This window comes from Muntiacus reevesi, chromosome 19 (genome assembly GCF_963930625.1).
Source record: "Muntiacus reevesi chromosome 19, mMunRee1.1, whole genome shotgun sequence".
In the NCBI taxonomy this organism is placed as follows: domain Eukaryota; kingdom Metazoa; phylum Chordata; class Mammalia; order Artiodactyla; family Cervidae; genus Muntiacus; species Muntiacus reevesi.
Window position 1 is genome coordinate 42,620,443 of NC_089267.1, and position 144,179 is coordinate 42,764,621.

At 37.5% G+C, this 144,179-nt stretch overlaps 1 protein-coding gene and 1 pseudogene across 3 annotated transcripts; one reads left to right on the forward strand and one right to left on the reverse strand.

Annotated features, from left to right (window-relative positions):
* Window positions 1–661: 661 nt before the first annotated feature.
* Window positions 662–116,641, forward strand: HACE1 (HECT domain and ankyrin repeat containing E3 ubiquitin protein ligase 1). Of its 3 annotated transcripts, none has more exons than XM_065911530.1 (24): window positions 662–873; window positions 6,389–6,443; window positions 7,511–7,600; window positions 8,374–8,478; window positions 14,513–14,588; window positions 20,777–20,908; window positions 35,139–35,221; window positions 42,049–42,145; window positions 43,343–43,444; window positions 44,200–44,306; window positions 54,756–54,906; window positions 61,327–61,661; window positions 70,144–70,212; window positions 70,456–70,543; window positions 77,300–77,411; window positions 77,500–77,597; window positions 77,769–77,856; window positions 81,827–81,976; window positions 82,551–82,747; window positions 97,401–97,532; window positions 103,707–103,805; window positions 104,085–104,155; window positions 114,917–115,030; window positions 115,821–116,641. In XM_065911530.1, exons 1-24 carry the CDS (start codon window positions 798–800, stop codon window positions 115,921–115,923), a joined length of 2,730 nt encoding a protein of 909 aa, XP_065767602.1. In that variant the 5' UTR covers window positions 662–797; the 3' UTR covers window positions 115,924–116,641. The 3 variants fall into 3 exon arrangements, with proteins under 3 accessions (XP_065767602.1, XP_065767605.1, XP_065767603.1); XM_065911531.1 differs by lacking the exon at window positions 662–873 and adding an exon at window positions 7,168–7,315 and having other exon boundaries at window positions 6,393–6,443; XM_065911533.1 differs by lacking the exon at window positions 20,777–20,908.
* LOC136150786 (ATP synthase subunit g, mitochondrial pseudogene) lies at window positions 73,149–73,599 on the reverse strand (annotated as a pseudogene).
* Window positions 116,642–144,179: the final 27,538 nt, after the last annotated feature.

A 144,179-nucleotide genomic window follows, 5' to 3' on the forward strand; every position in this document is an offset into this window, starting at 1 on the left:
CATCACCAACTCGATGGACATGAGTTTGAGCAAGCTCAGGGAGTTGGTGATGGACAGGAAAGCCTGGCTTGCTGCTGTCCATGGGGTCGCAAAGAGTCGGACACGACTGAGCGACTGAACTGAACTGAATGAAGGAAAAAGTATATTCTGCGTTTGCATTTCTTTGACTTTATGATTGTTTAAATCTGACATATGAAAATGTACCATTTCAAAAGTTCCTGTATCTGAAAAACCTACCAATACTTGCATGATTGAGGATGAATTTTTATTTTATTTTTTAAAGAACAATTGTGCAAATCCCCAATCGGCTATATAATGGAGTTGAAGGGAGCTGCTCGCGTAAAACTTTGTGGAGCAGGAAAAGGGGGCGTGAGAACACGCTGCTATTTTCCCCAGGAGCTTGCGGGTACGCCCAGGCTGCGCACGGGTTCCCGCACACACCGCTCTACCCCGGCGTCTGCGTGGTGGAGGCGTGGAGCCACGGGCGCAGCGAGCGTGGCTCCGCCCCGGGCGCGCGGCCCCAAACTACTGCTCCCAGAAGGCTGTGCGAGCCGAGAGGGGAGCGGCGGCGGCGGCCGCAGGAAGGGCGAGAGCGCCGGCTTCGTCGGCGGGTGTCTCCTCAGTCGTCGGACCGACAGCCCCCGGACGGAGGCCGCGGCCCGAGCTTTCCCCGCAGCCCAGGGAGTTAGTCCGGGCGAGCCGGCACCACCGCCCGCGGGACGGGCGCGGGGCGGGATGTAGGGCTCCGAGCGCGGAGGCCGCGGGCGGGCTGGGGGAGCGCGGAGGGCGCGCCGAGGATGGAGAGAGCGATGGAGCAGCTCAATCGCCTGACGCGCTCGCTGCGCCGCGCGCGCACCGTGGAGCTGCCCGATGGTGAGCGGGCCGCGGGGCGGGGGCCGCCGGGTGCGGGACTCGGGGAGCTGCGGGCGGTGGGGGAAACTAGCCGAAAGCTGAACAAACGCCCACGTTCACCTTCCTTGGCAGGGAGGGGCCGGTCCGGGACCCCTGGCCCCCTCTCGGCCGCCTCTCCCGCCCCGGGCAGGTGGAGTTTGTGGGAGGGGCCCGGGCCGTGCGCGTCCTGCCGCTGGAAGGAGCAGGACTTGAAGGAAGTCTCTCCAGACTATCGGTTAGGGGTTTCGGAGAAGGAGCAGAAATATCATCCGGATGGCGGAGACCCGGATTCAGAAGACGGCATAGTTGTTGGCCTTTTTCCATTCGCTGCCTGGAAATGCAGGGGAGGTGGGGTAGAGAGATCCCACCCCGCAACCCGCGTAGTGTCGTTTACTTTAAGCTGCTGAGGGTCATTAAGCGGGCTTTTCTTTTTCAACGTGTAGAGCACCGCTTATTTTTACAATAAGCCGATAAATAAAAGGATGTCAAATATCAAACGTGTACTTGAAATGCTTGTTTGTTTACATGTGTTACACTTTAATATGCATATCCACTTCATCATTTATTCATCAGACAGGTTGGGGCTACGGTGCTTCTACAAAGGAGTAGGCATGATCCTTGTAGTTTAGTAATTTTTAGTTAAGTGTGTAAGAGTTCCTTCGGGATAGGTAGCACAAAAGTAATAAAAGGTGAGAAAGCCGTTTTGTTTGCAGCCTCATGAACGGTTTAGTGGTATTGTGAGAGCCCTGCTGCCTCTAAGAGGCTTTTGATTGTGTACTCGCAACTGAGAGAAAGGGTGGCAATTATGGCTGGTGATTTGTTTTTCTTTTTAGTGCATTGTGTTAGTTTATATCCGCCCCTGCCCCCGCCCGGAAACTTTCTTTGAATTGCTGCTGGAGCAGTGATTTTTAAGTTAGGGAAGGAGACCTTGGCACAGAGTCATCAGAGAAATGTGAACTGGGGCCCTAGGGATGATTTCCCTGAAAAGGTTTTCCCTTGTTTCTACCTAAGATTCAGAACAGCAAAATTTGAGTCGACTGTTTCTGAAAAGTAAGTTTGTACTTGGTACTTTGCTAGTATAAAGTAACAGACTGAAAATAATCCCGATGTTAGGAACAAGACTTTTGCCTTCAGCTTACTCTTTCTCTGTTTTGTTTCCACTTTGAGTCCATTTTTTAAGTGCTTACTCATTTCTCACAGATTTTTTGGTGTCTGCTGCTGTGTGTATAGTTTCATTGACAGCAATTTGTATTGCTCAGCTTAAGTCTCTCTCTCTCTCTTTTTTAACATAAATGTGACCTAGAATACTTGGATAATATATCCTGGTTTTAAAGGTAGTATGTTTTCATTGTAGAAAATCTTGAAAGCAAGAAAAATAATCTATTATTTCTCACCCAGTAATAAACAATGCCTAGTATTTTCTTGAGTTCTTTCTATTATTATTTCTTTCTATACCAAATTAAGATCATACTGCATATAGTCTTTTGTTCTGCTTTTAGAAAGCATAACGCTTTTTATATCTTTAAACATGCTTAATGATTTTTTAGGCTTTCATATGATTATATGTAACAAACATTAAATCTAATTTTTTATAATAGATTTTATGAGGAACAGCTTTGATTTTTAAATCTTAGTATGCCTTTATGATTATTTCCTTAGGATTATTACATAGAAGAATATAGATGTAATTATATCAACATTTTAAAGACTAGGTATCAACCTCTCAAGTTACTCTCTGGAACAGAAAGTTCCACTGACAGTCTTGAGAGTCCCTGGACACTAGAGTAATGAAAAACAAAACTTTTCTGCGTGTTGCTTACATTTGTTTTTCTTTGATTATAATGAGTTTGCTCATCTTGTTTTAAAATTGTTCATCAATTTTGTCCCCAAATTCTGATGAATCTTTTTGAATTCTTTGAGATTGGCTCTTTCAAGTGCGCTCGGGCAGGCATGCGTGCATGTGTGTGGATGTGTTACATCCAGATTGTTGTGCTTACGTTTTAAGGGCTGAACAGAATTTCTGAGATCTATCTAAATTTAGGAAATAATCAAATATTTGTCTTGCCTTGTTAGAATTCAGTTATTAATCATTTAATTGGAATAAATTATTAAGGTTGGCGTTTTTAATCAGACTTCACTCTAAAGTTAACTTTGTTGCATAGGATTAAACTGCAGATATTTACTGAATTGGATACTGGGAGGACATATTTATGTTCCCTTGAGATGATGAAAACCTGAGTAGTCCCACTAAGTAATGGAGTGCAGGTATTAGGCAGGGCTAACAGGAATCTCATGAGATAGGAAGTAAGGGGAAACAATGATTTTAGGGATGTAGATTCTCAGTGCACTTTAAAACGTTGGCTTATATCGTTCATTTATGTGGGAAAAAAAATCTTAAACTACTGCATTCACAATGAATGTAATTTGTTTAATAAAATAATAGAACTTGAGCCCACTGGAGTATATGCTTGAATGATGATTAGGATAATTACCAATTAAAAAAAATTCTCTTCCATTTTATGGTTTGAGGAGAAAATTGAATATAGCATAGTGAATCTGAGCTTTCTGTTCTTTGAGGTTTTCCTTTAAATAGTTTTCTGCAACTATTAATAAAAATGGCCAGCCAAAGTATCTAATAAAGTGAGAGAAAGTTTAGTCTTACCACTCTTGAGTGAGAGAAAGTTTAATGAACTTTCATTATATACCTAATTCTCAGGATTTCTTTATGAGTGTGGAGAAGGAAGCACCTGACAGCAAATTTTATTCAGCATTTTCTTAGTATTTGCTGGAGAGTCTCCTAGCATCAGAGTTGTGGTTCTATTTGTGTCTTCATACCTTTTAGTGTATGTAAGCTATATTTTTAAAATAAGGTTAGGTATGACTTAAAAATAAGATCTATCTAAATTTTATCTAAATAAACACTGTAAATAAACCCATGTGAACTTATGATGTTCACTTAAAATTGTGTACTATCTTGTTATATAAGTTTAAATTCACAAATAAAGATGGTTCTTGTTTATGACTTTATTATGGAGTGACTTAATTGAAATTGTCTTGATTTTTGGGGGCAAGTGTTTTATAAGAGAGAAAGAGTGTTGTCATGCTGAGGGAGGCTTAGTCCAGTGTTTTTTCAACTCCTGTTGGTGATAGGGAATGAGAATGATTTAGTGATTGCAGTTAGCGTTTTGAAAAAATTGAAATAGAAGAGAATAAAACAGACTGTATTGTACATGTCAAGAATAAGTATTGTAGACCTTTTGGTTATTTATATGTAGTGTATGTATACTGTGTGCACTGTAAAATTTTTCCAATGAGGGCTTTGGAATCAGCCAGCTTTGAATTCCGGTTTAGGCACTTAACGCCACCATCACATACTTATTGCTTAACTAGTGCTTCAATTTTCTAATTTGCAAAATGGGGACAATACTAGTACCTACTTCATAATGTGCCTGTGAAGATAAAAGAGATGATGCATTTGTATGTGAAGTGTTTAGAACAGTGCCTTGAAGATAATGGTTTAAAACATGTTGGCTGTTAGTTATTAATAGGATTCCTTGGTTATTAACTTTATTTTTATAGTGAAAGAACTGTTGCATTTGCACACTGGACTTGTGAAATTTACTGGGACTAAATTGTTCTTCATGTTTGTACTCAAAAATAGTTAAAATAATGAACAAAAATGTGCAGAAATGGTAACTTCTGTTCTATAAATACTTCAAGATATATTTCTAAATATGTTTTTTCAAGCATAATCACAATACCATTATTAGAGCCAACACAACAGTAATTTTTAATTCTCATCAAATACCCAGTTCATCATATTCAGTTTTCTCCTCTCAAAAGTATACAGTTGATTTGTTTGAATCAGTACCCGGTCATAGTCCACACCTTAATTACATTTGGTTGACTCATCTCTTAGGGATCTTTTAGTAACTTTTCCTTTTTTTTTTTTTTTTTTAAACTTTCCATTTTTAAGTAATTTAGGCTTACAGAAAAGTTGTATAAGTACTACTCAGTTCTTGTATACCCTTCAGCCAGCTTTCCCTCATGTTCACATCTTATACAACCGAAGTACAATGATTAAAACTAAGGAGTTAATATTGGTGTGTTGCTATTAGCATTTAAGACGTTTATTAGAGATATTTATTAGAGACATTACAGACGTTTATTAGAATGTCAGGAGTTTTCCTACTAACGCCTTTTTTTCTATTTTAGGATCCAATCCAGGATACCACATTGCATTTAGTTGTCATGTTTCCTTAGCCTCCCTTGAACTGTGATAATTCTAATTTTTCCTTGTCTTTCATGGTCTTGAAACTTTTTTAAGAGGACTGATCAGGTATTTTGTGGAATTCCTCCTAATTTGGATTTGTCTAATGTTTTCCCATGAGTAGATTAATGTTAAAGATTTTTGGCAAGAATACTGTGAAAGTGATATGCTCTTCTCAGTGGAAACTCAAGCACTGTGAAATATTGATATATATTATTTCTGGTGATGTTACCCTTTTTGAGTTGATTAAGGTGATATCTGGTGGGTTCTCCCCTGTAAATTCACTATTTTTCCTTTGTAATTAGTATTTGGGGGAGATGCTTTGATATGCAAATACTCTTTCTCAAACTTTAACTCATTAATTTTAGCACCGCTATTAACTTTTTAAGGACTAAATGGGATGTATCAGGGTTATTCATTGTAAATAGCTTACTAAAAAAAATGAAGCTCTAAAATGCATTGAATTGAGGAATGACCACTGCTGCTGCTGCTAAGTCACTTCAGTCATGTCCAACTCTGTGCGACCCCATAAATGGCAGCCCACCAGGCTCCCACGTCCCTGGGATTCTCCAGGCAAGAACACGGGAGTGGGTTGCCATTTCCTTCTCCAGCACATGAAAGTGAAAAGTGAAAGTGAAGTCACTCAGTCGTGTCCACCTCTTTGTGACCTCATGGACTGCAGCCTACTAGTAATATATAAAAGTAAATGCAAACACTGGCTGAAATTTACATAACTACTGCATGAGATCATAGGTGTTACTGACTTTTAACTTCTTTTGAATCATTTCTGTGAATTCTATAAAATATGAAAACGTAAATTAAGTGATAAGTAAAAGTAAGACTTTAAATCTGTTTTATAAAAACTTCTAAAAATTTCTTATGTTACAGTATTGACACGAGGCAACTATTATGAACTATTATGTATATTTAAGTTTTAAATTTATTTTAGCATGTATATCTTTTTTTTTTTAGCATGTATATCTTTGATATTCATATATACTTAAAATTCCTCCAAAATCTTAGTAGGTATGGTGAAACATTCTACATTTTTGCAAATAGTATGTGTAATACTTCTGGTGTTTTGCACTGTTCATAATTAACTTCCACTTCTCCTAGTGTTTTGTTTAGAGTTAAGAAAACTTTAAAATAGTCGTAAGTATCACCCTTTGGAAGAAACAGGAGATAAATTAATTCTTTTTTCTGTTTTTTTTTTTTTTTAATACTTAGATAATGAAACTGCTGTTTATACATTAATGCCAATGGTAATGGCTGATCAACACAGGTGAGTGCCTATTTCAGAAATTTATATTTTTTAAGAATAAGAATATATTTTTAAGAATATGAATTTACCTAAATGTTGCCTGTATAAACATGGACACAGAGTTTGGACATTTTGACCTGGGGCAAGTTATTTACCTCTGTTATAATTTGCTGTCTGTGAAGTAAGAAACAAGATTTTCCAAGTTCTTTATCAACTATAATAATCTATGGTTAGACATTTTCTTTAATTTTTAAAAAAATTTACATATTTTATTGAAGTATAGTTGATTTACAGTGTTGTGAAGAGATTTTCTAAATGAATAGTCAGAAATTAAAATAACTATTTGCTTGGTTACTGACACTGGAAAATATGGTTTCTGTCAGAGGTTACTTTACTACTGACCTTTGTAGCAGAAAATTAGGCCTGATGGACAACTTATTCCTTAATATTTTACTATTTTGAAGTTCTTTTCTTTAAATATTCTTTTTATTAATGTAGCATTGACACTTTTTTTTTAAAAGGGCTTGTGTGAGATACAGTTGTCTGGCTATGTGATGAGGTGTGACTTGAACAGACAACTCTGCTGTGGTTAGCCATTGGGTAGTTTGGTATGAGGAGAAAGAGACACTATATTTTGAAACAAGTTTAAAATAGAAATGATTCTTTTATTTCTTGCTTTGAAATTCCTGTCTGATATAATTAAAATGTTTGTCTCATTTTTCTTATTTGACCAAAATTAATATAGATAGGCTCAACTTTCTGCAAAGGGAGCAGCCAGCCCAACTGTCTTTTTTCTCAAGAATCTAGTGGGAGCTGAAACCAACTTAGGTGTCCTCAGAGCAGGTGACATAGTCAGAGCGGCAGATGAGGAACCCTTCAGCACCAGTTTATAGGTGAGGGCAGTTGAATTTTGGATGATGCTGCACTGGCTGCCGTGCTCTGCTTAGAGAGTAGTGCCTTGTTTTTTGGCTGATGTGAGACAAAACCTTTTGAATAGTTGGTAAGGGTAACACTAAAGAGCTATTAAGTTGAGTTATTATGTTTTTAAAAACTTTTTTTTTTAAACATTGACTCTTCTTTTTGTATAGGTCTGTTTCTGAACTACTATCAAATTCAAAGTTTGATGTCAATTATGCATTTGGACGTGTGAAAAGAAGCTTGCTTCACATTGCAGCAAAGTAAGACTATATATTTTGGATTAAGCTATGGTCTAAAGTAATGGTCAGTAAGCTTTGAAGCAGTGTGATTCCATAGTAGTTATGGAGAGATGAGAACAGACAGCTGAGGGGTTCTTTGTCTTGTTGGGGCCGTAGTGTGCCACGCTTGCATCCTTTCTCTAGATAGTTTTTTAATTTTGGGATTGGATTCAAGTCATGTCTGATGTTTTCGCTTGTCCTAGATCAGATTAGAGGAGGTTAGGCATGGTGTTTATCTTTCCTGGATATACTTAAGAGGGTACATTCATCACAATTTTACTTTTATCCCACCAATGTAAGATTTTATATGCTAATTGCATGTGAAGTTGTTGGCTTTATACTTTTTTCTTAGGTGTGACAATGATTTTTATTCATAATGTTCCAGTGTGTAATCAGTTTGTTGATATCATCTTTTGGGATATAGGTAGTGCTAATTCTCCCTAAATAAAATTGATTTTTCCATATAAATTTGGCTTCTGGAAGGCCAAAAGTTGAGAGTATTATATGGCTTCTTTTATGTGCTAATGCTACTTTATTTTGTTTCATATGAACTTCTCAAATACTTCATAGATTTCGTAGTAGAATGTGCCATCTTGAAAGTAGAGGTTATTTACTCCTTGTGACAGGAGTTAAATTGTAGGTCAATATGGACCCCCAAAATAATGTGTTTAATAGAGCTTTTTGTTTTTTAATTAAGCTTTGTCAACTATGGCTGTAGGTTAAATGCATCTGAATTGTTCTTAATATTGTTTTAGTTGTGGATCGGTGGAATGCTTGGTTCTGCTTTTAAAGAAAGGAGCAAATCCTAACTATCAAGATATTTCGGGCTGTACACCTCTTCATTTGGCAGCTAGAAATGGGTAAATATTTTTTCTTGAGTAGCTTAAGTTGGATTATCAGTTATGACATAGGAAAGCACTCTGCCTTCATTTGGTAATTTTTTTCCCCCAATATTTGCCTTGGGAAGAGGGTCTTGAATTTTTATGTTATCCTTTTAAATAACTATAATAATATCAATAATTTATTAAGTTGTTCACTAATATTTTTCTTCTTAAATATGTGTTTATCAGAGTTTATTTTTACTTATAATGACATTTTTTAAAAAGCTTAATTTTCACCTCTTTTTTTCAGTGTCCTTTTTCCTGCTGTTCTTTTGCCACGTCTGACTCCATAACTTATTTTCCAAATTGTTTAGTTAATTTTATTAATGCAATTAAAGACAGAATAAATATATTTTACCTAGTTTATAATTATTTGTGAATGAGCGTACTAACTCATTGTGTGCTGTTTTAAACCCTACTGTACTTTTTTATGGATTTCTCCTTTTTTGTTGACAATTTCACAGTCATATCTGTTTCTGCCTCTACAACATTTTTCACTTCTTAAAATTCTCTTGGATTGAGAAACTGGACCAAAATGGTTGGAATTATGTTTACAATAAAAATAAGTAGTTTTTGATTCAGAGTTTAAGGAACTTTCAGAAAACTTCTCTTTGAAAAATATTTCTATGTGTTTATTCTTTTGATTACTCTGGAAAGTATTTTTGTTGCCTGTTTTGAACTGAAATTCTGGGTAGTTAGGGTGGCTGCCTAAGTGAGATAGATATGGGGCTAAAATTGCCCACTTTATCAATGTGAAACCAGATTTTTTCAGACAAGGATTAAAGTGGAACCAGTAAAATAAGAATGATAGTGATATCTAGGTTGGACATGGGAGAGGCGTAGTCTTTGACCCTGTCTGGTCTGTTCCATTTCCTGATTTAGCATGTGAACCAGTTTAGTTGTCCATGTTGTGAAAGACAACATGCTGGTTAAGCAGTTGGTTTTTATCATAATTGGCCACACTAGGTATGTTGTGGGGTGTCAGAGCCAAGGTTAGAGTAAACAGAGTAGACATAGAGCATTGGAGTTGGAAAGAGTCGGACACGACTGAGTGAACGACAGCAAGAGTAAATCACTGGTTCTTTTGCTGCACTGATCTCAGGTCTAGATCCATTATCCCGTGTGTTGCTAGGTTAGTGACAAAGCTCTTTTTAGAAGTTGCATATAAAAAATTGTCTCAACAACTGTAAATGGAAGGACAGGTTGGTGCACAGCAGGGATAAAACGCCTACTCCTGCTGTAGTAGGGGACTTTCATTTAGGAGACGATTGCTTCCCGTCCCCCCCCCCCTTTGTTGAAGTATAATTGGCAAATAAAATTATAAATATAGTGTACATCATGATTTTATCTGTACATTGTGAAGGAATTTCTCCCATCCATCACCTCAAATATTTATCTTTCTTTTTTTGGTGAGACATTCAATTTGGAGACCATTACATTTTAAAGATGAAAACATATGACATATTATTTCATAATTCACATGGCAAATCAGTCAAGAGAAAAGGAATAAGAGTCCATAACCCTTACATAGCATCTAACTTCGATGCATTTCATTCCTATGAAGATTACTTTTGATATTCAGTACATAACTATTTTGTTTTTTATTTATTAAATGGGTGCCTTGTACAGCTTAGGGGCACCTTGTTCAACTTAAAAGCTACTTGTTCCTGTTGCTTTTGATGGTTTCAGAAAACGTTTTCTGGTGTGATTTCTCTACAAGTTCAAGTTTGTTTAGACTGAAGCAGAAGTCATAGGTGAATTATGCCCCTTTGGCTGGCCCATCTGATTTGTGGGATTTTTTGTTTTGTTCCCTCATCTGTTATTGTCAGAAAGGTAGAGTATTTCTCTTGGCCAGCTTTAGAGTTTCTATCTTCAGCCATCAGTGCTGGGTATGTTAGTACTAAATTGCCTTCCTTTCTAGTGGAAGACCCCTTAAGTTGCCTCAGAGCACTTGGATGACTGGTCCCTCTGTCCTTCGGGTTACCATAAACTTATAATTGTTGCAGTATCCAGGCAGGAAAGTTGTTGCTTCCTGTACAGTAGGATCCAGCATTGCTCATGATTGTATGAGAATTTTAAAAGAGAAGACTTAAAAATTATTGTGTATCTTTAGGTTGCGTATTGGTCAGTTTTGAAACATTTTTTCACTGTTTTTCTTGAGCTAGATTGTGAGCTCATAAAGGGTAGAGCTCATGTATTAGTTAATATTTTAGCTCCAACCTAAGCAAAAGAGGTGAGCACTTAATGGGTCTTTCTGATTTACTCAAGGTTATGGAAAATAGTAGTGATGAATGTTAAGTACGAGAAAGGATGTATTATACTCGCATAGTGCCCTGTACCTTTTGCAGTTCATTTTGGGAGGGGGAGCATTATGTTTTGCTGCTTCTCTTCAACAAACCTCTGCCCTAAACACTTCTTTGGAACACTTTCCCTGACACAATCCTACCTAAGTGTTTATTTTGATAATAGGCCAGCGGTCCACATCAGGCTTCTGAATAGATTTTAGAAGTCCCACATTATGGGTGCCATCACACACACACACAGGCATAATTTAAACAATGTAAAATTAATTTTAATAGGATTTTGTGGTCTGTTGCCTCACAGTTATGAAGATTTTATTTCCTAAGATTTTCATAACTGTATTTGATGAAAAAAATTTGTAAACGTTTAAACTTTTAAGTTTACTGAGAGCTTTACTTTCTTTGATTAAAGTGCTGATTTTAGTTGAATTTAACTTCATTTTAGAAATAAAGAGTCATAACAGGAAAAGTAATTTGTTTTCTTTTAAAAGGTTTATTCAGTTAATAGCAATTATAACTATTATATATACAGAGGATGAGATGGTTGAATGGCATTGCCGGCTTGATGGACATGAGTTTGATCAAGCTCCAGGAGTTGGTGATGGACAGGGAATCCTGGTATGCTGTAGTCCATGGGGTCACAGGTCGGACACGACTGAGTGACTGAACTGATAGCTTATTTTAAGATTGAATAATTAGTAATTAGTTAGCTATGCTTAGTATTGAGTTGATTAAAGAAATGTGATAGGGTATGAAGAAATTTATTATCAGAATAAATAGTTATTATATTACTTGTACTATGTATATTCTCTATATACTACATATTATTATATATGTATAGCATATTTGCAAAGGGTTCCTGGACCCAGTTCCAGTGTGTGTATGTGGAGGGGGGCAGTTGTAGGCTTCATCAAACCAACAGGCAAGTCTCGAATGACAGCAGTTTCCTAAAAGCCAGATCATATCTAACACTGTGATGTACCTTCAGGTAGAAGCAGATTCTGTTGGTCAAGGGCTCAGTCCTGTAGACCACTCTCCACTTCAGACGCCAGTTGCCAGGTCAGTTTCAAGTAGTTCTCTGACTGATTGGCTACAGATTGGAGGTTCTGCCATCCCCTTCCAACTCAGGATTCCTGTTGAGAGGGCAGGTTGTAGCTAGTACTTTTGACCAACTGGCTAGAAATCAGTTTCCCGTGATCCCTTTCTTGGGCTTGATTAATTTGCTAGAAGGGCTTGTGAACTCAGGAAAATTTGTTTGTTTACTTACTAGAGTACCGATTTTTTTTTTTTATAAGAGAGTATTAAAGGATATGAGTCAGTAACCATATGAAGAGATAGACACACTGGGTGAGATCTTGAACAAAGAGATTTGGGCATGGTCGCAGGTAGAAGCATTTTAGTTCCCCTCCATGAAAGCTCTTCCTGAAAGGGACAAAAAATTGTCCTTTTGGGTCTTTGTAGACATCATTACATAGTCATTATTGACTTAAATCATTGGCTGTTAGCAGCTGATTCAACCTCTGGTTGCTATCCCCTCCCTGGAAATAGGAGTAGGACTGAAAGTGCCCTCTAATATGTGGTTGATTCTCCTGGCAACCAGCCCCCACCGTTGGGTGGGACCCAAAAGTCACCTTCCCTGAAAGGTTTTCAGGAAAAGAGGCCCGTTGCTTTGAATTGTTTAGGGTTTAGAACTGTGAGCCAAGAAGTGTGGATTAAGACCAAATAAATATACAAATATATAAAAATATATATTCTTACTGTAAATCACAGTATCTCAGTATTCACATTAATACTATATGTACTATATATAGTGTGTGTGTATATCACTTTGTTTCCAAAGCATGAGTTTTCATTTAATTATTAATGAAGGAGAAATTGAGATAAACACTGAAGAGTGAGGAATGGATCAGGCTAGGAGAAAACATTGTGAGCAAAATGACAGGCAGTTCAAAAGGCAGCAACATACTTTTGTAGATATGTCTCCAAGTAAGATATACAGGTGTCCAGAACAAAAAAGGATGCTTAATATGCCTAATCAGGGAAATGCCAGTTAAAACTACCATGAGACACCAACTCAGATTCATTAGTATGGCTGTCAAAAAAAAAACATGACAAGTGTTGATGAGGGTGTGGAGAAATTGGACCCCTTGTGCTCTGTTGGTGGGAAAGGGAAATGGTACAGATGCTCTGGAAACTAGTTCATTGCTTCCTTAAAAATAGAATTATACTGTGATCCAGCAATTCCACTTCTGGGTATATACCCCCCAAAATTTCATGCAGAGTCTTGCAGAAATATTTGTATACTTGAATTCATAGCAGTATTATTCATAATAGCTAAAATAAAGGAACCTAAGCATCCATTTGCACATGAATGGATAAACTAAATATGTATATACATACAGTGGAATATTATTCAGCCTTACCTAAGCGCTAAGTCGCTTCAGCTGAGTTCGACTCTGAGCGACCCTGTGGATTGTAGCCTGCCAGGCTCCTCTATCCATTGGATTCTCCAGGCAAGAATACTAGAGTGGGTTGCCATGCCCTTCTCCAGGGGATCATCCCAGCCCAAGAATTGAACCTGTGTTTCTTATGTCTCCTGCATTGGCAGGCAGGTTCTTTACTACTAGCACCACCTGGGAAGCCCCTTAAAAGATAGGAAATTCTGTATCCATGTTGTATGCTGCAACATGGATGAGCCTTGAGGAGATTATGCTAAGTGAAATAAGCCAGTCAAAAAAAGACAAACTGTATGATTCCACTTCTTTGAGACATTTAGATAAGGGCAAATCGTAAAGTGTAGAGTAGTGGTTGCCAGGAACTAGCAGGAGAGGGAATGGAGAGTTAACTGTTTAATGGATGCAGAGTTTCAGAAAGCTGATAAGTGTTCTTGAGATGGATGGTGATGGTGGTTGCACAACAATATGAGTATACTTAATATTGCTGATCAAGTGATCAAATGTTAGTTGCTCAGTCGTATCTGACTCTTTGCAACCCCATGGACTGTAGCCTGCCAAGCTTCTCTGTCCATGGAATTCTCCAGGCAAGAATACTGGAGTTGGGTAGTCATTCCTTTCTCCAGGGGATCTTCCTGACCCAGGGATTGAACCCAGGCCTCCTGCATTGTAGGCAGATTCTTTACTGTCTGAGGCAGCAAGGAACCCTAATATCACTGAACTGTACTCTTAAAAATGGCTAAGATGATAAATTTACATTATGTGTATTTTACTACAGTAAAAAAGCTGAAAAAAAAATTAAGTGGGTAAGGGGATGAATAGATAGCCATTTTATTATTTTGTTATTTTTACAACTCTTTAAATATTATACAATCAAGAATATAGGATACAGCATTCATTGAGACATCATTTTACTCTGTCCATTCCACTTCCATTAGACTTATGAATGTCTTAGATTTCTAATGAAGATTACTATTTCAAGTATTCTGTCAACACTAGAAATTTCATAGCATTTTGAATGATGAATTTGTCCCAATGGCATTAAAACCTCATTGTGCCTTTTTTAAATCCTATTATCTTTGAATCATAGAAGCAATATTGTTTCCTGTGCTACATTTTTTTATTGAAATATTTATTTAAATATTGCAGATACAGGTTATTTGCTATCAATATTGAGTGTAGTTAATATTTCAGTTAAATAATTTTCATTTGTTTATTTCTCTAGTAACAGTTGTCTTTACTGTCTCTTTTTCTTTTCAGGCAAAAGAAATGCATGAGTAAATTATTAGAATACAGTGCTGATGTCAACATTTGTAATAATGAAGGTCTTACTGCAGTAAGTGCTAAGAGTTTTTGTCTGAGATTTTAGAAATACTTTTAGAAAATAATATCAAAAGTAATAGTAATACAAAGTGTAGTACAAATATTTCTGCAGTTATTTCTTTGTTGTAATTGGGAAGGTACAGAATGATTTCAGGTACACTTCTCAGCTAATTTATACCTATTGATGTTAAGGGTGAAATGTTTATACTTGGTTTGTTCTGAACTCAGCAAAATTATAAAAGTGAGGCAATAAGAATGAAGTGATCTTTGTTTGGTTATGTTGCCTATGCTGTCTCCCAACTACTGAGAAACAAAATTCATTGCCTCTAAGAGTCCTATGAGGAAAAAGCAGAGGAACATCAGTAAGAAAAACTGAAGGCAGTGGGTGAATTTCTTCACACAGGTGGCAGAGCCAGAGTGAAACATGTATCTTCTGTATCCATCTCAGGAAATGGAAGTGCTAATGGGTACAGGGCTTCTTTGGGAGAAATAAAATGTTCTAAAATTGATTGTAGTGATGATTGCACAACTCTGTGAATATACTAAAACCCAGGAAGCTGTATGCTTTAAATAGATGAATTGTAAGGCCTGTGAATTATATGCCATTTTATGTTAAATAAATGTACATCTACATTGTGACACTCTTAGCCTGAAAAAAAATAAACATTCTCTGTTTTTCTTTAATTTCTTTTTTCTTTTGAACTTTCTGTTCTGTATTGGGGTGCAGCCAGTTAACAGGGCTTCCCAGGTGGCGCAGTGATCAAGAGGCCACCTGCCAGTGCGAGTGGTGCAGGAGATGCAGGTTTACTCCCCGGGTCGGGAAGAGCCCCTCGAGTAGGGAATGGCAGCCCACTCCAGCATGCCTGAAAGATTCCATGGACGGAGGAGCCTGGGAGACCACAGTCCATGGGGCTGCAAAAAGTGAACATGACTGAGCAACCGAGCACACACACACATAGACGGTTGCCAGCGCTGTGGTGGTCTCAGGTGGACAGCAGAGGGATGCAGCCGAATGTACACCTGTGCCCTTTCTTCCCTCAGCCTCCCTCCCACCCCTGCTGCCACACAGCACTGCGCAGAGTTCCCAGTGCTACACAGTAAGCCCCAAGGGCTGTAAATACAGCATGTATACGTGACCAGCTCAAACTCCCTAAGTGTCCCTTCCCCTGGCAACCACAAGTTCATTTTGTAAGTCTGAGTCTCTTTCTGTTTTGTAAATAAGTTCATTTGTATCATTTCTTTCTTAGATTTCTTATATAAGGGATGTCTCGTGACATTTCTTTATCTGACTTGCTTCACTCAATATGACAGTCTCTGGGCCCATCCATGTTGCTATAAGTGGCATTATTTCATTCCTTTTAATGGCTGAGTAATATTCCATTGTATATATTTACCACATCTTCTTTATCCATTCCTCTGTCAGTGGACATTTAGGTTGCCTCCTCTCTTGGCTGTTGTAAACAGGGCTGCAGTGAACATTGGGATGCGTGTATCCTTTCAGATCTTGTTTTTCTCTGGTTATATGCCCAGGAGTGGGATTGCAGGGTCATATGGTAGCTCTATTTTTAATTTTTAAAGAAACCTCCATACTCTTCTCCATAGTGGCTGTACCAGTTTATATTCCTGCTAACAGTGTAGGTGGGTTCCTTTCTCTCCATACCCTCTCCAGCATTTATTGTTTGTGATTTTTTTGATGATAGTTATAGTTTTGATTTGCAATTCTCTAATAATTAGCAGTGTTGAACATCTTTTCATGTGATTATTGGCCATCTGTATGTCTTCATTGGAGAAATGTCTATTTAGGTCTTCTGTGTATTTTTTTAGTGAGTTGTTTCTTTTGATGCTGTTAAATGTCATAAGCTGTTCATAAATTTTGGAGACTAATCCCTTATCAGTCACAAATATTTGCAAATATTTTCTCCCAATTTGTTGGCTGTCTTTTCATTTGTATTTTTGTTTTCTTTGTGCAAAAGCTTTTGAGTTTAAGTAGGCCCCATTTATTTATTTTTTATTTCCATTATTCTGGGAGGTAGATCAAAAAGATGTTGCTGTGATTTATGTCAGAGAGTGTTCCGCCTTTGTTTTCCTCTAGGAGTTTTATAGTGTCTGGTTTCACATATAGGTCTTTAGTAAAATTCTTTTGACCTTCCTCCTCAGCTTCCAAATTTCTCACTCCACAGTCAGCTTTTCTCAGTTATTTTAATAGATTTAAAAATTTTGTTTCTCTAATTCTAAATAACATGCTAGTATTACTGCTTTTGACTTTTCAGTTTTAGGCATCACCTGTTGACTTTCTGGAATATAAAGTTAAGCGTTTGTTTTTTAGCCTTACCTCCTCTTATCCCATCATGTACAAGCACATTTCCCTCACACCCATCCAATAGAGCTGTAATTTTTGTTAGGTCATTTTTCAGTGTTTTAATTTTTTGGCTAAATAAAAACTGTTCATAGTCCAAAAAGTTTACTACAGTTGCTTTTTAGGGGTAGGGGGACGCTGTGTTTTGTGGCATGTGGGTTGTTAGTCCCATGACCAGGCATCATACCCGTGTCCCCTGCACTGGGAGTGCAAGAGTCTTAACCATTGGACTGCCAGGGAAGTCCCTGTAGTTGCTTTTCTTTCTCTCATAGCATTTTGTTTTTCATGTGATTAATAATTGTATTTTCAAAAATGAGATACTTGTAGATTCATATGCAGCTATAAGAAATAATACAAGGAAATCCTCTGTATATTTTGCACAATTTTTCCTCAATGGTAACATTTTATAAAACCATAGTATAATGTTATGACCAGGATATTGACAATGATACAATTTATGTTGTTTAGATTTCTCCAGTTTAACTTGTATCCATTTTTACCTGTTTATGTATGTATGTTAAGTTTTAGACAGATTTACTACCTTTATAGCTCTATGTGTCCACTACCGCAGTCAATATTCTTAGTGTTTCCAACTCCAAAAAGATGTTTTTTGTTTTCTTTTATAACCACACCTTTCCTTTCCTTCATCCCATGCCTAACCCTGGCAACCAGTAATCTGTTTTTCATTTCTAAAATTTTGTCATTTCAAGACTATAATATAAATTGAATCATACTAGGAATGGGCTTTTGTGTGCTCATCATATTTCATGGGGATGGATCTTGGTTGTGTGTATTAATAATTCATTCCTCTACACTGCTGACCAGTATTTCTTGGTGTAGAAGTACCACTGATGGTTTAACCATTCACCTGTTGAAGGACATCTGGGTTGTTTCCTGTTTGGGACTATTGTGAATAAAGCTGCCATGAACACAGTGTACAGGTTTTTGTGTGAACATAAAGGTTCCGTGTTTTAGGGAGTAAAATGCCCAGGAATACAGTTGATAGGTTGTATGGTAGTTTCATGTTTAGTTTTAAAATGCACTGGAAAGCTTTTCCAGGCTCACTGTTTCATCTTATACTCCCACCTGCAACGTATGAATGATCTAGTTTTCTGTCATTCTCGCCAGCATTTGGTGTTGTCACTGTATTTTATTTTAGTCATCTTGATAGGTATGTATGTAGTGATAATCTCATTGTGGTTTTAATTCATGTTTACCTAATTGCCAATGTTGAACAGCTTTTTGTGTGTTTTATTTGCCATCTGTATATCCTATTTTGTGAAATGAGTTCAAGTCATTTGCCCATTTTCTGTTTTTTTTTTTTTTTTTTTTTAATTGAATTGTTAGAATTCTTTGTATTTTGGAGATACCAAACCTTTGTCAGGTATGTGACTTGCAAATATTTTCTCCCAGTGTTTACTTTGCCTTTTAAAACTCTTAACTGGGTCTTTTGTGGTATGAAAGTTTTAAATTTTGATGAAGTTTAGTGTATCAGTTTTTACGTTTATGGATTGTGTTTTGGGTGTCAAGTTTAGGAACTCTTTACCTTGCTCTAGAGCCTGAAGATCTTCTCTTACCTTTTTCAAAAAGTTTTATAATTTTCCATTTTATATCTAAACCTATGATCTGATTTAAGCTAATATTTGTCTGTGATGCTTAAGTCAAGGCTCATTTTTTTATCTATGGATTCTAGTTACTTTCTCACTATTTGTTGTAAAGACTATATACTTCCTGTGTAAAATTAGCTTTATATCTCTCAAAAATGTTTTAGGCATACCTGTATGGGGTTATTTCTGGGTCCTCAGTTCTGTTGCAGTGATCTCTGTGCATTTGCCGTTATCACACTGTCTTGATTACTCTAGCTATAAGAGTATATAGTATTACTCTTACTATAAGCTATAGTAAGCCTTAATACCAGGTAGAGTAATGACTCCCACTGCATTTTGTCAGGATTGTGTTAGCTACTTTGGTTCTTTCACCCATCTGTATAAACTTTAGAATAAACTTGTCTGTGATGAAAAACCCTGCTGAGGTTTTTTTTAATTGGAATTGCATTAAGCCTATAGATCAATTTGGGGAGAACTGACATCTTTACTATGTTGAGTCTTCCAATCTGTAAACAGTATGTCTCTCCGTTTATTTAAATCTTTGATTTCTTTCATTAGAATTTTATGTTGCTCAGTGTACAGATCTTGTGCAAGTTTTAAGTGTATAGCTAGACATTTTATTTTCTTTGTAGCAATTGTAAATAACGTTATTTTTAATTTTGATTTCTGCATGTTTGTTGATAGTACATAGAGATACAATTGCTTTTTATGTATTGATCACATATCTTGTGACCTTGCTGAACTCACTTGATTAATTCAGGAGTTTCTGGTAGACTCCTTAGGATTTTCTACATAGATAATCATATCATCTGCAAATTAAGATAATTATGGCTTTTCCTTTTCTTCATATGTCTTTTCTGTTACTCCCTTCATTGCAACTCAAAATTTTGTTTTCTAAATGTGTATTGTCAATTCATTACTAGAGTTTCCCTGAACTTTGTAAATATCCTCATAACATATGTTTACTACCTTTCATCTTGAATAGTTTTGAGGGAGTCTCTTATGGAGACTGCTGTTAGATTTAAGTCATAATGGTGGATTTCTTGGCTTCCTGTACAGTGTTATTTGGAATATCTGTTCACCATCATCCTGGAGATGCCTTTGTCTTTCTCTTGTTTTGGGTTTTTATTTATATACATACCTTGGAGATACTGAGGTTCTGTTCCTGACCATGTTGATAAGATGAATGCTGCAGTAAAGCGAGTCACACACCTCTTTTGGTTTCCTAGTTCATATAAAAGTTATATGTAACCAAGAGACACTGCAGGGTGCTTGCTACCTCTTCTTGAGCTTTTGGGGAGTTCTGTGATCTCAACTTTCCTTCTTAGTGTTCTCTCTTACTGGCTTAGGGGTCATCTTTTTGTTCTGACAAAACAGACAAAAGCTTCCAAAATGTGTTGCTATTGTACTCTCTTCTGTTCTTTTTCTTAATGTGCATATTCATTTGCTCAGTAGTGTCCGACTCTTTGCAACCCCTTGGACTGTTGCCTGGGAGGCTGCTCTGTCCATGGGATTTTCCCAGCAAGAATACTGGAGTGGGTTGCCATTTCCTCCTCCATTTATCTTAATAGATCTGTTGCTTAAGAAAAAGTACCCTTTACTGACATTTCAGAGGTTTGGGAAGAAGTAGGAACTGGTGCTTGGGTTCAAAGCTACCATTTGAAAACAAGTTGCATGATTATATATTTTTAATGGATAAAAGGCAGATGAAAAATGCGTGGACAGGATAGACCAAAGTTATAGCATTATCTTTGAGTTGTAGACTTCTAGGTGTTTTATATTTTTTATCTTCCCCATATATGTTACTTATGTATGTTTTATGCATTACCTGTAAAATATAGGAAATAAAGAATATGACCCCTACTGTGTTGATTACTTTTTGACTTATGTTTGTTTCTGGGGAAGGGAAGACATTCAGTACCTCTTCTCTAGAGATAAACTATACATACAGTCCATGGTCATCTAAGAAGCAGAGTATTAGTGATCCTCAGTTTAGGATTTTTAATTACTTTGAACATTGAAATGCTTGATTTTGAAGTACATGACTGTGTAACCTACATCCTGATACATATTTTTCCCCCATTTAAAATATAAGAAAAAATTATATTGGCTTAAATTTTAATTTTAATCTTTGGTATGCATGTATTGCTCACAGTTGAGAAATAATTGAATTATTTATTTGCTGTTTTTATATGAAATACTCCTGCATAAATGTTAAGTAACTAAATGGCTGTACAGATACACTGGCTGGCTGTGAATGGGCGGACAGAACTACTCCATGACCTTGTTCAACACGTCAGTGACGTCGATGTTGAGGATGCCATGGGGCAGACAGCACTGCATGTGGCCTGCCAGAATGGTCACAAGACGGTAAATTAAGTCTCAAGGACTTAAGTTGCATGTGTGTTTTTTTTTTTAAACTTTGAATTCATGAGAAGTTTTTCACTGTGCATAATTGGAAACATAAAGCAAAAATCTTAAAACATTTTCTGCATCATGTGCACTTCTGATTAGTATATTCTGTGTGGATAAAAGAAACAGAAAATAGTGCTTTTAAATATGTCTAATGTAATCTGGACTTCAATTTTATTTTTGATTCATAGATTTATTAGCTGTATGTTTTAAATTTTAAATATTAACAAATGATTTAAATTTATAATGTTTATTCTGTTCTCGGTTTTATCAAACAACTTTTTCATATTTTTTTTGTTTATCATTTTCGTATTTTTACCATTAAGCCTCAAGTTTTGGAATTAGACCATGAAGAGAGTAAGCTCCAACTTTGCTTAAATAGTTCAACTTGGGTTATCATATTTTTTTACTCCCTTGGCATATAAGTACTATATAAGTACTAGAATCACAGCTATTTTCTTTCTTACTGTTGATTTCTAAAATCATGCATTTGTTTAATGGCAGAACTTTACTGTTATCCCTATGTATAAACATTTGGCTTTTTAAATTGCTAATAGTTTTCTTTCTCATTAGGAGACTGCTACCTTATTTAAAGATTGTTAGCTTAAGATTTTAGGTTGACTTTCTGCTTTTTATAATTTCGTATCCTGGTTACTTTCAGTTTTTTCCCACATTTAACATTATGGATAATAGAATATTATTTATTTGCTAACTAAAATAAAAAACCAACTGAAAACAAAAAAACACCATCGGAATCTACAAAGATAAAAAGTTTATGTTTATTATTTTGTACACATTCTGAGTCTGATGTTTTTGTTGGGAGAATTCTTGGTGGAATCTGGATTTCTGTCTTTGCAAGCACTTTTTTTTTCCTAACATGGGTTCAGGATGTTGGCTCCTGCATACCAAGATGCTTTATGTATGACCTCAATTCACAAAATATTGCACTTTAAGGTACTGAGCTCAAAGTTGACATTGTCATATGTTTAATAAGAGTTGGATAAAAGAGAGATATGAATTTCTTTTCTTTCCTGACACCACTTCTGAACACCAGTGTTCATTATTATTCTTTTGTCTTTTATCATCTGAAAACTTATTCAGTGTTTTCAGGATTATTCCTTTTCATTACTTTTTACTTTCTGCAAGTCAGTATTACTAAATTTAAGAAGTATTCTGAGTGGGGAAAAAAATCATCTAAAATATTCTAATCTTGACAGGCCCCAGTAAGCAATTGTTGCCTGTTAGAGTCCTGCTGGTAGCTCTTACTCAACAGAAAAGTACCTGCTTTAATATTAAACACTGCTGAAAAAAATGAGTGGCATATCATTTACTAAGATTGTAAACTGTATCTGTTGCCCAATAACTTGTGTAGTAAAAAGCTAAATTCAGATTAGGCATTATCTACAAAAGCTAATTTTACGTTCTTTGAGCCAGTGAAGAAGCAAAAATTACTCAGAAAACCTTGGTTCAAAACATGTGCATTACAGGGTGCACTGAAAATTTAGAATTGCCTACTGAAGTTATTGAAGAGTAGTTAGTATAAGTATAATACACTCCATATGGTTTACAACCTAAAGCAGGTGTGGTAAAGTAAGGGAGAATTGCTCATAGTCAGATGGCCTTTGAAGAACTGTATTTTCAGATTTATAGGTGGCTTGACTTCATGGTGGTGATGGGTTTCACAGGGTGAGATTTTGCAGATATAGTATAGGAGGACAAATATAAAAAGCCACGTTGACTTGTGGTTGATTGTATTAGTGAGTGAGGTTCCTTTCTGACATATTTGGTCCATTATAGTTACCTGCGAGGATCATACACAAAGGGACTGTTTAGCACTATTTTCTGATTCATTGTATATATTTTTAATCCTTCAATTAGGACAAGAAAGAATCTTGAAAAATTAGTCCATTTCCTAGCTTCCAGACGGAATTCCACCTCTAAAAATCTGTGTTGATAATTGTGTTAATATTACCTATTGTCATAATGTATTTGTGGGACCTGTTCAAATCTCAGTGGATGAGCATATTCTTTTATCTTACGTTGAATTTGGTTTAAGGGTTCTGAGATGTAAGTTATTATAGGATGTAGGGATTATTGATTTTGTTTTTAACTGCATATCTTTCCATAAGTTGAACAAAGTCTAATGCTTTGTCAGGATCAGCAAATGAAAATGGCCTTTGTGTTGTCTCAAAGTAGTTAACTTTTGCGTAAACTCATTAAAAGATCTTCAAAACTTATGTTCATGTAGACATATACCAGTCCACATAGGTTTTAGGATTCTATTTTTAAGTTTAGAATCAATACTATATGTTGATTATATATTTTATGGGGCTTCCCAGAAGGCTTAGTGGTAGAGAATTCACCTGCCAGTACAGAAGCCACAGGAGATGTGGGTTGGATCCCTGGGTTGGGAAGATCCCCTGGAGTAGTAAATGGCAACCCACTCCAGTATTCTTGCCTGGAAAATTCCGTGGACAGAGGAGCCTGGTGGACTGCAGTGCATGAGTCGCAAAGAGTTGGACAGGACTGAGCATACATACATCTTTTATAGAATAAAATGTAAAACTTTAGAGAGGGAAAGAAACTCCATTAAAAATATTTTTAAAAGCATATCAGCTCTTTTCAAATTAAAGAGGATGATATAAAGAAATGCTCTGAAATTTACCTTTTAATCTCATTTTAGGGAAAATCTGAAGCGTGCACTAAGAGCTCTAAAGCTTTGTAGAACTTTTAATTGAATACTGTATTCGTGCTTTGATGACACATAAATTATAGATTTACATTACCATTTTTTTGCAGGTAAAAGATATGGAAGAAAGATTGATTTTGTCATAATTAAGAAATTGGGTAATTTTTGACATAATTTCATATAGATGCATCTGTTTTGTTGGAGGTAAATCAAGATAAGGATCTTTTCATCCTCTTGCTGGAAGGAAGTGGTTTGGTCAGTTGAAGAGTACAATATGATTATTTTTCTCCTTGTGACATAATAGCATTATGATTTTAAACTACTTCAATTCTGACTCTTGGACCCCCTGGACTGTGCCAGGCTTCCCAGTCCTTCACTGTTTCCTGGAATTTGCTCAAATTCATGTCCATTGAGTCAGTGATGCCATCTAACCATCTCATCCTCTGCTACCCTCTTTTCCTTTTGCCTTCGGTCTTACCCAGCATCGGGATCTTTTCCAATAAGTTGGCTTTTTTCATCAGGTGACCAAAGTATTGGAGCATTAGCTTTAGCATCAGTCCTTCCAGTGAATGTTCAGGATTGATTTCCTTTAGGATTGACTGGTTTCATCTCCTTGCAGTCTAAGGGACTCTCAAGAATATTCTCCAGCACTGCATTTCAAAAGCATCAATTCTTGGGCACTCAGCCTTCTTTATGGTCCAATTCTCATATCCATATATGACCACTGGAAAAACCATAGCTTTGACTATATGGACCTTTGTCATCAAAGTGACATCTCTACTTTTAATATGCTGTCTAGGTTTGTCATGGCTCTTCTTCCAGGGAGCAAGTGTCTTTTAATTTCATGGCTGTAGTTCATGGCTGTAGTCAGCATCTGCAGTGATTTTGGAGCCCAAGAAAAGAAAATCTGTCATTGCTTCCACTTTTTCCCCTTCTGTTTGCCATGAAGTGATGGGACCAGATGCCATGATCTTAGTTATTTGAATGTTGAGTTTAAGCCAGCCTTTTTGCTCTCCTTTTTCACCCTCATCAAAAAGCTCTTTAGTTCCTCTTTACTTTCTACCATTAGAATGGTATCATCTGCGTATCTGAGATTGTTATTTTTCCCTGCAATCTTAATTCCAGCCTGTGATTCATCCAGCCCAACATATCGAATGATGTACTCTGCATAGATGTTAAATAAGCAGGGTGACAATATATAGCCTTGTCTTAACGCCTTTCCCAATTTTGAACCAGTCTGTTGTTCCATGTCTGGTTCTGTTGCTTCTTTACCCGCATACAGGTTTCTCAGGAGACGGGTAAGGCGGTCTGATTTAAGAATTTTCCACAGTTAGCTGTGATCCACAAAGTCAAAGGCTTTAGTGTAGTCAATGAAGCAGAACTAGATGTTTTTCTGGAATTACCTTGCTTTCTCTATGATCCAATGGATGTTGGCAATTTGATCTCTGGTTCCTCTACCTTTTCTAAATCCAGTCTGTACATCTAGAAGTTCTTAGTTCATATACTGCTGAAGCCTAGCTTGAAAGATTTTGAACATCACCTTACTAGCATGCGAAACATGCAGTTGTCCAGTAGTTTGAACATTCGTTAGCATTGCAGTGAAAGCTGACCTCTTCCAGCCCTGTGGCCCCTGCTGAGTTTTTAAATCTGCTGACACAGTGAGTGCAGCACTTTCACAGCCTCGTCTTTTAGGATTTGAGATAGCTCGGCTGGGGTTCCATCCCCTCCACTCGCCTTGTTTATAGTACTGCTTCCTAAGGCCCACCTATCTTCACATGCCAGGGTGTCTGCCTCTAGATGAGTGACGACAGCATTGCGGTTGTCCAGATCATTAAGACCTTTTTTGTACAGTTCTGCTGTGTGTTCTTGCCACCTCTTCTGCTTCTGTTAGGTCCTTACTATTTCTGTCCTTTATCCTGCCCATTCTTCATTCTTGCATGAAACGTTCCCTTTCTCTAGTTTTCTTGAAGAGATCTTTAGTCTTATCCATTCTATTGTTTTCTTCTATTTCTCAGCACTGTTCATTTAAGAAGGCCTTCTTAGCTCTCCTTGCTATACTCTGGAACTCTGCATTCAGTTTGGTATACGTTTCCCTTTCTCCTAGCTTTTCACTTCTTTTCTTTCCTCGGCTATGGGTAAAGCCTCCTCAGACAACCATTTTGCCTTACATTTCTTTTTCTTTGGGATGATTTTGGTCACTGCTGCCTGTACGTTGTTCCAGTCCTCTGTCCATAGTTCTTTAGGCACTCTGTCTACCGGATGTAATCCCTTAAATCTATTTGTCATCTCCTCTGTATAATCGTAAGGGAGATGATTATACCTGAATGGCCTAGTGGTTTTCCCTACTTTCTTCAATTAAGCCTGAATTTTGCAATAAGGAGCTGATGATCTGAGCCACAGTCAGCTCCAGGTCTTGTTTTTACTGACTTTATAGAGCTTCTCCATCTTTGGCTGCAAAGAGTATAGTCAGTCTGATTTTAATATTGACCATTTGGTGATGTCCATGTGTAGTGTTGTCTCTTGTGTTGTTGGAAAAGGGTGGTTCCTGTGACCAGTGTATTCTCTTGACCAAATTCTCTTAATATTTGCCCTGCTTCATTTTGTACTCCAAGACCAAACTTAACTGTTACTCCAGGTATCTCTTGACTTCCTACCTTTGCATTCCAATCCCCTCTGATGAAAAGCACATCTTTTTTGGTGTTAGTTCTACTAAGTTCTTGTATATCTTCATCAGTTCAGCTCAGTCGCTCAGTCGTGTCTGACTCTTTGTGACCCCATGAATCGCAGCATCTTCATAGAACCAGTCTATTTCAACTTCTTTGGCATCAGTGGTTGAGGCATAGACTTGAATTACTGTGATGTTGAATTGTTCGCCTTAGAAATGAATGGAGATCATTCTGTCATTTTTTTAGATTGCACCCAAGTACTTCATTTTGGACTCCTGTTGACTATAAGGGCTGCTCCATTTTTTACCCACAGTAGTAGATATAATGGTCATCTGAATTAAATTTGTTCATTCCTGTCCATTTTTGTTCACTGATTCCTAAGATGTAGATGTCCACTCTTGTCGTCTCCTGCTTGACCACATCTAATTTATTCAGTTGCTAAGTCATGTCTGACTCTTTGCAACCCCATGAACTGCAGCATGCCAGGCTTCCCTGTTTTTCACTATCTCCCTGAGTTTGCTCACTACTCATTGAGTCAGGGATGCCATCAACCATCTCTTCCTCTGGTGTCCACTTCTCCTTCTGCCGCCAATCTTTCCCAGCATCAGGGTCTTTTCCAATGTGTCAGCTCTTTGTCTTGATTCATAGACCTATCATTCTATGTTCCTATGCAATAGTCTTCTTTACAGTATCAGACTTCACTTGCAACACATCTACAACTGAGCATCGTTTCTACCTTGGCCCAACTACTTCATTCTTTCTGGAACTTTTAGTAATTGCCCTCTACTTTTCCCTAATAGCATATTAGACACCTTTTGACCTGGATAACTCATCTTCTGTTGTCAATCTTTTTGCCTTTTCATACTGTTCATGTGGTTCTTGAGGTTAGAATACTGGAATGGTTTGCCATTCCCTGCTCCAGTGGATCACGTTTTGTCAGAACTCTTCACTATGACCTGTCTGTCTTGGGTGGCCTTCCATGGCATTGCTCTTCAAAGTTACACCAGCCCCTTCATTAAGACAGGCTGTGATCCATGAAGGGGAGCTATACAATACCAGAATTATTGTATTGTCTGTGGATATTGATTTCAAATAGAAAATCGTTTGAGAATTTGGTTATTCATCTGGCTTACTATATAGTCTGGCAGCTTTTTTCTTCTTCTATCCTTATCTGTCTCCTAAGGTATATTCTGTCTACTGATTACATAATTAAAGAAAGTGTTGTGAACACTTTGGAAGACACTTAAGAGTAATGATAGTATTGGTACTGTTATTGCCATTATTAATATTGATATGAATCTGTAAGAACAGTACAAAGATCACTACCTGAACTCTTTAATTCATTTACTCTTGTACAGTAAGCTAGGCCCAGTGTGTTGTTTGATTTTTAATCTCACTTTTGGAAGTATAGTAAAAAAAACTAATATTGTCATGAAGGTGTAGTCACTCAGTCGTGTCCAACTCTTTGTGACTCCATGGACTATAGCCCGCCAGGCTCCTCTGTCCATGGGATTCTCCAGGCAAGATATATGTATAATTGACTCCAATTTTTTTGACAATGAGTTGAACTTACTTTTTGATAACTTATTTCATTGTCTTTAGGTCTTTAAGATTTATTGATACGTTGAATTGCCACAAATGGTTGATTACTGTTTTCCTGGAGTAACTTGGATTTAGAAATTCTGGAGAACTGTCAGTTGCTTCAGTCTCAATTTATGTAAGTCAGAGTAAATAGCGGGATTAGTTTTTGGACTAATTTCAATTCACTTAAAAAAGAAATTTTATTTTTATCAGAATAATCTTTATAGTGCTAAATTTATACAGTGATATGAAGGTTCACAAGCAATATGAAATGATAGTTGAATGATGCTTAGAGTTAGATGATATTTGATAGAACTGACTGCATTTTTTTCCCCCTAAAATTGTAGGCTTGTCAAGGAACAGTTCACTTATGTTCAGTCAGCACTCTTGAAATTTTTAGCCAGCTTCCAAGCTTTTCATCCAGAGAATTATAGGACAGCCATGCAAACTTAATTGAAAGCTTTTGCAAAAACATTAACTGAATTCAGCCTTGAGGCACAATGATAGATGTACTTAACATTTCAGAGTGTGTTTTTAGGTTCAGAGTAATTTTATTTATTCTGATGTTAGAATTTTCCTTTCATCACTTCTTAGAAATGTGACCATGTAATAGAAAGTTCTGTTACTGTGGGTTTTTTTCTAACACAACTGGATAATACTGATTTTTGCTCGATATTACATATGGATTCAAAATCTCGATAGACTTAGGTGGACAGGTTTCTAGAGAAGACCTGTATAAACTGATTAGTGAGTTGGCCATTTTATTTAGTATATAAGTTGTTTATGCATTGCAGTCCTGTCATCAGAATTACTTTTAACAAGAGGTGAAAGATCCTTTTTTTGTTTTTTGATTATCATTGCTTTAGTAATGATAATGCAGCAACTCAGATTTTTACTTATGGTTTAATATTGAGTATCTGTTCCTTTTTACTTTGATCATTGTTGTTCAGAGAGTTGACATTGATAAAGTAGAGCTGCCTTGGATTTCTTGCTTTGTAATTTATCAGCTTATTGGGCACAGGTGGTCTTGGTTAGTTGCTGCCTCCAATTAAATGACTTTTGAGATTGACCCATACATTAGGTTTGCACATTAGTTTTCCACTCAGGATGTTGTTTTATCACTTGAAAGGTCATGAAGTCTGTTGAAAGTGTAGTTTCTTTTTATGGATTTTTTGAAGGCCATATGCAAATCTCCTTTCAATGCTTTTCTTTCAGGATTCCTTGCCAACAGTTTTACTCAGTAAGGAGGAAGACCCCCACTGTAGATTACCTAGGAATAGGAGAAGAGTGTGATGTTGTTGTTTTAAAGGGAAGGGGGCTGGACAGGGAATTTGAAGGTCTGAATTATTTAAAAAGCGTGTTTTCCTGACCTATATTAGATGCATAAAATGATTTCAGTTCAGTGTAGTTCTTCAAATTGTTATGTTAACTTGAAACATATAGGTAATCAGCTATCAGTCACAGATATTTATGTTACTATAGCTTTACATGTTTACCTTTACTAAGTTGTAAGCTGCTAAGCTTAATTTTTGCAAGTAAATGAGAAGCCATGAAATTTTGAAAATGGGAACTTATGACAATTGTAAATTACAATGATTATTTTTTTCTTGGACTTCATGGCTTGTAGTCTTTTAAACAGATGCAGTGCAGTTTTCACAGAAGTATTTGTGTGTAGGGGCTTAGGGTGAGAAATTTGCTAAAACAAATTGGATCCAGATCTGCCATAGAGAATCCTGTCAGTTTTTCTGATAGCACTAAATCACTGTCTAGCACACTACATATTTTATTTCTTATGTCCCTTTGTTTTCCTTTTCCATGAGAATGTAAACTTGATGAAGGCAGATGTATGTCCATTTTGTTCATTGCTGGGACTCTTGCATCTAAAGTGGTCCCTCCTACTAGCACATACAAACTTTGAAATTTTTGATATAAGGGAGATTGGACTATTCAAATGCAAAATCATTCCAACCAGTGTTTTGCCATTTTCTTTCCATTTCTGAATGTTTGTAGTTTTTTTCTTTTGTAACTTTAAGAGAAGTGTATGTTGATAGTGCTTATTCTTATAAAGGATTGTATCTGATTTGTTTGTCTGTTACTGAAAACTCCTTGGGGATTTTAGTAGCTGAATCCAGAATTCTCTTTATGTTTTGCCTTGTGCTTCTGTATAATTTAAGATCCTTAAGTAGTATTGTTTGTTCAAGACCTTTTATGTTTTTAATTTAATAAATACTCAAGAGTTTCCTCCAACTGAGTTTTCCTAGTTTCAGAGTTATTTTATCCTTCATATACATGTAGGTAGTTTAACAGAGACTGGAAATTAAAAAAAACAAAATCACAAACTTTTAAGTTTTGTGACTTTCTTGCTTGTTTTATTATGTAATTTAATCGATAATTGAATTCTGCATTATCCTTTCTGTTTCTGTTACAGAGCTTTTACAAAAAGAAATCTGCGAACTTTTTTTTCAAATCACAAAGATTGATGACTTTTCACTCATTTCAGTGCTGCAAGGCAATTTTTTTTTCTTTACCTTCAAATCCGTTTATGTATTTTTTTATTCTTACTCTGAGGAAAGTGGGTTTTTCTCCTTGTTTGTCTTTAGGCAACATTTCATCTACATGGGGTCTATTGAAGCTTTTAAAAAATATGTTTCTTTTAATAGTTGTGTATTTTGAGGCTCTTAATTGGGATAATTTTGTTAGAAAAGCAGAAAGATTTATGAATATAAAAGAAAATGCTGGATGAGTTTTTTCTTCTTTCTTAATCAAGTGTTTTCCTTAAGAACAGAATTTTTAATGTATTTGTAGAATATTTACTATGTACAAGGATATGATAGAAACATATTACAGTTCATATTGTGTGCATCATACTTTCTTGCTATGATTTGCCTGAAATTTGTCTTACTACTTTGTAGAGGAATATGTTAGTCTAATGGCTAGTTTATTTTACTGTGAGCTCCACAGTATAAATTTTAAAAACGCAGAAATGTGAAAACTTTGTGGATATAGAAATGGCACTATTTAAAAACTAAACACAAATAACTTATGTTGGTCCTTGAACTTGACTCTTTAAGTAGGTATTTATAGGGAACTATTAGATCATCTACAATTAATGTAATTTAAGAAGATATTCCAGATTAACCATAATTCTATTTACTATTCTGAATTTACAAAAATTAGAATTTCTGTTTTTTTGGTAAATTGTCTAGTGGTTATGACCATGGACTTAGGTTTTAATTCCTGCTCCCCTGTTTATTTGTGTATTGGGGTGCATATTACTTGACCCCTTTGAGACTGAGTTTCCTACTTGTGAAACTGGAGAAAAGAATATCAACTTCCCCACAGGATGCAGTAAATGAAATGATAAACGCTTATTAGCACATTGTCCAACCACATGCTAAGGTTGTTCGTATTATTATATCATTATATGCTTTTAGCTATTGTATAATTTTTATGAATGCATAATATGTTTTGTTAATTACTTTATTTCAACTCCTCTCTGGTTGCTGCATCTCAACTGAATATTAATATGGGTTTTTAATGTAATTGACTTCATCTCTTCTTTGCCTTTTGAGAGATGGCTTGTTGTCTATAGAGTTTCTGTAACAGTCAGTGAACATTATTGCTGCTGTCCGTCTCACTTTGGATTTGGATCACACAAACACAGCTTCTAGGTCAGTTGTCAGAAAGGCAAAAGCCATGATCAAAAGGTTCAAGTAGGCCTTGCCTTATAAAATAATAACCTAAGTGCTTATTTTCTTATATTTGAGAGTTGTTCTTGACCAGTTCCTCCTGAGTTTCACAATTGTATAGCTGATAATAAAGTATAATATAATAATGTTGCCACTATATAAATTTTTGAATTCTCCTGAGATAGAAGTAAATTCAAATAGCAATAATACATGAATAACTTATCTCTTAAAATGTTTTTATCAAAATCTTTGTAATAAAAAGTTATAGTCCCTTAAATACCGTTCTTTCTCAATTTGCAATCACTAGGTGACAATTTTCGATTCTTTTAGCTTCTCTTATTGTATCTATTTCCACATAATATTCTTCTTTCTTAGTTTATGACTTTTAGATATCACTGAATCATTTCTTGTTATAGTGAGTGATGGTTTTACTAATTTAAATCCTCTTACCATGCCCTATCTTCACATTTCTAAAGTTAATTATATCAGATTTTTGTGAGACAATATTAGTCGTATATAGTTTGGTAAATATTGTTTACTGTTGAGTCAAGTAGTGTAATACAGTAACCTTTTCTCTAGGATAACTATTAGCTTTGCCCAGTTTTTGTTTATGGTATGTGAATCCATTGTTTAGTCACTAAGGCATGTCCACCTCTTTGCTACCCTATAGGCTGCAGCATACCAGGCTTCCTTGTCCTTCACCATCTCCTGGAGTTTGCTCAAACTCATGTCCATTGCGTCAGTGATGCCATCCAACCATCTCATCCTGTGTTGCCCTCTTCTCCTCCTGCTTTCAATCTTTCTCAGCATCAGTGTTTCCCAGTGAGTTGGCTCTTTGCATTACGTGTTCAAAGTATTGGAGCTTTAGCATTAGTCCTCCCAATGAGTATTCAGGATTGATTTCCTTTAGGACTGACTGATTTGATCTTACTTGTCCAGGGGACTCTCAAGAGTCTTCTCCAGCACCACAGTTCAGAAGCATTGATTTTTCAGTGCTCAGCTTTCTTTATGGTTCAATTCTAACATCTCTATGTGACTATTGGAAAAACCATAGCTTTGACTATATGGACCTTTGTTGGCAAAGTGATGTCTCTGCTTTTTAATACGCTGTCTAGGTTTGTCATAGCTTTTCTTCCAAGGAGCAAGCGTCTTTTAATTTTGTGGCTGTGGTCACTGTTCGCAGTGGTTTTGGAGCCCAAGAAAATCAAGTTTGCCACTGTTTGTACTCTTTCCCCATCTATTTGACATGAAGTGATGGGAACAGATGCCATGATTTTAGTTTTTTTTTTTTTGAATGTTGAGTTTTTAAGCCAGTGTTTTCATATTTAGTTCCTCCTCCCTTTCTTCCATTAGAGTGATATCAATGCATATATGAGGTTGTTAATATTTCTCCCTGCAATTTTGACTCTAGCCTGTGATTCATCAAGCCCAACATTTCACATGATGTACTCTGCATATACATTAAATAAGCAAGGTGACAGTGTACAGCCTTCACGTACTCCTTCCCAATTTTGAGCCAGTCCATTGTTCTTTGTCTGGTTCTAACTGTTGCTTCTTGAACTGCACACAGGTTTCTCAGGAGACAGGTAAGGTGGCCTGGTATTCCCGTCTCTTTAATAATTTTCCACAGTTTATTGTTATCCACACAGTCAAAGGCTTTACAGTAGTCAGTGAAGCAGAAATAGACTTTTTTTTGAATTTTCCTTGCTTTTTCTATGATCCAATAGGTGTAAATCAGTAGTTCTTCCTATGTGCTCCCACAATATCTTTCTCAGTACTGGTTTCTTCAAAGACAAAATCATTAGATAATGTCACTTGCATTGTTTTTCTCTAAACCTGAGTATTTCTTCATCTCACCTATGTTTGATCTTCAGTATTCTAGATTCCACATCTTCTATTTTGATATATTGCATTCCCTGTTTTGGAGGAGAATATCCTCCAGTAGCTTCTTGAGAACAGATGTGTTGAAGTTAATTTTTTTGATATCTTACATAGCTAAGCATGTTTTTTATTTAAAAAGCTTATATTTGAATGATAGTGTGGCTGGCTGTGGAATTTTACATTGAAAGTCACTCACTTTACAATTTTGGGATGTTTCATCTTTTACATTTCCATGTTGCTCTTGAAAAGTTGAGTGGCAATCTGAATTCTGTTTATCTCTGGAGTCTTATCCCCAGTATTATGAAATTTTACTTTGATATGCCTTGTTGTAGGTCTTTTAATGTATTAAGCTGTGCACTGGTGAGCCTTTTCAATCTAGCAACTTATGTTCTTCAGTTCTTGGAGATTTTTTTGGTATTGTTTCTTGGTTACTTCCTTTTGGTCTCTCGCCTCCTTTATTTCCTTTTTTCTCAGTTTCTATAACATGCCTCCTTGGATTGATTGGCTAGTTTTCCTGTTTTCTTTGTCTTTTTGATTCTTGTAGAATTTTTCAACACTATTTCTAAACTTCTATTGAATTTTTGGGCTTCTCAGGTGGTGCTAGTGGTACAGAACCCACCCACATGCCACTGCAGGAGACACAAGAGATCCCGGTTCCGTCTCTGGGTTGGGAAGATCCCCTGGAGAAGGAAATGGCAACCCACTTCAGTATTCGTGCCTAGAGAACCCCATGGACAGAGTAGCCTGGTGGGCTATATATCGTTCATGGGGTCGCAGAGAGTCAGACACGACTGAAGTGGCTTCACATGCAAATATACATTGAATTTTTACTCTTCCTTCAAATTTTTAACATCTTATTCTCTGTATATTTTCCCCCCAGAATTGTGTCCCATGAATAGTATCTAGTCTGTCTTAAAAGTATTAGTTACTTTTTAAATCTTTTTGCTATTTTCTTTGGTTCGCTTTATTTCTTTATTTTTCTTCCTTTTTCTGTTTGTTTTTCAGGTTAGAGGCCTGCTTCAGTTCTGTCTTAAATGTTGTCTGTCCATTCATGTTTAGTTATCCTATAGACATGTGATAACGTGTACCCTAGTACCCATCAGATGATTGCAGAAGTAGAGCTTAGGGGACAAGAGTGTATGTGAATGACTATCAGAGAAACTGCGTTGTCATTGGCTGCTGTGACCAGTAAAGGACCTCTTAGCTTTTTAATATTTTGTAGTAATTATTATGCTCTTTGAATTTTGAGAAGGTTAGAGCTTTGGTATCTACTTTTTATTTTTAGAGGCAAAAAATTCAGTTATCTAGAGCAGCACTGTCCAGTTTACTAGCCGTTATGTGGCTATTTAAACTTAATTATAATAAAATTTAAAATTCCATTCCTCAGTTGTACTGGCCACATTTCAAGTCTTTGGTATCTAATTCATGTGTCAGTGATTTTCTGGAACCTTCCCAGGTTAACACAATTTACATTACATTGATAATTCCACAAATACTGTGTAGTGCCTGAAGCTCGAAGCTTACCAAAAAGTGTAATTTATTCAGTTATCATAATTGTCATGTTGCTACTCTTCTTTAAAGCTTTGGGTTGTGGTAAGAACTTTCCTTATTAATGGATTAAAATCATCGTAACTGTCTTTGTTCGACTTCTCTGGCTTTAGTTTTGTTTCTTTTCTTCCCAGACAGTGCAGTGCTTGCTGGACAGTGGTGCTGACATTAACAGACCAAATGTATCAGGAGCCACTCCACTGTACTTTGCTTGCAGGTATGATACTTTATATTGCCCGATGCTCTCATTAAAGAAAGTTGTATCTGCTGTATTTTCAAACACAAACATACTTTTATATTCTCTAAAACTCTTGTTTTCCCAGAAATACTGTGCTCTCTTTTAAGATGACATACATAGTGTTGTGTTTCTTTTATTTAACTGCATGATGAAAAGTGTTTTATACTGACAGTGTTTTCATATGTCGTAAGTGGAAGCTTTTGATTTACTTGATTACTTAAATTTTAGGCTAATTACTTGGTAAGTAATAAGAAAGGTGTATCAATAATCCAGTAATTTCCATCATTTTCTTTATCAAGTACCAACTTAGTTTTAATAGGATATGCTATTAACTATGTCCTAGTTCAGAGCTGTGTCTTTGCTTTCTCTGGATTTGTAACTTAAAAAAAAAATTCTTGAATCATTCTTATTAAATATTAAGTTATGCATTAAGTTGTTTTTATGCTTTTGTCCTAGTTCATTTTCTTTAAGCATACTTTTTATTCACTGATTCATTCATGTAATAAGCAAACATTTATTTAGCACTCACTGTGTGCCATGCATTATTATAGGCATTAGTGATACAGTAATAAATAAAACCCAGTCCTTAAGGAGCTGACAGTGTAATAATTATACACATACCTCCTCCTCGACCCCATACAACATGTCCAGTTAGTTGCAGTTAGGAGCAATTCACAGTACACTTGACTTCTCTTTTTGGTTTAGATTTTAAGAATTGTAGTATTTATTTAAGCTCCCTATTTTAGCTATAATGCTCTCCAGAAAGCTCTTGTCTTTTTCGTGTCATTCTACTGGAGTTTTAAAAAAAATTTTTGGTTGCACTATGTTGCTTGCAGGATCTTATTTCCTTGACCAGGGATTGAACCTGGGACTTGGAGGTAAAAGAGCTGAGTCCTAACCACTGGACTGCCCAGGAATTCCCTGAAGATTTGTTTTAGACGAAACATCTGCTTTTCTCCTTGTTTAACTTCTCTTTTAGTGTCTCTGATGTTGCTTTGATCTGACTGATTCAAATTATTAAACCTTAAATTAGAACACAAAGACTTCTGAATCTCTAGACCTCTAGATCTTACCTGAATTCAGGTTTTTTCTCATGTTATACTTACAATTCGATTGCCTGACTAGAACACCCATTCCTTTTTTAGTGTCCTGAATTTATGAATAATATCATTGATTTCCTGAAATCATATCCTATCTTAAGGGCTTATCTCTAGATCAGACCTTTCTTTGAGACTTCAGGTTTGAATGTCCAGTTCTTGATTTACATCATCACTTGGAAGTCTCACAGAATCTCAACTGTTGATATATCCAAAATATTGCTTCTGATTTCCTTTTCAAGCCTTTTCTCCAGTTTTTCTCATCTCAGTCATTGGAACCCATATCTTTTCAGTTGTATAAGCCAGAAACTAGTCATTATTTTTTATTTCTCTTTCTTCCTCTCTCTGACTGTCAACTTGGAGTATATTAGTAAGTTTTATAATTTCCACTTTCAGAATACATTCTGAATCTCATCACTTTTCTCCATCTTGCTAAACCACTTTAGTTAAAGTTATAACCTCTTGTTTAGAATGCTGCAATAGCCTGTTAACTGGTCTTCCCGATTCCTCTGTTGTTTCCTTACCTTCTGTTCTTTTCCTCAGAAGCCCCGGTGACCTTCTAAAAAATGATTTGGCTGTTACCTTTTTGTGTTTAAACCTTGTATTTAAACTTTTCAGTCCCTCTTTATTGAATTTCCATTAAAATCCAAACCCTGCCTTCTTTCCTAGAGGAAAAATTGGCAACCCACTCTAGTATTCTTGCTTGAAAAATCCCATGAACAGAGGTGCCTGGCAGGGTACATTTCATGGGGTCACAAAGAGTTGGACATAACTGAGCAACTGAGCATGCATGTACACCTTCTTTCAGGAGACCTGCGTGGTCTGACCGTGCTTAGCTCCCTGTGGTTCAGCCACTTGGTTCTCCCTGAGTTCCTCAAATGCAGTGGGTTCTGTCCAGCAGGCTTTTCAGCATGCTGTTTGTTTTGCCTGAAGTGTTCTTCCGTAGACTTTGATGTGGCTGACTCCATGTGCTTCGTTGTTAATTTTTAGGAAGAAATTCCTGACCAATCTAAGTAGGCTTCTCTGCATATTTCCTATCACAGCATCATGATCATTTCCTTCATAGCACTTTGTATTTTATAGTGTTTATTTACTGGTTTATAATGTGTCTCCCTGCTAGACTGAAAGCCCAATGAAAGAAAGAATTTTGTCTTATTCATCACTTCATATTACTTGTGTGGTACAGTGCTTTGTGCTTAGATGCTTTGTAAATGTTTTTGAGTGAATGAACCACTGTAATTACATTTTTGAAAAATATCTTATGTAAAACAATGCCATGTGTACTGGTAAAATATAGGTATATTAGTGTTGTACTTAACTGTGATATTCGTATAATTAGTCTGAGCATAGGGATGTGTAAAAGAATTTTTTTAGAAGTGCTTTATGCTAGTATTATATACCCGTCATTAAGTTTTAACTTACAAACATTATATCTCATTGAACAAAGATGGTTAAGCAAATGCGATTAAAATTGAAACTAGAAAATAAATTCTTTTTGTAGGAGGATGATAAATATGGAACATGGAAGATGATTCATTTTGTAGGTGGACTTCTAATTGTGTTCACTATATCTAAAGGTATACATTAAAAATTAGAAATTATTCCTTATGTATTGTCTCTGATAAAAGGGAAAGAAAAGTGAGAAATAGAATAAGTTGATCTTGTAGACAAGTTACAGGGCTCTAAGATAAAAAAGCTGAACATAATGTAAGTTTTTATTGTTGAGAGATGTTAGTAGGTATATCATTATGTGTCTCATTCAAAGATCAGCTGAAACAGGTTTTTTTTTTTTTTTTAATTGAGAACGTATTGAACTATATAGGAGGTGGGATTTAAATCACAGCCCCAAAACTGTGCAACTTTCTTGACCTCTGAAGCTTTGTTTCTCTGAAATGGAAATAGCAATATATACCTTGTGGAGCCATAGTGCTAATTAAATGAGATGGCTTATTTAAGGCACCCTGCGGAGGATTTACACCTAGTAGTTGGTAGGTGCTGACTAAGCCCTAGCACACTTTCCCACACTCAGTGAGCACAGAGTTGCTTGGTCCTCATTCAGTTTCGTTGCTCTGCAGGTTTTTCTAAGAAATTTGACTCTTATCCCATAGTACAGGCAAGCCTTTCTCTCTTCCTTTGTATTCTATTCTAATTCTGAGCACTATTTAATAAAATAATACTTCTGTGAGTGAGTCATTTGAGATTGCTTTTGAACTAAAACTATGACAGGAACTGTCTCCTGGCTACTTTCCGTCTCTAGGTATTTTGTACGAGAATTACATTTGGACTATAAGCACACATTGACTTTCTCCTGTCCAAATCTTCAGGTCCCTTTGTTTTTAAGACTTTTATATGGTATCTGCAAATGCTTCAGATCCTTAAATGATTAGGTTGGTTTTGTATTCAGGCATAATACTTCCCATTCCCTTAACTTCGTTTTTTTAATAAAGGTTTGGATGTGTAGTGATTTTCAAACAGTTTCTGTAACTGCAGATAACTTTCATTCTGTTAAGGAAAGCAAGGTTTAGCTGGGGTTATATAAATTCAGCCAATTAGAGAGATTTTTATGGCATTTTGGAGGTCTGTAATAAAAGTGAGACAGGTAAGATTCTGAACCTGGTTTACAGGCAACTCCTTTCAGTTAGGAAGTCCACCACAAAGTAGCTACATAAAACAGTCCATAGACTCAAAATTGCAAACTTTTAGAATAGGAAAGAACCATTATTAGAAAATATAGAAAATACAGCCTCTTTATTTCATCAGCAGTTCCAAAAAATGTTGTGATATGTGTACTATATGCAAATTAGCCAAGTTTCCAAATTGTATCACTACAAGAGTCTAAAGTTGGAAACCTGAAAGTTCTTGAGAAATCAGTTCTGAATGCTTTAGAAATACTATAGGTTTCTTATTAGTTAAATTTTTGCCAACTTCTTAGTTTCCATAAAATACATTGGCACTTTCTTGAAGGGAGTTATCTCAATCAGTATAAAAAATTAAGTTGAATTGTAAAGAATAGTTATTGAGCACATGTTTGTAGTTATTTGAACTGAAAAATCTTTCATGCAGCATTTTGACAAGTCTATAACAGGATAATCTTCTTTGCAATTTTTTCACATGAGTCACTTGTGACCCTAATGAGGTTATTCAGATTTTATGTACTATTAGCAATTGTTTCTTTTAACTTACTTTTGAAATGAAATGCCACCTGGTTACAGATGAGATTTTAATGTAGTTTTGGAAATTACTCCAGCTTCATAAGAATTTCATAGTGATATTTTTTCCTTGATATTAATTATTCTTGTTGCTATATGTGATAAGAAATTAATCCTAAATAAATTATCATTCACGGTTTTTTGTTGTTATTTTTTGGTAGCTCAGTACCTTATTTAATGCTCACTTGTCAAATGAATGGTAATCTAAAATTAGAGCCTGTCATATAACTCAGCATATACATTGAGTACATGTTATAAGCCAATTGCCCTGCTTGGTGCTATGAAACAAATTATTGTCAAGAACTTTACAGTTCAGTTGGGAAGATTGCTCATCTGACCCAGGTAGTGAATAATTGTAAAAGAAATGTCACTAAAGTCGAACAGAACAGCTTTGTAAATTTGGAGTTTTCATAACCTTAGTATTAGTACTAGTACTAAGTGACTTCATTCGTGTCTGACTCTTTGCAAACCTTGGGTTCTAGCAAAGAAAATCATTGTTTTCTTAAGTAAGCTTGAGTTAGTTTCTTTTCTCATAGTCCTTATTTTTAGGTATTATGCAGAATAGGGCAGTGTTATTTGTAAAATAATTACTGTTAACTATAAAATACATAATGTGTTGGCCAGAACTCCACTGAAATGATGCTTGATGAAGACTTTTCTTAATGTAGACTAGTAAAAGTAATTTCTGTTGCTTTTGGAGGGATTGCTGTTTTACTTGGTTTCTTGATTTTCTGCTTTTTTAGAGTAAATTAGATACTGTTCTTAAGTTATTTTTTATCTATTGATATTTGTTTTAAGGAAGGTAATCAGTATTATAATCAAGTTTCAAGAGAGTGATACACTTAATATCTGCCACCAGGTTAATACTAGGATGCTGTTTTCGAAATTAATTTCATTTATACTTTATGCAGTGTCATTTTGTGGACAAGAATAGGTTGTTTTTATCTGTTTAAGTTTCTGAGGATGAGATGGTTGGATGGCATTACCGACTCGATGGACATGGGTTTGGGTGAACTCTGGGAGTTGGTGATGGACAGGGAGGCTTGGTGTGCTGCAGTTCATGGGGTCACAAAGAGTTGGACACGACTGAGTGACTGAACTGAACTGAACTGAATCTGTATAGTCTTTATCTCTATGAAATAACATACCTTTTTAGGTAAAGGTACTGTGGGAAGAGTATTGGTATAGAAAACCAGAGATATGAGTTTGAATTTAACTTGTTCTTGAGTAGTAGTTTGTTTCATCCACAAAATAAAATTGTTTGATCAGATATTCTTTGAAACTATATGACTTCCTTGGGCATTTTGTAAAAGTAGCTTTAAATAATGAAACCTAGAGGCTCTGCTGGTGGCTCAGTGGTAAAGAATCTGCCTGCCAGTGCAGGAAACATGGGTTTAATCCCTGGATTGGGAAGATCCCCTGGAGAAGGGAATGGCTACCCATTCCAGTATGTTTGCCTGGAGAATTCCATGGACAGAGGAGCCTGGTGGGCTATGATCCATGGGGTCACAAAGAGTCGTACACGACTGAGTGACTAACACTTCCGCTTTCAGGGGTTCCCCTGGTGGGTCAGTGGTAAAGAATCTGCCTGCCAGTGCAGGAGACATGGATTCGATCTCTAGTCCAGGAAGATCCCACGTGCCTTGGAGCAACTAAGTCCGTGTGCCATAGCTACTGAGCCTGTGCTCTAAAGCCAGGGGGCTGCAATTACTGAGCCCATGTGCAGCAACCGTTGAAGCCCGAGTGCTCTAGAGCCTGTGCTCCACAACAGCGGAAGCCACTGCAGTGAGAAGCCCATGCACCACAACTAGAGAAAAGCCCAAGCAGCAACTCAGACCTAGTGCAGCCAAAAACATTAAATTAAAAAAAAATCTTATTAAAAATAATGAAATCTAGAGTTTAGTGGATAAGAATTTTTCGTTGTAGGTCAGATTGAATAGCTGTCAGCAGAAACCAGACTGAATGGGCTGATAAAATGAAGGTTGGAAATTAGATAGTATTTTTGGCTAATTAATCTCCTCCCATTTATTTATTTTGATTTTTGTCTTTCTTCTTCTTTTGTTTTTATTTTTTACCAAGTAATGAAGTGTCATAAAACGTACACTTGTTTTTTGTATTGAGATTCTTTTGGACTAAGAAATCTGGAGACTTGGATCTTTGTGGTGGAAAGCAGGTCAGGCTAGAATTGAGAAGAAAGTGATTGAAAGGAAAAAATAGCATAAGCCTGAGTAGCAGCAACTTATATCAAAATGTTATGAGTTATTCTAAGTCCCAAGTTCAGTTCTAAGATTCACTAGGTCAGTTTCTTATCTACATTATTAAAGTATGACTTGACATTGGTAAGTTTTTCTAACTGTTGAGGTTGTAGTTCAGATCTTCCTCTCAGTATGTCAAAATTGTCATCCTCTGTTGATTGATACTAACTGTCCATAACTTATTGAGAAAGACATAAAAAGAATTAAAAAGAATCACATGTTAACTTGGTTCTGTTTCTCTACAGTCATGGTCAGAGAGACACAGCACAGATTCTTCTGTTACGAGGAGCCAAGTATCTGTCAGATAAAAACGGAGTAACCCCTCTGGATTTATGTGTACAGGTATGTTGTTAATGTATATTCCTATTGTAGGCTACCCATTCCAGTATTCTTGGGCTTCCCTGGTGGCTTGGCTGGTAAAGAATCTACCTGCAATGCAGGGGACCTGAGTTCGACCCCTGGGTTGGGACGTTCCCCTGGAGAAGAAAATGGCTACCCACTCCAGTATTCTGGCCTGGAGAATTGCATGCACTGTATAGTCCATGGGGTCACAAAGAGTCGGCCACAACGGAGCGACTTTCACTTCACTTCACTTTACTTTGTAATAGAAACTGGGACAGGTAAGATCGTTGTTTTTTTTTCCTCAAGTGAGAGGATGGGTGCAAAGATTGTTACTCCGTTAAGAATATGATCTTTAAAAGGAACTGTGATAGTATAAGAAATATATATTTGCCTATATCCCAGTTACTAACACAAGAGGTTCTAAGACCCTTGGAATCTCCAGAGTAATGAGAATGTCTTTTTGTGTGCTAATGAGATGACCGGTGACTGAAAGGCCCTAGGTAGCTTCAGGAAAGGGACTGGTTGCAGAAGAGCCATCCGAGTTGTCGGAGGCAGCCTCCTCTCCCATTCCGGGGGAGGGGTTGAGCTGGAGACTGAGTTTAGGTACCAGTGACTGGTAACTTAATCGTTCATGCCCGTGTAATGGAACTTTCATGAAAACCCTGAACAGTGTGGTTCTCAGAGAGCTTCTGGGTTGGTGGACACATCAAAGTGCTGAGAGGGTGGCTTACCCAGAGAGGGCGAGAAGCCCTGGGCCCCTTCCTGCATACTTGGCCCTGTGCGTCTCTTCTGTTTGCCTATTCCTGAGTTGTAGCCTTTATAGGAAGCATGTGAGTGAAGTGTTTCCCTGAATTCCATGAGCAATTCTAGCAAATTATTAAACCCGAGGAGTAGGTCTTGGGAGCACCTTACTTATAGGTTAGTCAAAGTATGGGTGATGTGGACTTGTGATTGGCTTTTGAATTGGGGGCACTCTTGCAGGACTGACTCCCTACTGTGTAGTATGCCCTAACTCCAGGCAGTTAGTATCATAATTGAATTAAACGGTGGGATACCCAGTCAGTGTCCACAGAGAACTGGACAGTTGCTGGGTGTGGAAAACTCACATATTTGGTACCAAATTTATACGTAGAAGAAACACGTTTTCCTTTAGGAATTTTGTTTTTAAACCTAGATAATTTTAAATCTTGTTTTTAGGGTGGATATGGAGAGACCTGTGAAGTATTAATTCAGTATCACCCTCGGCTTTTCCAGACAATTATTCAAATGACACAGAATGAAGATCTCCGAGAAAACATGGTAATATAATTATGCTAATAGCTTGTAAACTCCAGGAGTTGGTGATGGACAGGGAGGCCTGGCGTGCTGCCATTTTTGGGGTCACAGGGTTGGACACGACTGAGCGACTGAACTGAACTGAACTGAATAGCTTATAAATGAACAAGCTTTGTTCATATGTGGTGTATATGGCATTTTACAAATGTGTTTAGTAATTTTATTATGTAAGTACTTTAATAACTTGAATTGGCTTATCTGCTTATAGGATTAGTATGAATTGCATAATAATTAATAAACTTTGTGCTAATATTTGGCCCTGTGAGTCGTCTGTCCTCTGCACCTTTGATCTCTTCTTAAGATAATTAGAATATTTCCCATAGGTAGAGGAAAAGAACCTAAGAAGGAATATCATGTTATGATTAGTAATCACCAGTTTACTGAGCTCTGTATTTGTATTACTCTACTCTTTGAATCACTATACAGTTTAAGTTTTTTTTTTTTTTACATTTTAGAAGTTTGGCATTAATTTCCATAAAAAAACTTGGTGACTTCTGTCTATCTATTTATACTTTTTCACTGGGTGATTTTGAACAAAGATTTTATGTCATCTTATCTCTGTATAAGCTTTTGATTTTATGCAAGGCCAGATAATTGTAAAGAACTTGGTTCAACTAATTGAGCTTTGGGATACTTACCAAGCTATTAAGTACTTCATTTCTTGACAAAGTTTATTGGATTATTATGTAATTATATTTTTTTATTTGTAAAAAATTTAGTTACGGCAAGTTCTGGAGCATTTGTCTCAGCAAAGTGAAAGCCAGTATTTAAAGATTCTAACAAGCCTTGCTGAAGTTGCCACAACAAATGGTCATAAATTGCTTAGGTAAGTGTTTAAAAATACACACAAATCAATAGGCAACAGTATCTGTCAGCTTTGTCTCTTTTTAGACTTTTCTGGGAATAGTTTATTTTGTTGATGCCTTTTGTCAGTGTTAAGATGTTCTAAAAACTTGCTGAGTTGTCATTGTTTGTTTTGTTTTAAAGGACTAGGGCAATTAACTGAGGAGACTTTGTCTGTCTAAAGAGGCTAAAATAGAGACTGACTTAAGTGGATTTGGGGTTTTGTGTCTAGAATTTTATAAAATGATTGCTTAGACTAGTCATACATGTAAAATGTTCATAAAAAAGTATCAAGAATGTAGTTTACAAAGCTTTAATTTACAAAACTGGGTATAGGCTACTGTTCAACCCGGCAGTATTCTTTATGAAAAATCAACTTTATAAAGAATCAACCCTCATGATTCTTTATAAAGTTTTCTCCCTGAACTGTCCCCCTCAGTTCAGTTCTTTGTTCTTTCCAATTCTGTGGTTTTAGTGGCTCATAACTAAGTCCATGAAGTTAATGCCTTTATGGTATTTTCCTGCACCTCCACTTATTTGTATATGGTTAGTCACCCCAGTTAGGACTAAACAGCCATTTAAAAATAGTTAATGTGTTATTTCTTAACTTACAGATTTGGCACACTTCTAGTTTGGGTACTTTCTTCCTTTGTAGCTTTCTTTTTACTTCGACTTTTAATACAGTGATGGTCTTAGAATAGATCATGATCTTCTCTCACCTCTGTGTGCAACTGGGTTTTGTTCCTCCCAGCCTGATGCTGCTTCTGTAAATCAGCTACATTGTCAAATCCATTATGTCTGCCCTTTATTCCTGTCTTCCTTCGTACTTTTCACATACTTCAGTTCAGAATCATACTCTGTACTATTTGCTTCAAACGTTCCTTACATTCATGGTCCAAGGTTGGTTTCCTGGATTTATTTATCTGTTAAGTCTTTCTTAAACAGTCCTACTCAGTATACCATTTGATAATTTTTCTATTATTCTCTTTTACCTTTGAGACTACTTTAGATGCTGTCTTTAAGATTCATTGAATTCCAGCTTAACGTAATGCTTTCCTTTTATTAGTCATTTATGTTAATCGATTTATATGATGAGGACCTTCTAAAACGTACTGAGTGTAAGTGTGGGCTCTGGAGTTAGCTGGACTCAGGTTTAAATTCAGACATCACCATTGACTGTGTGTCTCCAGCAGGTGACTTTTTGGAGTTTCTCTTCATCATCCACCCATCTGGCCAATACATATTTTTGAGTGCCTGCTATCCACTAGGCCATTTGCTACAAATGATGATTAACACAGACAAAATCTCATCCTATGTTTAATTTATAGTCTAGTCAATATTTAATTTCCTTGTTGAAAAATGATAGTAAATATCTTAATGAATTGTTGTGAGAATGAAATGTTAAGATGTTGTAAGCATACTGCCAAGCATTGTGTCTGGCACATAGTAGAGATGATGGTGGTGATAATGATGGTTCTTTTTTTAAATTCCTCATAATATCTTTATCCTGTTTTCCTGCATTAGAAAACTTATTTGTTTTTTTCTGCTTAAATGTTTGCCCTATTTTCCACTCTTCCTAGTAATCAGAAGCTTTTGTATTTTTATGTTTCTCTGTTTTTTTTTTATGTTCACCTTTAATACATATCTAAGAAGCTTCTAATAAGCTGTGGAATATTCAAATACATTATTTCCTTTAAACCTCACAGTAGCCTTGTGATGTAGGTATATTTCCATTTTATGTATAAGAAATTTGATGTTCAGTGATTTGCTAGCTAGAAGAACCAGGACTTATATCCTTACTAATTAATGAAGAGCAGATCCTGGGCTCCAATTTAGCTGTTAAAAATGACAGAGTTATTAGTGGAACAGGGGAAACAGTAAGAAAAAGGGTTCCATGGCCAGAACAAGTTCTAAAACTGCTTTGCTAAACTGTACAGCCTCACCACTTACAAAGATACCTTTCAGATATCTTACGGAATCAGTTGTTTTGGCCAGTTTGGTCTGTAAACATCTCTGTTAGAATTGACAGTGAGCATTGGTAATTAGTACTGTGTTAGAATTTGTTGCATTGGTGCTGTCTTGGCAAAACCTAGTCCTCCTCCTGCGTTTCTCCTTTACTTTGACATACTACCATTTTTCACAACATTTCAGAAACCAAGTGTATGAATTTTTATTTCTGACGCCAAGCAATTCTTTGCTAGGACACTTAGGACACCATCTGGTGTCCTATAGTTTAACTCAATTCTGACACTGTCTACCTGGAGAAAGCATCAGATCCCATAGGTTAAGGACTCGGTCCTAGGAGACTGCCCCCCACCTCAGATATCAGTTGCAAATAGTGGATCCCCAGATTACCCACAACTTTTGTTACCTGACTACACACATCAGAGGTTTTCATGATCACCTGCCATTTGGATTACTAGAACAGCTCACAGAATTCAGGGAAACACTTACTTTTGTTTACCAGTTCCCTTGTGGCTCAGTTGATAAAGAATCCGCCTGTAATGCGGGAGACCTGGGTTGGGAAGATCTCCTGGAGAAGGGAATGGCTACCCACTCCACTCTTCTGGCCTGGAGAATTCCATGGAAAGTACAGTCCATGGGGTTGCAAAGAGTTGGACATGGCTGAGCGACTTTCACCTTTTTCACTTTATTAAAGGATTCTGTGACCATCTTCAGGGGATATTCCCAACCCAGAGATCAAATCCACATCTCCTGCATTGGCAGGCAGGTTCTTTATCACCAGCATCATCTGGGAAGCCCATAATAAAGGACACAGATGAACAACTAGATGAATAGATACATAGAATGAAGTGTGAAAGGATCCAGAGTATAGGAGTTGCCATAGAGTTGGGGTGTGTCACCCTTGTACTACGTGTATGTGAGTGCATGCTTGGAAGCTTACTGAACCCCCCATGTTTTTGTTTTCTGTATGGAAGTTTCATCACATAGATGAGTTAGTCATTAATTCCATTTGCAGCCCCTACCCTTCTCTGGAGAATGGAGATTGAAGCTGAAAATTCCAGGCTTCTAATCATTACTTTGTCTTTATAGTAACCAGCCCCCATCCAAAAACCCAGTAGTAGTTGCCTCATTCAGTTCAGTTCAGTCACTCAGTCGTGTCCAACTCTTTGCGACACCATGAATTGCAGCACGCCAGGCCTCCCTGTCCATCACCAGCTCCCGTAGTTTACTCAAACTCATGTCCATCGAGTTGGTGATGCCATCCAGCCATTTCATCCTCTGTCCTCCCCTTCTCCTCCTGCCCCCAATCCCTGCCAGCATCAGGGTCTTTTCCAGTGAGTCAACTCTTCGCATGAGGTGACCAAAGTATTGGAGTTTCAGCTTCATCATCAGTCCTTCCAATGAATACCCAGGACTGACCTCCTTTAGGGTGGACTGGTTGGATCTCCTTGCAGTCGAAGGGACTCTCAACAAGAGTCTCCTCCAACACCATAGTTCAAAAGCATCAATTTTTCGGTGCTCAGCTTTCTTCACAGTCCAACTCTCACATCCATACATTACCACTGGAAAAACTATAGCCTTGACTAGATGGACCTTTGTTGGCAAAGTAGTGTCTCTGCTTTTTAATATGCTGTCTAAGTTGGTCAAAACTTTCCTTCCAAGGAGTAAGCGTCTTTTAATTTCATGGCTGCAATCACCATCTGCAGTGATTTTGGAGCCCCCAGAAATAAAGTGTGACACTGTTTCCACTGTTTCGCCATCTATTTGCCATGAAGTGATGGGACTGGATGCCATTATCTTATTTTTCTGAATGTTAAGCTTTAAGGCAACTTTTTCACTCTCTTCTTTCAATTTCAACAAGAGGCTTTTTAGTTCCTCTTCACTTTTGGCCATAAGGATGGTGTCATATGCATATCTGAGTTTATTGATATTTCTCCTGGCAATCTTGATTCTGGCTTGTGCTTCTTCCAGCCCAGCGTTTCTCATGATATACTCTGCATATAAGTTAAATAATCAGGGTGACAATACAGCCTTGATGTACTCCTTTTCCCATTTGGAACCAGTCTGTTGTTCCATGTCCAGTTCTAACTGTTGCTTCCTGACTTGCATACAGGTTTCTCAAGAGGCAGGTCGGGTGGTCTGGTATTCCCATCTCTTTCAGAATTTTCCACAGTTTTTTGTGATCCACACAGTCGAAGGCTTTGGCGTAGTCAATAAAGCAGAAATAGATGTTTTTCTGGAACTCTCTTGCTTTTTCGATGATCCAGCAGATGTTTGCAATTTGATCTCTGGTTCCTCTGCCTTTTGTAAAACCAGCTTGAACATCTGGAAGTTCACGGTTCACTTATTGCTGTAGCCTGGCTTGGAGAATTTTGAGCAGTACTTTACTAGCATGTGAGATGAGTGCAATTGTGCAGTAGTTTGAGCATTCTTTGGGATTCCCTTTCTTTGGGATTGGAATGAAAACTGAGCTTTTCCAGTCCTGTGGCCACTGCTGAGTTTTCCAAATTTGCTGGCATATTGAGTACAGCACTTGCACAGCATCATCTTTCAGGATTTGAAATAGCTCAACTGGAATTCCATCACCTCCACTAGCTTTGTTCGTAGTGATGCTTTCTAAGGCCTTCTTGATTCTACATTCCAGGATGTCTGGTTCTAGTTGAGTCATCACATCATCGTGATTATCTGGATCATGAAGATCTTTTTTGTACAGTTCTTCTGTGTATTCTTGCCACCTCTTCTTAGTATCTTCTGCTTCTGTTAGGTCCATACCATTTCTGTCCTTTATTGAGCCCATCTTTGCATGAAATGTTCCCTTGGTATCTCTAATTTTCTTGAAGAGATCTCTAGTCTTTCCCATTCTTTTGTTTTCCTCTATTTCTTTGCACTGATTGCTGAGGAAGGCTTTCTTATCTCTCCTTGCTATTCTTTGGAACTCTGCATTCAAATGGGAATATCTTTCCTTTTCTCTTTTGCTTTTCACTTCTCTTCTTTTCACAGCTATTTGTAAGGCCTCCTCAGACAACCATTTTGCCTTTTTGCATTTCTTTTCCATGGAGATCATTTTGATTCCTGTCTCCTGTACAGTGTCACGAACCTCCGTCCATAGTTCATCAAGCACTCTGTCTCTCAGATCTAGTCCCTTAAATCTGTTTCTCACTTCCACTGTATAATCCTAAGGGATTTGATTTAGGTCATACCTGAATGGTCTAGTGGTTTTCCCTACTTTCTTCAGTTTAAGTCTGAATTTGGCAATAAGGAGTTCATGATCTGAGTCACAGACATCTCCCAGTCTTGTTTTTGCTGACTACATAGAGCTTCTACACCTTTGGCTGCAAAGAATATAATCAACCTGATTTTGGTGTTGACCATCTGGTGATGTCCATGTGTAGAGTCTTCTCTTGTGTTGTTGGAAGAGGTATTTTCCATGACCAGTGTGTTCTCTTGGCAAAACTCTATTAGCCTTTGTCCTGCTTCATTCCGTACTCCAAGGCCAAATTTGCCTGTTACTCCAGGTGTTTCTTGACTTCCTACTTTTGCATTCCAGTCTCCTATAAGTTGCGTCATTACAACTAAAGATACTGGTTTCACCCAAGAAGTTCCATGGGATTTAGGAACTCTGTGTCAGGAACTGTGGTCACAGACCCAATGTGAGAGCGAAAGATGCTCCTAGTGTCCTTATTAGTTTGGAAATTGTAAGGGTTTTAGGAACTTCATGCCAGGAACGTGGGGAGAGGGGCAGAAGAAATACAATGTTTATTTATTGTACTGTCTCACAGCTACCAGGTTAGTTTCTTAAAAAGACCTCAAATACAAATCATCCCTGTCTGCCAGTTTAGTTTAATGGTACTTTTTGCAGATTGTCTTTATTTTGTTCGTTCATTTGTGAATCATTTTTTGTTTCTTAACTCACAATGTGATGTAACTTTGGCCATTTTAAATGAAATTTTAATTAAAATAATTCAAATATGTATTATTAATTAGCAACAATTGAGATGTTCTTTAGCGTACTTTGGGAAAAATGGATAGCCTTTTGTCTAACTGATATAGGAATATTTGTTAAAGATAAATATTTAATGAGGGCGTTTTTGCACATAGTGTTGTATTTCACTAAATAAGTGAGTTATCTTGCTTCGTATATATTTATGATTGAAAGCGAAGATAGTTATCAGTGAGCTATCTTTGTAAAAGAGAAATGTAAAAGAGAAATCACAGCTATTTGCTAAATAAGACATTGAATGAAAGTATACTCTTATAATCACCAAAACTAAGTAGGTTGACAGGGCTTTGAATTAGTAAGTTCACAATATAAAATTATATTAACTTTTTAAAAAGTTAAATTAACTATTTAACTCATATTGAGACCTGGTGGCTTGGTAAGAAATTATCATTTTATAATGAGCTGGAGAAGTTTGTGATGAAGTTTGGATTCTGTGATCTTTCTGTTTAATATGAAAGATATTTCACATGTTGGGAAGTGAAAAATGACATTGTTTAGATCAGTGACTTAACTTGGAAGAAGTTTAAACTGGGTAAAGTAATATTCATATAGTCTAATCATCTTATATTAGATTGTTTCTTGTTGTTGTTCAGTCACTAAGTCATGTCCGACTCTTTGTGACCCCATGAATTACAGCGTGCCAGGCTTCCTTGTCCTTCGCTGTCTCCCCTAGTTGGCGCAAACTCATGTCCATTGAGTCAGTGATGCCATCCAAAGATGTCATCCTCTGTCATCTACTTCTCTTGCCCTCACTCTTTCCCAGCAAGTCTTTCCCAAGCAAGGTCTTTTCCAGTGAGTCAGCTCTTTCCATCATGTGGCCACAGTATTGGAGCTTCAGCTTCAGAACCAGTCCTTCCAATGAATATTCATGCTTTATTTCCTTTAGGACTGACTGGTTGGATCTCCTTGCTGTCCAGGCGACTTCCAACAGTCTACTTCAGCACTACAGTTCGAAAGCATAAATTCTTTGGTGCCTAGCCTTCCTTATGGTCCAGCTGTCACATCTCTGCATTACTTACGGAAAAACCAAAGCTTTGACTATGTGGACGTTTGTTGGCAAAGTGATGTCTCTGCCTTTTAATACACTGTCTGGGTTTGTCATAGCAATTCTTCCAAGGAGCAAGTGTCTTTTAATTTTGTGGCTGTAGTCACCATCTGTATTGATTTTGGAGCCCAAGAGAATGAAATTTGACAGTTTCCACATTTCCCCATCTATTTGCCATGAAGTGATGGGACCAGATCCCATAATCTGCATTTTTTGAATATTGAGTTTTAAGCCAGCTTTTTTATTCTTCTCTTTCACCCTCATCAAGAGGCTCTTTAGTTCCTTTTCACTTTCTGCCATTAAAGTGGTATCATCTGCATATTTGAGGTTGTTGATATTTCTCCCAGCAATCTTGATTCCAACTTGTGATTCATCCAGCCTGACATTTTGCATGATGTACTCTGCATGTAAGTTAAGTAAAGGGTGTAAGTTAAGTAAAGATTAAGTAAGGGTGACAATGTACAGCCTTGATGTACTCCTTTCCCAATTAGAACCAGTCTGTTGTTCCATATCCAGTTTTAACAGTTCCTTCTTGTCCTTCATACACATTTCTCAGGAAGCAGGTAATGTGGTCTCGTATTCCCATCTCATTAAGAATATTCCTTAGTTTACTGTGATCCACACAGTCAAAGTCTTTAGCATAGTCAGTGAAGCAGAAGTAGAAGTAGTTTTTTTGGAATTTCCTTACATTTTCTATGATCCGGTGGATGTTGGCAATTTGATCTCTGGTTCCTCTGCCTTTTTTAAATCCAGCTTGTACATCTGGAAATTCTTGGTTCACCTACTACTGAAGCCCAGCTTGAAGGATTTTGAGCATTACCTTCCTAGCATGTGAAATGAGTGGAATAGTATGGTAATTTGAACATTCTTCAGCATTGCCTTTCTTTGGGATTAAAATGAAAACTGACCTTTTCCAGTCCTATGGCTACTACTGAGTTTTACTACAAGGCCAAACTTGCCTGTTATTCTAGGTATCTCTTAGCTTCCTACTTTTGCATTCCAGTTCCCTATGATGCGAAGAACATCTTTTTTGGGGTGTTGGTTCTAGAAAATCTTGTAGGTCCTCAAAGAATCATTTAGCTTCATCTTCTTTAGCTTCTTCTTCAGTGGTTGGGGCATAGACTTGGGTTACTGGGATGTTGAATGATTTGCCTTGGAAATGAACCGAGATCATTCTTTCATTTTTGAGAGTGCAATCAAGTACTGGATTTCAGACTCTCTTGTTGACTATGAGGGCTACTCCATTTTTTATAAGGGATTCTTGCTCACAGTAGTAGATATAATGGTTATTTGAATTAAATTTGCCCATTCTTATCCATTTTAGTTCACTAATTCTTAAGATGTCAGTGTTCACTCCTGCTATCTTCTGTTTGACCACATCCAATTTACCTTGATTCATGGACCTGACGTTCCAGGTTCCTATGCAGTATTGTTCTTTATGGCATCAGACTTTACTTTCACCACCAGATGAGAACCACAACTGGGTGTCATTTCCGCATTAGCTCAGCCTCTTCATTCTTTCTGTAGCTATTTCTCTGCTCTTCCCTAGTAGTATATTGGACACCTACTGACCTGGGGAGTTCATCTTTCAGTGTCCTATCTTTTTGTCTTTTCATACTGTTCGTGGGTTTCTCAAGGCAAGAATACTGACGTGGTTTGCCATTCCCTTCTCCTGTGGACTATGTTTCGTCAGGTCCTGGCTAGCAGGGACCTGCTTTAGCCACTCATTGTAGCTGGGTGGCGTGCCCAGTACCCTCGTTGTCCCACTGCTGGTCCTCATTGAGTGTATAATGACTGTTATTAAACTATGTTAATAATTGATGATATTCATACTCCACTGAAAATATTTCTTACCTTAAAATTAACTCATGAAGATCTCTAGATCAAGTACTTAAAGTGAATATTTATATATATGGTAATTTCACTGAGGAAAATTAAATTCACATCTTTCTCATAGAAAAATTTGAGTCATTGGAGCTAGTGTTGTAATAGTTGCTGCACAATAAAAGATAGAAATATTAGTTTTAACCACATTTCTTTTTTCTTTTGTCAGTCTCAAGAGTCTTATGTTGTAGAATTAAAAGGCAAATATGTAAAAGTCCGTGCAAGTTAAACTAACGATTCTATGCACGTTAGATCCACAGTTACTGAAACAAAAAGTTTTGCTAATGTGTTGTAGCTATCCTAGTCAAATACAGTATGGATGGCAATAGCTGTGATATTTTACTAACACTTGTAACTGATAGTTAATTTTTATTTATTATTTTAAATAATTTTTTGAATGAGGAAACAGCATGAATGTTGAAATTAAAGTGTCATGAAATTTTGGTTCAGTTGTCATTAGAATAGAGAATACCCTCTGATTTTTCACTTATCAAATCAGAATACTTAGAATCAGCATTTGCTATTTCTTCATTACTAGTCATTATTGTTTTCAATGTTGAAGGATACCCAAAAATATCATAAAGGAAGATTTTAATGAACTGAGGAAGGTAGGGTAAGCCTTGATGATTAAATTTATACAAAGGCAGTCATACCATTCTGTCCAAATGTTTATGCAGCTCTTTTACTCTGCTTTTGTGTAACCATTGTAATACAAGATAACTTATGTTGAAGGTTTCAAAATAAAACCACCCCCTGAACAACAACGACAAATTTTTTTTTTTAAGATCAGTTGTTAGATTCCATACACTTTTAGTCGAACTCCTTCATTTTCTCAGTGAAAGAGTAATGATTGATATCCATAATGATGATGAACAATTTCCAGGCACTATGGGATTTTAAAGGGCTTTTTGATTTGTCAAAGAAAAATTAATATGGTTTAGAATTAATCGCATCAGCCTTTTTCATAGTAGGATATATTTCTTTTATGTACAGTCATTAGAAAACCCATTATATAGGGAACCAACCTGATAGAGATAGTAACTTTAAGATTATTTAATTTGTATATGTTCTGTATGTGAACATTTGGTTTCTATTCTGGGATGGGCTAGGCAAAATGGGGTTATGGATAGAATAACAAAGTTCAATCTCTACCATTGAAGTGTAGGTTGGCCTAAGATTATAATCAACATTTCTACTATTGGTTCTCAGTGAAATGTTCTCAGAGTTCTAAAGAATCAGCTTACTTTATAAATATACTGTTCTATAGTGGTGATTTTCTTCATATTTTATACTTTGATCATTGGTATATTCTAGTTGCTTAAAAGCTAATAACGCTTTCATATACAATCCAAATAATGTGTCTTTGCTAACTCTCTGGTAAACAAAACATTCCATCCCATATCATGATAGGAAAGAAATTTTATTCATTAAATTATCAAACAGATGGTAAGCGTAATAAAAATGTTTTAAAATAAGTATTTTAAGATGAATTTGTTTTACTCCACCTAATCTATTCATATTTTAATTTTTATTTTCAGCATATCTAGTAATTACGATGCTCAAATGAAGAGCCTTTTAAGGATTGTGAGGATATTTTGTCACGTCTTTCGTATTGGTCCATCCTCTCCCAGTAATGGAATTGATATGGGCTACAATGGGAATAAAACTCCAAGGAGCCAGGTGTTCAAGGTCAGAAAAGTATATGATGTTGTTAGGAAGATAGATGTAAAAGAGATGAATTTGAAAAGCAAACATTTATTAATCAGAAACCTCTTGAACAGGATGTAACTTTGGTTTATACCTGTGACTGACACTTTTTAAACCAAGACCTTTCTCCTTTCTTCTGTCTAATCAGCAGCAAGTCAGTTGGTGAGCTTTCTATGTTTCTCTTACAAGTGAAATTTTAATTCTACTAGTCTTTTATTCTAAGAGTAATGATATTTAATGTTTAAATCTAATTAAATTTACTTAAAAAAATTGGATTATAGGTCTTAAATGTAGCCATCATGATTTTTAAAAAACTATTTCTTATTCAGAAAGAAAAAACATCCAATTTTTATTTAGGTTTTATTATTGTGTGTGTTTTGTGTGTGTGTGTGTGTGTGTATTTTTTAAAGTAAGTTTACTTTAATTTATTGGGTTTACTAGCAATTCCTTGGATAACTTCAAGTTAAGAAACATTGAGATATTTTCCTAATGTATTTTGTATTGCTTCAGCTCTGTGTCTTTTTTCCCCCTTCCTTTTTTTCCCCCATTGTGCCATCTCCTGGAAGAATGAAGTTGTGCATCTTGTAATTCAGATTTTAGCTTTTCAGTGTACCACTTTCTTTAATACTAGTTAAAAATGATAATTTCCTGTCTTTGTAAAATTCAAGTCTGAATTATTGATCTGTTTTGTTACTGCTGTTTTAAGTGGGTTTTACTGCTCAGACATTCACATTACAAGAAGTTGTTCTTAATGTGTTTCTAATATGACTCATGCTGTTAGTTACTGAATCTACCCCTGATTGATTTTTCTACTTGTTCTTCTATTCATCTGTAATGATGGGTAAACAATCAAGCCAAATATAGATATAGTCACTATAGACAAACTGAGTATAGATTATATTTATTATTGCCTTTGTTTTGTTATGATTTCAATTTGCCAGCTATTGCTAATGATATCAGAAAATAATTATGTGCTAATAAATAACCTCTTTATAGGCATCTAGTGCTTGATTTAAATGTTATTTTTCTACCCAGCCAGTCAGTACAGATAAAACATAGTAGAAAAAGATATCATTGTTTATTTTAGCATTTTTCTTATGGAATCCAGACTCTTTGTTTTTATTGTTATATATCAATGAAGTATATAATATATTAGTTTGGTGCAAAAGTAATTGTGGTTTTACATGGTTGCACTTTGCCATATGATATTGGAATAGTTTCTTAAATAAATGTGGTTATGTTATAGATGATTTTAATGCACATTCCTCGCTTTGTTTTTTTGCTAATGACATTACTTGCTATTTATATTTATTTTAGACTATAGAAATTATGGTAAATGAAAAGTAAATTCAAGTGATTTTTAAAATTTGAGTTCAAAATGGGTTGCAAAGCAGCAGAGACAACTTGCAACATCAACCATGCATTTAGCCCAGGAACTGCTAATGAATGTACAGTGCAGTGGTGGTTCAAGAAGTTTTGCAAAGGAGATGAGAGCCTCGAAGATGAGGAGCATAGTTATTGGTCATCAGAAGTTGACAACAAACAAGAGCAGTCATCAAAGCTGATCCACTTAAAACTACACGAACAATTGCCAAAGAACTTTGTGTCAGCCATTCTCTAGTCATTCGGCAGTTGAAGCAAATTGTGAAGATGAAAGAGCTCAATAAGTGGGTGCCTCGTGAACTGACCAGAAATCAAAAAAATCGTCATTTTGAAGTGTCTTCTCTTATTCTGTGCAATGCCAATGAACCATTTCTTGATCTAATTATGACATGTGATGAAAAATGGATTTTATATGACAACTGACAATGATCAGCTCAGTGATTGGACCAAGAAGAAGTTCCAAAGCACTTCCGAAAGAGAAATTTGCACCAAAAAAAGAGTCATGGTCACTGTTTGGTAGTCTGCTGCTGGTCTGATCCACTACAGCTTTATGAATACTGGTGAAACCATTACATCTGAGAAGTATGCTCAGAAAATCGATGAGATTCACCAAAAGCTGCAGTGCCTACAACCGGTATTAGTCAGTAGAATGTGGTCAACAGAATGGCTCCAGTTCTTCTCCATGACAGTGCCCAACCACACATTACACAGCCAACACTTCAAAAGTTGAACAAATTGGGCTCTGAAGTTTTACCTCATCTGCCATGTTCACCTGACCTCTTGCCAGCTGACTACCACTTCAAGCATCTCAACAACTTTAGTAGGAAAACACTTCCACAACCAGCTGGAGGCAGAAAATACTTTTTTCAAGAGTTCATCCAAGCCTGAAGTGTGGGTTTTTACACTACAGGAATAAAAAAAACATTATTTCTCATTGGCAAAAATGCGTTGATTGTAATGGTTCCTATTTTGATTAATAAAGATGTGTTTGAGCCTAGTTATAATGATTTAAAATTCATGGTTCAAAATCACAATTACATTTTCATCAACCTAATATAAAGTTCTTTACTTATATTTTATTTCATTTGTTAGTATTTTTATTTCTGTTCTTGAGGAATTTTTTTCTGTGTCATACAATTGCTTTTGTTTCTGACCACTTATTTTCTTTTAAATTTTGACCTTTCTCTTTGGCAAAACATTTTTGTTGCAAAACTCAGTTTGTTTGTTTGTTTGTTTGTTTTTAGAATACTAGCTAGTGTTTCTCTTAAGGAATTAATTTCTTTCTATCTAATTTTACGAATTAATTGTGTGGACTCTCTGGAGGATGGCAAAATGATCTTCCCTCCCACTTATAAGGATGAAAAATAGAAACTACATTGTGATCCGTGTATTTAATGTCTTTTGTTCATTGTGGGATGATTGAAGTTATAAAAATCTGAACCATCTGCTGAGTTGCTACAGTGTAAGAGTGGAAATACCATTTTAATTTTTACCACATTTTGTCTAAGGTAGCAGTTGATCCCTACTTTCTGTTTCATTAACTAGGTACTCTTAACATGTCACTTTATTGTTGGGATTAGCTAATGGGTTTTCCATTAAGAATGAGTGGGTTTATAGGCCATGTGTTTTTAGTAGGTGAAATTGTTTAACATCCTGTTATTAGTTTTCTGATTTATCTTAGAAGTACTTTAAGTTAATCTTAACACTTAGCCAGTCTTTCAGTGTTAAGAGATTTTTATCTAGAGCCTTGCAAACTTTGAAACATCTGAAGGAGAAGGTAGTTCTGGTTATCGAAGCAGGGTGAGCATGAGGAAAACAGTTTAGGCTTCTTGAATCCTGATATGCTCTTTTGTGAGTAGTAAACTGTGACTGTTAATGGTTTCATAGAATTATAATTGGAGAAATTTAGAAGCTGAGAAAGATTGAGAAACTTTTAACTTTAAGATCTTATCCTTTGGATTATGGCATTTGACATTATGAGGTGAGAATAGACTAACAGAATTTAGATACTGTTGATGAATTTAAGTTAATAATGCTTTCCTGTCAAATTTGTATCTAATTTGGCACATGGATCGTGAAGTTTTTTTAATTGTCCAACAAGTTTGGGATTTTTATGTTATAGCTTTGACTTGTGAATTTGAAATGTTTTGAAAGTCATTGATGTTATAGGTAGAATATAGTTTTGTGGTGAAAATCAACTCAGTAATAAGAAATGAAGTATTATTTTCATAGTGCCAAGAAGCCTAACATTTTCCATAGCCATTGACTCATTTTTCTGTAACAGTTGATATGTATGGTTCTGTGTATCTAGTGTTTTTTGTCAGTATTATTTATGAATAGATATGGTTTGCAATTATTTATTTTTAATTTTTAAAATTTATTTTAATCTTTTTTGTCTGTTACTGCTACTGCAGTTAGAAATTAAAGTTATTTTCACAGCATTCTTTTTGTTATTGAGGAATGAATTTTCTGAACAAGTGTTCAAAGGGAAGCTCCTTAAGTAAAAATGCTTTACGGTTGAGATTTCGTTTTAGTGCACATATGCATGAGGAAATGTACAGTGAGAAAAAGAGAAAATAAAGAAAGGCCTAAGATGACTACTTCTCTACTTTTTCCCCTCATTCTCTTTTAATTCTTAACTGTGCTACTTTATTGAAAACTCTTTCTATCTTTTCTCAGTATCATTATTGTCACTGTCATTTTTACAGAGATCAGCTTTTTTGGATATTATTTCTGGAATTATTCAGACTTCACCTTTGTCAGTTTTTGAGAATAGGATGGTTGCAGTTCAGACTCAGTGCTCTCATCCGCACATGAGCAGTAGGTATTGCTTCCTGCCTCAGCCTTCATCTCCACCCAGTGTGGGGATTTTCTGAGTTTTGTCACTCTCACTTAGAGGCCGTTTATTCCTTTTGTTTGAAGCAGATTTTCATCACCACCTGTTCTTTCTTTGGAGGGTGTTTATTTTTTTGATGTAAAGCTAGTAGTTTTGCTGACATAAAAAGTTCTTTTTCATGTGTTATAGCAGGGTTAATGTTTTTCTCATGAAGAGAAACTATAGACCCAAACCTGGATCATGATTAAAATTAAGACATTTTCAGTGAAGGTACCGTGTCAGTATTGATGGCTGCTGGTGCTTCTTGCCCTTCTTTTAAGCAGTTCAGCCATCCTTTAAGAAGTTAAGCACTGAACTCCTGTGCCTAACCTTGGAAAAGCCTTGTTTGTGGGAGAGAAGGGTGCTCATTTCAACCTCAGAAAATATTTCTCAGGAATTAACTTCTCACCTTGTGAACCTGTTTACCTAGGCTGTATTAATTAAATATATGTTGAATGAGTGAACTGTTTTTTTGTTGATGGTGGAGGGGTTTTTTTCTTCTTGCTTTTTGGTTCAATATGTAAGTGAAAACTTAGGGGCAGTTTAAGTGTTTGCAGATTCAATAAGCAGAATATTCTCAAAAGACAATGTTCTGGGACTCTGAAGATAGGCTGAAGGTAATAGTAGTAGGATTTATTAGATAATAATTAGAAAGAATTTCTTGGCAGAACAGAACTTTAGAAGAGTTGTAAATATGGTTGTATAATCTCTTTACAATACTGGCCTTTGAAAAATAAGAATTTTACTTGAAATAGTTAAGGGTGGGTCTTTCAGAAACAGATGTCTAGTTTGTAGCATTCTGTGATCATATAAGAATCAAAAAGTAAGATTCATTTTTATATTCATTTGTAGAAAGAGAGTTTATCACTCTTATTAGGAATATTGAGAATAGTGTGGGAATGGAAGACAATTTAACTACTCTCTCCCCTGCCCTCCTGTGCCTTCACTATTCATTTTTATTTGGGTTTTAAAATGTTCTAGCAGGTCTTTTTTTCCTCTGAGTTTTATTGAGCTATAATTGTTATATAAAGTGTTGAGTAACTTCAAGGTGTAGTGTGATGATTTGATACAAGTGTGTATTGCAAAATGTTTACTCCAATAAGATTAGTTAGCACATCCTTCACCTCACATAATCACTACTTTGTTGCTCTTGTTGTGCTGATAACTTGAAAGCTTTTCTCTTGTAGCGACTTTTAAATTGTACAATACAGTGTTGATAACTATAGTGATCCGTGCTGTACATTACATCCCCAGTAGCATGTCTTTTAATAGTAGTTGGGCATTTATATTTCTCTTTCTGTTAAAAACTACTATTTACTAGAGATGATGTATGTATTTCATCTACTCCAGTCCTTAGTCCTATTGTAACATTTGTGATCACATGGTATTTTAAAGATAAATTTTCATTTGCTGTTAATTTACGAAAAACATTTAATTTTTCTCAAAAGGAATATTTTATATAGTGTAGAAATAATAAACTGTTTATTCCCATTTTCTTTTTTTTATTAAGTTGTTAATCTTTATTTTGAATTATGGATTTGCTAGCCAATATTTGATAATTACTGCTATTAGAGATGAGTTGTGTGTGATTGGGTATGCCTCTGTGTGTATATGTACTTATAAATGCCGTGATATCTAAAATTTCTTGTTGTAAATTTTCAAAATGTCAGAGATTACATGTAAAGAAAAAGTGCAGTAAACCAAGTTGTTTATTAAGTTCTTTATGAATACTTATTTTTTAAATTGAAAAGCAACATAATTAAAAACAGTCAACACATTAATGCAGTAAAGATTTTAGGGAATTGTACTTATAAAGGTAATTATGGTTTGAAATTAAATAATTGAAAATTTTTAAAAGAAGGAAGATTGCTTATAAATTTTTTTGTTAGAGTTTAGTTTTCCTTTTTTTATTCCAAGGAATAAATAAATGCAAAATAAGCTTTTTCTATAAATGAAGTAATTATATGACATTTATATTTTTGTTACTTATCTTTAGGCATTGCAGGTCACATAAACTTGGGAAAATAGAAGTATCTAGAGTAAATATTCTCTCTTATAATATTTGTCTGAGTGGGTTTCTTTTTTTTCCTGCAGTTTAAGAATGATGGTTTTTTTTAAAAAAAACACTTTTCTTTTTTTCTTAGCCTCTTGAATTGCTTTGGCACTCATTAGACGAATGGCTAGTTTTAATAGCTACAGAATTGATGAAAAACAAAAAGGACTCAACGGATATCACTTCTATTTTGCTGAAACAAAAAGGCCAAGATCAAGATGGTACTTCCATTCCTCCATTTGAACCTCCAGGACCTGGGAGCTATGAAAATCTGTCCACTGGCACAGGGGAATCTAAACCAGATGCTCTTGGAGGGAAACAGGAAGCCAGTGCAGACTGTCAGGATGTTATTTCTATGACAGCTAACCGGCTAAGTGCTGTCATTCAAGCTTTTTACATGTGCTGTTCCTGTCAGATGCCTCCAGGGTAAGAAAGTTTCTGCTTATTTTGTGTGCTGATCTCTGCCTATCAGTAACCAATGTTGTGGCTGGAGCAGCCCTTGTGGTTCTTATTATGATTGCAAGACACCCTTCAGCAATAACCATCAGGAAACTTTGCAAAAAAAAAAAAAAAGGTTTATTACTTACAGGACCTGGAAATTACATGACACACCTGGGGCCACACAGCAAGGTTGCCAGTAGAAAGAATGCTTGAGGGCTTGGGGTTCTGTTTTTACTGGAGTTTAAGGTAGAGGCCTGGGGTTTTGAAAGCTCACTCTTTATTGGTGAATTTAAAACATTGAGAGTGGGAATTTAAAGCATGAGAAAACAGAAGTGGCTCAAATTGACAGTTATCAAAATCAATCAAGATCTCTGAAACAAAGGAGCTTGGAGATGAGGGGTGGCTCTTTATCTAGTTGTGGATCTGGCATTGTGTTTATTGGAGATAGTCATCTTTGAAGCGGACAGAGTAGAGGCAGTCTGATCGATTTACCTGGTTTGCAGTTTGAATGTATCTGGTGATTTTTCTGAGTGGCCCATCTAGCAGTAGGCATGAAGATTGTCCATATATGAGCTGTTGTGGTTATTTCTCTGAATTTTACATCAAGTTGTCCTAATCTATCTTATATGAATTTGATAAAAGAGCAGTTTTAGTTCTCAATGATTCCAAGTGAGAAGGGTAGGAGGAAAATTGGAAACATTAATTTGGAGAATTTTAGCTAGATATTGGAGGAAGTGAAAATTCAGTATCCAGTCCAGTTTACAGGTAGGAAAAAAACCTCACAGACAGCCAAGAGGACTAGAATCTGATATCTACAAGGGTGTACTGTAATTTTCCATTGAAATGTAATTTTTCTTTATTGTTGCCCTCATTCCTATCAGAGATGATCAAAGTAAGACTAGTATGTTTGCATAGTAAATCTAGTTTTGTTAAACTTGACCTGGTTATTTATATAGTGGAGGAAGAATAGTGATTGGTCATTTAGGCTCCTATATGTCTGTTTTGCCAGAGCTTTTCATAAGGAATCTCAGATTGAACGTTTAAAAAGCCTCTGGAGGCTAAGAAGCCAAGTCAAGGACTCACCATCACATTTTGCCTGCAGTGCCTATAGATTTGGGTGAATTCCTCTCTTCTTGAGGTCCCCAAAATATCTTGAAGTTTCTGGGCCTGCCCGGAAGTGATCTTCCTTACTTACCTGGTAACTCTGCCAGGAACCCTGTAAGCAAGGTACCAGGTTGATTTTTCCACAGTTTTATTGGCTTCATAAAATTAACACCCTTAGTTCCCTAAAGTTGTCTGGTCATATCAGAGTCTATACACTCTTCTGTCAAAGGGAGACATTCCAGTCAAAGCTTTGGCAGTATAACCAGTGTTTTCGATTGTGTTGTGTTACAAGGAGAACAGATTCTTACTGAACTTATGCAAGTAACTATATTGCCATGAAAATAAGGATACCCAGAGAGTTTCCATATTCTGGAGGGATCAGGTTAGGAGAAAAAGTAGTTGTTTCATGTTTGTTCACAGAGGTATGCTTAACCAAATTGTTGAGTTATTGCTAGCATAGAAGGAAAAGTTTCTGTAAATCTGAAAAGCAAAATATTGAAGAACTAGCAGTGTTTCAAACAAAAATTCATAAAAATTCTGATCATCCTTCATGAACTCATTAAGTCTTATATAATTCTTGATATTGATCTTTGGTTAGCAGTGTTATGAATCTGTTTTTCCCTTAAAGTTCTGTAAATGCTTACCCAGTTCAGTGGTAGGATGTGAAAATTATCAGAAACTTGTATTTGTCAGAGTCCTTTCCATGAATCTCCTTAAAGATGAAGCACCTTTGCAAAAGCATCAGAGTAAAACAACAACTGTCTGTAATTGGGAAAAGATTTGAAAAATGCCAGTGGTTAAAGATATGATGAGAGTTCATTGTAATGCACTTGACAGGGGAATTTGGTTATTTCTGTGAGACACAACATTTTAAGATGATAGCTGGAATTACGATGAATAACATTACATATCAGAGTTTTTGGAATTTCGTATTATTTCTGGAACACTTATGTTAATAATACATATCCAAATAAGGATATTGATAAAGAAGTTTTAGCATTATTTCTTGTCTGATGTTTAATGTATTAGACAAGCCTAATTAGTTTAATGTCTCTCTTTTTATAAGGAGAGAAAACCTATCTTTTGAGATGTTCCAGGGGCCTTTTGAAAAATCCAAAAGTTACTTCTAGGTCAAAAAGACTTCGTTTAGAATTTGGTTTGGGGAAGTTTGTCAAAAAATATTAAAAAGACTTTAGACACTTGACTAAATAATATCACAGATCATTATGAAATAATACTTAATTATCTACCTAACCAAAGTGACAGATGATTTTAAAGGCAAATGCAGATACTTACATTGTTGTGAGCAAATCGTAACTCTTCCTGTTGAGAAGACTCATTTTTCTTAAGTAATCAAATACCTGATTAAGATAGCATGGGACATCCCTGGTGACTCAGATGGTAAAGAATCCACCTACAATGCAGGAGACGTGGGTTCAAACCCTGGGTCAGAAAGATCCCCTGGAGAAGGAAATGGCACCCATTCCAGTATTCTTGCCTGGAGAATTCCATGGATAGAGGGGCCTAGTGGGCTACAGTCCATGGGGTCACAAAGAGTTGGATATGACTGAGTTTCACTTAATCACTTAAAGACAGCATGAAATATAGGAACTTATTTTGATAAAATACAAAATCTTTGCTTTTCTAGCTAGATTACTTAGAGGGTAAAGGAAAACCATTTACAGTCTCTTTCTCTATCAGCAGCAGACAAACACTGTAGGAAAACTGTCGTTTTAGCAGATGAAAAAAATTGCATAAACATATCATTGATGATAAAGCTTGTTGGGAGAAAAAAACAAATCCGTAGGATACCAGTTGAATTTTAGCCAGCCTGACAGTACAAGGTAAAATCCTCTCATTCTGTATCTTTCCACCTTGCTGTCTTTTCTATATCATTTTGTTCTTTATTTCCCTCTTTTCTCTTTTGAAATAACCAGCTTTACTTTAAGACTAAATTACTTAAAATTCTCTTAACAAAGGGGTGATAGGATGAGATGGTTGGATGGCATCACCGACTCAACGGACATGAGTTTGGACAAACTCCAGGAGAGACTATGAAGGACAGGGAAACATGGCATACTGCAGTCCACGGGGCTGCAAAGAGTCAGACAGGGCTTAGCGACTGAATATCAACAACCTCATCCCCAAAACACAAACCTCACACCAAAACACATCCTACTTTCCTTGCATTCAGAGACAGTTCCTCTCTTATATTCACTAGTTTAAATTACATATATTAATCAGAATTCTTAACCGTTAGAAACTTTACTTTCTATTGAAAATTGAGAAGCAAGCAACTGTAAACTGCCTGTTATATCAGCATTCTTTTTATTGGCAAATTTATGAATAAGTTTCATAATTTCTAGAAGCACATGCTTCCTTATAGTGTAATTTTTCAGTGTGGTACAAGACATGTTTACCAAGGAGAACCAAATTTATCATTAGCCCCTCTGTAATGAAAAGCTCAAAGTGGATAAACCGATGTTCAATATTAGTATTTTTCCTTATTTGGAAATGACTCAGATAGTCAATAAATTTTCCATCATTTAACTCAGCAGAACCCTGAAGTTTCAAGTCACCAAAGAGATTTGGTGGTGCTTCCCTGGTGGCTCAGAGGTTAAAGCATCTGCCTCCAATGTGGGAAACCTGGGTTCGATCGCTGGGTCGGGAAGATCCCCTGGAGAAGGAAATGGCAACCCACTCCAGTATTCTTGCCTGGAGAATCCCATGGATGGAGGAGCTTGGTAGGTTACAGTCCACGGGGTCGCAAAGAGTCGGACACGACTGAGTGACTTCACTTCACTTCACTTCTTCACTTCATTTTTACGAAGATATTCCATAAAATACATATGGATGTGCGAGTTGGACCATAAAGAAGGCTGAGTGCAGAAGAATTGATGCTTTTGATCTGTAGTGTTGGAGAAGACTCTTGAGAGTCCCTTGGACTTCAGGAAGATCAAACCAGTCAGTTGTAAAGGAACTCAATCCTGAATATTCATTGGAAGGACTGATGCTGAAGCTCCAATACTTTGACCACCTAATGTGAAGAATTGACTCATTGGAAAACACCCTGATGCTGGGAAAGATTGAAGGCAGGAGGAGAAGGGGATGACAGAGGATGAGATGGTTGGATGGCATCACCAGCTTGATGGACATGAGTTTGAGCAGGCTCTGGAAGATGGTGAAGGACAGGGAAGCTTGGTGTGCTGCAGTCCATGGGGTTGCAAAGAGTCGGACATGACTGAGCGACTGAACAGCAACAACAAAACTATTGCTGAAAAGTTCACCTAAACTCTTACTCTACTCACATCTGTTTAAGTCGCTTGTTCTTAACAGTTATGTTTAGGTTACTCATGAAAGTCTCATGAGACATTATGCAAAATTGGTGATCATCCCAAATAATTTTTCTTGCTGACAAATTTTGTAACCTAGATAACATGAACTTATTTGAATAGTAAACCCAAGTAGAATAAAAGCTGCATGTTTGTATTATATCTAATATTGATAAATTTGAGACATGACTTTTGATTGAACTAACAAACTTAAACTGCCTTTTATTTATAGAAGATTATCCCAGATCACATGGAATTGAAAAATGTTTGGATTAGTTCATGTATTACTGAGTTTCAGAATACTTAATTCATAGTATTTATTTTTAGGCCAATTAAATACAGCTTTTTTACAAATTAATTTTGTCAATACTTTCCAAAGATAGAGAAAAAAAGTCACTTGCATGTAACGTATATCCATAGGCATACATAAACATGCAGCCAGACAGAACCACCCTATAGTTTCCGTTTCAAAATTTTCCCTGTGAATCAGGTGCAACAATATACAACTTACTATTTTATAGACTACCTTTGAGTCCAGAATGTGTCTGGCAGATGGAACAAGTTAAGGTTTCCTGCTCCTGTGACTAGAGCTTTTTACTAGCGTTTATGGAGAAGACTTCTAAGATTTGTATTTGTCTTTGGCAAGTTATCTTCAGGAGGGTGTGGACTAGATTTTCAGTAAGAGAGATTTTACAACAGTTTATATTTTAAAAGGCCTCTTTCCCTCCCACTTTTCCCTTCAGTCCCTGGTGATTGTGGGCAGAGTTTTAGTTACCTTCTTGGGTATTTATGTTTCAAAGACATGGTGAGACTTACATCTTCAGGGACAGAAGAAGAATGTAAGTTTCCTCCCAGAATTTTTAGTGCCTTTTGGATGGTTTTCGTATACCAACAAAAGGTAGTAGGGCTGCCTTGTACTTAGGGTGAGTGTCCTGTAAAAATAATTCTCTGGACTCAGGGTCAAATGGGGCTTATCCAGGGTTAAAAATGAAGAGGCAGTCAATTTGGTCACTTTGGTCATGGACATGATGAACCCATTGGATCATGCCAATTTTGTGCAGCAGGAGATGGGTCTCATCTTAATATTTTCCATTCACAGTGAGTCTTAGCAGTGATCACTATGATGGAAAAGTTGGCATGGGGTCAGGCATTAAATACCCAAGTGAGGGGAGGCAGTGCCCTGGTAATGAATATTGGTGGGTCCAGGGGCCTTTTGCCTTCTCGTCTCCCTTTCCTCAGTCACAGCCTTGATAACCCTGTCAGCTTTTGATTTGGCAGCAGGGAAGCCTCATGAGGCATGTCTCCCAGTTCTGCCTTGTGCAGGAGAAAGTGGAAGGTGGGTCAGGATCTGTATTAGACTATTGTTCTCCTTGTTCAGTTGCTCAGTCTTGTCCAACTCTTTGCCACCTCATGGACTGCAACACGCCAGGCTTCCCTGTCCTTCACTATTTCCCGGACTTTGCTCAGACTCATGTCTGTTTTGTCAATGATGCCATCCAACCGTCTTATCCTCTGTCAGTTAAGGAGTAGTTTTTAATCTCAGTTTCTGCTTCTTGTTTTTTTTTTTTTCCCTTTTACCTTAATCTTATGTGTTGTTACTGGAAAATTTTAGATGACAACACTGCGAGCCTCTTTGTAGGTGGCTGCTTTCCTTTCCAGGGTGTCCCAAGGGAGCATTCCAGAATGGTGGTTTGCCTCTATTAGCATCATAAGCTCAGGCTCTTGGGAAAAGCTCCCAGGCTTCTGAAATGTTACATAAAATTCTTAGTGTATTAGTATGCATGGCCCAGAGAGTGGCCAGGAGGTTTTGTGTTTATCAAAGAGCTAGTGTACCTCCTCAGTGTTCCTAGGAGGCACTGGCACCAGAGGTTTAGAATATTTTTATTTGTCCATTCATTTTTTAGCAGCTTTATACCAGGGATTGGACTCAATGTCCCATTGGGTTAGGGGACAAAGAGCAATGGTAGTGAGTGAAGTAGTGACATGGGGTCCATACTCTTCTCTGGAGGTGCCTTTGGTTTCCATTGTGAGGCTATTTTAACAAGTTAGAACTTGTAGTCTAGGCACAACCCACTGACTCCGTGGTTGCATGTGGGAGTCTCCCCTCCTCACCTAAGGGAGTCGTCGTCTTGTGCCTTTAGCCAGAGCCTTTCCTCACGTGGTGGTTGGTGATAGTCTTGCTATCCAGTTCACTCTCCTTGGCTCTTCTTGGCCTTGAGGTGTGGAGGACCCTCACACACATTAATAGTCAACTAAGGTCTTTATAATTAGTGGTCTCATCATCTCATTAGACCATATGGCCTTGATCACACTTCTCTGAGATTGTTGGATTATGGCATCCGTGACCTTTTGGGTTGGATGCCTCAGGCAGCACATGATGAGCACTGTGTAAAAGCAGGTTGCAGCAAGACAGACTCTCAGCAAGTGGCTCCTTTCCCAGATGGTGTTACTCACCTGAGTTAAGTGGTAGTAAGCAAGCTGCAGCCAACAGGCATTCCCCTTGATTTACTGCAGTGGTAATCATGCAGTCCTGCTGACTATGCCAACTGTTTTATGTGCAATCTCCACCTATCAATAACCCATGTTATGGCTGGACTAATCCTTGATTCTTATTATGATTACAGATGTCCTTCAGCAATAACCATTGGAAACCTTTGAGGGGAGAAAGATTTATTAAATTACATGGCACACCTGGGGCCACACAGCGAGGTTATTGTAGAGGGAGAGAGAAAAAGTGCACATAAGCCTGGGGTTGAGGGTGGAGGGGCACTCGGGTTTTGAAAAGTGAAAGTCACTCAGTCGTGTCTGACTCTTTGTGATCCCATGGACTATATAGTTTTCTTCAGGCCAGAATACTGGGTTGGGGAGCCGTTCCCTTCTCCAGGGGATCTTCCCAACCCAGGGATCGAACTTGGGTCTCCCATATTGCAGGCAGATTCTTTACCAGCTGAGCCACCAGAATACTGAAGTGGGTAGCCTATCCCTTCTCAAGTGGATCTTCCCAACCTAGGGATCAAACCATGGTCTCCTGCATTGCATGCAGATTCTTTACCAGCTGAGCTATCAGGCCCTATAATGACATGAATGAATTACATCCCAAGGCACTCTGTTGCTCTTTAATTATATGGTCATCATGTAATCTTCTGGTTATTTTTTATTTTTCAAATCTTTGTCCAGGGAATCCCAAGAATAATGGAGTGGGTTGCCATGCCCTTCTCCAGGGGATCTTCCCAACCCAGGGATCAAACCCACATCTCTTGTATCTCCTGCATTGGCAGGCAGGTTCTTTACCACTAGTGCCACCTGGGAAAGGTTTCGAGGACTCACTTTTTATTGGTGAATTTAAAACATAAGAGTGGGAATATAAAGCATGAGAAGAGTAAAAGTCAAGTGATCCAAATGTCCAGTTATCAAAGTTAACCAAAATCTCTAAACACACGAGCCTCAGTGGGAGGTATCCTGACTCTTTATCTAGTTGTGGGGCTGGCTTTGTGTTTACTCAAGATAGCCGTCTTTGAAGTGGATGCCTCACTAACCAAGCCTTAAGTCAGGTACTTGCATTACAAAGTAGAGAAAACCCAGTTTCTGATGAAGAAAAGCTATACTTTTTTTGTAATTGCAGAAATAATACTTTGCTGTTTTGGTTCTATTTTAATCTTCAGGATATTCACTGAACTGATCTGGAATTAATACAGAATATTTGAGTTTTAAACATCCATACATGTTATTAACATGTAGGATGGTGAATGTTACTTTCTATAGGATCATTTAATTATATGTTGGAAACAGAGATACTTAAAATTTCAAGGTTTTTAAAAAGTCACTTTATATCATCTGTTAATGAAAAGTTATTTTGTTATCTATATCTGAGTGTGTGTGTATATTTATATATTTTACGTTATAAATTGACTAGGCATGCCTCAGAGTCTGTAAAGACAATCCAAACCCCACAATCGAATTCAACACATAGTCAAATTTACCATATCACCAACTTTTGTCTATGTGTTCTGATTGTTTTTTACCCTCCACAGAATGACTTCGCCCCGTTTCATTGAATTTGTCTGCAAACATGATGAAGTTTTAAAATGCTTTGTTACCAGGTAAAACTTTCTTGGTTTAATGGACTGCTCTTGTAACTTTTTCTTTCTTACAGTTTTTATCTCAACAGAAAAAATATTACTTCTGTTTTTATATAAAAAATATTCAATGCCAAGTATGAGTATAATAGGTGTGGGTTAATATGTATTTTTATTCTATTTCAATATCTGTGTATCTAAGTTTATATGTCACTTAATGCTACTCATCCTTCCCATTTATACAAGCAGCACATGTTTTTCTTTTAGGAATCCCAAGATTATATTTGACCACTTTCACTTCCTTCTTGAATGTCCTGAATTGATGTCAAGATTCATGCATATCATAAAGTCACAGGTAGTGCTTTTTAAAATCTCTCTTTAGCCTGCCTAAGGAAAATTAAGTTTTTAATTTGAATACTCTTCAGTAGAGTAATTGCTAGAGACCACCTGCTATAAGTGAAGTGATATTACCTTATTCTTTATTATATGGAATTACCCTAGTGTGTTACTTTTGTATGAGGAGTAAATTTAAGAAATGTGTATTGAGTGCCTACTGTGTGCAAAGATAGCACCTTGTCACATTCCTGAAATGGAACACTAATCCTGTAAAGCCAATGGTGCTTGGGGATTCTATCCCCAAATACATTTGGGAAATATAACAAATGCCTTGTTGGGGATTTATAAAGCATATCAGCAGTTTACTAAAGACTTTGGAAGCCCTTTGGTAAATACAGTGGTTTAGCTTTGTTAATCCTCCAAACTTATTTGACCTTTCCTTCCCAAGAGAGCTTTCCTTCCCAAGGGTTCATTCCATATATCTCATTTTTTATGAGACATGCTTGGGAAAAGCTCATTTTGCTACTTACCAGATATGTGACTTTGGGCATCTTTCTAACATTCTTGACTGGTACATATATTCAATAAGTGGTAATTGTTTTGGAGATCAAAAGCATATGTTCCATCTCCAGAGGGATCTTAATTCACCCTAGCAGGGGAGATAATAAATGTACCTGTAAAATATTGTAATTGTAGTACCACAGTGTTACCTAGTTCTTCAGGAGTTTGAGGGAGGAAGGGCTTGCGTTTGGCTGCTGTAGTCAAGGGAGATTTTAAAGAGGAGGTGAATTTACATGCAAATTTTTGATAGGAATAAATGGGGATGCTGGGAGGGATTGGGGGCAGGAGGAGAAGGGGACGACAGAGGATGAGGTGGCTGGATGGCATCACTGACTCGATGGGCATGAGTTTGAGTAAACTCCCGGAGTTTGTGATGGACAGGGAGGCCTGGCATGCTGTGATTCATGGGGTCACAAAGAGTTGGACACAACTGAGCGACTGAACTGAAATGGGGAAGATGAACATTCCAGCCAAGATATGGGTCAGGGCATGTAGATGGGAAAGTTGGTTAAAGCAGGAATTTTGTGTAGGTGAGGAATGAGATATAATTCTGGGAAGGTAGATTAGGATTATACTACATGGATCCTTGATTGCCAGATTGAAGAATTTTCATTTGCTAGATTGTCAGGAGCCATTGATAACTTTATTTCAGGCAAATAACATGAGCCTGCCAAAGTTTTAGGAAATAATTTGTCTGAAATGTAGGCTAGACTGGAGGCAAAGATTTGGTTATTAGTCATAAGATAAATGCTATAGGTGTTTTAAAATGCCTTCAGGGACAATGATCCTTTCAATAATTAAAAAAAACTAAGAACTAAGCCTTATAAAATTATACACATGTATATAGGTCTTCTTTGACATCTGTTTAATAATGATGATATAAAAGAGAAAGTAGTGGTGATAACTTACATTTGTTGAATGCTAACTTTAGGTCAGGTTCCATATATTTGTTTTATATAGATTATTTTATTTTCATACCAATCATATGATATAGGTACTTATTTACTGAAGAGGTTAAATAACTTGTTTAAGTCATTCAGCTGCTTAGTGGGGGAACTAGAATCTAAAAAATTTTCTCTGGTTCTTAAATTCATTTTCTTAATCTGCACCATTATCCGTTCTAGAGTAAATGTGATTATAGGTAAAAGAAACATAGCTTTTGAACAGGTAGTTTGCTATTTTTAATACTGTCTCTGTTTTTCACTTCCTTTTCCCTCTTCTCTTCCTGAGTGATTCATTCAAAAAGCATCTTCATTAGCCATCCACCTTCTTGACTCACAGAAGGGTTTTGTCACCTAACCAATACAGGTGTCTACATGCATAGTGGTGGCCCAGTGGGAGGTTTTGGAGCTTGGACATGCTAAAAGAGGGTGTATGTGTGGAAGAGGAGCTCACCATAGAGTGTGTGAGTTGGAGCAATATATGGAGGATGTCCAGTGTGCAAGCTGGTGATAGTTGCTCAGTGTAGTTTGACAGAACTTGAGTGGGGTAACAGAGCTTTGAGTGGGGTATAGGGTGTCTGTGCAGTGAATGGTTCACATCAGTGACTGAAGATTGATTATGTATGAGGTAGGGCAGTTGACTGAATTAGTAAAGATTATGGAAGCCTAGTGTCTTACTGTTGGAGAAAGGAGTTAAAAGTTGGAGGAAAACAATGAATCATGTACTGTTGAATTAGAATTGGAGATACCAGTGTGAACTTAGAGTTTCCAGTTTCGGTAGATAGATATAGCAAACCTGGGATCCACTTCTTGGCCTCTGAATGCCATTCTCAGTGGACTAGGGCCTGTTGGAGAAATGGCTAATTCAGGGAAAGTGTGAGATGAGCCTGGATCATCTTATTGTGCAAGAAAGTTGTTCAAAGAATGATGAATGATGAGGTTGTGTCAAAATGATTCAGAAGCAACTTGAATAGACTCCAGTGGCCAAATCTGGAATAATCTGAACATCAAAATAAATAATGATGGCAAAATACTGCAAATAAAATTGAAGCTTGTAAATCTATAGTGAAAGAATTAATGAATAAATGGAAACTATGATGAAGGGTGGTATATATATATATATTTTTTTGACACATTGTCTTATTTTATTCAAATAGCAGTCTGTTCACACATGGTCCAAGAACACTTGAATAATAAAGCAAATATAATCACATGTTAAAAATTGGTCTTCAAACATCATAGCCAATGATGCCACGCTTGCCTATGATCTCGCCAACATAAAACCACATCCACACCTTAGTGGCCACCAAGCCATTCAGTAGAGCTTCCTTAACAGTGAGCTGTTTGAAGCTACCGGTTTTAGCACTGTTGATAATTTTTTTCAAGCTCTGAATTGCTGTAGGGATCTCAGCAGGGGTTGGAGGAACCAGCTCAACCTTGGCATAGTACCAAAACGTGGCCAATCGAGGCTTCGAGTAAGTCACAGCAGCGTTGACCAGCGCCGGGGCCTTCTCCGCGAGGTTACGGACAAACTGGGCCATGGTACTAGGACGGAGAGCCCGTCGCCCTGACTGGGTGGTATATTTTTATAATCTCAAAGTATCTCCTTTTAGAATACTATTACAAAGATTAAAAAGGAGCTTTACAGTGGAAAAGCTTGGCAATGATCCCAGCAGACACACCAGCATGCCCGCACTGAGAATATGGCGTCACTTCTTAGATCTTGCTGTCACAGATGCTCACCCTGGATTTAATCGTGGGAAATCATGGTGGTTGCTATTCTGTCGCTAAGCTGTGTCCCATTCTCTGTGACACCATAATAATCAGACTAACTCTACTTGAGAGGCATTCTACAACATAACTGACCCGCAGTCTTTAAATGTAGGTCCTGAAAATTAAGAAAGCACAGAATAACTGTGCCAAATGAAAGAGCTATTGATAAATACAGTTCATGAGTCATTATGCTATACAGGATATTATTTGGAACCTGGCAAAACTTGAAATGGGGTCTGAAGATTAGATATAATAATATATCAGTGTTAATTTCCTGATTTTGATGATTGTGAACTGCTTATGTAGATGAATTCTCTTGTTTGTAGGAAATATATACTCAAGTATTTTCTAGGACTTTCTGGACATCATGTTAGCAACTTAACTCACGTTAGGGGGAAAAAGACACCATTATACTATACTAAGAAACTGGAGGCTATGACAGAAAAAAGTAAAAACAACTGCCTCTGCTAAGGGATTGACTTCTTCTTCTGTTGGTGGTTTTCAGGTGGCCTGGTAGTTAAAGGGAGAGACATTTTGTTTTGCTGTACAGATACTGTTAAGAGGAGCCTCTGTTATCAGTCCGGTTTTGTGAATTATTTTATGGAAATACAGGTACTCAGAAAGTTTACATACAGAAATGTGTCCTTTGGTTTTGAAGGCATATTTACATATATGTGTTGAGGAGATATTTTGATCTTAACAGGTAACTTACTAGCTTTTTGTACCTTTTAATGTTACATTTGAATTACTTAAAAAAAAAGTTGCCATATATGTTTATATTAAAACTGGTTCTCATTTTCTAGATAAAGGATAGAGTTTAATATTTGATCTCTTATAATGGCAAGTAGGTTTACTGTCATTTAAAATACTTACTTGCAGTCATTTTAACATTGGTGTGAATGATAAGAACAGTGTTAGCATTCTCAGTTCAGTTCAGTCGCTCAGTCGTGTCCAACTCTTTGCGACCCCATGGTCTGCAGCACACCAGGCTTCCCTGTCTGTCACCAACTCCCAGAGCCTGCTCAAACTCATATCCATTGAGTCGGTGGTGCCATCCAACCATCTCATCCTCTGTTGTCGCTTTCTCCTCCTACCTTCAATCTTTCCCAGCAACAGGGTCTTTTCTAATGATTAGAGTCAGTTTTTCGCATCAGGTGGCCAAAGTTCGGATTCTGGGAGTTGAGTATTTGCACAAATTACCTAACCTCTTGGTGCTGCACTTTTCCCTTCTGTGAAACGGGGATAATAATAATGAGTCCCTTTTTCTCAGAGTGTTGTAAGGGTTATATGTGAAAATGCATGTTAAGTGCTTAAAATAGTACCTGGCTTATAGGTGCTTTAATAAACATTAGTTAATTTGTGATTATAGTAATTACTGTCTTCATTTAATCCTCAGAATTAGAATTCCAAGTAGGTGTGATTTTTCCCCACTTTACAGGTAGGAAGACTGAGAGGATTACATGTAGGAAGTTCTGAGAGGATTTGTAATTTCCCTCAGGTCACAAACCTGGTAGTGATAGATCTAGGATTTCAAAACATTGTTTATCAAAATTCAAAGCCCGTATTTAAATTACTTCTGTGTAATGTTTTCTTCTCTTTTACCTAGATTTTAGGAATAATCAGCATTAAAATATCAAGCACTTAACATTCTAGTCTGTGTACTAAAAATGAAATATACCCAGTAATGAATATAACAATAGCAACATTTTATTCAAAATGTGGAAAACTTCTAGAAGTATGGATAAAATTATACATTTAATTTTGGAAAGGGAACATTTTTCTTATTGGAAGAACAGATATTAAAAGGCAAAAATTAATCTTGCACAAGTTATTCTCATAAAAATATTTTATTAAGAATTGGTTAAAAGTGGTGTTTAAGTCTTTTGAAGCAAAATAATATTTTGCTCAGATAAAGAAATTTACTGGTGTCCTAAAAACTGCATGAGAGAGACCCTCTTTGTGGTGTTGAATATTGATCATATTTGTCTCTTGAAACTTGGCTTTTGTGGTAGTGCAGCACCCTGATTCTCCTTTGACTTTTCTAGCTGTGTGTATCATTTGGTAATAAGCAAATTCTCAGTTTTGACCTGTGATCATAAACTTCTCCATTCTTGGTGTATGTCCCTATATCTTTAATCTCTTGAACAGGAGATATTACCTTGTCTCCTGTATTATCTTCATTCATGACTCTTTCCAGTGTCTCACCTGCAGAGCATTCTAGTATTTATTTCCAAGCTCTTAGTAGTTATATCCCTATTTACCTTAAATTCAGAATTTATAAGATCTCATTTGTTATGTTCACCAGTACCTTGTAGGAATTGAGATAGATAGTGGGGGCAGCTCAGAGGCAGTTTCCCCTCTGAGCTATTTCTGATGTCAAGTTCTGTCCTTAGAGACCTTCTCTTAAAGGAGTAATGTCTTTCAGATTTTCTTTATTGTTCTTTCCTACTATGACCAGGACCATATCACTCAATTAGGTACCTTCAGTGGCCATTGTGTCTTGATTCTAAGGATCCATAATTATGTCCTTGATTTGCTTACAAAAAACTTCCTTCCTTCAATGTATATAGGGCTATGCTGGCACCCTCACTGCATCTTCCAGGGGACATGTTTCTTTGTGCCTTTTTCTTGTCTCCCTTAGCCTGCTGTGCTTTCTCTCCCCCTGCTTGAACAGATCCTCCCCACCTGTAAGTCCTGCTTCAGACCAGGGTCTCATGAAGCCGTTGTTCCCCACTCATCTGCACAGTCTCGGGATTTTTAGTACACTGTGATCTGTACGTTACTGTTTAGAACTTGGTATCATTATATGTGCTGAATTGTTTCAGTGTTAGTCTTATCTCTTTATACTGAACAGTTTCTAGCAGTGAAATTTTTACAGCTCTTATGTTATCTGGAGTATCTGCACATACTAGGTACTCAGTAATACTTTCTGATTAATAAAATTACAAATCACTTACAGTTTGCATATCTGGCACATGAATGAAAGGTAGAGACTATCTTAACTGTTCATAAGATCTTATTTTTCAGTTTTTAGGGTGGAGGAAGGAAAGGAAAAAGTTTAACAAATTCCATTTTAGTTGCTGCATGTGTTCGAAGGATAGAAGTTAGAATTAGGTGTAAAGATTGTTTTCATGGAAAATTAAATGGAGTATGCAACATAATTTTTCTGGATATGGAAATTCATTCTTACAAACCTTTTGGGGTTTAAAAGAAATTGAGTGTGTATTCAATTGTATGTCTGATATTAAATTCTTTTATCAAGTCTTTTCTGTAGATAATGCAGGGAATTAAAAGAAATACACTATCTAGGTAGTCAAAGTATTTCAACTTAGGCCTTTTTGTGAATAGTAGATGAAATGTCAGAACATTATTTACAACTAATTGTAAATGTATAAGAATGATTATTTGTAGAAAGGACATTTAGAATGCTAGTTAAGTGAATCTGATAGTTAAGTGACTGAAATCCTGCTAACATATTTCACTGTTATTTGTTGGGGTAGCCATTTAAAGATCGCTGTGAATGGTTCTATGAACATTTGCATTCAGGACAGCCAGATTCAGACATGGTGCACAGGCCAGTGAATGAAAATGATATCCTGCTGGTTCATAGAGGTATGTTTAGAAATAAATGTGTATAAGGCACAAAGTACTAGTTTTTGTAAATTTTAGTATGTAAAATTAACCACTGCTACATATTTAGATTCTATTTTTAGGAGTAGCTGTGAAGTTGTGTCAAAAGCAAATTGTGCAAAGCTAAAGCAGGGAATTGCCGTACGGTTTCATGGAGAAGAAGGCATGGTGAGTGTACAAATAAGTGTTGTTAAGATCACTGTCTATAAAAGATTGAAAAGCCCTTGCATAAAGTTTAATATTTAATTGATAATGGAAGAAATTTAATGTTATTATAATTTAGAAAAAATTTCACCACTTTATTTCTATTGATACTTGATCTTATTTTCTTGAACTCAGGGTCAAGGTGTTGTCCGTGAGTGGTTTGATATTCTGTCTAATGAGATAGTCAATCCTGATTATGCATTGTTTACCCAGTCAGCTGATGGTAAGTTGCACAGTCGAGATAACTTTTTCTGTGACTTGTCACGTTTTCAGACTACACTACTTCAGTGCCTTTAATCCTTTGATTTCTACAGTAGCCTTGTGAGCTAGGGTGACTGTGCCTTTTTCATAGATGAGGAAATTGAAATTCAGAATTTTTGTCTATAATAGCCATTCACAAGTGGTAGGATCATGAGTAGAACCCGACTCAGCATAGCATTCTTTCCTCTATAAGCAGTTGGTTCTCAAGTGCTTATCTCAAGTACTGTTGCTAGCCTCAAGGAAGTTTTCATCAGTTATTTGTAAAATAAAACTAAATTTATTCAATTTAAGGCTTGTCCTTTAGTCTACTTTTCTTGAATTAAAATTGCCTTTTATAAAATGATGCTAGTAGGTGAACTTTTAAAAAAATACAAGTGCTTGTTTGGAAAAATTAAAATTTGCTAACCCTATATGAGTTTCCAAATCTTGGAAGTTTTTTGATCATTAAAAACAAAGTCTAGGAGTCATGGTATTAAATGTTAACTTATAGTATGTTTACATTACTATAGTAACTTTGTTTTCAGTCCTTTTAAAAGATTAATGTGGTAACTAAAAAGCTTTTATTTAGCCATGTAATACAGATAAAAAACTCTTCCTTATTGAAATGTTGTTTGCTGCCTACAGACTAACTATTTGATGTTGTAGGCTAAAGGACTTCCCTGGTGGCTCAGACAGTGTAGAGATCTGCCTGCATTGTGGGAGACCCGGGTTCGATTCCTGGGTGGGGAAGATCCCCTGGAGAAGGGAATGGCAACCCACGCCAGTATTCTTGCCTGAAGGATTTCATGGACAGAGGAGACTGCTGAACTCTATCCATGGATTCCTAAGAGTCAGACACAACTAAGCGACTAATACACATACATTGTAGACTAAATGGAAGTGGTTACCACCTCATGTGTACAAGATATATACTTGAGAGTTTTTTAACTTAAGAAGACTTACATCCAGGTGAAGATGGGATTTTAGTTTTTAAATGCTTTGTACAGTTGCTTTTATTTTCTGAAATTTTTTTCTCTCTCAGTGTTTAAATTCTTCTGTAAGAAAAGAGTGACTCATTAATTGTAGTTTCTGATTGCATTCAACCAAGCCAGCAGAAATCTCCACTGAATAAGAAGGATGACTCTAAGAGAAGCAAGTGGGACTGGGCTTCATGATTCTAGGCAACTGCAGGAATTCACCTGTTTGATGGGCTCCTCAAACACACTTGGTGTATTTGAAATTATCTAGAAATATGGGACTTGCTGCTTTAATTCTGTAACCTTTTGATTATTTTCTCTGAGATAAATTGGCATCTTTGTGATTTTTATGACAAGTTTGATAAAGCCCTGATTTAGCTACTTAGGCCTAATCTTTGAAGCAAGATTTAGCATTAAGACATTGTATGTTAGATTTATATCTTTTCTTTATTGTCCCTTATTCTAAACTGTCTCTTTAGTTTCATATCTGAGAAATATATTTGGTGTGAAATCGTTAGAAATCACACCAGATGTACTTACTCATTAGATTACACCTGCTGGCTCAGTTGGTAAAGAATCCGCCTGTAATGCAGAAGACAGCCTGCAGTGCAGAAGATCTGAGTTTGATCCCTGGGTTAGGAAGATCCCCTGAGAAGGAATGGCACCCTACTCCAGTATTCTTGCCTGGGAACTTTCAGGGACAGAGGAGCCTGGCAGGCTACAGTCCATGGGGTTGCAAGAGTTAGACACAACTTAGATATTAAACCACCACCACCACTTACTCTGTAGATTTATAGCAGATAATATGTTGAAGCACATAGACCGTGAAGTTTGTGACTCATCCTTTTCGTAAGCCATATAGGTTTTCTCTTTGGGGTTATATTATTAATAAATTAAAAAGTAGATGAAACATTTTCTTGTTCTAGAAAGTTACATTTAGGATTCCCAAATATGGGAGATGCTTGGGTAGACCTAATATATACAGTAATTTCTTTAAAATGTGCTTTCTGATTAAAATGCTTACTATAGAGCAGTGTCTTTGGTGTGTTCTACTGAATGTCAGTCCTTCTGCTGTCCTTTTTGCTATGATCTTGGGCTTGTAAATGTAATACTTCTGGAGCTCAGTTCCCTTATTTGAAAATGATGATTGCCCATGGTTTGTAATGTAGTGGGAAATCAGCTGATGTGTAAAAATGCTTAGTCCAATGCCTGGCACATAGAAGTCAGAAATAAATATTAGGGTCTATTATTACTATTCTGTGAAGATGATATTTTCTTTTTGAATAGGTTTTTTCTGGGATGATGAAATGTCACAGTTTTACGGATTTGAACTTAAAGCATGACATTATAAAACTTTATAAAAGTTTATATTCTATCTTAATGCATTTTTAAGTTAAAAACTTACACATTTCCTGAAGACTTTTCCCCTTGTTTATTTCCTTTTTGTTCTTTTGATTTTTCTGTATCTGTTCTTTTTGATAATTCAGATTTCCAAGTAAGTACTTAAAGAAGTTATGTACAGACTTATGAGGGGAAATAGGTAGAATTGTGATTATTCTCAGAATATTGTTATTTTTGAAATTATATTTGTTTATCTTTGAAGTCTTTCTTCATCTCACAAAACTTTGCTTTGACTTTTAATACCCAGACATTGTGACTGGGAATGATTCTCAAAAGATGCTTAACAGTGGCCCTTTTAAGTCATTCAGCTGTAAGCATCCGTATGTGTACCTTACATTTAAGTAAACTTCCTGGTCATGGTAATTTAGTCCAGTGCCAGCACTGATAAAGACCAGCGAAGCACAAAGAGTTAGAGTATGTATGCTCCTGTTGAGTAAAGTTTCACTTGTGTATCTGTCACGTCATCCAGCAAGTGAGACAGAGGCTGCCCTTGCCTGGTCACTTTCATGTCTAATTCCCAGAGCTGTGCAGGGGTTAGAGGTGATGCTCACCGATGGGTATTTAATAAATTTGGCCATCAAACAAGAATCTATGCTCAATAGCTAAACATTTTACTTTCCAATACTTTGCTTTTCCTTTATTTATTTTTGATGTTATTTCATTAGATTTATCAGTTTTTCTTTCTTTTTGCCCAAGTGCCTAGAAGAGAAGTAAATAGCATGATCTTAATAAATATTTCTTGAGTGAATGAGAGGATTTGTAATTTGAGGTAGTGATCACATGAAAAAATAAGAAAAGAGGATTGAGATCTTGCTGTTTAGGTTTTTCCATTGCACTGGATTTTTTTTTTTTTGGAGACCGTTTCATTGTGGTAAAATATACATAACAAAATCTACCATTTTAACCGTTTAGAAGTGTATACTTCACTGGCCTTAAGTATATTCATCACTATCTGTTTCCAGGCTTTTTTTTTTTTTCCCCCACATAAATGAAATTGCGCTAGAGTTTGGCAGTAGTAACTATTACTGATACTGTTTTAACTTTTATACCTCAGTGGTACCTATTCAAACTTGTTTATTTGTTATGATGAAAACAGTTGTGCATTTAGAAATTTTAGTTATTCTCTTGCAGTGCTTTATTCTTTGAGGAACAAAATGAGGTGAATACCTGCTACACTGGGCATGTATAGATGAATGAGACAATGTCTGCCCTAATTCACAGCCTAAATAGCTATTTCCACACTGCTTGGGAAAATGTGAACACATGTGCACGTGTGTTTGTTTACGTGTTTCTAGGATCTCTCTGACACATCTTCCAGCTACCTTCAGTGAAAAGTATTCTCAAATTTTCTCTCTGCACAGGCTTACTTTGATAAGTTTATGAAAATTAATGATTATCTTTAGTATTTCCAATTCCACTGTTAAATATTCCACACAGAACGTTCTTATGGAATTGTATGCACAATGTAACCTTAGCTTTGCTGAAGTTGTCTGTGAACTAATAATTTACCTGCCTTGAGATGACCTCTCTTATACATAATCTTAAAAATAAATTATTTTATCTTGATTTTAATAGGGACAACTTTTCAACCCAATAGCAACTCCTCTGTAAATCCTGATCACTTGAACTATTTCCGGTTTGCTGGACAGATCTTGGGATTAGCTCTGAACCACAGGCAACTGGTGAACATTTACTTCACGAGATCATTCTATAAGCACATTCTTGGTATGGCTCTATTGTTATTTCCATAGACATATAGAGTATTTTTTTATTTTTATTTTTTATTAATTTTTTTAAAGAGTGTTTTTTTAATAGTCTTTAGGGAAAGCTAAGTAAGTCGTGGCAGTTGGGTGAAATAATTTTTATTTTGATTGAAGGTTTATTTGATGTTATTTTGCTCTACCTCTGCTGTTTTGCTGTCTGCATATGTAAGGCATTGTGGGCCTGGGGGGTGGAAAATAATCTACATTTTTGATAAATTTTTTTCCCCATTTTAGTGTGTATATGTTTATGCTAAAAATACATTTTAATATGAATATATGTAAGAGAATTGGCACTTCTAAAAGTTTACAATAATTTCCTAAAGAGCTCTTTCAAAGAAAGGCTACATTGTAGAAATGTGGCAGTAACATACAGACTTCCAAATTTAGGAATTAGCGTTCATTTCAATCTTGCTGTGAATTGGATTATAATATTCTGCAGTTTTACAGAGGATCTGTAGAGGGCAGTGTCTCACCATTAAACAGACAAGGGAGGCAGAAACATTTAGAATGTAACTGCTGTATGTTTGCATTTTTAGGTATTCCTGTGAATTACCAAGATGTGGCATCCATTGATCCAGAATATGCCAAAAACTTGCAATGGATTTTAGATAATGATATTAGTGATTTGGGTCTAGAATTAACTTTTTCTGTTGAGACTGATGTGTTTGGAGCAATGGAAGAGGTGCCCTTGAAACCCGGGGGTGGAAGTATTCTTGTAACACAAAATAACAAAGTAAGTATTCAGATTTTTACCTTAGCCATCGTTTGTAACTTAGCCCTGATATTTTGCTAATTGCTCTAAAGTCTTGGCACTAACTAGAAAAACTTTTACTATTAGAGTTTTGTAACATTTATAGCAGATAAAATATTTAAGTTGACTAAACCATCAAATAAACTTCAAATTTTAAAGGACCATTTCTGTGCTGTGTTAGATATTCTGAGGCAATTTCTTAAGCAGCCTAGAGCACAGTTCAGTTGACTGTATAAGTTGGGCATGTGCATATCGAAACATGCAATTAGAAATATAAACTCAAATCAATATCGTATTTGCACTAAATCACTGTAAAATACTGAGTTCTAACGCAGTGAAAAAACTCCAGTGTTTAAATTTTGTACACACTTTTGGGATCCAGTATATTCTGTTAGACCTCTGAATTTGATTTTTTTTTAACTTTATAACTTAATTATTTTTATTTATTATTATATCTCCTGTTTGTATATATATATTTAAAAACTTGGTGCATGTTTTAAAATACACTGTTAAAAGCTATATTACTTTAATATATAATATGGGCTTCTCTTGTGGCTCAACTGGTAAAGAATCCGCCTGCAATGTGGGAAACGGGGGTTCAGTCTCTGGGTTGAGCAGATCCCCTGGAGAATGGAAAGGCTGCCTACTCCAATCCTCTGGCCTGGAGAATTCCGTGGACTGTATAGTCCATGGGATCACAAAGAGTCAGACACACCTAAGTGACTTTCACTTTCACTTTTTTTTTCCAATATGTCTTATGTTTTGATAAATTAGAAAATTGAGAGTCAGAAAATCTGATTTTGGAATTCCAATTCAGTCATTTACCAGTAGCAAGTTATGGTAAACCAGAACTAAAACCTTTTTCCTTTTCTTTCATTGGATTTTAGTTCCAAGACTGCTTCAGGATCAGCTAACTATAAAAATAATAATCATTGAATTGTTTTGTAGACTAAAGATTTAATATAATTTGTTTTTTTAAAGGCCAAAAGACTTAGCCATATTTTAACCTCTTTGAGCCTCAGTTTTCTATTCTGTATAAATGGAATAATAACACCTTCCATGCAGAATTGGTACCAGCATTTTGTAAACTGAAAAACACAACCCAAACATTAGTTGTTATTGAATAGTTTTCTATAAAAATAGGTTCATGAGTTTCATTTATCTATAGGAGTGAAGACCTAAGTTAAGCTATATAATTTTACTTTTTGAAACTTAGATACTATATGTGTTTTAAAAAATACATGAAATTTAGTTTTGGAAAATAAAATCAGGAGCTGAGTTTTTACACATTTATACTTACTAATTTTGGTCTACCCTGTCATTTTACACATGAAGACACTGAAATCTGAAGAGTTAATGGTAAAGCTGGAGCCAAAACCCAGGTCCCCTAGTTTCAAGTCTAATGTTCTTCATCCTGTTAGCAAAATTAATCACATTGAGGAAGATCTTTTAATATATTTTTAATATAATGAATATGTTTAGCTCTAGAAGATTAAAATGCTATTAAAATAGCAAAATTAGATTGATGAATTTGTCAGTGCATGGAAATATTTTTAAAAATTTAATTATTAGATTGTCTGTCTCATAATACTTCCCAAGTGGCACTAGTGCTAAAGAACCCACTTGCCAATGCAGGAGAAATGAGAGATGTAGGTTTGATCCCTGGGTTGGGGAGATCCCCTGGAGGAGGGCATGGCCACCCACTCCAGTGTTCTTGCCTGGAAAAATCCCATGGACGGAGGAGCCTGGTGGACTACAGTCCTTTGGGTTGCAAAGAGTCAGACATGACTGAAGCGACTCAGCACGCACACACTCATAGTGCATTTATTATTTTATTTTACACTGGATACTTCCTCTCAGTTAGGGGTAATAAAGTCATAGAATAGAATCTTCATTATAACCAAGAGATTGCTTTTCATCGGAGACCCTCATACGTTACTCCTGTCTGTGAATACACTATCTGGTAGGTGGATCTGTCATTCCTCTCAGATACATTTTATATGAGGAAGTATAAAGGCTCATTAGCAATTGTGTGGTAAATAGCTATATTTACACTTGTATCTCCTAACAGCGTCCCTCCCACTCTGATGTGATTTTTGTTTAGATTTTTAAAATATTTTTTATTAATTCTTTTGCCTTTGTATCTTTCTGTTGAAATCTAGAATGAAGGAATATTTTTAATAAATAATAACAAATACAAATACATTTACGTTAAGGTTATACTCTTGATCATGGTCTAGCCTGAGGCTGGAATAGTCCTATAACATTAAAAAGCTTGGAAGTTTTGTTTCTAAGTTTAACACTGTACTATTGACATTGTTTTGTTAATGACAGACTAACTGCTTTTTGTTTTTAATTGGAAAATAATTGGTTTACAATGTTGTATTGGTTTCTGCCATACAACAGGGTGAGTCGGTCATAACTATATGTTTATCCCCTTACTCTTGAGCCTTCCTGTCACCCTGCCCACCCCTGTAGGTCATCACAGAATGCCAGGCTGGGCTCCCCTGTGTTGTATAGGAGCTTCCCACTAGCTGTCTATTTCACACGTGGTGGTGTATATATGTCAGTGTTACTTTCTCATGATGAGCTTCGGTAACAGAGGATCTCAATCACTAATATGTTCTCAGCTTTTGTTTTTCTAATATAAACAATTGCCACAATAAATTGAGCCTTTTCATTTTCTAATATTACCAGTAAGCAATAAGCAAGCTGATTTTTTAAATTAAAAATCTTTAGAGAGAGCTTAAATTGATCACTTGATTTAGAATTCAGTTTACAAATAAAATTTTCAAATTGTCTTCTTTAGACATGTTATTTTTTAACGTATATTTCTGTCATGAAATTTTGTTATTCTAGGGTCAGCCTTTTACTTATTTATCTTTATAGATGTAAAGTTATAATTGCCACATTTGGAGTCAGCTTCAGAATTTGTAAGCATATTGAATCTTAAATGACTTGCCAAGCTTGTTAGTAAGAAAAAAGTCTATGTAAGCTGATCTCCACATGGGGGAGTCATTTATTCCTGTTTTATTGAAAGGCTTTGGTAATTACAGACTGAAACCAAATAGGTAAAATACATTTGTTTAAAAAAAAAGTGCATTAATAAATACAGGTAATATAGGGAGAACAATGTATATCTGCTCCACATTTGAAGTAAAATGCTCTTTTAAATTTAATTTTGTATCTGTGGTTTGTTTTAAAATCTAGAGGAAAAAAAAAACCCTTTCACTTTAGAAAATGACTGAATTACCAGGGGATGAACATTTACATTTAAATGGTATTTTCAACTTTTTAAACTAGAGCTTTTTCCTTTCACTTTTCATTTTCAGTTTTAAATTCTTAACCAAAGGGTGTTAGGAATGAAATATTTTTGTTAGACCTTCAGTTCGAACTGAAGAGTAAGCTTTGTGGCTTTTAAGCGTTAACACCTTTACCCTATTAATCATAAAGTTCATTCAGGCTAGGAGGGGAAAAAAGTGAGGTGAGATGGGACAGGATATCAGGGAATGTATGAAATAGCATGGAAGTTGAGTTGCAGAGGAAAAGCATTAAGTGATCAGATAGGAGTAATGAAGGAGAGAAAGAAACGCTCTGGGCTTATAGGAAAGCACAGAGATGATAGAGCATGATATGTTGCGGTAAGCATGGGTAGGTCAGAGTTGTAGATGTTAGCTTAGATCGCAGAGTAGATGAATGGGAGACGATGAAGTGGAGGAAGTAGACAGGGGCCAAATCCTGAAAGACATTGCATCCACCATTAGAAATTTGAAAGTTACTGTGAAGGCTAGGGGATGATTGCAGATGCTGTAGTGGTTAATGACATGATTGAATTTCTGTTTTTCATTTTTTTTTTTTTTTAAGAAAAACAGCACCAATCTCAGCTTGGATTGTGAAGAATGAGTTGAAATGGGGCAATATTGGAGTCAGGGCAACTGATAGGTGATGGTGGAATTGGTGTTGGGGAGCATGCATAAGGGATTTTATAAGACAGTGGGAGCAAGGATAGAGAAAATGAGATAGCTTTTTAGGATGAAGAATTTATAGAACATGGTATCCATACTAGCTGTTTGGGAAGGTGAAAAAGAAGAACTGGAGGATGAACTGCTTAGGTGGATGGGCTCCAGAATGACAAGTGGTGTTGTTATCCTCCTAGCCATTAACCTCACCATAGCATTTGTACTTTCTAATGATAGTAATAACCACTGCCTATTGAGTACTTGGTGTATATTTTATGTATTTGAGCCGTGTTCTTTGTGCATTTCTCATTTACTGTAACCTTTTGAGGTAATTATTTCTATTCTTTCAGTGTGAAAACCGCTTTAATAATAAAAGCATGTGATATTTATTAGGTGCTTATAATGTGCTAGGCACTGTTAAAGGAGTTTTATTTGTATTAACTTAAACAGTCCTATGCGGTCTGGATGCCCGTTTCTGCAGGTGAGGAAACTGAAGCATGGTGAGGCGAAATTGCTTCCCTCCCAATCACAGGGTAATGAATGGTGGGTGTGAGTCCAGACAGTCTATCAATTTCAAGCCTGAGCTTGTAACTAGGACACTATATTCCTTTAGAAATTAAATAACTGTCTAAGGGCTTAAAATTGGTAACTGGTAGACCCTCAGTTTAAATCGAGTTCTGTATGGTTGTGTAACTGCTGGGTCTCTTATTTACTAAGGCAGTGAATTATGAACAAGGTAACAAATACCAATTTAGTATGCTTTCCAAATTTATGGTTGGCAAAGGGTAAGGGGAGGGAGGGAGGAAGGGATAAATTAGGAGTTTGGGATTAGCAGATACGTACTACTCTACATATAGCAGATAGACAACAAGGACCTACCATGGAGCACAGGGAACTATACTCAATGTACTGTAGTAACCTATGATGGAAAAGAATATGAAAAAGAATACACACACACACACACACACACACACACACACACACATGTAACTGAATTATTTTGCTGCACATCTGAAAATAATACCATTTTGTAAATCAACTGTACTTCAATTTAAAAAACTTGGTATAGTTTCCTCCATTTCATTATTTGTTGTTCTCAGTGTGTATGTTAACTATGCTATGCTCAGTCGTGTCTGACTTTTTGTGACTTCATGGACTGTAGTCCACCAGGCTCCTCTGTCCATGGGGATTCTCCAGGCGGAGATACTGGAGTGGGTTGCCATGCCATTCTCCAGGGGATCTTCCCAACCCAGGAATCGAACCCAGGTCTCCCACATTGCAGGCGGATTTTTTACTTTCTGAGTCATTGGAGAAGCCCAGTGTGTGTGTGTACTCATTATTATATTTTATTGCCGGTTTCATTTGATTTATTTCACATACAGACAGGTTTGATGCCTGTACTAGTAAAAAATCCAAACTTCTCTATATAGATTATTGACTTAAAGTGGATTGCTTATGTGTGTCTTCAGAAAAGTATACTATGGAAGATCTTTTAATACTCTGAAAACTTTTAAAACAGTTTATGTCTAAGGTTCTCAATATTGAGTGTATTTTTCGATTTGGGTTTTAAATTATATTTAATATCTTTTTGTCAACAATGGAGAATATATTTTTCTTTCCATTTTAGTTCATATATTCTAAAAATTCACTTTAAAAATCACCAAATCCATGAAATGGTAATCTGAAGAATCCCTATTTTCAATGACTGAATTTGTTCCAAGGAAACTGAAGTAATAGGATATTTATCATACTGTCAATCTTTATAGCTTAATGTATGACCTTAAAAATAATATAATATACTGGTAAAGTATAAATTACTGGAAAATGTTACATTGTTTAAATGTGCCTCTCTTTTCTTATACCTACTTATTCATGCGGAAGAAACCTGGTGTCCTTTGAGTTTTCCCTGAAGAAATTTTCAGTAAGAACTCTTACATATGATAGCAATAGTAATCAAGTGGATAAGCCCAGGAAAGAAGCTTTTATTGTTAAAGGATTTATATTCAAACAGTGAATTGCATTGTGCCAGTTATAATGCCATTTAAACTGTTCATTTAAAACTAAAAATAACTATTTCAAACAATTCTACGGGTATGTCCAAGTTTATCATTTTGCTTTGAGGGGCATAAGAACATCTTGCTTTCACTATTAAAAGTTAACTATTATTTAAGTAAGTATATCTTTTAAGAAATAGTGAAAAAACTTTTCAAGAGGAAAAATAGCTTTAAAAAAAGGTGTCAGTTTTCAGCATTACCACTACTCCTCATAAAAAGACATAATTTAGACTCAAAGCCTGAAAAGAAGATAAAATTTTAAGGAAGATTTTAAGGGATGATATTGTTCATTCCATACATTCAGAAGACTAGGAGATTTTAAAACAAAATGTTTCTGTAACTACCTATGTATTTTGCTAGAATATTATGTCTGAAAACTGAAGCTCAATCTTACTATTTTAATTTTTTCCCTTTGCAGTTATTTTTTGCTTACCTATCTTATATCAGTTATGAGGCTCGGGGTTGAGCTTGAAAGAATTTGACAAGGCTCTTTTCTATTGTTGTTATGATAGGGTATGGTGAAAGATATTGGATTCATGATGTCTGAAGATTTGGCTTCAGGACCAGGGACCAGGCTTGATCATTCAAGAGCTTTTGTATAGCAGAGTTTTATTAAAATATGAAAAGGGACAGAGAAAGTGTCTGACATAAACATCAGAAGGGGAATGGAGAGTGCCCCGTCGATAGTCTTAGAAAAGGGAGTTACATACTTTTTAAATTGCTTATTACAATAAATCAGAAGACTGTCTCAAGGTTGTAAAGATCTTACTAGACCCACTCCCATAGTTTACATTTTACTATAACAGGATTAGCCAGAAGGTTCTCAGGAAGGAGAAACTGTCCTCCGGCAGCATACATTGTTGCTATATAATCCTTAGTACAGAGTTTAAGCTGAGCTGTTTGTTGTGTAATCATCAGTTCCAGGCTTAAAGAAAAAAACATTTTACATGACTAAGACTAAGGAATGTAGAGGGAAAAAAAGACGTTTGTCCTTTCCTCCTTGAGAATCCCAGACCCCTGTCTCCACTACGAGAGCCCCAGACCCCTTTCTTCTCCTCAGGGTCCTCGGACTTCTTATCAACCTGCCTAGGAATAGGCTCTCTCATTCCCCCTTTTTCTTTTAGGAGAATTATGTTGCCAAGGGAAAGGGGCACCATTTTTGTTCCATAACTACTTCCTGCTGTTGAGGCACATTGTCCCTAAACTGTTGAGGCAACATATTCTCCTAACCCTCATATTGAGGGTCTCTGATCCAGGGGCCCTAAGTAATAGTTGGAGAAGGCTGTGGCGCTTGTAGGAGCCTGGGCAACCATGTGTAACTTAAAAGCTTTCAGACGGTTAGAAATAAACCCCATTATAGAGTTACAGGTGAAGGTAAAATAGTCATTAAACCAAGTTAACACATAATCAAAATTTAAAGTTACATTATGTCCATAGTTACATCAGTCTATCCTAGGATTGTTAGATGTCATCAGATCAGTAAGAGGCGTCACATACAGTTGTCCGTGAAGGTATTCGCGGAGCTGAAGAAAGTCGTTTCCTTGAAGTGGGGAAACCCACTGTGCAAAGCCTTTTTCTGATGAGGAGGCTGAAAAGCTGAAAGCTGAGTCGTATACTTAATTCTAAGGCTTTGGAATCTATGACAGTATCTGTGCACAAAAAACAGTCTGCTATAGAGACAGTCCCTTCTTCTTAGGGGCAGTTTGAACCCTCATTAAAGCTATGGGTCAAACTTTAAACCAACTGTCTTGTGTTTCCTGAGTTAGCTTACGCAGATGCCTCTTAATAGTGTCATTAGCCTTTTCAACTTTTTTCTGAAGATTGGGATCTCCAGGAACAGTGTAAGTGATATTCTATTTTTCAAGCTTTTGATACCCCCTGAGTTACAGCAGCTTTAAAGGTGGAGCATTGTTGCTCTGAACTTTATAGAGTTTAAAATCCCACTTATATCATGAGAAGTCAGTACAGTAAGATTTTACCCATTCATTAACCTTGGGCTTTAGTGGATACTGCTTTTGATGTGAAATTATGTGAGGGTCATTGAGTTTGATAAAGACAGGAAAGCATTGTGTGCTCAACCCATAGTTTTTCCATCGGCCCATACTCTAGGATTTACATTTTGTTCAATTAGTGAGAGAGAAAGAGCAGGCTCCATATTCATGACAACAGAGGCCTGGACCTTGTTCAGTATATCCCTCCCCAGAAGCAGTGAGGGAGACCCTGGCACAATTAGAAACTCATGAGAAAATAGTACAGAGTCCCAGTTGCAGCTTAAAGGATGACTGAAATAACAGCGTTTGGCTTGTCCTGAAGTCCCATTACAGTGGTGGATTGGGAGGAAGCAGACCAGGGGCTTCAGTGAGCACAGAGAAAATTGCCCCAGGGTCCAAAAGAAAATCTACTGATTGGCCCTCCACAGTTATTAACACCTAGCGTTCCTCAGGTGTAATTAGGATGGGAGCTTGTGTGGGGACCCCTGGGGCACCTTCATCCTGATTGCCTTGGGAGTCCGACCCCTGGGGCCTATACCTCTGAGGGAAGTCTCTTCAGTATGGTCCTTTGCAGACCGAATATGGAGCCAGGGGGCGGCTTAGATGCCTGAGGTCAGTCCTGCTTGAGATGCCCCTCCTTTCCACAGTAATAATAAGTCCATCCTCTTTTACCTGGGTTCTTCTGGGCATTTTTCTCAGCCTGTTTCAGAGCCCAGATCTAACAGCCATTGTTGGGGCTTCAGTCTTTTGCCTGGTTCTTTTTTTCCTCCTCTTTTCCTCCTCATGTTCTCTACCATAATACACCATTTGAGCCAGCTACAACAGTTTTTTAAAGACTGATGTGGTCCGAACACCTGTTTTTTCATAACTTAACGGCAGATATCTGGAGCTGACTGAGTGAGAATCTTATCTTTTACGATTATTCCTTTCTGTGCACTTTTGCGATCAACATCAGAAACCTTTCAGAGAGCTTCCCACAGTCTATGTAGGAATGTACCAGGAGTTTCCTTCTTTCCCTGTTATATGTCAGCCCACTTAGCATAGAGTCTTAGCACATGCTCACTTGAGCCCTATAAGAATACATCTGACAAAGTGGCTATGTTATGGGAACCACTTGGCTCCCGGTAGGGAGGAGGGCTATTTTGTGTTCCCTCTTTCCCCTTGCCTTCAAGCCATTCATCTCCAAAAGTAGTAGCTTCCCCCACAACTTGAGCTGTCAAGTCAGGAGTCAGTGGCTGTCCCAAGACATATCCTCTAAATAGTCTACCAAGACTGAGGTAACCCCTCCTAGAAGGGTGCCCTGATTCTCAGCCTGTTCAGTTGGGAGCCCTGGATACAGGGCGAAAGTAAGAGGACGGGAGGGAGCTGAAGGTTTCACATGCAAATCTGTACCCTTAGGACATAAGTCTGGCATGTCTTGCAGAGAGGTAAAGAGCACCACAAATGGCACTTCTACCCATTTCCCTTATTTTCTACAGAACTGGTCTAGTTGTAAAATAGTATCATAGTTCAGATCCTTCAACTGGTCAGTGTCCCCCATCTTCCAAAGAATACTGTGGCCATTCAGTATCATAGAAGATCAGGAGTGTCTTTTTTAAACTCTGGGGATCAAACTTGTCCCAGTTTTTAAAACGCATTTTAAAGGAGTGGTTCAGTAATTGTTAGCTCCTATCTGTAGGAGAGAAAAAGCAGCATCCACATCCATCACTTCTTCCCACCAGAGGCATCCTTCCCTGCTCTAGATGGGGGTGTAGGAAGACTTTCCACTGAAACTTTCCTTCCCTGGTGGACTTGGTCTCTCCCTTACCAGCACAGGCGCCTTACTTGTCCCTTCCGGTTCTACCACCAAGGCAGGTGGAGATGCACCAGGGGTAGACTCAACGTCATCCCAGAATGATTTAGTTCCTTACCGCCAGGACCTTTTTTTGATTTGACCTTTTCCCTGATGCCACGCAGAGTGTAACAGAGTAGCTTTCCTGGAATGTTTCCCAAGCTAGTGCTACCAGGGGAAGCATCTGTATTCTGTGTGCCTGTGCTCATGTCTGAGTCCAGTCCTGGCCGCAGGAGAAGTGGTGAATTATAAAGGGACAAACAGCAATCAAGATGTCCCTTCTGAGTGTCATCACGCTAGTATATGTGATAGCAAAAGAGGTGGTGGAGGGTTGGCCAGCGAGGAAACAGTTGGTTTTTGTCTGCAAGCTGTTGGGCCAATCCTTCCAGTTCATTTCCACAGATTCCACAAGAGAGTATATAAGGCGCTGAGACAAAAGCCAGCAGGGAGCCTCCTCTGGTCCACTAAGAGCTAGTGCCACCAAAGGAAGGAGCCCGTTGCGTTTCCAGTCTTACCAGACCCTGCAGTTCCCGCTCTGTGTCCTCAAAAACCTCATGGTCACCAGCAGGGCTTCTATCCACGTAGATTGGACTCACTTTCAGGTTGCTGGCCCCTGAGGCAGGGAGCCAAGAGAGGGACCTCTAGCCTGAGAGACATTCCCGGAGCTAGAGCTCTGCCTCACTCCCAAACATGCTCTTGTAACTTTAGGCTCCTGGCAAGTCTAGGTGTGTCCATACATGGGGTCTAAGTAAAAGTACATAGTAACAGCAAAGTCTATGATCTGACAGATTAGGTTAGTAGTTCTCCGGGAAAGACCAAGATTTCTCCATATTTAAATTAATATGGAGATTGGGATTTGAAGGAACTGACTTTTCACAAACTGATATCCAATAACTTTGAACCAGAGCTACAAAAATAAATGTGGGAAAAGTATATTTGTGAAAATTAATTTTTTAAAATAGAATGTATGTGGAAAATAGGAATTAATTGACAGAAAAGTATGTACTATTCAGATAAATATGGAATGCAGTGGCGAGTTAAAATAGATAAAACTGTACTTGAGCAGTTCATGCTTCATAATTTGAGGTGTTGATTAATGACTCAAGTGAATAGTACCTTAAGATAACAAAAGCAAAATCTCTTGAGAGAAATATATAATTAATGGGTGGAGCAGAAAAATTTTTAGTATTTTCATTAAGCAGTTTAGTTAGAGCAGATATCAGTTAAAAGATAATCATGTGTTAGTGCAGAAATCATTGGTAGTTAGTTATTATGTGTATATTTTATTTCTTAGATTGGATCCTGAAGATTCAGTTTGTGTTTCTGTTTGATTGGCACACGTTTCTATGTCCCCCTCTCTCTAAATACCTGGATGTAACTTGTAGAATCTGATTAATTCCTATTCAATGGAGAAAAACCTTTGGGTGGTTGGGAGTGGGATTTGGAGTGAGAGTAGATGGGTAGCATGGTATATAGATGGTAATAGATGGTAGCTTTTCTCATGCCAGATTGCAGAAGGAGCCATGCAGGGTTGGGGGAAGCGGTGAGCAATCCATTGTGACATTTCTGTAGCTCTGAGATGTATGAAGAATTCATAGCTGGAGTCATGTACAATGTGTTGGCTCAGTGCCTGTGGGTATTTTTTAGGGGTTGAGGGGAACAGTGTCAGATTAATAACCCCCCAAAAAGAGATTAAAAGAAGGGGCCTAAAATAGGCTTTCTCTCTGTGTGTTTAGAGCATTCGTTCCTGGGAGGTGAGAACTATATACATATTGCTTTTAATTCTTGAAGTTTCACCTAGATGGGTAATAATGGGAACTGGCAACCCACTCTGGTATTCTTGCCTGGAGAATTCGGAGAATTCTGTGGACAGAAGTCTAGCGTGCTGCAGCCCATGGAGTCGCAAAGAGTCGGACATGACTGAGCTACTAACACACACATGCACGAATAATAACAATGATAGGGTTTATATACAGAGAGATACGGTCAATACACTTTTATCTGAGCCAAAATACATTTTTTACTGCTAGTTAAATTTTAAGTGACACTATTCTTGATGATGTATATTTTAAATGTGTCAAAATAGCTTACCGTAACTCAGAATGTTGTTGTTTAACTCAGAATAGGCTGCACTTAATTGAGTCATTTGATCAAGTTCAAAGTGTGTTTTAAATGAACTTATTGAATGTATATTCATCACGTTATTTGTTGAACAGAAAGCGGCAGCCACATTTTTAAGAGCCGAGGATCAGTTCAGTTCAGTTCAGTTGCTAAGTCCTGTCTGACTGTTTGCAACCGCATGGACTGCAGCACGCCAGGCCTCCCTGTCCATCACCAACTCCTGGAGTTTACTCAATTTCATGTCCATTGAGTCGGTGATTCCATCCAACCATCTCATCCTCTGTTGTCCCCTTCTCCTCCCGCCTTCAATCTTTCCCAGCATCAGGGTCTTTTCAAATGAGTCAGCTTTTCACATCAGGTGGCTAAAGTATTGGACTTTCAACCTCAACATCAGTCCTTCCAATGAATATCCAGGACTGATCTCCTCTAGGATGGACTGGTTGGATCTCCTTGCAGTCCAAGGGACTCTCAAGAGTCTTCTCCAACACCACAGTTCAAAAGCATCAGTTCTTCTGTGCTCAGTTTTCTTTACAGTCCAACTCTCACATCCATACATGACTACTGGAAAAACCATAGCCTTGACTAGACGAACCTTTGTTGGCAAAGTAATGTCTCTGCTTTTTAATATGCTGTCTAAGTTTGTCATAACTTTCCTTCCAAGGAGTAAACGTCTTTTAATTTCATGGCTGCAGTCACTATCTGCAGTGATTTTGGAGCCACCAGAAATAAAGTCAGCCACTGTTTGCACTGTTTCCCCATCTATTTGCCGTGAAGTGATGGGACCAGATGCCATGATCTTAGTTTTCTGAATGTTGAGCTTTAAGCCAACTTTTTCACTCTCCTCTTTCACTTTCATCAAGAGGCTCTTTAGTTCTTCATTTTCTGCCATAAGGGTGGTGTCATCTGCATATCTGAGGTTATTGGTATCTCTCCTAGCAGTCTTGATTCCAGCCTGTGTTTTATCAAGCCCAGCATTTCTCATGATGTACTCTGCATATAAGTTAAATAAGCAGGGTGACAATATACAGCCTTGACATACTCCTTTTCCTATTTGGAGCCAGTTTGTTGTTTCATGTCCAGTTCTAACTGTTGCTTCTTGACCTACATACAGATTTCTCAGGAGGCAGGTCAAGTGGTTTGGTATTCTCATCTCTTTCAGAATTATCCACAGTTTATTGTGATCCAGACAATAAGCTTTGGCATAGTCAATAAAGCAGAAATAGATGTTTTTTGGAACTCTCTTGCTTTTTCAATGATCCAGCGGATGTTGGCAATTTGATCTTTGGTTCCTCTGCCTTTTCTAAAACCAGCTTGAGCATCTGGAAGTTCACGGTTCACGTATTAATGAAGCCTGGCTTGGAGAATTTTGAGCATTACTTTACTAGCATGTGAGATGCGTGCAATTGTGCGGTAGTTTTGGCATTCTTTGGCATTACCTTGCAAAGAGTCAGACACGACTGAGTGACTGAACTGAACTGGCATTGCCTTTCTTGGGATTGGATGAAAACTGACCTTTTCCAGTCCTGTGGCCACTGCTGAGTTTTCCAAATTTGCTGACATTGAGTGCAGCACTTTCACATCATCATCTTTTAGGATTTGAAATAGCTCAACTGGAATTCCGTCCCCTCCTCTAGCTTTGTTCGTAGTGATGCTTCCTAAGGCTCACTTGACTTCACATTCCAGGACGTCTGGCTCTAGGTGAGTGATCACACCATCGTGATTATCTGGGTCATGAAGATCTTTTTTGTATAGTTTTTCTGTGTATTTTTGCTACCTCTTCTTAATATGTTCTGCTTCTGTTAGGTCCATACCATTTCTGTCTTTTATTGTGTCCATCTTTACATGAAATGTTCCCTTGGTATCTCTTTTCTTGAAGAGATCTCTAGTCTTTTCCATTCTATTGTTTTCCTCTATTTCTTTGTACTGATCACTGAGGAAGAGCTGAGGATATATACTGGTAAACATAGAACCCCTGCTTGCTGAGAGATTACAGTCTAATGAGACATTTAAGGGAAAAAAAAAAGCAGTAAGTATACAGACGGTGAGATCTGAACAAGCTGTGTTTGGGGGACAGAGTGAGGGAACAAAGGGGAAAGTGGAAGGAAATGAGATGCGAGTGTAAGGCAGAGGTTGGGTCGTTTGGGGCCTTATGGACTAGGGAAGGAATTTAGACTTTACTTCAAGTGTCATGGGAAGTCATTGTAGGGTTTTTGAAAAGAGGGTTATGTTATCTGAATTATATATAAAAAATATATATATATATATATACACACACACACATAGTTTAAAAAGTCACTCTGATGTGGAGAAGAAGCCATACAGAGGCAAACATGGCAGCAGTGACACCAGATAGTCTGATGTCCAGGTGAGAGATGATGATGCCTTGGACCAGGGTGCCACAAGTGGAGGTGATGCCACAAGGCCTGACTGAGAATGTTTTTTGAAGATAGAGGTGATAGCACTCGCTGACAGGTGTGAGAGAAACCTGGGTGATTGACTCCTAGGATTTTGGCCTAAACAGCTTAGTGAACGATAGATTACTGCTATGCTGAGATGTGTGAACATTGGTGCCAAATTAATTCTAAACCTTTATTTCTAAAATGAGAAATGGTCAGTAGTATCTTAAGTATGTGAAATTAAAAAAAGAAAATAATCGCAGAAACCTTTTTTTTTTAATAGGCGGAGTACGTCCAGCTTGTCACTGAACTGCGAATGACAAGAGCCATTCAGCCTCAGATCAATGCTTTTTTACAGGGCTTTCATATGTTCATTCCACCATCCCTCATACAACTTTTTGATGAATACGAATTGGTAAGGAAAAGCATCAGTTCTTTTGCTGTTACAACACAAAACTCCATTTGATGTAATTTAGAAATAATTTTATTGGAGAAGGACATGGCAACCCACTCCAGTGTTTTTGCCTGGAGAATCCCAGGGACGGGGGAGCCTGGTGGGCTGCCGTCTATGGGGTCGCACAGAGTTGGACATGACTGAAGCGACTTAGCAGCAGCAGCAGCAGAAATAATTTTAGTGCACAATAATGAATGGAATAATGTAGAAGATATGGTAAACCATTAAAATGTTCATGTTTAGGGTGTCGTAAGATTTGTGATTGTGCTTCCCTAGTCCAAGGTTAATAACTAGGTTAGCAGTTCTTAATGAGAAGTAGAGTATAGGTGGTGATTAACAAAAATGGAATATATTTCCAAAGTGTTCCACATGGGAGATGATGAAGGCCAGTATTCCCAGAGGCATTGTTTATATTATTTCTGAATTTTTTTATTTGGTAAAGGAAACTTCTTGTACTTCCCAAAAGAAAAATTGATAGAAGAATTTTCTTGTTATATTTATGTTATCTTCTCCAGCTTATTTCATCATATATATAAGTTAGTAATTTTCCATCTTAAGCCTGTATGGAGTCCACTGTCTTTGCTTGCCTCTAGTCTCTAATGAATGTTTGCTTTGCTTCTTTAATTTGCCTGCTTTTTACTGTGATCTAACAGTTCTGATTTTATATGATATATGTCTGCATTTTCCCCCATTTCTTTTCCTCTCTTTTATTTTTGGTGTTAAATTATTTTCAAACTCTTGAGTTATCTAACGTCTTAATAAAACCATACAGTGTTTTAAATAGAGTATAGCTGTTATCTTAGTTTAAAAAGTATAATTTGGAATAATAAAGTTTAGGTCGATGGAAAAGAATTCATTGGTTTTTATTCTGTCTCATGAGTTAGTTTCACCTTGTGCCTTTCATTTTAATACATGAATAAATACATTGGTGTGTACTGGTTAATTTTACATATAGCAGTATTTTGAGTTTATCACTCATAGTATATCATAATATAGTGGTGGAGAAAATTTAATAAATAATGTGAAAGGCCATGGTGACTTAGTTTCACTGAATATCAGCTTTGAGTGTTTTGTCCCTGTTTTTAGATTTAGGACAAATGGTTTTCTTTCCATAGGAGCATATAGTTTTTGCATACCCCTAAGAGTTACTATTTTTAGCATTCAAAAATGAAGGTGTACTTATGAGTTATTAAACAGAAAATTATATTATTTTTCTGGACCAGTGTATAAAAAACAAATAGCAACAATACAGATAATTGACAAAACTTTGCCTCATAATTTATTGATGCTGATAAGTTTTATGAAACTTCTTATTGAGTTAACAGTATACATGAGAAAAGTATAACCTAACCCTAACATGCTATAAATATATAGCTTGATGAATTTTCACACTTTGTACACCCATGAAATAGCATCTGGATCAAGAAACTGAGAAATCCTAATACCCTAAATCCTTCTCATGTTTTCTTCCAGTCACTTTCCCCTCATGGGTATCCACTCTCCTGATTTGTAATGATATAGGTTAGGTTACCTGTTTTTGAACTTAATGTAAACAGAATAGTCACCTAGAATATGTCTGACTTCTTTAGCACAACCTTTTGTTTGTGAGAATCATTTGTACTGCTGCATGCAGTTGTAATGCATTCCTTTTCATTGCTCTATAGTACTTCACTGTGTCGGTCTACTTTTTTTTTCTGTCCTTTCTACTCTTGGTGAACATTTGGTGGGTACTTTTCAGTTTCAGACTGTTTAGACTGGTTCTGCTACAAACACTAGTACATGTCTTTAGGAGAACATACGTATGCATTCTGTAGATTATATGTCTTGGAGTGAAATTGCTGGGATTTCGGCTATGCATTTATTCTATTAGAGTAGATAGTAGCAAGTAGTTTTCCAAAGTATTGTGTCAGTTTACACTCCCACCAACAGGTGTAAGAGTTCTGGGTATTCTGTATCCTAGCCAGCTTTTGTTATTTCTCTGTCTTTTTTTATTTTTACCATTCTGGTGTAGAGTATTGGTATTTCTTTATGATTTTAATTTGCATTTCCCGGATGATCAGTGAGATTGAGTATATTTTATATGTTTATTGGCCATTTATATACTCTGATTTTGAAGTGTTTATTGACGTAATTTGTTTTTCTATTGCATTCTTTGTTGTTTTTTTTTTTTCTTTTTTACACTGATTTGTAGACGTCTTGAAGAGAAGGAAATGGCAGCCCACTCCAGTATTCTTGCCTGGAGAATCCTGTGAGCAGAGGAGCCTGGTGGGCTGCTGTCCATGGGGTTGCACAGAGTCGGTCACAACTGAAGGGACTTAGCATGCATGCATTGGAGAAGGGAATGGCAACCCACTCCAGTATTCTTGCCTGGAGAATCCCAGGGATAGAGGAGCCTGGTGGGCTGCCATTTTTGGAGTTGCACAGAATCGGACACGACTGAAGTGACTTAGCAGCAGCAGTAGGAGTCTTTATATAATCCCTTACAGGAGTCTTTGTTAGGTATATGTATTGTGAATATCTTCTTTTCTGATGTCTTACAATTTTTAGATTTAACACAGTTCCGTTTACTATTTGTTCTATCTTTTTTTGTTTTAAATGAATGGAACTTTTGTGTCCTGTTTAAGAAATTATTTCTTATTCCAAGGTCATGAAAGTATTTTCTGTGTTTCCTTCTGAATATTTAATTCCTTTTCTTTTACTTTTGAGTCTGTTACTGGTAAGTTTTTAATTGTGGTTGACATATTAGAAGGTAAGTCAGGATTCCTAGTCTGTCTTAGACTCTGGCTATACTAAGTGAGCTGATTCAGATGGGATTGTCTGGGAAGAGCACTGTTGTTGGCATGACACTGGCTTATGCAGTAATGATGATGATGATTATTATTAAACATATTTGCCAGGTACGTCATGTGTATTAACTTTTAAAACCTTCACATCAGACCCCTTCACATCATGTGTTATTCTCATTTTATAGATGAGGAAAACTAGGCCCAAGAAGGTGTGGGACTTGCCCACATTCACAGAGTATGTGTTACAGCCAGACGGTGAACCATGTTCTCTGACTCATAGCCCAGTCTCTCCATCAGTATTGCCTCTCAGTGGTGTGAGTTACAGATGAGACTTGGATGTGGAACCTTTTTTGCGACTTGTGTGTCTTTCACAGGAAAGGGCTCTAGAGGCTACATTGGGATAGGAAACTTTTTTTTTTTAAAGTTGGCTAAAATATCTAAGTTCATTTCATCTAAGTTCATGGCATAAACATGTTCATCAGAATTAAAGATACAGGTTGGATTCTAGAGTTTTCATGAAAAGAAAGCATCTAGTAGCATCAGTGTCCTTACAAATTGAGATGTATTCATCAATTTGTGGACAGAATGCAGTCTGAAGTTACGAGATGATCATCAGGTTCAAAAATGGTGACAACATTGTTGTGATTACTATATCTATAGTATTATTACAGTTGAAGGGTTCCTCAAATGCCTGAGGGACTGTCCTGCCATCCTGTGCTGCTTATGAGTTTATCCATGGTGGTACTAGGATACTAAAATGCTGAGCCATGTGAATACGAGGTAAACTAACGGCTGTGAACACTCGCATGACTCAGTTTCTGACTGTTAGTTTTTGGGGTATATATTTTGTACCCAATTCCAAAAGATCAATTGTTCTGTCATATTTTAAAAAATAATAAATTGTTGATTTGGACTAAAGTCTTTTACTGTATGTATATGCATTGATATTTTTTATTGTGTACTTCCAATTTCATCTTCTTTTAGTCAACTTAATAACTTTCCCCCCCAAGTGTTAAATGAGCTAATAAGGATATTTTGTTCCCATCACAAAATCATAACACATGATGTTCGTGAAATACTTCAAGTTCCTTGAAAGAATATAGTCTCATTTTTATTCACAATTATTAACAATGAAAGCATATTCAATATTATTAAAAGCTTATCTTCAGCCTAGAAGGGAAGATGATTAAACCCATGGATTGTGAGAAACATGTAACAATCATCCATATTCCTTTTTTGGCAGATCTGTATCAGGGTAGTGCCAGGGAACAGAATTTCCTTAGATGGTTCAAATAAAGAAACTTTAATGAAGGAACTTACAGAGGCATGGGTAGGTTAAGAATAAACAAGATATGCTTGAGGCCTCCAGGGAGTAGCAACAGGAGAAAGCCTTTATCATCCCTCAAATTGAAGACACATGGAGGAATTGCTGTGAGGAGCCCTGTGTGAGTCTGAGTCACCAGGTGGTCGCTATAGTTAAAGAGGCGTAGAAGGAGCAGAATATACTGTCACCTTCAGACTCCTGCCTGTTTCCCAGTGATGGAACCCAATCTGAGGCCAACAGGCAAGAGAGCCAGTCTGCAGGGATCAGCCATCTGGGGCACAGAATGTGGGAAATGTATTTGGGGGTGGTAAATGGACCCTACCAGAATGCCTTCATCAGTTAAAGCATTTTATAATACTATGGTCAGCCAGTTTAGTTTGCTCATTTGTGTCCAACTCTTTGTGACCCCATGGACTGCAACACGCCAGGCTTCCTTGTCCATCACCAACTCCTGGAGCTTGCTCAAACTCATGTCCATCAAGTCGGTGATGCCATCCAACCATCTTGTCCTCTGTTGTCCCCTTCTCCTCCTGCCTTCAACCTTTCCCAGCATCAGGGTCTTTTTCTAATGGGTCAGTTCTTCACATCAGGTGGCTAAAGTATTGACCATAGCCAAATACTTAGTAAGGAGGACTAAAAGACACCCTAGACAGGCAGTTATTAAATTATTTGGTCTTAAGACCCCTTATAAGAAAGGAGTTGGTTATAGTAATTGATATTTTAAATTTGAACAGAAATGTAAAATATTGTATTAGCTCATATAAGAATAACAATTCATTACATATTAACATAAATAAGATTTAAGAAATTAAAGCTAAAAAATAAATAAAATTATTTATTTTCCAGAATAAAACATAAATAGTGGGAAAGTATTATTGTTTTTTATCTTTCCAAATTTAATGTCTGACTTCACAGAAGAAACTGGGTTCTCATATCTGTTTCTGCTTATAATCTGTTGTGATATGTTGTTTAACTGAAATATATAGAGAAAATTCAGCCTCAGTTAGAAAAGGGAGAACCTTGCAGACTCCTTGAATAGATCTCAAACACCCAAGATTTCTCAGACACCACCCTGTATCGACCTCTGTTAATCTTTTTCAGAGCACACTCTATATATATACCTTACCTATTTTTGAGGAGTTACTATAGGAGAGGTGACTCTGAACCACATTGTATCTTTCTGTGCAATGACAAAATCTGCTGTTTTGGCTTGTCAGTGTTGAGCGTAGGCTAGTTATTGCCTTACTTTATTGAGTAAACCCATGCAACTGTGAGATATGGTTTGATTCAGAGTTGTGGACAACTTTTCTCATGTTCTGTTTTCACTTGAGGAATACAATGGTAAAATACTTTTGCCATTCTTAATTTCATTCTTAGTTATTTGATTGATATTTTGTTTGATGATCTTATTGAAAAAAAGGATACCAAAAGTCATTAGTAGGAAAATTGCGTTTTTTTTCACCTTATGGAAATTTGACTTTAAAGGATTGGAATTATTTCAGAATAGAGTTCCTCTAAGGCCTAAATCTATTTTGATATTTTTAAAAATAACTTTTTATTATAACTTCTTTTTTCTAGTGCTTAGAGTTTCTTGATCTTTTTCTTTGCTTAACTCAGACTTATTTAGGTCTCTATTGTTATTTCTATATTGAAAGTATAGTATCTTTATAAAAGTTAACAAATTCATAAAATATATATAAACCAAAAAGAATAATGTTCATAAAATTGTTGCACATAGAAACTTGTGGCACATGTGTTTCTATATACACATGAAGGATTATCGCTTATGTTTTAATTAAATTGTACTAGTGTAGCGACATCTCCACATCTCACAATATTTGTGATTATCATTATCAAGGGTTCTCTACCATGTAGTACTTGTTACTGATAACATGCAGACACTATCACAGAAATAAATCAGCTTTACATGGGATTAGTTTCTAATTAAGACAAATTTGCTATTTAAATGTAATCTCTTTTTTCCCCCAAAGAAGATTAATGAAATATTTTTCTTCTTTCCCAAAGGAGCTACTGCTTTCTGGCATGCCAGAAATTGATGTGAGTGATTGGATAAAAAATACAGAATACACAAGTGGCTATGAAAGAGAAGATCCAGTTATTCAGGTAAAATCTCTCTAGAGCTTAGAATGAAGTTAAGTTTAGCCATTTAATCTTATAAGCTTTTCAGCACTATTGAATGAAAACCTGTATTAATTAACAAAGTAAAGTTTTCCCCTAAATTCTTCTCAGGGGAATTCCATATGAAAGCTTTGTATGAAGTCTTTTTTTATAAATGAGTTTCATAGAATAAAATATGCTTTATGAATATTGCATATTGCTCTGGTACTAAGAAGCCTACAATTGCTCTGAAATGTTAGTTTAGTTTTTTGTTGTTGTTTTTAGTGGTTCTGGGAAGTTGTGGAAGATATTACTCCAGAGGAGAGAGTTCTTCTCTTGCAGTTTGTTACTGGCAGGTAAGAAGTGTTTTTATGATAATGTAGAAAGAATTTAATGTATTCCATTTCTAATGGATTAGAGACAAGCAACTCAAAGTGGATTATTACTCGGAATTGTCTGTTTCTCACCTCCTTTTTTATATTTTTAGACATGAAACAAAGGTTTATTTAGGCATTAAAGTTAAAATACATAGTAGTACCCAAAATATGTTTATTTAAGATATAAAAAATTATTCCTGTCAGAACTGTCAACATATATATTATTTTGTAACTTGGTAGTCTTTTCTTTTTTTTTTTTTTTTTTTTTTTTTTTTTTTTTTAAATATTATTTTATTAGTTGGAGGCCAATCACTTTACAACATTTCAGTGGGTTTTGTCATACATTGACATGAATCAGCCATATAGTTACACGTATTCCCCATCCCGATCCCCCCTCCCACCTCCCTCCCCACCCGACTCCTCAGGGTCCTCCCAGTGCACCAGGCCCGAGCACCTGACTCATGTATCCCACCTGGGCTGGTGGTCCGTTTCACCATAGATAATTGGTAGTCTTTTCAATCTGTAAGCCAATAATAGTAGCCAATAGTTGCTGGGAGTACACACACACACACACACACACACACACACACACACACACACACAATACATATAATACCCATATACACAGCATTTTTTCTTCAATTTTTGTCAAATTTTAATGTTTTAAGATTTGTGGCCTAAAAAGTAATTTGTGATACCATACATTGAAAAGTCTACATTTGGAAACAATTAAACATCGTCAGTGTTAGAAAACTAAATGATTTAAATCTCTCTTAACTTATAGTTCTGAAAGATGTAAAAGAAAGGTGTGATTTTCATTCTTGATAACTTAGAATTTCATCTGTATCCTTCTGTTTATGAAAATATAATTCAGTTGTTTCATTATAAATTTACATGGTTTTTCTAAGAAAATTGGAACATAGAAAACTAAAAGAAATAAGAAAAACCATCACTTGCCAGCAATAATAACCATTATAAATAATTTGATATATTTATTTTTTACTACCTGTTTTCAAAACATAGTGTGAATGTATGTCTGTATTACATATATGTAACTTAAAGTCCATTGTTTTATTTTTTAAATTTTATTTATTTGTCTGCACTGCACTTTAGTTGTGGCATGCAGGCTGTTTGATGTTTTTTTCGGCATGCATGTTCTTTAGTTGTAGCATGTGGGACCTAGTTCCCCAACCAGGAATCTAACCCAGGCCCCCTGCATTGAGAGCGCAGAGTTTTTGCCATTGGGCCACCAGTGAAGTCCCCACTGTTTTATTTTTAAAGTAGTTTGTAACCATTGTAGAAAATTTGGAAAATGGAGAATATAGATAGGAGAAAATGAAAATCCCGTTAAGTAATTAAACTGTTCTTAGATAACACTGTTAATATTTTGCTGTATTATTTAGTTTTTTAAGTATGTAGTTAGAAAAATAGTTGGAGTTACAATGTATACCTAATTTTAAAGAATAAATAAAACATGAATTAATCACAGGGTGTAGACTAAAAATATGAAATAAAATCTTGTCAGTTTTTTGTTTACTTGGCTTCTTAGTGCCAAGAAATACCTAGAGATTTGAGTGATTTAATAAAAAGAGTTAAAAATTATTTTTAATATGTAGGAAGGTTAGACTAAAATTTTATAAAATCATCTCTTAGTCTCTTAATATAATCTATTTTGGTTATTCTTCCAGAGTTTTTCTGACATATACAAATTTTTATTTTTTAAAAACATTGTTCCTCTTATAACTTTTGAATTTAGCAATATATTATTTAAAATAGATTCATTTATAGATCTAATTTTTTAAATGGCTATCTATGCATAAATCTATTGACCTCTCAGCAGCCGTGAAGAGATACCTCACATCCAAGGTAAGAGAAACCCAAGTAAGACAGTAGGCGCTAAGAGAGGGCATCAGAGGGCAGACAGACTGAAACCACGATCACAGAAAACTAGTTAGTCTGATCACATGGACCACAGCCTTGTCTAACTCAATGTAAGCCATGCTGTGTGGGGCCACCCAAGATGGACGGGTCATGGTGAAGAGGTCTGACAGAATGTGGTCCACTGGAGAAGGGAATGGCAAACCGCTTCAGTATTCTTGCTTGAGAATCCCATGAACAGTATGAGAAGGCAAAAAGACAGGACACTGAAAGATGAACTCCTCAGGTCGGTAGGTGCCTAATATGCTATGGAGATCAGTAGAGAAATAACTCCAGAAGGAATGAAGGGATGGAGCCAAAGCAACACCACCACCCAGTTGTGGATGGGACTGGTGATAGAAGCAAGGTCCAGTGCTGTAAAGAGCAGCATTGCATAGGAACCTGGAATGTTAGGTCCATGAATCAAGGCAAATTGGCAGTGGTCAAACAGGAGATGGCAAGAGTGAACGTCGACATTCTAGGAATCAGTGAACTAAAATGGACTGGAATGGGTGAATTTAGCTCAGATTGCCATAATGTCTACTACTGTGGGCAGGAATCCCTAAGAAGAAATGGAGTAGCCATGATAGTCAACAAAGAGTCCAAAATGCAGTACTTGGATGCCATCTCCGAAATGACAGAATGATCTCTGTTCGTTTCCAAGGCAAACCATTCAATATCATGGTAATCCAAGTCTATACTCCAACCAGTAATGCTGAAGAAGGTGAAGTTGAATGGTTCTATGAAGACCTACAAGACCTTTTAGAACTAACACCCAAAAAAGATGTCCTTTTCATTATAGGGGACTGGAATGCAAAAGTAGGAAGTCAAGAAACCCCTGGAATAACAGGCAAGTTTGGCCTTGGAGTACAGAATGAAACAGGGCAAAGGCTAATAGAGTTTTGCCAAGAGAACACACTGGTCATAGCAAACACCCTCTTCCAACAACACAAGAGAAGACTCTACACATGGACATCACCAGATGGCCAACACCGAAATCAGATTGATTATATTCTTTGCAGCCAAAGATGGAGAAGCTCTATGTAGTCAGCAAAAACAAGACCGGGAGCTGACTGTGGTTCAGATCATGAACTCCTCATTGCCAAATTCAGACTAAAATTGAAGAAAGTGGGGAAAACCACTGGACCGTTCAGGTATGACCTAAATCAAATCCCTCATACAGTGGAAGTGAGAAATAGATTTAAGGGACTAGATTTGATAGACAGAGTGCCTTATGAACTATGGGCAGAGATTTGTGCCATTGTATAGGAGACAGGGATCAAGACCATACCCAAGAAAAAGAAATGCAAAAAAGCAAAATGGCTGTCTGAGGAGGCCTTACAAATAGCTGTGAAAAGAAGAAAAGTGAAAAGCAAAGGAGAAAAGGAAAGATATTCCCATTTGAATGCAGAGTTCGAAAGAATAGCATGGTAGAGATAAGAAAGCCTTCCTCAGTGATCAGTGCAAAGAAATAGAGGAAAATAATAGAGTGGGAAAGACTAGAGATCTCTTCAAGAAAATTAGAGATACCAAGGGAACATTTCATGCAAAGATGGGCTCAATAAAGGACAGAAATGGTATGGACCTAACAGAAGCAGAAGATGTTGAGAAGAGGTGGCAAGAATTCACAGAACTCTACAGAAAAGATCTTCATGACCCAGATAATCACGATGGTGTGATCACTCACCTAGAGCCAGACATCCTGGAATGTGAAGTCAAGTGGACCTTAGGAAACATCACTACGAACAAAGCTAGTGGAGGTGATGGAATTCCAGTTGAGCTATTTCAAATCCTAAAAGATGATGCTTTGAAAGTGTTGCGCTCAATATGTTAGCAAATTTGGAAAACTCAGCAGTGGCCACAGGACTGGAAAAGCTCAGTTTTCATTCCAATCCCAAAGAAAGACAATGCCAAGAATGCTCAAACTACCACACAATTGCACTCATCTCACATGCTAGTAAAGTACTGCTCAAAATTCTCCAAGCCAGGCTTCAACAATACATGAACCGTGAACTTTCAGATGTTCAAGCTGGTTTTAGAAAAGGCAGAGGTACCAGAGATCAAATTGCCAACATCTGCTGGATCATCGAAAAAGCAAGAGAGTTCCAGAAAAACATCTGCTTTATTGACTATGCCAAAGCCTTTGACTGTGTGGATCACAATAAACTGTGGAAAATCCTGAATGAGATGGGAATGCCAGACCACCTGACCTGCCTCTTGAGAAACCTGTATGCAGGTCAGGAAGCAACAGTTAGAACTGGACAACAGACTGGCTCCAAATAGGAAAAGGAATATGTCAAGGCTGTATATTGTCACCCTGCTTATTTAACTTATATGCAGAGTACATCATGAGAAACGCTGGGCTGGATGAAGCACAAGCTGGAATCAAGATTGCCGGGAGAAATATCAATAACGTAGATATGCAGATGACACCACCCTTATGGCAGAAAGTGAAGAAGAACTAAAGAGCCTCTTGATGAAAGTGAAAGAGGAGAGTGAAAAAGTTGGGATAAAGCTCAACATTCAGAAAACTAAAGTCATGGCATCTTGTTCCATCACTTCATGGCAAATAGATGGGGAAACAGTGCAAACAGTGGCTGACTTTATTTCTGGGGGCTCCAAAATCACTGCAGATGATGAGTGCAGGCATGAAATTAAAAGACACTTACTCCTTGTAAGGAAAGTTTGACTAACCTAGATAGCATATTCAAAACCAGAGACATTACTTTACCAACAAAGGTCCATCTAGTCAAGGCTATGGTTTTTCCATTAGTCATGTATGGATCTGAGAGTTGGACTATAAAGAAAGCTGAGCGCTGAAGAACTGATGCTTTTGAACTGTGGTGTTGGAGAAGACTCTTGAGAGTCCCTTGGACTGCAAGGAGATCCAATCAGTCCATCCTTAAGGGGATCAGTCCTGGATATTCATTGGAAGGACTGATGTTGTAGTGGAAAGTCCAATACTTTGGTCACCCAATGCGAAGAGCTGACTCATTTGAAAAGACCCTTGATGCTGGGAAAGACTGAGGGCAGGAGGAGAAGGGGATGGCAGATGATGAGACAGTTGGATGGAATCACCGACTCAATGGACATGAATTTGAGTAAACTCCAGGAGCTGGTGATGGACAGGGAGGCCTGGCTTGCTGCGCCTATGAGGTCACAAAGAGTCGGTCAGGACTGAGAGACTGAACTGAACTGAATGGATATTGTCCTTTTGCTAAATTTCCCTGTTTATGAATAATGCTGAGCAAATAAGGAATTTGTATGCTTTTTCTACTGGCAGATCAGTTGATTATTATTTTCAGTTCTTGCCTGGAGAACCTCAGGGATGGCAGATCCTGGTGGACTGCTGTCTGTGGGGTCGCACAGAGTCAGACACGAGTGAAGTGACTTAGCAGCAGCAGCAGTTTGATTATTTATAAATATAGGATAAATAGGATAAGTATATAGGGAAAATTCTTAAAAGGGAAATTTTTGCATGCAGAGTATATAAATTTTTATAACTTTGAGACATTCCTCACTTAAACTTCAGAAAGACACCATTATTGACATCAGTAGGGAATGAGAGTCCCTGTTTCTTATATTCTGTCAATGTAAGATATAATCATTTTTGTTTCCATGGTTTCTTATATGTTTACTTTGTATTGGAATAGATTTCCTGTCTTTATTTTTGTACATTATTCTACCATCATTTAAAAAGTTTTGTTTTTTAATGTCCCTAGATATACAGATAGGGACATTTAAAACTCTGCAAATATTTTTCCCAGTTTATCATTTACCTTTTAATTTTATTAAGTTAGACATATAGATTTCCATATAGATTATAAATTTATAAAAATTCTATAATGAAGATTCTAAGTTAGATTGTAAGTTGATTATTACTTTCCTTACAGTTTTTTTTCTTTTTAATATATTCTTCCCTACTCCCAAGATTTTGTATACTTATATGTTTTTCTACATTTTTTGGTAACGTTGTTGTTTCTGTTTTTACATACCAGTTTTTAAGCCATCTGGACTTTATTTTGGTTTATGTTATAAGCCAGGGCTCTTTAATTTTTTTCTAAGTGGTTTATATTTAAATACTATTTAATACATTACTATATTTCCCTTCATGATTTGGTTGGTATGAGCTTTTAAAATGCAGGAAATAATTATTCAAGTTCTTTGGTACTAAAATTGTTAGTTTGCTACTGTTATAGAATTAAAAACACTTGGATTAGTGGTACACAATATGTCTCCTGGACCTATAGTCATAGTTAGCAATGCTGAAGGGAACTGCACATTTTGCTATTTAACTGATAGAGAAGTATAGTGGCAAATCCATCTAAACTGAGATGAAGGATTTGGTCAAAGAGCAGAAGCCAAAGAGGCTGAGGGAAAACTACATGGACCTCAGCTTTACCTTCAAGTGAAAAATCCACTTTTCAGCACTTGGTCAAAATGGAGTCCTTGCTTTGAATTTAACCAGAGTAAATCTTAAGTTTTTTTAAATCATAACTTTCCTTTTACACTAGACCCAGTTATCAATAGGTATAGTGTTTGCCCTTCTAGACCAAAACTATGTACTTTTTTCCTTTTTTGCACTTTCTAGAAAATTCTGTTTATCCTTTATATTTAGATTGTAAAATGTCTTCTTCCATATCCATTATTTAATCTAGAACAATCTTACTAAAGAGTTGTAGGAGACTAGAGTTGTGTTCTAGTTGTAGGAGCAAGAATCTGTATCATCAGTAACTTTAAAGTACTTTTATGGTGGTGACAGTATTTTGTTTATCTATAAGACAGTCTTAAATTTCTAACTTTTGTTTCATTATCTGTTAGTAATGAATGTCAGACTATATGACTACTTTGTATAAAATAGAAATATGTCATTTTTATTAACTGTAATTTTACATTGTATAATTCAGGTGTCATAATACTCAACCAAAGACCGTTTCATTTATTTTTCTCATACATGCTTAAGCTTGATGAACCATAATCTTAGCTTATGATCCACTTGTTATTCAGGTAGGGGGCCCAGTCATTGTTTATAGTTTAGAAAAGGAGTAAGATTTCAGGTATTGTTTGTGAATATCAGTTTACAGAATATTTTCAGTCTAGATATTAAAATTGGAGGCTCACCTAATTTTTCAAAATTTATTTATATGAATTGTGATGTTGAAATTCTGTGCTATAATTTGTGTAAGAATCAGTGTCAAGGCTCATTTTCTCACCTGTCCTGATGAAGAGGTATATTTGTATTTAAAATCTGCCTCTAATTTCTTTAATCCCTTTTTATTTTTGGTCACCTTTGTTAATTTTTTAGGCAAAGGTTAATATGCATAGATAAACTAATGTTGAATTTTATTTCACTTTATTGACATATATATTCAGGTCTTTAGATATTCTCTTGCCCTAAGTAGGAATTGCTCATATGTTAGGGTTTTGTTAGGAAGATTCAGGCATCCTTTTAACATTCACTTGAATTTCTAAGGTAAGTTTAGGCATTTCATCAATAAAGTATTTAATAGTGACCAAACTACTTCCTGGCTAGAAAAGAAAACTTTTAGTTTTAGAGATCTGTTTCTATTGGATTGTTTTTTTCTCTGTGAATATGTGCATATCATCTGTGATTTAAATATTAATAGAAAATCTTGGTGCATTATTTGACAATTTTTTTTAGTGTATGTGGTAAGATATATTTAACATTTAAATCATTTTTAAATGTACAGTTCTATGTACATTCACATTGTCATACAGCCATCACTTCCATTCACCTCCTGAGCTTTTTTATTTTCCTCAGTCAAAATTGTGCCCATTAAACACTAACTTTCCATTTCCCATACCCCCAGTCTCTGGCAACCAGCATTCTACTTTCTGTCTATATGAGTTTGATTACTTTAGGTCCCTTATAGGTAGAATCAATATGGTGCCTTTTTGTGATAGGCTTATTTCACTTAGCATTTTGATTGAACATCTTTTGAATGCTTATAAGACATTTGTATATTTTCTTTGGAAAAATGTCTGTTTGAACCCTGTCCCTATTTTTTAAATTGGGTTTTTGTGGTTAAGTTGTAGGAGCTCTATATATTGGGTTGGGCAAAAAGTTCATTTGCATTTTCCTGTAAGATGTTGCAGAAGAAATTTAACATACATTTTGGCCAATGTATTTTCTCAGTATTGATTCCTTGTCATATTTATGATTTAAAAATATTTTCTCCTGTGACTCACCTTTTCATTCAGTTCATGGTATCTTTTGGCACCCAAGTTTTAATTTTATCTATTTTTATTTTGTTGCCTGTATCTTTGGTATCATATCCTAGAAATCATTACCAAATCCAGTGTCATAAAGCTTTTCCCCTGGATTTTCTTCTAAGAATTTTATAGGTTTAACCTCTTCATTTTGTTCTCTGATTCATTTTGAGTTAACTGTATACGGTGTTAGTAAAGGTCTAACTTCATTTTTTTGTGGTGAATATTCAGTTTTCTCAGCACAATTTGTTGAAAGGACTGTCCTTTTTCTGTTGAATGTTCTTAACACTCCTGTCAAAACTCATTTGGCTGTATATTTGAGGGTTTATTTTGAGGTTCTCCATTCTATCTGTCTTTGTGTCGGTACACACTGTTTGATTACTGTAGTTTTGTAGTTTAAATGTCAAAATTAGAAACTTGAGACTTCTGACTTTGTTCACCTTTCTGTAGTCTCACTATGTTCAGTTCAGTTCAGTCACTCAGTCGTGTCTGACTCTTTGTGACCCCATAGACTGCAGCGCACCAGGCTTCGTGCATCAACAACTCCCGGAGCTTACTGAAACCCATGTCCATAGAGTCGGTGATGCCATCCAACCATCTCATCCTCTGTTATCCTCTTCTCCTCCCTTTTTCCCAGCATCAGGATCTTTTCAAATGAGTCATCTCTTCACATCAGGTGGCCAAAGTATTGGCGCTTCAACTTCAGCATCAGTTCTTCCAATGAATATTCAGGACTGATTTCCTTTAGGATGGACTGGTTGGATCTTCTTGCTGTCCAAGGGACTCTCAAGAGTCTTCTCCAACACTGCAGTTCAAAAGCATCAATTCTTTGGTGCTTAGCTTTGTTCATAGTCTAACTCTCACATCCATACATGACTACTTGAAAACCATAGCTTTGACTAGACAAGACTTTTGTTGGCCAAGTAATGTCTCTGCATTTTAATATGCTGTCTAGGTTGGTCATAACTTTCCTTCCAAGGAGTAAGTGTCTTTTAATTTCATGCCTGCATGCACCATCACTGATTTTGGAGCCCAAGAAAATAAAGTCTGCCACTGTTTCCACTGTTCCCCCATCTATTTGCCATGAAGTAATGGGACGATGCCATGATCTTAGTTTTCTGAATGTTGAGCTTTAAGCCAACGTTTTCCACTCTCCTCTTTCACTTTCATCAAGAGGCTATTTAGTTCTTCTTCACTTTCTGCCATAAGGGTGGTGTCATCTGCATATCTGAGGTTATTGATATTTCTCCCGGCAATCTTGATTCCAGCTTGTGCTTCATCCAGCCTAGCGTTTCTCATGATGTACTCTGCATATAAGTTAAATAAACATGGTGACAATATACAACCTTGACGTACTCCTTTTCCTATTTGGAACCTGTCTGTTGTTCCATGTCCAGTTCTAACTGTTGCTTCCTGACCTGCATACAGGTTTCTCCAGAGGCAGGTCAGGTGGTCTGGCATTCCCACCTCTTTCAGAATTTTCCAGTTTGTTGTGATCTACACAGTCAAAGGCTTTGCCATAGTCAACAAAGCAGAAGTAGATGTTTTTCTGGAACTCTCTTGCTTTTTCGATGATCCAGCAGATGTTGGCAATTTGATCTCTGGTACCTCTGCCTTTTCTAAAACCAGCTTGAACATCTGGAAGTTCATGGTTCACGTATTGTTGAAGCCTGGCTTGGAGAATTTTGAGCAGTAATTTGCTAGCATGTGAGATGAGTGCAGTTGTGTGGTAGTGTGAGCATTCTCTGGCATTGCCTTTCTTTGGGATTGGAATAAACTGAGCTTTTCCAGTCCTGTGGCCACTGCTGAGTTTTCCAAATTTGCTGGCATATTGAGTGCAGCACTTTCACAGCATCATCTTTTAGGATTTGAAATAGTTCAACTGGAATTCCATCACCTCCACTAGCTTTGTTCGTAGTGATGCTTCCTAAGGCCCACTTGACTTCACATTCCAGGACATCTAACTCCAAGTAAGTGGTCACACCATCGTGTGGGTCATCACGTGGGTCATGAAGATCTTTTTCATATAGTTCTTCTGTGTATTCTTGCCACCTCTTCTTAATATCTTCTTCTTCTGTTAGGTCTATACCATTTCTGTCCTTTATTGAGCCCATCTTTACATGAAATGTTCCCTTGATATCGCTAATTTTCTTGAAGAGATCTCTAGTCTTTCCCATTCTATTGTTTTCCTCTATTCTTTGCACCGATCACTGAGGAAGGCTTTCTTATCTCTCCTTGCTATTGTTTGGAACTCTGCATTCAAATACATTCTCATTATGTCAGGTAACATTAAAAAAATGCATCCGATGTAAATCTCTGCAAAGATAAGTGTAAAGAATTTTCTAGTTTTCCCACTGTGTAAAAGAATACAAAACAAAAACCTTTCAGCCTAGATATTTTTCACAGACAGGGAAATCATTTTGTATTACACATAAAAGCCTCTGTTGCTTGAATTAATCAAGTAAACCATTTATTTATTCATCAAATATTTAATGAATGTCTGCTAGATACTAGTCATTTTTATAATTTGAAATATATCTATTTCAAAGATTTTTCTTGCATGGTTACAACTTACTAGATATGAACTCTTAGTTCCAGGGTCCCACATGGTGGATTTGCTAATATCATGGGTGGAAGTGGATTGCAAAACTTCACAATTGCTGCTGTGCCATATACTCCAAATCTTCTACCTACTTCAAGCACATGGTATGTTAAATTGGTTTATTTAAATGCACTGTGAATTGTCTGATTAATTTTAAATGATCAAGGGTCTGACTGCTTCTTGTTTCATTGAGAGGAAAATCTCAACAGTGATCTCTGTTCATTTTGTAATCGCTGATAAAGAACTATATAGTAATAGTTTCTTGCCTTCCGCTTTGTAGGTAGGGAAAATGTTTGAGGAAACCACCTACTTATATTCTGTGTGTGCATGCATGCTAAGTTGCTTCAGTTGTGTCTGACTCTGCGACTGTATGGACTGTAGCCCGCCAGGCTTCTTTGTCCATAGGATTCTCCAGGCAAGAGTACTGGAGTCGGTTGCCTTGCTCTCCTCCAGGGATCTTCCCGACCCAGGGACCAAACCCATGTCTCTTAAGTCTCCTGCGTCGGCAGGTGGGCTCTTTACCGCTAGTGACCCCGGGAAGCCCCACCTATACTCTAATTGAATACATATAGTTCAGATATCACTAAAGTTACACTCTCACAAGTATCACTGAGTTACGCCATCATTTCAAACTTAATTGCCCTGTTGCTTATTTATTTTAGGCTGGAGGGAACTTATTTTTGTCTGGTACATTTGCATACTAAAGGAAACTGCAGTGCAGCAGGGTTTGGTGTTTTTTTTTCCTTTTTAAATACTACTTCAGGGTTTTCCAATTTGAATGCAAATTTGAGAGGGTGGTTTTATGTTAATTTTGAGTAGTGTTTTCACTTCTAGACAAAACAATAAAATATTTCAGAGCTTTCCTATTTAATAGTGGTATATTTTTCTTTAAAGCATCAACATGCTCAAGTTACCTGAATACCCAAGCAAGGAAATACTCAAGGACAGGCTTCTTGTGGCGCTGCATTGTGGCAGCTATGGTTACACAATGGCATGATGAAGTCTGGGAAATGCATCTGACCGCTGATGCGCAGTTCAGAGTGGCAGAGGTAATTTAGGACACTGTCAACAGAAAAGCAGCCCAAATGCAGCCCACAGGCAGGGCTGACGTTTGAAATTCATAAAGGATCAGGTTTTCTTTTTTTCTCTCTCACTTTCTCCCTTTTATGTTTTCTCAGTTTGTGATACAATTAGAAAATATAAAATCACAGTAGTTGTCATTTCAAAAATGCTAATTGAAAATAATAGAAACTGTCCTTTTTCACATTTCTTTAATCTTATCCAAGAGTGTGTTAAGGCAGCATCCTATTCTACATTCCACATCTCCTATGTAACTATTACGTTAAAAAGGTGTTCTCTCTTTATTTTTCTATATAATAAATTGTATTAGGACATCCAGCCTGGTATGTCCTATTGCATGTAAAGTGCCGTTTATATTTTGGAAAACTGCTGTATAGAATGGGTTAATTTACATTGTGTATAAAGCCACAAATATGTATTTTCCCATATTGAATCTATATTGCAATGATGTTTTCTAGCTTTTCAATATTTTAATATGTAAAGTTTAGACTGATGTGACTAATAAACAGCTGGTGAAATGACATCTGATTTATATATTAAAGCCTTTGCTGTGTTGTATGAATTATTGTCTCAAAGTTATTCTTATGCTTTGTTTTAATTATATTTAGATAAAATTAAAATAATATTTTACCATGTTTCTTTTCATTACTATTGTTTTATCTATGAACTGTAATGTCACATTTGAAAACATAATCCAGTGTGCAGATTACAATTTAAGTATGTAATTCTTCCTTAAATTTGCTTTTTATGATTAAAATATTGAATTCAAGTGATATATACCTAATACAGAGCATTGGATTTTTAAATTTTAGGGTGGGCTAATCAGTTTTCTTTTGAAAAGACACATTTGAATAGTTACAGCATACCTTTTAAGGGGGAAGCAGGAACACTCCGACATTCAAAAATATTAATGGAGGAATTTGTAATGTTTAGGGCCTTGCCTCTGGAAACTAAAAATAGACTATCCAGTGGCATCATTATTGGTAAAACGACTCTTATATGCATATTTTCTCAAATACAGCACCACTGTAGTTGTCACTGACAAATATAGACAATGTGTATATCAATATAGACAAAATGTATATACGTGTACATAAGCTTGTATGTTGAAAAAAGCTTTGCTTTGCTAAGTTATAAAACTTCTTTAATACATGTTTTTGGTCCTCTTCCATTATTGTTGTTTTTTTTAATGTTAAGAAATCATGTTTCAACAGATTACATTAGAAACAAGGAAATCTCATATATTTACTAGTAGCTCTAAAATTAGAATTCAGATGCTTTATTTATAATAAATGAAGCTAGTAGTTTTTTAAACATTGGGTTTTGAAATTTTTGTACAAGAGGTCATTGCCTTCTAACTTCAGATAGGTTATTTAATATTATGTTGCTTATAATTTTAGTATTTATAAACATTTATTTCTGTTTATAATCATACATTGGCTTTGTCAGGCTGGTCCTTTTGCAGGTATTTATGGAGAGAAGATAATAAAACATTTAAAATTTTATGGTTTTATATCCATGAATTTGAATATTTTTATATAGAGCTAGCAATTTTAGAGTTTATTCTTTTATCTTTAGTTTCTAAACTTTAAGAATTTAGTTAATATAAAAAGGTTTTATATGGATTAAAATTCCTATTTAAACTAGAGGCAGCAAGTCTCTAATTTATTCTGTTCCCACAATTTCTTCTGTAAGTAGATGAATATGTTGAATGCAAGTATAAAAAAGTGATTAGAGATTTTCTTCCCCTTTGGGTAAAAGATTACACTAATAGGAAAATAACTCTTACAACATGTGGTAATTTCATAGAAGGAAGAAAACAGAGAAATACAGCATTTTACAGAAATGAAACTAGAAGGCAAAGGAGCGTATTGTAGGAAACTAATGAAAACATCTGGGCAGGAGTAATATTATTGATATTATTATAATCATTATGTCTATAATATGATTAAAATAAGTCTAATTAAAGTTATTTGAGAGGATAGTGACCACATAGTTAATAAAAACCATCTTCTAATTCATCTAAAAACAAAAGGTAATATAATCTAACGAAATCTATGCTAAGCACAGCCAGTTGTTGTGATGTCTTTGTTGGCTTTGGTGGCAGAATGATAGCTTTAAACATAGGTTATGTGTTGGAGGCTCACAGATAATTCCCACTCACACATGGGTTTTGTTTGTCATGCCAATTGTAAATGTTGAATAAGTTGTCAACATTTTAAAAAATCAAGAGATTTCGCTTAGAAGTCAGTATTTTTGACTTTTGGGAAATGAGATAATTTACTGTTGGGCAGAGATTCCCTAGAAGCATTAGCAGGAGGCTGGAATTGAGTAAAAGTCCCTTCTTGGAATGCTGAACACGCTCTCCAATTTGCCATTTTCTTGCCCCAACCTGCTTCACTATTTTCCTGGACATCGATGGCATTGGAGTTTGCTTTTTAAAAAAAAATAAAAAATTATGTTGACTAGAAATGTTCTCTTGGAGCATAAAGTGAAACAAATTCTTTGGAAGGCAATTTGGCAATATCAGACTTTTAAAATGTACACAAGTCTTTGACTCAACAATTCTACATCTAAGAATTCACCTGTGGAGATACTTGTACACATATTTAACATATTTGTACAAGAATGTTCACTGAAGACTTGTTCATTATAGAGAAAAATGGAAATAAATATCAATAAGGGGTCGCTAATTGTGTTATATCTGTACCAATAGAGGAGAAGGCAATGGCAACCCACTCCAGTACTCTTGCCTGGCAAATCCCATGGATGGAGGAGCCTTGTAGGCTGCAGTCCATGGGGTCGCGAAGAGTCCGACACGACTGAGCAACTTCACTTTCTTTTCACTTTCATGCACTGGAGAAGGAAATGGCAACCAACTCCAGTGTTCTTGCCTGGAGAATCCCAGGGACGGGGAGCCTGGTGGGCTGCCATCTATGGGGTCATACAGTGTCAGACACGAATGAAGCGACTTAGCAGCAGCAGCATGCCAATAGAATATTAATTCACATTTACAAAGAATGAAATGGATGTGTACTTTTGATATGTAAATGTTTCTTAAGTTCATTAAATGAAATAAGATTATCAAAGTGCTGTTACTATTAGTGTGTAAATACTGTGTATATTTAGGGTTATATGCAAGAAAAGTTTCTGGGTCAGAGACATGCTATATCTGGGAAAGCCTAAGATGGGTTGAAGACTTTTTCATTATATAATGTTTTTATCCTATTTGTCTAAATCACAGTTCAGTTCCACTGCTAAGTCGTGTCTGACTCTTTGCGACCCCATGGACTGCAGCACACCAGGCCTCCTTGTCAATCACCAACTCCCGGAGCTTACTCAACTCATGTTCATAGAGTTGATAATGCCATCCAACCATCTCATCCTCTGTTGTCCCCTTCTCCTCCTGCCTTCAATCTTTCCCAGCATCAGGGTCTTTTCAAATGAGTCTGTTCTTTGCATCAGGTGGCCAAAGTATTGGAGCTTCAGCTTCAGCATTAGTCCTTCCAATGAGTATTCAGGACTGATTTCCTTTAGGATGGACTGGTTGGATCTTGCAGTCCAAGGGACTCTCAAGAGTCTTCTCCAACACCACAGTTCAAAAGCATCAATTCTGTGGCCCTCAGATTTCTTTATATTCCAGCTCTCACATCCATGCATGACTACTGGAAAAATGATAGCTTTGACTAGATGGACCTTTGTAGGTAAAATAATGTCTCTGCTTTTTAATATGCTGTCTAGTTTGGTCATAGCTTTTCTTCCAGGGAGCAAGCATCTAAATCACAAGCCTGTGTTATTTTCTATATGATATATGTATTACATGTCCAGTATCCTAAATCAAGAGAAATCTCAGTAGTAGGTTTTATTGAATATATAAAATGCCGCAGCAATAGTGATACATAATTTAATAATCACAAAACATTTTAGAAAATGATTAAAATATCCTAATTCTTTTCCTAACGAAGTCAAAGAAAGGACTGCCTCCTTGCCCACAAAGCTCTGTTTCCATGTTGCCTGATAAACAGCGCAGTATAGTGCTCTTAAATTCTATTAATGAGAAATTTATTTGAATTTACACCTCCCCACCCCAGTTTTTGTTTTTTTTTTAAATAACAGAAGTGGTACTTATTTATTATGGTAAAATATGGAAAGCATGGATTCGTGTAGACTGGAAAAAACACTAAATTATACTACCCAATAATTGTATTTCCTTCTAATCTTTCTCAATGCATTTTCCCCATAGTTGAATTCATAAAGGACATAAGGACATAGCATTTAGTATCTTTTTTAATTTATTCATCATTTATATTAAGCTTTTCCTATGTTATTGCAGCTTATTTGTAAACTTTTTAAAAATGATGGCACAAGGTTCTGTCATATAGATGTTTCATAATTTACTTGACCAGATCTGTAAAAAAAAAATTAACACTTAGATTTCTCGTATTTTTTGCTTTTATAAATAAATAATAGGTGGCTTCTTTTAGCACTAGTTACATTCCAGGAGTAAGTAACATTTTCTGGGTTATTTGTTGAAATGTTCATCAGTTGCTCCATAGTTTTGGAATTACTGTTTGACTGCTCAGGAAGGGGCTGTTAAAACAGAGAACCCTTAAGGAGGACTGATAGGATTGTTCCAAAAGCACAATTAGGGCTGTGTACCCTCCCAGAATGTGAAAGGGTTAGAGCTAGAAGGCTGTGACAAAGGTAAATTACTTTTAATAATTGCTTACTTCCAGTCTTCTCCCCAAGAATAGGGAAGGAAATTCATCTTGTATGTGACACAAGACCCAGTCTCAGGATCTGGAACTTAAGCATTTAATATTATATAGTTCAGCTACATCAAGGGTCACTTATGTGCTTATGTGTTAAACTAGAAACCTAGCTTCCATTTATAAGACTTCCCCAAAATGAACTCACAGTTTTTTTGGAGTGCAACCCTTTTGTCAATTGGAGAATATGTAATAGCTGTCTTTGTGAGTGGGCATTTAGCTAATATCAAAATTTTGGTTATTTTCACCACAAAATTTAGGCATATCCATGTGTACCTATAGTCACAGTTGCTTTTTCATGTGAAACATGCTCCTCTGTTTCCTGTATACTTCCACACTTATTAGGCAACAAAACATACTTTTAAGGTTAACAGTGGTAACATAAATCCCAACTTTGCAGTTTGATTTAAGATAATGTGGACAAGATTTCTGTTAGAATGTTTTTTTGTGAAATTCTTAGGTCTTGGGTTATGGTTACCTGACTATTGGTCTGGTGTAAATTGGCATAAATTTGTTTATTTAATTTATAACTAGTCCTTTCGTTTTTCAGATGAGAAAATTAGAGGCTGGAGAGGTGATGACTTCTTAAGCCTTCATGGCTACTTAATCAGGCTAGAATTTAGAACTTAAGATTTTCTGATTTTTAGTCCACTAGGTTTTCTTTTACTCCATGCTGTCTCTTTATGACATAACTGTATTATAAAAAGACTCTTAGAAAAACACCTGCAGCCTACTAACAGTCATGTAAGACAAGCCTGTTGGGAAACCATAACTTAATAAGCTGATAGTTAAGAGTGATTAATTGGACTATATTTCTTCTCTCCTACTGTGCCACAATGAGCGAGGGTGGATATTTTACCATCTCAAGATGAAAAAGAACAGATGTATTGTCAGATCATAGATCATGGGTAGTCATTAACTTTTATTATCTTTATAAAAGTGTTCAATTTCAAGCATACTTGGTGCTTGGAAAGACATTGTGCATCTAATGTTGCAAAACCATTAAAACCATAAACTGAGAATATAATGACTATAATGGTATATTCGTGTGAGTGAATCGAGTCTAGCTGGGTGAAATGGAGGGGAAGAAGTCCTAGGTGGGTGCTGGTTATATGGTTAGTGGAGAAAACTTTTCTAAACAATTCAGCAAATTCCCTTAAATGCCTTGTATGTAATCAGTACTGGTTTAGGGACAGTGGCCAGGTCACTCCCCTCAAAGAAAATAAAATGAAGTTGGGCAGATGGAAGGCCTACTTGGCGAGGTTTTAAAACTGTGGCATGTGGCATATGATAAGGGTAAAAACTAGTTACAGAAAGTATTAGTGAGGAGAAGAAGAGATTCATACAGACTGTCCAAGGTGGCTTTAAGCACCGGGTCTAACTGAATTGTCAAATTGCCCTCTAGATTTGGAGACAAATTGATTAGCCTGTTGATTGAGCAAGTAGGTGAAAATGTTAAACATGATAAACTTAGAGTGAAATAAAACTAATGTGTGCTAGTCACTGAGTTTTTCTAAAGTTTTTCATTACTGTATTATTAGCCTGCTCAGTTCTGTGTTCTGATTATTCATTGAGAATTCTGATCTGGTGGCATCATGATTTGAAGGCTATTGTGTATGGCTGTCTATGTTTTTCTGAGAAGAGTGGCAATATCTGACTTTTTGAAAAGCTTATTGTGAAAGTGGGGAAGAGTTCTTAAAGTGGTGGCTATACAGTATTCAAGTAAAATTAATATTGTCATTCAAATTCCAAACCTCTAAAACAGTATGGAGGTTCCTCAGAAAATTAAACATAAGAGTTACCATATGATCCATCAGTTCCAGTTCTGAATAGTTATCTGAAGGAAATGAAAATACTTGAAAAGAAATCTGCACCTTCATGTTCTTCTGCAGCATTATTTACAATAGCCATGATATGGATGCATAAGTGTCCATAGATGGATAAATGGATAAGGAAAATGTGGTACATGTATGAATGGAATATTCTTCAGCCATAAAAACAGGAAATCTTGCCATTTGTGACAACATGGATGGACCTTGAGGGTGCTATGCTAAGTGAAGTAAGTCAGAAAGATGAACATCATATGATCTCAATGACGTGTGGAATCTTGAGAAACAAAAAGGACAAGTTCTCAGAACAGATGGGTGGTTGCAAGAGGTAGGAGGGTAGAGGGTGGATGAAATGGGTGAAAAGAGTCAAAAGGTATAAACCTAAAGTAAATAAATCATGGAAATGTAAACCATTACATTTATCACATTTAAGTATTATGATTAAGTATTACATTAATCACAACTTGGTGATTACAGTTCATAATTACTGCATATTTGAAAGTTGCTAAGAGAATCAATCTTACAAGAAAAGATTTTGTAATTATGTTACAAAAATATGACAATGTTAACTAGACTTACTGTGGTGATCATTTTGCAATATATACAAATATTGAATCGATATGTTTTACATCTGAAACTAATATGTCAATTACATCTCAGTTTTTAAAAAGATAGCTATGGACTAGAAAAATGGGAGTTAGTAAACAACATGAAACAAACAGTTAAATATAAAATTTCATATCTTGCTTTAAAAAAAAAAAAGTTGAAAATATAGGGAACATGTGGCTTGAGAGTAATTAATCAGTGGGAACTACCCTGAGGAATTTTGGTGACTACTAGCTAGCTTCATAGAAGCCAAAACTGTAACATGAATGAATGAATACATAGTAGGGTATCAATGCACTAATAACCATATTTATTTCTTGCCATAAAGAGAAGTAGTAGGCACACTGCTGTTTTCTTTTCAGGCCATATACGGAGTGTATGTATGTTCAGGGTTTCCCAACCTTGGTACCACTGATATTTTGGATACTTCTGTTGTAGGGGCTGTCTTGTGCAGCGTAGGTTGTTTAGCAGCATTCCTGGCTCCTCTGTGGGCTTCCCTGATGGCTCAGTGGTAGGGAATCTGCCTGCAATGCGGGAGACACGGGTTCAATCCTTGGATCAGGAAGATCCCCTGGAGAAGGAAATAGCAACCCACTCCAGTATTCTTGCCTGGAAAATCCTATGGACAGAGGAGCCTGGCAGGCTACAGTCCATGGGGTGGCCAAAGAGTCAGACATGATATAGCAGCTAAACAAAACTGGCCTCTACCCACTTTGTTGTGGTTCAGTCGCTCAGTTGTGTCTGACTCTTTGAATCCCTTGGACTGCAGCATGCCAGATCTCCCTGTCTCTCATCATCTCCCGGAGTTTGCTCAAACTCATGTCCATGGAGTCGGTGATGCCCTCCAACCATCTCTTCCTCTGTTGTCCCCTTCTCCTCCTGCCTTCAGTCTTTCCCAGCATCAGCGTCTTTTCCAGTGACTTGACTCTTCGCATCAAAAGTATTGGAGCTTCAGCTTCAGCATTAGTCCTTCCCATGAATATTCAGGGTTGATTTCCTTTAGGATTGATCATACATTAGGTATGATCTCCCTGCAGTCCAAGGGACTCTCAAGAGTCTTCTCCAACACCACAGTTTGAAAGCATCAATTCTTTTTTCTTTCTTTCGCTCAGCTTTCTTTATAGTCCAACTCTCACATCCACACGTACTACTAGAAAAACCATAGCTTTTGAGTATACAGACCTTTGTTGGCAAACTAATGTCTCTGGCTTTTTAATATGCTGTCTAGGTTTGTCATAGCTTTTCTTCCAAGGAACAAGCGTCTCTAACCCACTAGATGTCAGTAGTATCTGTCCCTGGGTCATGACATTCAAAAATGCCTGCAGACGTTGCCAGTTGTCCCGTGGGAGGCAAAACTGCCTCTACTTGAGAACCACTGAGCTGGAGATGCCTCTGCAGACAGCTACTTTCACTTTCAAGGGGCACTTGGATGCGGTGACATCTGACTCTAAGGTTGGCTCCTTTAGGGTGGGACTGCTTTGATTCTGCTAGGCATCTGGGTGCACCAGCAACCCAGGATCATTCTAAACCCTAGTCCTACCTTGACGTTTCTTTGATACCACTCCAATGGTATGAATTTGGACTAGGAGCCCAAATGAAGGTCTATTTTGTGGTTCCAAATTCTTAGGAAAGGCTTTTTCCTCTGCTACTAGTACTGCTGCTGCTGCTGCTAAGTCGCTTCAGTCGTGTCCGACTCTGTGTGACCCCATAGAGGGCAGCCCACCAGGCTCCCCGTCCCTGGGATTCTCCAGGCAAGAACACTGGAGTGGGTTGCCATTTCCTTCTCCAGTGAATGAAAGTGAAAAGTGAAAGTGAAGTCGCTCAGTCGTGTCGGATTCTTCACGACCCCATGGACTGCAGCCTACCCTGATCCTCTGTCCATGGGATTTTCCAGGCAAGAGCTACTAGCACTAGGGAATGAGAAATTATTAATAGGTTTTCTTATCTGTGATGGAGGAGGCAGTGAGTCTATGGGTCACTGAAGTCTCCTATTAGCCTTCCCTCCTTGGTCAGGCCCTGGACTTTGACTTGTGTCTCCATCCCCACAACCCTATGAAATCAAAAGCAAGGTCCTTAAGATCAGTGAACATCATGAGTGAAGATCAACTTCATGGTTCAGCTTGCCTCTCTAGGCCCACATTTTCTTTTGATTTTAGGCACCTCAGTGTTTTTACTTTCCTGCCAGCTTGTTAGCATGTTAAATTTTTTTTTTTTAATTTGAGTTTATGTATCAATTTGGGGTGTTTTTCAGTGAGATGGTAAGTTGGACTGACCATCTATGCTGTACTATGACCTGACATGAAAATATTTATTATTGATTTTAGTAAGAAAAATTAGTGAAATTTCTCAGAATTCAGGAGGTCTTCCCTAATTCATCATTACTGCCACACAGTAACTGGAGTACAAGTGAGAGATTCAGTTTGCCTAGGCTGGAATCTTATTTTTAATATTTGCTAGCTGTGTGGTCACAGGTAAGTTAATCAACCTCTTGTCGCCTCAGTCTTCTCATCAGAAGAACAGTACCTATTTAATGTAGTTATGATGAGAATTTAATAACTAACATAGAGCATTTAGCATAATGGAAAATATTAAGTACTTGATATACATTAGTTATTTTTGGCCCTGCCACGTGGCTTGCAGGATTTCAGTTCCTCATCTAAGGATTGAACCTGGGCCCCGGCAGTGGAAGTGCTGAGTCTAGACCACTAGGCCACAAGGGAACTCCCTACCTCTTATTATGACCATTCTTTCATATACCTTCTAGCCAATCTACTGTTTCATTGCCCTTTAAACTACGTGTCAATATTTTTCTTAAAGCTCTCTTCCAACTGTTAATAAGCGGAAGTCATTCTCAAAGAATACTTGTCCCATCACTTAGGGAGAATTTGAGAATTTTCAGCACTGCCCTGTACCAAACCCCACACATTTACTTCTGCCTCCACATCTGCTCTGTTTCTTTCTCAAAAGTGTGGAAGCGTTCTCTGTAGGGAGCAGAGGGACTGGGACAGTGCCGCCCTACTCAGGAATAGGACCCTCAACACTGCTACCCCCCCTTAACCCAGCTACTCTAGACTGACACTAGAACCAAAGCTCCAGTAACAAGATTTCCAGCATTGGGAAGACCTCAAAACTCAAGGTCATCAGATCTAGGTTTGAGTTTCAGCCCTGGGAGTTTGCTAATGATGTAAATGATGCTACCATCTCTACCGACCTCTCAGCGCTGTGATATGATAATTAAACAAGAAAAAGTACTTAAAGATCTTGATAACTGTAAAGCCCTAAATTGGTACGAGCAATATGAAGAGTGTGGGAACCCTTGTTTAAAAGATAGGGAGTCATTAAAAGCACCAATGCAAACATCTTGAGGAATGGAGCACACCGTTGGTAGGTGCTTGTGAGGATAGTGGGTTATATGACATGAAGCCTGGTGGATGTTGTATCATTAAGCATGAATTGACATCATCACACACAGGAGTGTCCTCCTCCACCAGACCCAAAGCAGTGATCACTAACCCATGCACAAGAGGCGAGGGTTTGTGTGTCAACACAGAGTTCTGCTGTCTGTGCTTACTCCTCTAAGTACTTGTGACGCACCATGTCAAGGGTTCAGCAGCTGAGTTTCACATAGGGCAGTGTGATTCATCGGGATTATTAGGATCCTCCAGGAATAACTTCCCTGAGTTGATTGCCTTTGACAGATCAGTTTGCTTAGATTAAAAAGCAATTGCTGCTGTCTAGTCAAATTTAAACACTTTGGCTACAAGTAGCTGAACTCTAACTGTGTCCAGTCTATAGAAACACCTTGATGTGAAAATTGCATCCACTGTAGTGAAGAAAAAACTGAGTTAGCAATACTCTGGGGTATGGTTTTGTAATAATGTGAAGGAGTGTAAATGCCAAACAAAAGTGACCCTAGGCATATGCGAGGGAGGGAAGGGTACATTGCTTTTAATAGCAACTTTATCCGTGCCCAATGTACTGTGAAGGTGGTGACAGAAGTGTGAGGTACTACTCTGATCACATTTGTACAACGCTGACCACTGTTAGAACTGGAGGAGGAGGCACTCACCTTCTGGTTGAACAATGGGAAGTTATTTTGAGATATACGCAGGTGTCTCACAATTCCCCCTTTCTGAACATACCCCAGAATTTATCAAGAAACAGTGATATGCTAAGATTTAAATCATCTTTTAAAAAGTGAGTGGAATATCTGACTTAAGTGAAATTTAAGCCTGATGTCTGAAACTATATCCCCAGCCTGCGTTAGCTGTAGATAAAAAAAGAGGTTGAGATGACATTAAGCGGACATCCACTCTATCTCTGGTGAATCAGCAAAACAGAGTCCTGAAACAAGAGTGAGGAAGAAGAAAGTTTCATACACACCAACCCTTTTATCACACCTCTCTTATATTTAGGCTCTTTGATCTCTTTGAATATGGAAGGGGATGGAGAGGAGGAGGAGATGAGAAGCCTGGCTTGATGGGCTCCTGTCTACTTTCTTAGGAGTTGAAGTCCCCTGAGAGTATAATCCTCACTTGGACCTAGGCTGCAGAAAGCCTTGGTTATACAGTTTTAATTTTAGTGAATTTGTAGTGAACTTTTGTCAACAAACAGCATCATTACCATGTTCATCTATTAGTATCTTTTGTCGACTTGCGTGACCATAATGATGACCTGAGTTTAGACCATTTTCATCATCCCAAAGAAACCCAAATACCAGGAATCAGTGACTCCACCTGCATGGAGGATAGCAAAGATCATCACAGTGCCAGTCACCAGGAGGATAAATCTAAACGCTCTGCCCACTGCATCGTGGTATCCGAGTCATCAAGGGGAGCACAACACAGTCAAGTACCGGATGGACCAACAATGTCACTCACACAGAGAGGGAGCAAGATGAGCTCCAACAGGCTACTGGTCGCTTCTGGCTAGTGCTTCCCCAGCGGAACCTGACACCCCGTAATCGGCCTACACACAACCCATCTCCTGCCACATCAGAAGAACCTCAGTCCCTCCCCTTTGGGATCTGAAATACTAAAAACCGGGGGTGCAGCTGAGGGCCGCTGAGTAGACGGAACAAAGGACATTCACTGAGTCTGGGGAGGAGATGGCCACGTGTTGGGCGACAAGGACCAAGAAGAAGCGCAGTTCTGGACACACTGGGCCGCCTGCAGCAGCCGCAGGCAGCCCCAGCCCTGCGCGTCCAGTCCGTCCGCCACCTGGACTCCGCCGGCTCCGGATCCGCAGGCGCCCTGCGGGGAGGGGCCCCGGGAGGCCGAGGAAGTCCTGGTGCTAGCGTGGGGCCGGAAGCTTCTGGAAAACGCGGAAAGCCCAGGGGTGGGCGACCCTCTCCTCCGCGCGGCTGCTGGTGCCGCGGGGATGGAGCAGGTGCTCTGGAGCTCCTTGGCCCCCGGCCCTCTGGGCGCTGTGTTCCGGGCATCGCGGGCGTCCGAGGGGCCCTGAGCGTCATTCGTTCACACCCGGCCGGGTGCACCTCTTCCCGCGAGAGGGCGCTGCGCGGCTCCGCGGCCGGCCGTCACGTGCAGGGCGGCGGCCAGTCTCTGCCAGCGCGGGCCCCGCACGCCGGCTGCGAGCCCGGCGCTCGGCACTCGCGGCTCCAGGTGCCGGTGGCCGGCCACCTGTGCCCTGGTACCGTCGCCGCCTCCCCCTCCTGGCCCCGGCCGGCCCGCATCGTATGGGCCATGGTAACCCAACGTGGGTAGCCCCTCTGGAGGGCGCTCTGTGCCACGGCCTGGGGTTCTCGGCCTGGGCTTTCTCCTCTGGACTCGAGAAGGAGGCAGGTCCAGGAGTGGATGGCTGTGGCTCGGTCCAGTCAGAGTCGCCACCGCTCTCTCTGTGGCAGGAGGAGCCCCCCGGGCTGTCGGGCCCAGGCTCCCGGGTCTCAGGCCCTGGACGGGCCACGGCCGGCCCGGCCCCGCTCGCACAGGTGTGCTGCCTCATGAGCAGGTCCGGGCCCTGGAAGGTGAAGACCGCGAGGAAGGCCAGCGTCGTGGAGGCCCCTCCAGCTCCCAGAACGCTCTGAGCAGCTTTCACCACGCGTGTGTGGTAGACCTGGAAGAGCGCGAGGCAGAGCCTTTCTGTGACCGAATGTCCGCGAGCCGCTCCCCCCAGGCTCTGGAGAATCACCTGTGACTTCGCAGGCTCTCTGTCTGCTGCGATGACCTCAGTCGCTGCATCGACAGCCTTCACCTTCAGCAGCTGCTCTTGGACTAAACCAGCAAGCAGTAGCTAGAAGGTCAGAGTGTGCGGCATCTGCGCCCAGGTCCAGGCAGCGGCAGTGCGTGAGCTCCAGCCCCGCCCTAGAGGCACCGGCTGCCGGGCCCCCCCGGGGTACGTGGTACGTGGCCCCCACGTGGCACAAGCCCGTAAAGCAGGGTGAAGGGGGGGCAGAATACCGCCAGCTGATGGGAGCTGCAGCCCTGTCTGGATGCCGCAGGCCCAGAGCAGCAGCGCAAAGGTCATCCAGCCCTGGTGGGTGATGCTCCACACCATCATGGCGATAAGGGCACACATATGCCACGTGAGCTGACTCAGGTGGTGCAGTGGAGGTGTCCCTCTAGGTTCAGCCAGCCTGGGGCTGCTGGATGGGATGTGGCCAGACTGGTTATGCACAGTGCACTGCGGTGGTCTGTATCAGGTCCCATAGGAATGGGCATCCTATTCTGGGCGGCCTCCTCCTCTTTGGCAGCATCAGCCCCGGCCTGGTCCATCTCCATCACCTCCCCTTGCCCCTCCTCACCACTGGCAATGAATTTCCTCTGGTACAAGGAGCTTCAGGAGGAGGTTCAGAAGCTCAACTGTAAGACCTACTGGGCCCTGAAAACGGTCTTCAAGAGACTACAGTTCAAGGTCGTGGGTCTGGAGGAGATTAACCTGGACAAAGATGATGCCTCAGCTCTCTTAGACAGGATCAAGTAACTAGGACTGAACTCCCACCACACATCTCTTTCAACAAGCACACAGGTGCTGGGGCCAGCAGGCTGCTCCGGCCTGGGGCAGTAGACCTGTTAAACAGTACGCAGATATCCTAAGGTGAGCTTGGCGTGGGTGCGTGTTAAGTCGCGTCAATCGAGTTCAATTCTTTGTGACCCTATGGACTGGAGCCCGCTAGGCTCCTCTGGGAGGACCAAAACCTCCTGTAGGGAAGAAGGGCAAAACCTCCCTTGATCTTGATATTCCATATGAATACAGACCATGAAAGTGGAGCCTCGTGATTCTGCTGGCCTTTTGCATTTTAAGTAGGAGATGTCAGAAGTTACCAGAGGCGTAACTGACTTGGGGCAGCCGAGTATTCATAGCGATGCTACTCTTCTATTCTTTGATGTTGGCTCTTCTTATCATTGTGAAGCACAATTCATCAACAGTCAGATTGTTCACCCGAATAGAGAATGTGAGCTGGAATTTCACTGTGGAGAGACAGGTTAGTTTCACCCTACTGTTGATATGTTGTTGCCATGGTAATGCTGATTAGTTTAAGAGGAACCACCCAGTCATTTTAAATAAACAATTCTGGAATTCGTTTTAAGTTCAAAGATGTGTACTGAGTTTCACACTTTTGAATTCTATTTTGCTAATGCAATCTGAATGGGAAAATTTAACAAACTTTCTACAGTCATATTTTAGACACTCAGAATTTTGTTCCTGGAAAGGTTTTGTAGATTATCTGGCCCAGGAATTACACAGCGGCCACTCAGAGCCAGTCAGTGCCGGTCAATTATCGCTAGACTGGACTGAGGGCCTAGTGATGCTGGATCTTCCAATTAAGAAAAAATAATGGAAATCTGGAAATTTATGGGAAATCTTCAAATTTTTAAATAGCAGCAATGAATTAAAAACTCTTAAAACTCTGTTAAAGTCTGAGACCCTGCAGTTTTAATTTGTTTGTATCCTGGTTTGCCCTCAGCTTGCTGTGAATTGGTGATGGATTTAGCTAAAGAATATAATTGAAGGAGTTCTAGAAGATGGTCTTGCTAGACCTTAACACTGACACACACAGGAAAAAAGTTATCAGCTGTAGCCTTTTAGTATAAATTTTGGCTATTTGGAGCCAAATTGGTATTAAGAAGCTATATCAGTGAACTTTCTACCCTCTTTAAGCTTTCACACTCGATGAGCCAGTAGCTTATGAAGTTGGATCTTCAAAGACACTTTATGTTAGCCCTGGGAGTTGTCCCCTTTACTCAGCTAGAACTTGACAAAATGCTTTAAAATTAAGCATCTCTTCCCCTACTCAGTTCAAGTTTTAAGGATTGGTATCTTTTGGAAGAGAAGCTCTCATAAAGAAGCATCCTGGGCACTTTGACATTCAAGGTACATGGCCTAGGACACATGAACATAGAAAATCCAGGGCCATTATGCAAAGCAGTATATTTAAAACTCCAATATGTTTAATACTATATTTGCAAGTGACTAAAGATGCATTTTAAAAACTGAGAATGGGTGCTTTTTTTTTTGCAGCTAGAGATAGAATATCCTTTGTGATCTTTTTCTTCTTACTGATAAAGGGATTTGATTTTTTTGTTCAGAAAAAGAGCTGGCTTGAGCATTTTGTGCTCAAAAGTGGTTTGAGCTCTTTACAGATGACTGCCATAGTCCCTGGTTTCCTGATTCCTTTCTTACTTGAGATTTCCTTCCTGGGGACTTTGTCCCACAGCCGAAGAATGAAGCCTCTGGCCACATCTTGTCATTCTGGTGTGTGGTCAGTCTTTTACAAATTTCAGGGAAAGGCAAGGTGAAGTAGGCGCCTAACTTTTCTCTTTTCTACCTATAAACATTTAGAACTAGAAGCCTTTGAACCAGCATGACTGGGTGTCTAAATATGTTTTGCCAAATAAGGCAGTCCTTTTATTTTTAAAAACTAATTAATTTATTTTAATTGGAGTATGATTACAGTCTTGTGGTGGTTTTTGCCATACATCGACATGAATCAGCCATGGGTGCACATATGTCCCACCATCCTGAACGTCACCCCACCTCCCTCCCCACCCCATCCCTCTGGGTTGTCCCAGAGCACCAGCCTTGAGTGTCCTGCTTCATGCATCGAACTTGCACTGGTTTTCTGTTTTACATATGGTAATATATATGTTTCGGTGCTATTCTCGCAAATCATCCCACCCTCAGTTTCTCACACAGAGTCCAAAAGTCTGTTCTTTACATCTGTGTCTCTTTTGCTGCCTTGCATATAGAATCGTGGAACCATTTAATGGTGAAAATGAAAATCTTGAACAATCAGCCCAGGAGAATGCCTGATGCTAGAAAATTTTAAAAAATGTGATGAGACCCCCTTACTGAAACACTGAAGTGCTTTTTCTCCCTTGTGTGTGTTGTACTCCGTAGGTATTATCGATTTCCCCCCTTAATGAATAAGCAATTGAAGTATACATTTTATGTGCTGGTAGGTGACTGTGAGATTCTTCTGAAGATTAGCCACTAGCAAGTCCACTTCATGTGTAAAGCAACCTTTTTGTGGCAGCTGGACTTAGCTTAAAATTGAGAATGTCCTAAACTGGCTTTCAGGATCATAAATTAATTCCATGTGGAAACCCACCAAACCTTTTGGCATTAAATGGAGCATTATATTAATGTTTGAAATGTATATCACACTTGATGAGATGGCTGACCTTTCTGATAAAAAGTGAGTCCAGAGGCTAGACATCTGGTGGTGTTGTTTATGCAAAATATATTGTCAAATTTCAGCATATAAAAAAGTAATGATTGTTGTTCTCTTGTTGCCATTCCTCTGGGGAGCATGTTATTTTCTGCTTGCTAGTCAAAATTATATTAAATGACAATAATAATAATAATGATAGATAAGCTTCCTGGGGTTTCAAACTTACCATTACCAGTTGGTTGTTCTTAGGGAATGTGACTTATGATCTCTGCTTTGTGATGCTGGAGTTTCTTTTTCACACATATAGGTGAGATCCACTCAAAGGATAAAGGAGGAAGATGTATGTGTTTCAAATGCTGGCTTCCCCTTTACCACCTGCTTTTATTTATGTAAAAAAAGAACATATTGTATTTCTTTCTCTTCTGAAAGTAATTTATTCCATTTCAGTTAGCTTTCCAGTTCTAGTTAATACTTACTTTGAAGGTATACTTTATAATTTTCATCAGATTCTTAGTTTTACTTTTGTAAAATTTAAGACCTGTGACTTCAAATTATTATTATTTCTTTACCCATTAGAAGTCACCTTTATATGTTTAATCTAAAGGAGCTTCCAAATACTTAAGCTAATGAAGATAGTATGTGTTTCAGTGGTTTAAGTTTACCATGATAATTGTTTGAGATATTCTGAATTTGAATTTAAAGAATGTAGTTGTGATTTTATCTGAATATCTTATCTATTTCTCAGGCTTCAGAGTGGGAAAGAGGTGCTGGTATCCATTCATCTCATTCTGTCTGGAAAACATTCCAAACATTCCTCTGTACATTTGTTAAATCCTACTTATCCTTCAAGCATTGTGGTATAGGTAGCATTCATTACTTGTTCCACAAGCTCCTTACACTGATACCCAAGGAAAACCTTCTTTCATGCAAGTGAAAAGTGAGAGTGTTGCTCAGTCATGTCGACTCTTTGCGACCCTGTGGACTGTAGCCTGTCAGGCTCCTCTGTCCATGGGATTCTCCAGGCAAGAGTTCTAGAGTGGGTAGCTATTCCCTTCTCCAAGGGATCGTCCCAACCCAGGGATCGAACCCGAGTTTCCTGCTTTGCAGGCAGATTCTTTACCATCTAAGCCATGAAGGAAGCCCCTCTTGCGTGCAGTGTTCCTTTAAACACGGGAAGTTTTAAATGGACCACCTTGGGACTATCCTTTCAATAGCATCTTGAAGAGACTTTCCTCACATTGTTACTGTCAAGGAGAACCTAGACCTGTGTTAAAGCAAGCAATACAAAGTAATTTATATTGATGAAAAAAAAAATCTAAACTTTAGTGGAATCACTGTATTTGTTCACCAACAAAAAATGAGACTGTAATTTTGAAGACCTTTTCCAGTGACTGAACTGCATGTGACTGAATTGTCCCGGCCTCCTGTGAGTGGATCCCAACCAATAAAATGAAATCTCTTTGTTGCTTGAGGTTATAAGTTTTTGTTCTTTGATAATAGATTTAGTCCAGAGATATTTCTTTCTTTCATATGTCCAGAGATATTTCTTTCATATATCTCCACTGAAGCGCTCATAAACAGTATCTGTTTCCATTATGGGTGGAAGAACCAAGTTGTAGCATCTTGTAGAGTAAGCATATGCACTAAGAATCAATATGTGTTTTATTAGCACTGAGAGACTCATTGGATTGATTTTTTTCTTCTTCTTTTTACCTTTATGGGCAATTGCTATAAAAAGGTAAATTAAAAAGTTAACCATCTGCTACCTCACTTTTCATTTAAAATCTTTTATTTGATTACTCTTTCCAGGTAATCAATGCTTTCTATTTTGCTATTATGCTGGTTAGTGAATGAAGGTGGTTTTAATTTATAGCTTTTATTTGTCTAACAGTATTGTCAGAGTCACAATCTTTATGCATCCTATTAGTAGTCTGGAAAATATTTCTTACTACATCGAAACAGAGCAAAATTCAATTTAGAAATATAATTTCCTGCCATGGAGACACTTGATAACAGGGTGGAGATTAATGGAGCCCAGTGACAGAAACTTGATTTAAAGCAGGAGATTAATACTGCTTTATCAGCCTACACTGCAAGTGAATTGGCTCTGAAAGAAAAAAAATCTGTTTGAAGTTGCTGAGTTGTCAGCTTGGTTGGTTGGGAAAAGGTCTCTGGACATTTATTTTGTTATTGCTGAGTATTTGCTGCGTGCTTGTCTATTTGACAACATAGGAAGAAACCTGCACACAACACCAGCCTTGCTTATTTTACAGTAGTAGCATGTTTCTTATTATTCCTTTTGATCCCACAGGAAGTTTGAATGCTGTGGAGGTCAGCTTCTGACTTAAGGGGATTATACTCAGTAAATCATGTCAAAATTAACGAATAGAATTGCGCTGACACTCTAGTTTGGTTGGATTTAAGTAAAATGTTTAAATGGTATTTTTAATTGCAAAGCTCCTGCCCCTAAATCCCATTATAAATACTTCCCCCCCATCCTTTATAGAAGTCATTAATTTCCTTTCCCAACTATAAAAGTATGAATCTTCCAAAAGAATAAAGTCAAATCTGAAGATTACCCAAGGGGATGGAATGCCCACTAGAATTGTTCTGAAACAAAATTTGGAGCTTGGTGAGCTGAGTACTTAAGGAAGTGTGTCCAAATTTTGATTTAAAAAAAATGTTCTTCCCAGGAAATTTTAAGTATTTGTATTGCTGGGATTAAATCTTTTGAATTTATGCTTGAGCTTTATGAATTTTTAAACTTGGTATTTGTCTAACAAATCCCTCCTGGAAAATAGAAAAGAAATAGAGTAAGTTCCTTACCCAGTAGCTTCATAGAAATGGCTGCATATTTTTCAAAAGCTTGACTCTTTACATAATTACTTACAGATGAATTACTTAGTTACTTTTTTACTTAGAGAGAGAGATGTTTAACAACTTTTGTTTTAACTGACTGAAAACTTGAAGAAATGAACTGATACAAATTTTTCATTAATTTTTATTAAGTTCTCTAATAGAACATTTTGCTAGAGGTCAGAATATCTAGGCTGTAGTTTAAGGTCATTTAACAACATTGTGTTCTAATGGACATTTTTAAACCACTTTTCTTAACAAGAGAGCTGAATAGTGATAATATCAGCTTTACTATATCACAGGTTATTGAGAATATCAAATGAGATGATTTATGCAAAACATTTAGATATTAAAGGACTACAGGAATATAATCAGTTTCACTTAAAATAGTATTCGTATATGTAGACTGCTTTAAATATATTGCATTTAGGACTTTGTTGGAGGAAAATGCTTTTTCTCATAGAGTCTACCTTACTATTATGTTGATGTAACTAAAGCTATCAGTATTTTTTGGAATTGACCTACTGAAGGTTGTTTAGATATTTTTAAATATGTGGAGAGTAACTACCTATAGTTTGTTTCTCTTTGGAACTAAACACTTGCAATAAATGAAGTAAAAGAAATTTAAGGCCACTTAGATTTGCTCATGGTGGGCTCTCAATACAAGTTAAAAAAGATGGTAATGAATGAAGGATAGTGAAGATGGTCAGCTTAGTGAATGTGAGCTCTGGGGATGAGCTTGGTGCTTTGAGTGGCGCTCTGTCTGATGTCACCGCTTGTGGCCTTTTTAGGTCTTATTAGCTTGTGGACCCTGTTTGTTTGCTGCTTGCCAAAATTGCATATGTCCAAAGGGAATAGAAGACCCTGTTAAAACTTTTCCTGGCTGAAGGCATGTATGAAACTCTAGGCTAAGCATAAAGTGGCTACACATTCACTCAGAGGGGAAAGAGTTTCAGGAAGGAATTGAAAATCATTTTCAAGCCATAAGAATTTAACAGAGAGGACAACCTAAAAGGGTCTTTAACTTCAGTGAACATGCCTGTGCTTTTATTCCATCTTGTTTCACTGATCCAGAGAGACCTTCAGTGAATATGCTCCTTTGACCTTTACCTAGTCATCAAATTACCCTCATCCTGCTTTTTCTCTTTTTCACTTCCTTTTCCAAATGGCCTTTCTTTGGTGATGCAGTTTAAATTGTGCAGTGCCTCCTCCAGACACTGCCACTTGGATTAATTTTAATCCCCTCCATTCTGATCTTGCTGGGACATGACCGTCAAGCGTGCTGACCTCTTGGGAGCCAGTCTGGGCTCTGCCTGGGGTTTACGGCAACCTCAGATCTATACAAACATTTTATTTTCCATAGTATTGAAGATTTTGCTTCTCCTTTGTTTTTCCTTTTACATTGCCTCTTCTCTGTGTTAAGAGTGACATTTGGGAACAGGAGAGCAGGTATGAAGGTTACTGACTATGACAACTGTGTGGCCCTTGAGTCCGAGTTGGCAAATCAGATTCTGGAGACACAGACAGGCTTTAATCTAACACTGCTTTACTGAACTTTTTGGAAGGGAAGATGACAAGAGACCCAGCAAGGAAATACAGCGCCGTCAACTCATGGGGAGGCCTGGCAGGTACCCTAGTAGCAGCCTTTTTTTTTTTTTGGCCCCCTCACCCATGCAAGGCCAAAGTGTGAGAGCCAAGGTGTGTGGGGTCACCTTGTTACAAAGAGGCCACGGTCTCCTTCTCCCATCAGTCTTGTATATGGTTTTTATCAGGCCTGAGATCTGCACGCCAGCTCGCAGATCCCCAACCCAGGTTTTTGTTTCACACAGTACAGAGGGAGAGACAACTGTTCTCTATTTATCTTAACTCTACTGTTTCCAAGGAAACAGGGCCTTGGGAGACCGAGGTCATTCTCAGGCAGGCCAGCCTCAGCCAGGCCTGGTGTTAACCCTTTGCTCGCAGTTATACATACTGCTATAGAAATGGTAGCATCACTAGAGGCCATGCTAATGCCAAGCTTCAGAGTTCCAGTAGAGTGTCTGTAGTATGAACATTTACCATTGTATAGTTTCCAGGGCACTAAATAGAGACAGTCTTAGATACTCCACACTCACTGAGTGTACACCGCGTGTCTCACCTGATTTTAGGTACTGAGGATGCAAAAGTGGACAGGACAGAGACCTGGCCACTGAACACTTCAGAATCTGGAGGGCAGTTCTCTCTGCATTTGAGTTACTACAAACCTGAGTTCCATGTGGAACTGAGTGCTCTTTATGGGAGCATGAAGAAGACAACTTACTCTTCTGCCATTATTTTGTGTCTTATAGACCTTATTCAGCCTTTCCTTACAAACATGATCATATAGAATAGTAAGTGATGTTCATAATGATGATTCTGGGATTTGTAAGGTCATAAAGTGCCCTCTGAATCACTGAAAATAGAGTTTGGAATTATCTGTAGTTTATTATATTCTAGACCACAAATATTCACATCGTTTTTGTATTCCTCCCTCTATATGAAGACAGTGTTGTGTGTCTAAGAAGCAAAGGAGAAAGACTTGTTAAATTAAGTCTAGATAATATCCCTAGGAGCATTTCACGATATTCAAGACATTAAGTTATGGAAAAATAAACAAGAGTACTCCAAATCCAAACTTGTGGAGCTACTGCCTTCCAAGACATCATATTATGTACTGAAAAAGCAGAATTACTGAAAACACATTAGATAAGTCCATTAGCTGTAGTTCTGTAATGGATTATTGACAGGGAGAGTGTTAAGGGATGTCACATCCCTATTCTTGAAACAGATGTCAGAGTACATAACCACTGCCTCATACAACCTGGGTCTGGATATCCCCAGCAGATGCAGTTATAAGTAGGGGAAGGCAGGGATCTAACCCAGTCATTCTGGTTTCTTTACCTAGGATACTTTGTTTGTAACATTCACTGATGGTATTCATTTATTTTACTTATTATCTGAGTAGAAAATTAATTCATGAGTCTTTTGCCAGTGAGAATCCAGGTTTAATGTTAGCTGAGAACATGTTTAATATTCAGATTTTGTTTCAACAAACAGTTTCTGAGTTTCTACTAAATGCCAGGCACTTCCACACGAATTATCTAATTTGATTCTTACTAGAAATAAGCCTTTTATAATGTTTCATTTTTCAACTGAGGACATTAAATTCAAAAAAGTTGTATAACTTGACTGAGTCACACAACTGGAAAATGGGAGAGCTGGAATTTGAACCCCTGTCTTTTGAGTCAAAAGATGTCCTATTTATTATGCTACCACCAACTGTAAATTGGAAGGAGAAAAGCAAGAAAAACTTTATGGGACTATTTAGAGGTCACTAGGTAAGAAGTTGTAAAGAAGCCTTAAAAACATAATATCTTTTTAGCTCCTCAAAGAAAGCAGATTTAACACATGTTCCTTGCTTTGGTAACTTCTACGTTTTTTGTGAGTCTCAACTCAAATGCGACCACTTCAGAGACCTTCTCTTTGTTTTCTATCTCAGTGTAATGTTTGTTTTCTTTATTGCATATTTCTTAATTTTTACTTCATGTTTACCTTCTAAAAATCTACTTCTTGTCTGTTTTTGCCTTGGGCTATGAGGTTGGTGAAGGCATTGTCTTTCCAGTGTTTAGCATGATGACTACCATATGGCAGACCCTTAATTGATGTTTGTGGAATTAATTAATAACTATATGAAATATGACCAATGAACAGGCCCAAAATAGATGTCTGTCACCTTTCATCCTGATTAAAAATTAGAATTGGTAAAATCAGAATTGTTTAAAATTGGCTGATTGAGCACACATATTTAACCACCATTCTCCCCCCAACCCCACTAAAATACGAGTAAAAGGTTTTATTAAACAAGGAATACATCTTCAAGGAAAAGGAGATCAGGAGAAGACAATAGCCATGAAATTTCGGATGTTGGAGAACAGATGAATTCTTTGCAAATGCCGAAGCAGATTCGAGAAGTCTGAAGCCTGGCCCAGAGTTGGGGAAGTTGAAAAAGCATCCTGAGTAGCACTGCAAAACTCTGATAAAGCCTCCCATTGGTGTCAAATGTTCTAGAAGGAGGCATGGAGGTGGATCAAGGACAGGGGCACTGATTGAAAAATCTATCTGGTGAGTGTTAAAGCTTCTGTCCCCAGACCCAATCTTCCTTGCTTCCTTTTGGAACAGAACCCCCTCATCACCGAGTTTTAGCTGAGCATGTGCTGCTCAGAGAGCAACGGCATTTCTTGGACTTATTTTGCAGGGAGAGATGGCTACATGAATTAGTTTTAGCTAATGGGATGTGATGGGTCAGGCTTTTGAAATAGAAATGAATTGCCCTTCAGTTTCTCTCTCCTCTCTTCCTGTGGGCTGGAGTGTAGATATCATGCTGCTTTAACCTTGACCATGCCCATACCAATGAAGAGGACCTCCTAGGAGAAGGTGGAGCAACAGTTAGAATGCACCTGGATTTTTCTTTTTCTTTTTTTTCCCCTTTTTTTCTCCTCATGAAGCACAACCTACCCACCCATGACCATCTGTCAACTTCTGAACTATTTTTTGAGATAAAAATTAAGTATCCTCCTAATTAACAAAAAACAGATCTTAGGACCTTCTCTCTAACTCTGCACAGCCAGGTGACTGCTTCTTGCCTACGTGGCAGAACACCGGAGGTTATTTATCCAGGACCATACCCATGTGGTATGGTAGTAAAAAATCCACCTGCCAATGCAGGAGATGCAAAAGATGCAGATTTGATCTCTGGGTCAGGAAGATCCCTTGGAGTAGGAAATGGCAACCCACTCCAATACTCTTGTCTGGAAAATTCCATGGACAGAAGAGCCAGGCAGGCTTCAGTACATGGGGATTGCACAGTTGGACATGACTGAGCGACTGAACATGTCCACATGCATACTAAAATTAGAGAGATTAAGTGAATGTTTACATACTGGTAGTGTGGTTCCAATTCCCCTTTCACTTCTCCTGTCAGTTCCCAGGTTAGAGAGTCAGGCTTTACTTATATGCAGGAAACTTGAAAGAGTCTGAAAAAATCTGATCAATCCAAGAGAAAGACCTTCATTTTCTGACATTGAGTGAATGGACCTTGGCAGGTGACTACACAGAAGAACAAAGTTGCCAAACCTCATCCAGGTATACAGTGAAAGATCGCTAAATAGAGGCAGACAACCGGAGATCTTTATGCCTTTTAGGAAAATGTCCATTAAGACAGACAGAGATGAAAACAACCTAAAAAAAGCATCTTGGAATAAGCACTAGGGAAGCAATAGAAGAAGAAAATAGAACCAGAAGAAATTACTAATATAATCAGGGATGGAAGAACACACTGCAGCCATGGACCAAAAAAATAGTGGCTATAAAAATAACATTCAGAAAAAAATAAGCGATCCTAAAAGTTTAAACTATGAGAGAAGAAATGAAAAGTCAGTGGAAGGGCATGGAGATAAAGTTGAAGAAATAAGCCAGAAGATAGACCAAAAAATAATATTTAAAACATTGCAGTACGGAAGGACAAGAGTTTCCAGAATCAAAGAGCCCATGGCCTGGTGGGCATATCAATGTATCAGACCACTTTGGTGTTACATGTGGAGGGGAAAGTAGGCATAAGGTAAGAGATAGTGTTTTATAAGAGGACTATTTGCCCCATTTGACCATTAAAATATTCACATGTGTAACTTGGTTAAAAGGAACATTTTAAAGAAAGCTATTATATTAAATTCTTTTCATAACAATAATAGCTACTGTTTACTGAGGACATTGTTAGTCATGAAAGTAAGTTTTTTGAGACATTATTCCTTTTTTTTTTAAGTTTTTTTTTGACCAGACCACTTTTTCAGTCTTTATTGAGTTTGTTACAAATATTGCTTTCATTTTCTGTTTTGTTTATTTTTATTTTAGCCAGGAGGCATGTGGATCTTAGCTCCCTGACATGGGATCTAACCCACATCCGCTGCATTGGAAGGCAGAGTCTTAACCACTGGACCACTAGGGAAGTCCTAGAGACTTTATTTCTAGTTTTTATATGAACCCTGAATTAGCATCACCATGTATAGAGAAGAAAACTACCCCTCAAGAACAGTTAAATGACTTTACCAACACCACATCTGTGACCCCAAAACCCACCTGCTGCCCTCTAGACCTGCCTTTACTTACCTGCATTAGTTACCCCGGACCTGCCTGGAGATAACTGTATTCCTGGCTTTATGGGAGTCCTGGGACTCAGCCTCATGTGGCTTTTCTGTGTAACATACATTCATGATGGTGGCAGAAGAACAGGAAGTGCTGAATTTGATCACAAGAAGCGACAACTTTGTTCTCTCCTAGCTATGGAGGCTTTTAGAAGACTTTTCTGCTGGCCACTGCTGAGGGAGAGAGAGCCCTTGGATGCCAGAGGCCTTTCTGATAGCATCATGTTGAGTAGAAGCGGGAAAGTGAATGACAAATGTCAATATGTGAATGAAATCTGGCTTTTGATTCTCTTATTTTGTGAGCTGGTTTTAGACTGTTAAGTTCTGTTGAGGTAACTTCCGTGTAAAGTAGAACTGACAGATAATAAACATATAGCTAGGGCTGTAGCAACAGAAATCGATGCACTTCAAGTTCCACATAGGAGAAAACAGTCAAGATGTCTCAAGTCCTTTTAGAGTGATAAATGCAATTTACACAGTAAGCAAGAAGCAATGATTGGGAATAGATGGTGTAAGATTCCGTCTAGGAGATGGCCAGGAGGTGTCTGATGGGGCTGATGTTGCTAACCTTAGAAACTGTCAACAAATTGGCTCTGAAAGTTATAAAACACTTGTAAATATAAACCAAAAAGACAGGAAAAACTTCGGTTCTGTGTGGCTCCCCATCACCTACATAATGGTGACAAGGCCTGGCCTGGATGGTATAGCTGGTGGTTGTTATAAGCAGTACTGCGTTGCTGGTCTGAGAGAAGTGGAACCAAACAATAGCTGTGTATAAACACAGAAAACATTTCAGGCCAAATACAGGTAAGAGGAGCCTGTGTTTCCAGAGCACTTTCCCCAGACTAAATTGTGTACTATACCATTTGCCATACATAATCTGAATGGCACACTTCTTTGATGGGAGACTTTGTGGGAAGCAAGATGTTTTTGGTGATATCTATTTATGGTGATATCTATTATAACCTATTATAAAATAGGTTTTGTGAATGTCCCAGTCTGTAAAGATTGTGTATGTCAGTAGTCTCATTACAGGACCTTGGGAGTGGGGACATATCCCTATTCCCTCTCCAAAGATTATACTGTTTATGCTGATCCCTCTTTCTGAAGAGGGAGTCTTGCAAGGAGGCAGGGAGATGTCTCATGGGCCGAGTCTGGTTCGTGGGACCAGTTACCAGAGCAGAGAGGCCCTGAGCAAGGTTTCCAGCTGCTTTCTCAAGGCCACCATTGACCCTGGGCAAGTTTCCTAACCTCTCCAGAACTAGGTATCTTCTGTTGGAAACAGGGATGATGCTAGGCCCTACTTTAGAGCGCAGCTGTGAGCAGTCAGCGGGATAATGCGCATGGAGCAGGCAGCAGGGCGTGCATGCAGTCATCACTCAAAAGGCATCAGTTCTCAACTCTAAGCTCTGCTTCCTAAATCCTTGAATGGGGACAATAAACCCCTGTCCATGGAGTTTGTGGAATTAGAGCTGCTGTAGGTGGAGAGTCTGACTCATGCTGAGTCCTCGATGAATGGTCACCCTTCTCCCTGAGCCCTGCAGACCCCATCAGAGGTTGGAGTTGCAGAAGGATTCAGCAGTGTGATAGCTGAGGCCATGAGACACACAAACCTCATGGAGATTAGTTAGGTTAATGAGATACGGTCTCTTTTTACTCTCTTTACCTCATTCAGTTAGGCTCATGGAGTTGATGCACCCCTGGCTTCTGAGGTTCCAGCTCAAGGCACCAACCCAGATAGTGACTGGATGGATGTGCCTTGTTTCCTGCATCCCCGGCCCAGTTGCTCGCCTAGACTGTCTCCCTTGTTTAATGTCTAGTAGCTAGAGAAAAGGCTTCCCTGGTGGCTCAGATGGTAAAGAATATGCCTGCAATGCAGGAGACCCGGTTTCGATCCTTGGGATGGGAAGATCCCCTGGAGAAAGGAATGGCAAACCTCTCCAGTATTCTGGCCTGGAGATCCCATGGCCAGAGGAGCTTGGCAGGTCTACAGCCCATGGGGTTGCAAAAAGTCAGACACGATTGAGACTTTCACTCACTCACTGACTCAGAGAAAAGATCTAAACAAAGTGTCTGTACTCTTTCTTACCTGCTCCTCTCCCCTTTACTGCATACAAAAAGATTAAGAAGGTATGATTTAAGGAAGTAAACCTAGTCTGGCATATTCCAGTGTTCTAATTAACTGTTTTGTTTTTTTTTAATAGCCTAAATTGTAAAGACTTAGAACATCAACAACCATTTTATTGTCTCTGACAATTCCCAATAAG

Coding starts and splice junctions, on each gene's coding strand:
- HACE1 (XM_065911530.1), top strand. CDS start 798: ATGGAGAGAGCGATGGAGCAGCTCAATCGCCTGACGCGCTCGCTGCGC. Junction 70,544..77,299: donor TGCATATCATAAAGTCACAG/GTAGTGCTTTTT, acceptor TTGTTGGGGTAG/CCATTTAAAGATCGCTGTGA. Junction 77,598..77,768: donor TTCATGGAGAAGAAGGCATG/GTGAGTGTACAA, acceptor TCTTGAACTCAG/GGTCAAGGTGTTGTCCGTGA.